The 144179-nt window shown below is 44.2% G+C and overlaps 2 protein-coding genes across 5 annotated transcripts; both read right to left on the bottom strand.

Annotated features, from left to right (window-relative positions):
* Positions 1 to 24688: 24688 nt before the first annotated feature.
* Positions 24689 to 137472, bottom strand: ZFP64 (ZFP64 zinc finger protein). 4 transcript variants are annotated; one of them, XM_030826225.1, is made up of 9 exons: positions 137077 to 137472; positions 132311 to 132550; positions 111971 to 112132; positions 110797 to 110859; positions 105899 to 106150; positions 39066 to 39212; positions 38019 to 38081; positions 28758 to 29009; positions 24689 to 25943 (listed from the first exon to the last, which is right to left on the bottom strand). In XM_030826225.1, exons 1-9 carry the CDS (start codon positions 137120 to 137122, stop codon positions 25234 to 25236), a joined length of 1935 nt encoding a protein of 644 aa, XP_030682085.1. In that variant the 5' UTR covers positions 137123 to 137472; the 3' UTR covers positions 24689 to 25233. The 4 variants fall into 4 exon arrangements, with proteins under 4 accessions (XP_030682085.1, XP_003252991.1, XP_030682084.1 ...); XM_030826224.1 differs by lacking the exons at positions 24689 to 25943; positions 28758 to 29009; positions 38019 to 38081; positions 39066 to 39212 and adding an exon at positions 97048 to 99196; XM_012511722.2 differs by lacking the exons at positions 24689 to 25943; positions 28758 to 29009; positions 38019 to 38081; positions 39066 to 39212 and adding an exon at positions 97052 to 99196 and having other exon boundaries at positions 132311 to 132544; positions 137077 to 137266.
* On the bottom strand, positions 51424 to 51724 carry LOC100601079 (endoplasmic reticulum resident protein 29-like). The gene is made up of 2 exons (XM_003252942.1): positions 51581 to 51724; positions 51424 to 51441 (listed from the first exon to the last, which is right to left on the bottom strand). Exons 1-2 carry the CDS (start codon positions 51722 to 51724, stop codon positions 51424 to 51426), a joined length of 162 nt encoding a protein of 53 aa, XP_003252990.1.
* Positions 137473 to 144179: the final 6707 nt, after the last annotated feature.

Here is a 144179-nt window from a genome sequence, read left to right as displayed (position 1 = left end):
TATCTCTGGAGTACTACAATATACGTGCAGACCATCCAAGCCGACACTGTCTTGAATAGTTCGAAAGCTTTTAATTTTGGACATTTATTTTTTATTTATTTATTATTTTGAGACGGAGTTTCCCTCTGTCTCCCAGGCTGGAGTGCAGTGGTGCGATCTTAGCTCACTGCAACCTCTGCCTCCAAGGTTCAAGTGATTCAGCCTCCCAAGTAGCTGGGACTACAGGTGTGCACCATCACGCCTGGCTAATTTTTGTATTTTTAGTAGAGACGGGGTTTCACCATGTTGGCCAGGCTGGTTTCGAACTCCTGACTTCAAGTGATCCTCCCGCCTCAGCCTCCCAAAGTGCTGGGATTACAGGCATGAGCCACTGTGCCTGGCCAATTTTGGATTACTTTAAATTTATGGAAATATTGCAAAGATAGTACAGAGAGTTCCTGCATATGCTTCACCCAGCTTCTCCTGATGTTAGCATCTTAGGTAACCATGATATATTCATCAAAACTAAGAAATTAACATTGATACAACACTATCAACTAAACTAGAGGCTTTATTTGTACTTTGCCAATTTTTTCACGAATGTCCATTTTTCTTCTCCAGGACCTAATCCAGAATGCCACACTGCCTGTAGAATCTTGTACTATTTTAAATTATTTCTTTCCTGTATGTCTTAGCCCCCCAACTGCTTCTGGAGAGCAGAAATATTATGGAACGTTTCTCTTGAATCTATCCTAGAGCCCTAGAGACAGTGCTGGACCCACAACAGGAAGTCAATCACGAGGTGATATGATTTATCCAGCTTGGCCTGATTTGTTAAGGTTCTGGTTGTAGAAGGAAACAGAAAGTTCCAGGGCTCTGGAATATCAGGTGTGCTAATGAACGGCTTGTAAAGCTGGGTGGAGCACATCAGCGCCTTGTCACCTTGTCTGCCAGGCGCTGGAGGAAGTGGGAGATTTGTTCATAACACCAGGTCATTTCCTCCCTTCCCGTCCTGACCTCCCAGCTTTTCCCTGACAGCCAGTGGAAGCCATGGCCCAAGTCACTTAGTGACATCTTAAGGTGAGGCAAAGAACTGACAGGGAGCGCTGGTCCTAAACTCAGACGGGAATTTCCAAATCCGGACCCCCTTCCTTAGAGGGGTTGCCACCTGGAAACAGGAGAAATCTAGACCCTGAGTGGATATCAGAAAATACTTAATAAAAGGAACATTTTGCTTTGTAATTTCACCCCATTCCCATAACCATCTACTACCTACTATCTATAATGGAGTTTTTAAAAAATATGCGAGTTTCATTCACTTATTCATTCAACAAACATTTACTGATACTGCCTACATTTCAGACACTGTTTTAGGGGCTAGGTATAGGCAATAAATGAAAGAGTCCTGACCCCTTTCCTATCAATAGTATAGGAAATAGGCAAGTGAACTGCTAACCAATTGTGGTAAGTGTTACACTCATTTATTTATTTATTTATTTATTTTTTTAAAGCGTGATTTTTGTTTTTGTTTTTGTTTTGAGACAGAGTCTTGCTCTGTTACCCAGGCTGGAGTGCAGTGGCGTGATCTTGACTCAACGCAACCTCTGCCTCCTGGGTTCAAGTGACTGTCGTGCCGCAGTCTCCCAGGTAGCTGGGATTACAGGCATGTGCCACAAATCCCAGCTAATTTTTGTATTTTTAGTAGCGACAGGGTTTCACCATGTTGGCCAGGCTGGTCTCAAACACCTGACCTGAGGTGATCCACCTGCCTCAGACTCCCAAAGTTCTGGGATTACAGACGTGAGCCATTGAGCCTGGCCTGTTACACTCATTTAACACATATTTGAGCACCTCTGGGTGCTAGGCGCTTTTCTAAATCCTGGAGGTGTGATGGGGAACAAAAAGGTTTTGAAGCAAAGACAGATTCTAATAAAAAGGGAGGCTATTTGATTGTGTTTTATTTATTTTTAAGACAGGGATTTGCTCTGTTGGCCAGGCTGGAGTGCAGTGACACAATCTCAGCCCACTGCAACTTCTGCCTCCCAGGCTCAAGCAATCCTCCCACCTCAGCCTCTCAAGTGGTTGGGCATGTGCCACCATGCCTGGCTAATTTTTTGTATTTTTTGTAGGAATGGGGTTTCATCTTGTTGCCAAGGCTGGTCTTGAACTCCTGGACTCAAGTGATCCTCCTACCTCAGCAAAGGGCTGGAATTACAACTGTGAGCCACCACACCCAGGCAGGCTATTTTAAATAAAGGAGTCAGGGAAGGCCTCCCTATAAAATTGTTTAATTTGGGCTCTAAGGGATGAAAAAGGCTGTGGCTCATCCCTATAATCTCAGCACTTTGGGAAGTGGAGGTGGGTGGATTGCTTGAGCCCAGGAGTTGGAGGCTTGCCTGGGCAACATGGCAAAACCTTGTCTCTATTTTAAAAATAAAAAATTGAAGAAGAAAAAAAAAAGACAGAGCTAGTTTTGGAACAAGGGTGGAAAGAGGATTCCAAGCAAATGGAGCAGTGTGTGCAAAGGTCCTGAGGCAGAAAAGGCTTGAGAGGTTTGAAGAACTGGGAGAGAAGAGGATAGTGACGAGTGTGCATTGAACAAAGAGAGGAGAGGGCAGCATGATAAGGCTCCCCTTCCCTGTGTTCCAGGTTAGAGACTGTTGGGGGAGCTATGCGTGGGAAACCTGGCAGTCAGAAGAGAGGCTAGCTGGAGGCAGCTGCAGGCTAATGAGGGGTGTCAGGCAGCTTCCTGGGGAACGTCATGAGGATTAACTGTGGTTCCTGCTCAGTGAGAACTTCCTAAAGGTTTGAAGGGGCTTCTGGCAAGCTTATGAAAACTACCCACTAGAGCCGGGTTGGTAAATTACGGTAATCTATAGCTTGAGAAATCTGGCCCACTGCTTGTTTTTATGAACAAAGTTTTATTGGCACACAACCGTACCCATTTGTTTGCATAGTCTGTGGCTGCTTTTGTGCTACAACAGCAGAGTTGAGTGGCCCACAGAGCCTAAAATAGATACCAAAACATTTTACAAACAAGTTTTGTAGGCTGAGCATGGTGGCTCATGTCTGTAATTCCAGCACTTTGGGAGGCCAAGGCAGGAAGATTGCTTGAGCCCAGGAGTTCAAGACCAGCCTGGGCAACATAGCAAGACCCCATCTCTAAAAATTAATAATAATAATAATAATAATAAAAAGGTTTGCCAACCCCATGCGAGGATGTGGCAGGCTAACCCTGACACCCAATGAAGGTTTTTATGCTAAGGAATGATATGGTCCAGATAATGTTTTAAGAATTTGTGTGTGTGTGTGTGACTACTTGGAGGGTAAATTGGAAGAAGGCAAGACTTGAAGTAGGGAGGTAATAAAGAGGCAATTATCCAAGTGAAACATGACAATTACATGTACCAGGAGGGCAGTGGTGGGGATGGAGAGAGGGGGAGCAGAAGATATAGTCTAGAGACACCCATTACCAATGGGTACACCTAGTGCCCACGTCATGATTTCTAAGTACTATTCTCCTATTAAAGAAACTGGGGCTTTGAGAAATGGCTGATTCCAGGGCTGGGGTAGAAAATATACAAGATGAACCTGGAACATCTTGTGAAGCCAGGAAGTCAGAATGTGCTTAAAAAATGATGGGACATGTTGAAAGGACCTAGGAGCCAACTTGGAGGACCTCACAAAGACCAAATCTGAAGCAATTTGAGCAACCAAATAAGCAATGAGAATAATAAACTAGTTAAGTCCATAACTGAATAAATCAATAAATAGGGGAGAAAGAACAGTGCTTCCCTACAGAAGAATTCTAATTAATAAGTGTGAAAGGAATGATAGAATTTGAAAATCATCATTTGGCAAACACCAAAGGAATAACTCTTGCAGGCAAGAATCATCAAGGATGGTTTGTATTGGGCAAAAGAATGAAGACAAATGGGGTATTTGCCATCTCGAAGAATCTCCCCACAAGATACTTATCAAAGACAAAGGGGAAAAGAGTTATCACTTTACAGTGGAGAAATCCTACAGACACCACCTTCACCAAGGTAACATCGGCAGTAATAATGAGACACACTGACTTCAGGTAACTCCTGATATGATGCACTAAGAAAGTCAAGTGTTGCCGGGCGCGATGGCTCACGCCTGTAATCCCAGCACTTTGGGAGGCCCAGGCGGGCGGATCACGAGGTCAGGAGATCGAGACTTTCCTGGCTAACACGGTGAAACCCCATCTCTACTAAAAATACAAAAAAAAAAGAGCCAGGCGTGGTGGCAGGTGCTTGTAGTCCCAGCTACTCAGGAGGCTGAGGCAGGAGAATGGCATGAACCTGGGAGGCAGAGCTTGCAGTGAGCCGAGATTGCAGCACTGCACTGCAGCCTGGGTGACAGAGCGAGACTCCGTCTCAAAAAAAAAAAAAAAAGGCCAAGTGTGGCATTTCCAAAAAAAAAAAAAGGCATAATTGCGATCTAATCGTGGGAAAACATCAGAGAATCCCAAACTGCGGAATATTCTCGACAACTGGTCAGTACTCTTCAAAAGTATCAAGGTCATGAAAGATGAAGACTTTGAGTTCGAGATTCTGAACTAGATCTTGAGTTAGAAAAGGAACCTTAGTGGAACAATTGGCAAAATTTGAATATGGTCTGTAGCTTAATATTGTAGCAAGGCTACTTTCCTGATTTTGATCACTGTACTGTGGTTATATAAGATGTTGTCACTTGGGGAAGCTGGGTGAAAGGTTTTTCTGGGAACTCTGTACTATTTTTGCAACTTTTTTCTACATCTAAAATTATTTCAAAGTAAAAAGTTAAAAGCTCAAGGGGGGAAAAAAGATCTAAGTTGGAGACACCAGTAACAGAATTGCTGGTCAGTAGGTGTGCTGGGGAGGAGGGAGAAGGAAAAAATATTTACTGCTTTGTTGCATTGTTATCAAGCAAGATAAGAAGAAATAGACACATGTAGCAATTCTGGGCCAGGTGTAGTGGCTCACTCCTGTAATCCCAACACTTTGAGAAGCCAAGGCGGAAATGCAGAAAGACTGCTTGAGGCCAGGAGTTTGAGACCAGCCTGGGCAACAAAGAGAGACCTCTCATTTCTAGCAAAAGAAGAAAAAAATCAAAAAGCTCTAACACTTAAGATAAACTGTATCATCTGTGTATTTCCATCTGTTTGCATACAGTAAAATCTGTTTCATATGTTAAGCATGAATTGTATTACTGGGCATCATCTCATTCATAAATTTCTGGAAGGGCTGCATGTGATGGTGAGGAGAGGAGACCAGCTTTATTCATTTATATCTTGATTTCATTATCTGAAATTAGAATATTTTCTGAATATTTGAGACCAAACACACTAGCCAGTATTTATTTTGTGTCTGTACCAGAGTCTATTTTGACAGGTGAAAAATTTTTGGAGGATCAAATACAATGATCCATTATTAACTGAGCACCTATTATGTGCCAGGATTTGGACCAGGTGCCAAAAATGCCTCATCTCACTTAATCCTCCGAACAACCCTGTGACCAGCACTTAGCTGAGGATGCTGAGCTTCCAAGAAATTGATGGACCTGCTTACGATCTTACAGCGAGGGAACAGAAGCAGAGGCATTTGGGAGTAACTTGCCCAGGTCTCTCAGCCAGTGAGCAGCAGAGCTGGTCTGAGATGTGCGTCTACACTTCTAACTACAGCTGCAGGGCCTGTTCTGTCTTCCATTCTCCACAAACAGCTGAGGGCAGGACCATTTAGGGAGTCTTCACAATTTTGTCCCAGTCAGTGTGTTTGCTTGCAAGAGCAACATGGCAAGTTTGTATATTTTGGGGACTGGATGCTCAAATCCCGTGTTTATGTTTTAGCTACCCCTGCCAACACGTGATATCACTAACTGTAAAACGTCTGCCAGTCTTACGGTTGGAAACAATCTCGCTTATTCTCAAGTCTATTTCTCCATCAGGTTAAGTCCAGCTCTTCGTATGTGGCACTAACCACATGTCTGTCCTCTTCAACCAATGTCTGTCCACGGCTTCAGTCCACATTCTCCCCATAGGATCAACTTTTTCTGATTGATTTGAAGGAGCTCTTTGTGCATTCTGGATGCTGGATGTTAATCATTTGTTTAATACAGGTGAAAAATATTTTTCCCCGTATCCTGCTTATCTTTTTACTTTCCTTTTGGTGTCTTTTTTTTTTCTTTGAGATGGGAGTCTCACTCTGTTGCCCAGGCTGGAGTGCAGTGGCATGATCTCAGCTCACTGCGACCTCTGCCTCCTAAGTTCAAGCTATTCTCCTGTCTCAGCCTCCTGAGTAACTGGGATTACAGGTACGCACCACCACACTTGGCTAGTTTTTTGTATTTTTAGTAGAGACAGGGTTTCCCTATGTTGGCCAGGCTGGTCTTAAGCTCCTGGCCTCAAGTGATCCACCTGCCTTGGCCTCCCAAAGTGTTGGGATTACAGGTGTGAGCCACTATACCCGGCCAATCCTATTGGTGTCTTATTATCATTACCATTATTGCTGTTTTAAATCTGAAGGTGTCAAATCTCTTTATTTGATGGTTTTGTATCTTTTAAATAAAGTCATAAATATATGCTTCTGTATTTTCTGCCACAGCTATCACAGTTTTTGCTTTTCAGGTTTTGTTATTTAATCAGTCAGGATTTATTTTTTTATTTTTGTGATGGAGTCTTGCTCTGTCACCCAGGCTGGAGTGCAATGGCACGATCTCGGCTCACTGCAACCTCCGCCTCCTAGGTTCAAGTGATTCTCCTGCCTCAGCCTCCCGAGTAGCTGGAACTACAGGCACCCACCACTACGCCCGGCTAATTTTTTTGTATTTTTAGTAGAGACGGGGTTTCACCGTGTTAGAATGGTCTCAATCTCCTGATCTCATGATCTGCCCGCCTCGGCCTCCCAAACTGCTGGGATTACAGGCATGAGCCACTGCGCCCAGCGGGAGAACCCCATTTCTACAAGTAATTAAAAAAAATTAGCCAGGTGTGGCCAGGCACGGTGGCTCACGCCTGTAATCCTAGCACTTTGGGAGGCTGAGGCAGGCGGATCACGAGGTCAGGAGATTGAGATCATCCTGGCTAATACAGTGAAACCCCATCTCTACTAAAAATACAAAACATTAGCCAGGCGTGGTGGCGGGCACCTGTAGTCCCAGCTAATTGGGAGGCTGAGGCAGAAGAATGGCGTGAACCCGGGAGGCAGAGCTTGCAGCGAGCCGAGATTGCACCACTGCACTCCAACCTGGGCGACAGAGCAGACTCTGTGTCAAAAAAAAAAAAAAAAAAAAAATTAGCCAGGTGTGGTGGCGTGCACCTGTGGTCCCAGCTAATTGGGAGGTTGAGGCAGGAGGATCACCTGAGCCTGGGAAGTTGAAGCTGCAGTAGCTGTGATTGCACCACTGTACTCCAGCCTGGGCAACAGAATGAGACCTGGTCTCAAAAAACAAAGAAACAAAAAGGGCTGGGCGTGATGGCTCATGCCTGTAATCCCAGGCCTTTGGGAGGCCGAGGCGGGCAGATTACTTGAGGTCAGGAGTTCAAGACTAACCTAGCCAATATGGTGAAACCCCGTCTCTACTAACATTACAAAAATTAGCGGGCCATGGTGGTGCACACCTGTAATCCCAGCCACTCAGGAGGCTGAGGCAGGAAAATCACTTGAATACGGGAAGCAGAGGTCGCAGTGAGCTGAGATTGCACCACTGCATTCCAGCCCTGGGTGATAGAGCGAGACTGTCTCAAAAAGAAGAAAAGAAAAAAGGAATACAATTATGTGCTGATGATTACCTTTCTTGCGTTTCTCAGTTGTCTTGCACAAGACCAGGCACATAACATGCGCTCAATAAATATTTCTGAACTTAAGGCACCAACTTTTCTATTTTCTATTTAAAAATATTATGGACAATACCTTCTTCTTGTTAACTATGGCATCATTCCAGGCATTTGGGGGTAAGATCACAGTACTGAAGGTTTTGTTCTCTTAGTGTCAGTTTTTCAGCTAAAGAATCCCATTCTACAGATATAAAAACAGTAATGTTGGGTGCCAGGATTTGCTATTTGAAAAAAATGAAATTGACAAGCCACATGTAATCTTTATACCCTCTTATGCCATTACTGGATTATTCATATCACACTTTTTCAGCTATTCTTAAACTACCTTGCAGCAGTACTGAATCTTTTCCCAAATAAGTAAAAGAGGTTACAGAAATGAGGGCACAATGAGTAGCCTTTAATAGACACTGCCTGGGCCTGGCGCGGTGGCTCATGCCTGTAATCCCAGCACTTTGGGAAGCTGAGGTGGGCAGATCACCTGAGGTCGGGAGTTCAAGACCAGCCTGACCAACATGGAGAAACACTGTCTCTACTAAAAATACAAAGTTAGTCGGGCGTGGTGGAGGGTGCCTGTAATCCCAGCTACTTGGGAGGCTGAGGCAGGAGAATCGCTTGAATCCGGGAGGCGGAGGTTGTGGTGAGCCAAGATTGCGCCATTGCACTCCAGCCTGGGCAACAAGAGCGAAGCTCCGTCTCAAAAAAAGACACTGGCTGTGCATTTCTCCTTCCTTTGTTTTAAATAGTCAAGTTTTAAGGGATCTCTGGGGCGGGATTTCCTCCAGCTCCCTCGCCCCTCCCCAAAGCGGCTCCCATTCGTTTTCTGACATAAGGAGCTTTGTCAACTGCTGCTCATTTCCAATTTTCAGATTGCCCTCAGAGTTACTGAAAATCCGGCAAAGCTGTCCATTTATTTTATTGTGGTGCCCACCCCATTGGCTTTCCTTGATCACTGCTTTGTCCGGCAATCAAGATTTACATTTAAATATAGGAATAGAAACAGTCTTTGAGGCTATTAGCAATGAAAGATAATCAATTGGAAATGGTTCCCTGCTGGGCAATTTTCAAGCAGTCATCACCAAAAACCAATTGTGCTGGCAGCTTTTGGCTGTCATGAACATCACTGTCCAATTAGAATTACAGCTCTTGCCGAGTCCCGTGATTTATACACAATTGATATTGAATATTGCTTCAGCAAAGCAAGGCCTATGGGATAAATTCCCAACATTTGGGGCACAAAAGGATTTTAAATAATTCCTCTTTTTGCTGGTTACTACAATGGTTATGTATGAAAATGGTGAAACTTCAAATGATTTTATGCTTATAGCACTTAATGTTGTCTGATTAAGGGGTTAGTAGATTTTATATTTGTATATTCACACCTGGTCATTAGAACACTCATGATCCTTGATATTTTTGGTGTACTTTTATTTAATATACTATATATCACCTAAACAATGCAAAAATATGATCTCATACGGATTTTCAAAAATTCTTTACTAATGCCATTAAGTTATTAATGCTATAACAATAATCAGCTTATCTAAATTAGTACAGTACTTAATAAAATAATACGCAGTTTGGAAAAGGGGACAGTCACCATTTCGGCCTTTCACCATTGCTGATGAGGGTGAACCAGTATAGTCTTTTTGGAAAACAATTTGGCAACGTTTAGCAAAAGCCTTAAAAATGTTCATAAACTTTAACCCAGTAATTCAATTTCTGGGAATCTATCTGAAGAAAATAACCCTATATACGGAAAGAGCTTGAAGCATTAAGATGATAAATGCAGGATTATTTTTAATTACAAAAATGCAGGGTGAGGTGGCGCGCACAGTCCTGGCTATGGAGAAGGCTGAGGTGGGAGAATCGCTTGAGCCCAGGAGTTCGAGGCTGCAGTGAGCTATGATTGCACTGGTGAATACCCACTGCACTCCAGCCTGGGCTATGGAGCAAGACCCATCTCTTTAAAAAAATTAGAAGAAAACCAAACGTCTACCAAGAGATTCATGGTCAAGTAACATGTTTTTAAGTCAAATATAATAATAGGAAGAAATGCCATATTAGTTTTCAAAGAAGGGAAAATAAAATGCTCACGTTGTACATACATTAATATACACTATACAATGATGTAAAAACATAATAGGCAGAGCAAAAGACTAACAGAGCAAAATGTTAGCAGTAGAGGCCTATAGATTTGGGACTAGATTATATAGGTAGTTCTACTTTCCCATATTATTTTGTATTTTCCAAAATTTCTGTATAATAAATGAATTTAATGCATATAATGAGTGACTGTCTATTTTCTTTTGTTATGAAAATACCAATAATACATTACTGTATTGTCTCCCAATACAATATTAATACTTCTTAAGAGGAGTGGTGGCCGGGCACGATGGCTCATGCCTATAGTCCCAGCACTTTGAGAGGCTGAGATGGGTTGATCATTTGAGGGCAGGAGGTCAAGACCAGCCTGGCCAACATGGTGAAACCCCGTCTCTACCACAAACAAAAGACAAAAAACAAAAATGAGCTGGGCATGGTGCTGCACGCTTGTAATCCCAGATACTTGGGAGGCTGAAGCAGAAGAAGCGCTTGAACCCGGGAGGCGTATGTTGCAGTGAGCTAAGATTGCGTCACTGCCCTCCAGCCTGGGTGACAGAGACTCTGTCTCAAAAAAGAAAAGGAGTGGTAAATTTTTGGGTCATATTTTATTAAACAAAAGCATAAGCATGGGAGGTAAACTATAGATGGAGTCAGGGAATAGACCCACTCTATGATGGAAATGGGTTTTTTGGCAGTAACAAGGTGAGCTGCTGAAATGACTATGGCACTAACTGAATAAACTCCTGTTTATCCTAAAATTAGAATCCTGGAGGAATAACAAAGAAGGCCAGGAAGGCAATTTGTTCTTCCAGACACACATCTAGAAAGGAGAGATGATATGCAATTCACAAATTGCATTATAAAAAGCTCTTTTCAGTTTGTCACCCAAGTACTTTCCAGAGAGTGGCAGAAAACCAAGTTAAAAATGTCCAGGCCGGGCACAGTGGCTCACGTCTGTAATCCCAGCACTTTGGGAGGCTGAGGCGGGTGGATCACGAGGTCAGGAGTCCAAGACCAGCCTGGCCAAGATGATGAAATCCCATCTATACTAAAAATACAAAAATTAGCTGGGCATTGGGCCGGGTGTGGTGGCTCACAGCTGTAATCCCAGCACTTTGGGAAGCTGAGGCCAGCGGATCACCTGAGGTCGGGAGTTCGAGACCAGCCTGACCAACGTGGAGAAACCCCGTCTCTACTAAAAATACAAAATTAGCCGGGCCTGGTGGTGGGTGCCTGTAATCCCAGCTACTTGGGAGGCTGAGGCAGGAGAATTGCTCGAACCCAGGAGGCAGAGGTTGCAGTGAGCCGAGATGGTGCCATTGCACTCCAACCTGGGCAACCAGAGCAAAACTTCGTCTCAAAAAACAAAACAAAATAAAAACCCTCAAAAAGGTGGTGGATTACTAGTGGGGAAATCGAGCAAAATGTAGAAGAGATATTTATTATTCCTCACAACCACATGTGAATCTACAATGATCTCCATGTAGACTGAGATTCAAATAAAACTTTCCTATGTATTTACAAAAACGGGTGGCAGGACAGACTTAGCCCCTGGACTGTAGTTTGCTGATCCCTGGATAAGACTATTGGTGCCAGTTTTTACTTCCCTGGGACAGGATTATTTGTGCACACCCTTTGTGATATAAATTTGCAGAGGTCTCCCACTGCACACAAAGTATATTTCCCCACCCTCTGATGCTGGACTTGCTCTAGGCAATGGAACATTAGTAGACATGATGCAGAGGGGCTTTACCCTGTTTTGTGAGTTTGCTTGCCCTCTTGTACTCCCATGATCTGCCATGAGAAAATCAGTCATTGTTCACCCAGGGAGAATGTAGTGATCCAGGGAATAGAACTGAATCCAATCTAAAATGTAAAGCCATGCCCAGTTACCCAGAAGCCTAGAACAGAGCTGCCCTGTTCAAGCATGAGCCAGAAAAATAAGCACTTGCTATAAGGCCCTGGGCTTTTGGGGGTGGTTTGTTATGGGGCATTATCTTAGCAATAGCTGACTAATACACCATCCAGCATTCTTGGCCAACAAGCAATAGATGTTGCTTTGCACAGCTGGGGTGACCTCTGTCAGGGTATGTGTTTTGTTCACTCCACTACAGTCTCCGTTTTCCAGATGAAGGACTATTGATTTGCAGCAAATAGTCAAAACAAATGCAGAATTATTTTAATAGTCAACCATGCCCACTGGATATAAAAATGCAAGTTTTGGCCAGGCACTGTGGCTCACGCCTGTAATCCCAGCACTTTGGGAGGCTGAGGCGGGTGGATCGCCTGAGGTCAGGAGTTCGAGACCAGCTTGGCCAACATGGTGAAACCCAGTCTCTAAAAAAATACAAAAATTAGCTGGGCATGGTGGTGGGTGCCTTTAAGTCCAGCTGCTTGGGAGGCTGAGGCAGGAGAATCGCTTGAACCCAGGAGGCGGAAGTTGCAGTGAGCCGAGATCATGCCATTGTACTCCAGCCTGGGCAACAAGAGTGAAACTCCATCTCAAAGAAAAATAATAATAAAAAAAGTTTTATTGCTAGAGGAGGAAGAGGAGGAGGAAAAAGTTCGGGGGGATGTGCGCTCTTTTAGTCTTGGCTTACCCAAGAGCAGTTCTTAAATCTTGAATAATTTTAAAGAAAAGAGCAGATCGTCAGTCTATCCTTAGTGCACTGACCCTCGAACAATGCAGGGATTAGGGGCACCAACGGCACATATTTTGTGTATGTATTATATACCGTATTCCCGCAATAGTACAAGCTAAGGAAAAGGAAATTTTACTGAGAAAATTAAGTGGGAGTGGATCATCACGCAAGTCTTCATTCTCATCATCTTCACATTGAGTAGGCTGAGGACGAGGAGGAAGAGAAGGGGTTGGTCTTGCTGTCTCAGGGGTGGCAGAAGAGGAACAAAATCCACATATAACTGGACCCACATAGTTCAAACCTGTTTGTTCCTTTTTTTGAGACAGGTTCTGTGTTGCCCAGGCTAGGGTGCAATGGTGCTATAATAACTCACTGCAGCCTCCAGCTCCTGGCTTCAAGTGATCCTCCCACCTCAACCTCCCAAGCACCTGGGACTACAGGTGTACACCACCAGGCCCAGCTCGTTTTTGATTTTTTTGTAGAGATGGGGTCTCACTCTGTTGCCCAGGCTGGTGTCAAACTCCTGGGCTCAAGTGATCCTCCTGCCTTGGCCTCCCAAGGGGCTGAGATTACAGGCATGAGCCACCATGCCAGCCAACCATGCAGCTTTAATGAGATGGTCACAGGCAATGCATTATGACAGGCAGGAATGCGTCTCCAAGGTGACGGGCAGTGACCCTTGCAGGAGCTTTGTATTGCTCATCCTTCTCAGGTGGGACACACGTGTTGATGGAAGCAGTGAAGAAAAAGAGAGCAGAGAGATGTCATTCACAAAGTGGTGGTGAGAAGGGTCATTGCTGCTTGGTGTGTAGGAATGAGGTAGGGTGGTTAGAGGGAGGCATTGCAAGAAATGCCGTGGGAGCGCTACCTGCTGCTGTCTGATGACTCTGACCTTCGGGAGCCTAATCCGTAATGTGGGTCAGCATCACTTATGTTGGAAAGTTGCTGGATGATGCCAAGGTGTTTGTGAAACTCACAGCAACACCTGGCACTGGTAGCTACTGTAATTGTTAATTTGGCAGCTAACACAAAAACAGCCACGATGACAAATTTTAAATCAAAACTTTTGGCTGGGCACAGTGGCTCACGCCTGTAATCCCAGCACTTTGGAAGGCCAAGGTGGGCAGATCACTGGAGGTCAGAAGTTCAAGACCAGCCTGGCCAACATGGTGAAACCCCATCTCTACCAAAAATACAAAAATTAACCAGGCGTGATGGCATGTGCCTGTAATCCTAGCTACTCTGGAGGCCAAGGCACGAGAATTGCTCGAACCCAGGAGGTGGAGGTTGCAGTGAGCTAAGATAGAACTACTGCACTCCAGACTGGGTGATGGAGCGAGACTCTACCTCAAGAAAACCCCACAAACTTTTACAAATAAACAATACGCTATTAATGATGACTGCTTTTTGGGAGGTAAAATAAGGGATAGTGAAAAGAGATGTTTTCCTATACATCCCCAGGTATTGCTTGACAAAAAAAATGCACATTATTTTAAAAGACAAAATGTTTTAAGGATGTAGATTTTATAAATGGCTTTCCTGGCCAGGCCAGGCCTGGTGGTTCACACCTGTAATCCCACCACTTTGGGAGGCCGGGGCTGGTGGATCACTTTAGGTTAGGAATTCAAGACCAGCCTGGCCAATGTGGTGAAACCCTGTCTCTACTAAAAATACAAAAATTAGCCGGGCATGGTGGCTTGTGCCTGTAGTCCCAGCTATTTGGGAGGCTGAGGCAGGAGAATCACTTGAACCTGGGAGGTGAGCCAAGATTATGCCACTGTACTCTAGCCTGGGTGACAGAGTGAGACTCCATATCAAAAAATAAATAAATGGCTTTCCTATTTAGAAATGATGTGCTTAGTTTTGTAGTGGAATGAATATTTGACATATGTAAATTTACTTCATATCATTTATATATATTCTTGAGAAACACTAGTCTCTAAATATACCCACAGCTAGATGGCAAAGGCCTTTGCGTTTGAGCTTAATATAAACCAATATTTGGGAACAGCATATATCAGAAAAAAAAATCATTCAAACATTGTGTTCATGTCAAAACCAATCTGAGAAATAAGAACAGTTTAATTCTCATGTTTATTGCAGCACTATTCACAATGCAAAGGTAAAACCAACCTAAGTGTCCATCAACAGATGAATGGATAAAGAAAATGTGGTAAATATATAGATGGAATACTATTTGGTCATAAAAAAGAATAAAATCCTATCATTTGCAGCAACATGGGTGAAACTGGAGGTCATTACGTTAAGTGAAATAAGCCAGGCACAGAAAGACAAATATGCATATTCTCACTTGTATGTAGGAGCTAATAAAAGTTGATTTCATGGAGAGCAGATCGATAGATACCAGAGGCTGGGAAGGGTGTGTGGGTGTTGGGGTAGGGGGTGAACAGAGGTTGGCCAATGGATACAAACATACAGTTAGAAGGAATAAGTTCCAATGTTGAATAGCAGAGTAGGGTGACTATAGTTACTACAATGTATTGTGTATATATATATTTTTTTGAGACAGAGTTTCACTCGTTGCCCAGGCTGGAGTGCAATGGCACGATCTCAGCTCACCGCAACCTCCGCCTCCCAGGTTCAAGCAATTCTCCTGCCTCAGCCTCCCGAGTAGCTGGGATTACAGGCATGCACCACCACACCTGGCTAATTTTGTATTTTTAGTAGAGACAGGGTTTCTCCATGTTGAGGCTGGTCTCAAACTCCTGACTTCAGGTGATCCGCCCGCCTGGGCCTCCCAAAGTGCTGGGATTACAGGCGTGAGCCACCACGCCCGGCCAATGTATTGTATATTTCATTGCTTTTTTTTTTTTTTGGGGGGGGACGGAGTTTCGCCCTTTCACCCAGGCTGGAGTGCAGTGACGTGATCTCGGCTCACTGCAACCTCTGCCTCCTGCGTTCAAGTGATTCTCCTGCCTCAGCCTCCCGAGTAGCTGGGATTACAGGCATCTGCCACTACACCCGGCTAATTTTTGTAGTTTTAGTAGAGATGGGGTTTCGCCATATTGGCCAGGCTGGTCTTGAACTCCTGACCTTGTGATTCGCCCACCTTGGACTCCCAAAGTGCTGGGATTACAGGCATGAGCCACTGTGCCCAGCCTGTGTTGTGTATTTCAAAGCAGCTAAAAGAGAGGACTTAAAATGTCCCCAACACATAGAAATGATAAATGCTTGGCCAGGCGTGGTGGCTCATGCCTATAATCCCAGCATTTTGGGAGGCCGAGGTGGGTGGATCACCTGAGGTCCAGAGTTTGAGACCAGCCTGGCTAACATGGTGAAAACCCATCTCTACTAAAAATACAAAAATTAGCTGGGTGTGGTGGCAGATGCCTGTAATCCCAGCTACTCGGGAGGCTGAGGCAGGAGAATTGCTTGAACTGGGAGGTGGAGGTTGCAGTGAGCAGGGATCGCGCCACTGCACTCCAGCCTGGGCAACACAGTGAGGCTGTCTCAAAAAAAAAAAAAAAAAAAAAAAAAAAAAAAACCTCAAGGTGATAGACACCCCAAATACATTGACTAGATCATGACACATTCTATGCATGTAACAAAATATCACGTGTATCCTATAATCACAAATATATATTAATAAAAAAAATTTTTAAAGCGATAGTTTAAAATTCAATACCATATCTCATAAGCTGCTCTGACCGGCTAGAGCAGGAGTTGGGGAATTACGGCCTATGGGTCAACTCTAGCCAATAACCTGCGAGTTAAATTGAAATTTTTATTGAGATAATTGTAGATTCATGTTCAGTTGTAAGAAGTAATACAGAAAAAGCCCTTGTATGCTTCGCTCAGTTTCTCCAGTGGTAATGCACCTGTTTTAGGTAATCTACCACCATGAGCTAAAAACAGTTTTTGAATTTTTTTTCTTTTTGGAAAAGAGTTTTTCTCTGTTGCCCAACCTGGTGTGCAGTGGTACAATTATGGCTCTGGGCTAGAGACTGGGCTAGGATTAGTGAAGAAATGAGTATCTGGAATAAAAATTCTTTCAAAGATTAAAAATTCTATGTGACACCTGCACCACTGATTCTCTTACACATTGATACAAAAACTGTTTTCTTGCAACCAAGGACAAATGGATAACTGAAGTAGTTAATATTTGGTTTTTCTCAAAATCCAGGGTTGTCTATGTATTAATTCATTCTGTCACCCAGGCTATGGTACAGTGGCGTGATCACAGATCATAGCAGCCTCTATCTCCTCGGCTCAAGCGATCCTCCTGCCTCAGCCTCCCGAGTAGCTGGGACTACAGATGCATGCCATCATACCTGGCTAATTTTTAACGTTTTTTATAGGGACGGGGTCTCCCTATGTTGCCCAGGCTGGTCTCAAACTCCTGGCCTCAAGCAATCCTCACATCTTGTCCTTCCAAAGCACTGGCATTACAGGCATGAGCCACTGCTCCTGGCCACGTCTATGCCTTTTAAAAGAACTATACACAGAGAATCAATTTCTCTTAAAGAGATAGTTTATCAAAAGGATGCTTAAAGCTAACAAGTACAGATGACACTGGGCTGGGTACTAGAATTAACTGTTATTCATGTGTTGCCCCTCCCAACTATGGGATAAAAATCCTGCCCTTAGCGTTAGGGTGAAATCAGTCTTTCGTGACCTTTCAAGAAATACATACCGCACAGCGTGAGAAAGAGCACGTGAGTACAATGCCTTTATAATTTTGGAATTCACAAATGTACATTTGTTTTCTGTATGCCTAAGTCCCTCAAACTAACACACGAAGATTGAGCCATCTGAAGAGCAGTTTATGGGAAAAAGACTAATAGAGAGGTATTACAAAGAGCTCTATGCAAAGGTTTTTAATTTTTTATGGAGATGAGGACCCACTATGTTACCCAGGCTGGTCTCGAACTCCTGAGCTCAAGGGATCATCTCACCTTGGCTCCCCAAAGTGCTGGGATTACAGGCATAAGCCACTGTACCTGGCCCACAGATTTTTTTTTTTTTTTTTTTTTTTGTATGTGGGGGGAGTAAGTATTCAAATGCTGGTTCTACTTGTTCTGGTTAAGATGGAAGCAACTGCAAGTCAAAAAAAATTTTTTTTTTGAGGTGGAGTCTCTGCCTTCCCGGTTCATGCCATTGTCCTACCTCAGCCTCCTGAGTAGCTGGGACTACAGGCACCCGCCACCACGCCCGGCTAATTTTTCGTATTTTTAGTAGAGATGGGGTTTCACTGTGTTGGCCAGGATGGTCTTGATCTCCTGACCTCATGATCCGCCTGCCTGGGCCTCCCAAAGTGCTGGGATTACAGGTGTGAGCCACCGTGCCCAAGTCAAAATGTTACTAAGAAAACCGGACCCCAGAAATTCCTTTAACATCAGACTTTTTGAGACAGAGCCTTGCTCTGTCACCCAGGCTGGAGTGCAGTGGTGTGATCTCAGCTCACTGCAACCTCCACCTCTTTGGTTCAAGCAATTCTTGTGCCTCAGCCTCTTGAGTAGCAGGGATTATAGGCACATGCCACTACACCTGGCTAATTTTTGTATTTTTAGGAGAGACAGGGTTTCACCATGTTGGCCAGGCTGGTCTTGAACTCCTGGCCTCAAATGATCTGTCTTCCTCGGCCTCCCAAAGTACTGGGATTCTAGGTGTGAGTCACCGTGCCCAGCCTTAACATCAGAGATCTAATGTGAGGTTAGGGGGACAGTGTATGAAATTTTGCAAGTCCAGGAACTTGGATGTGAAAATCTTTTATTTTTAAAAATTTTGTGTAGAGACAGGGTCTCACTGTTGCCTAGGCTGGTCTCAAACTCCTGGCCTTCAGTTATCTGCCCACCTTGGCCTCCCAAAGTACTTAGGTTGCAGGCATGAGCCACTGCAGTTGGCCAGAAAACGAATCTTTAGTTTCACTAGCCTCTGAATGAAATCCAGTATTTCTGCCAATTTTGGATGTAGGCACCAAATCACAGTAGCATTAGCCAACCTGTGCTTTAGTCAACAAAATAAATTGGATATTTTCATATAACATCATGGCCATTATAGATTGCTACTTCAAAATAAAAGTAGTTACTAGATCTGCTGCTAGATCTTGTATTTAGTGTTAATAAAAACACTTAACAATTTAAAAATATTTTGATAACTATTATTTTAATGGCAGTTTCCTTTTGCAAACCTATGCATTTTATTCTTTTAAACATCACTGAGCAGATTCACAGATTTCATCGAATTGCCAAAGGGCTCCATGACTCAGAATGAACCGTGTCTTAAAGCAGGTCCTCCTAAGCAAGGGGTATTGAAAGGGGATCCACCTCAGAGACCTGACACACGGGTTCTAATCCCTGACAAGTTGCTTGACCTCAGACAGGCTTCTGTCTCTCATGCCTTCACTTTTATCTCTATTAAAAGCACTTAGGGAGGCCAAGGGGGGAGGATAGCTTGAGGCCAGGAGTTGAGACTAGCCTGGGCAACAAAGCAAGACCCTATCTCTACAAAAAAAAAAAAAAAAAGCAACTGAAGCAGCATTTGGGGAGTACACGAGACGCAATTGTGAGCGTCTCCTGACAGTGGCTTCTCAAGCTCAGGTGGCCACTTAAACTCATATAAATCCATGTTTGGTTACCAAAGATAAGCATTTAAGCAAAATTTATAATTTTGTAACCTGCCTATGTTGGGGGAATGCAACGTTGGTCATTCCTGAAATACTTGCCCCAGCACGCACGCAGCCCAGGGACATTTTTCCAGGCTAATGATACTCATATTTGAAATTTTTTCCCACCCTACTACAGACCTATTTTTGCAAAAAAGACTTTGTTCCATCTCAACATTTAGAACTCAAGATTCTGTTCCTGAGCTGCCCACCTCTGCCAGTGGGAGGCGCCCTAGACTAAGGTGAGAGGTTAAGGAAGCTAGTGGAAGGCTGGGAGTGGTGGCACACACCTCTAATCCCAGCACTTTGGGAGGCTGAAGTGGGCAGATCACTTGAGGTCAGGAGTTCAAGACCAGCCTGGGCAACATGGTGAAACCGTCTCTACTGAAAAAACAAAAATTAGCCGGGCGTGGTGACATATGCCTGTAATCCCAGCTACTCGGGAGGCTGAGGTGGGATAATTGCTTGAACCTGGAGGGCAGAGGCTGCAGTGAGTACCAATGCACTCCAGCCTGGGTGACAGAGCAAGACTCTGCCTCAGGAAAAAAAAAAAAAAAAAAAGGAAGCTAGTGGAGAAAGACTACAGGTGCCAGAGTTCAGCACAGCTGCATGTGTACCAGCTGCATGATGCTAAGCAAGTTAACATCTCTGAAGATCAATTTTCCCTTGCAAAGATGAAGGCAAATGCCTTCCATTGTGAAGACCCATCAAAATCATGGAAGGGATACTAGTGAATGTTAGTGGGCACCAGTGCTTGTTCCTCCCATCCAGAGACCTGGCTGGTCACCCCTAGCCAGGAGTCTTGATTTCCGCTTTCCAGTGATGCAGACAGGCTTAGGTATGCCCTTTTCTTCAGAAAACTGGCTATTTTGCAAAGTCCGATGCAAAATATTTTCAAAATTGTTATTCAAAAAATTCAGAAGTTCAAGTCGGTGACAGAACATGCAACCAAACAGGGGGCCTCCTGACTATGGGGGCCCTTTGTGACAGCACAGCCCATGAAGATGGTCCGTCTCCAACTCACGCGGGTCTTCCCACCCTGGTTCCACAATACAATCACCTCAGGACTTTACAAACTAGAGATGCCCTTATACCTCCCCCGAGAGATTTCAAACACCAAAGAGGCTCCCAGCGGATTGCAGCAGGCAGGCACGGTCGAGCGCTATGGAGTAGAGCCTTGGGATGCCTTGGCCCAACATCCACAAGCAGCAGGCAAAATTGTCGCCACAAAGCCCCGATAATAAGACAAATGCTTGCGAATGGAACACCTCAGCGTCTTTAGGACCCATATCACATGCCCCATGGAAAACGCTATTAATACCTCCAACCACTATGAGCCTGCTTACTGTGCAGAGAGCAGAGGATGCTCATGGGTTCAGCATCTCCCCTTCCAGGTTTTAACCGGCACAGCCCACTCCAGAGGAACCTGCTTCCCCGTGTCCTTTGTAGAGCTATGGTGTGTGACTAGGTGGGGAGGCAAGCAGCAGCTTATGTGCGACTTTCCAGCAGTGTTAAGGACACGACCTTCTGTCCTGGTTGGAGCTTAAGGTGTCATCTGGGACTATGTGTTGAAGATGTGTGTGGCAGGGGGCATGGGAAGATAGAAATCATGATCCCTGCTGATCATAAGGCCACAGTACCTAGATCTTGGTTATTCCTCCTCCCCCTACAAAAGAAAAAAAGCAAGCAGGGCTCAGGGGGTGGGAGAGACAGAGGGAAGCCAACTTCTCTTAAGTCAGTAGGTTGTATCATTAGGCCAAATGCCTGACATGACCCATTTTACAGAAGAGCAAAACAGACTCAGATGATATCCCTCTAGCTGAACGAGGCAGGATTTCCCATCTTCAACTGCATTCGCTTATAACTAAAAAAAAAAAAAAAAAAAAAAAAAAAAAAAAAAAAGGTGGCTTCTCAGAGTAGAAGGATGGTTGCCAGGAGTTGGGGGAAACGGGGAGATGTTGATCAAAGGGCACAATCTTTGTTATGACATGAACAAATTTGGGGTTGTAAGGCACAGCATGGGTGGTGGCGGCTGTGTTGATCTGTGGTAGTCATTACACAATGCTTAGGTATTTCCAATCAACACATTATAGACACTGAATATATACAGTCTTTGTCAGTTAAATATTTAAAAGAGGCAGCTTTTGGCCAGGCACGGTGGCTCACGCCTATAATCCCAGCACTTTGGGAGGCCGAGGCAGGTGGATCACGAGGTCAGGAGTTCGAGACCAGCCTGGCCAACATAGTGAAACCCTGTCTCTACTAAAAATACAAAAAATTAGCAGGTCATGGTGGCAGGCGTACGTATTCCAGCTACTTGGGAGGCTGAGGCAGGAGAATCGCTTGAACCCAGGAGACAGAGGTTGCAGTGAGCTGAGATCGCGCCATTGGATTGCAGCCTGGGCGACAAGTGTGAAACTCCATCTCAAGGAAACAAGAGAGAGCTTCTAGGATGTCACCACCCTACCCCAATTTATTACTGGGTCATATTGTTCTGTTTTAGGGAAGTTTCTTCCCCTTATCCTTCAGTTTCTGCATTTAAAGAGGGACAGGGGCTAGGTGGGGTGGGAGAGGCCATGGCCTCAGGCACACATTTAAGGTGGTATCCCAAATCTCAACTGATCGAGGTAAATACCATAACGCAACTTTTTAAAAACCAAAATGAATGCAAAAGAAACCTACAACGAACAGGATGTCAGAACTCTAAACACAGGATCCAACTCTGCTTGGACAGCCCTGACTTGCCCTAATCCCAGGCCAACTTTCCATAAAACTATGAAAACAAAGCAGATGACCTGTGGGGCCACCATTTGCCAATCTGCATTAAAATATTTTTTTGGCGACCGAGTTCTCGGCACTCCCTTAAGTCTCATTTTCCAGGCGAGTGCCTCACCCTATCCCAGCTCTGGGCAGCACCTGGGAGAAAAACGCCTGCAGACAGGTCAAGTTCTTAGTGCAGTGCCTGGCTCAGTCATGATGGCAACTTGAATTGAGGCTCATCTGCTTTCTTAGAAGAGGTTAAATACAGGGAGACAAACAAGCTATTTGTGTTCTGTAGTGTCTAGAAGGCAACAAGAAACCTTAAGCAGAGGGGCGGGAGATCGCCTTGATTTCTGCTCTTCAAGGGAGATTTTACAAGCTGATCTGAGTAAAGATCAAAAGGATCCAGTTTTCCCCAATACCTAACCGGAAACTCATCTGTCTGCAGCATGAAGCAACACCTTCCTTAAAGTGGCCCCACGAAATTTTTTTAAAGATGGAGTCGCATTGCTACCCAGGCTGGACTTGAACTCTTGGGCTCAAATAGTTCTTCCCAGCTCAGTCTCCCAAGTAGCTGGGACCATAGACACTCATTACTGATGCTGGTTCAATTTCATGTTAACATTTCTCCCTTGCCTTTTATCCAAGGCCAATCAACCCTGTTGCTTGTACTTCGGGGTTAACAGACTGGCCTTCCAAATCATGTCCTTTTTATAAAGTTTTATTGGCCCACAGCTAAACTTATTTCCTTCCCTATTCTCTGTAGCTGCATTACAGTGGCCAAGTTGGAACCTCTGTGCTACAACAGCAGTGGCAACAGAGCTGATGACAAGTAGGACCAGCAAAGCTCAAAACATTTACTATCTGGCCCTTAACTGAAAAAGTTTGCGGATCCCTGGGGCTCAGGTGAAGTCAAACTGCAAACATTCTCAGTTTCCTCTTGCAGATCCAGAGGGCTCTGCAAATCAAGGCTGGTGTAAGAATTGCCATTCTGGTCTGTGCCATGTCAGCTGCTCCTTTCTATTAAGGCTGTTTTATTTGGTTATCACCTGTACATTTTAAGTCTCATTCTAGCAGGTTTAGCCATTTCAGCCCCCACTTCTGAATAATTTAACCCCACCCACTGCCACCTTCTAATTTCCTAGAAATGGTAAGGTAAGACCACCCCTACTCCTACAAGTTTCCTGGTCCTAGACTTCCCTCTTAGCCTACTTTTCTGAATCTTGGAATTCTTACCAGTCTCAAAAATTCTTTTAAGTTTCCCAATTTTTTTAATAATATTCATTCAGCCTTATTCTCTTGAACTACACTCTCAGGTTTGTGCAAATCCCATTTGTGTGTCTGCCAGAAAATTTGGTATCTTTTAGTGTGTTTTACAAGTCACACTTGCCAGTTCAGAGCAAAGTCCTCTGCAGGAGGGTTTGCTACATTCTAAGACCATGGGCCAAATCTAGCCTGCCACCTGTTTTTGTAAAGTTTTATTGGAACACAGACACATTTGTTTTTTCTTGCAATCTATGGTTGCTTTTGCACTAAAACCACAGAGCTGAGTAGTTGCAAAAAAACTTTATGGCCCCCACCCACTGCCTGAAGTATTTAATATCGAGTTCACAGCTTTTTACTCACCTCTGCTCTATTGGGAATCCAAGTTTGCTGGGTGATACCAGCTTGGATATAAAATCCTTAAAGTCCATACAGTTGTTAACAACAACAAAAAATGCCTTCTAAAAAGGCTGATATCTTTCCTCTTTACCTAAAGAGCTATAACAAGAAGTACAAGGAACGTTTATGTGATTTCAATCTATGGGTTCCCACTTGAAAGGTCAACCTTCTAGAACAGAAACGCAGATCAGACTCATGACAAACAGCAGAAAGGTAACAATAGCAACTGCACAATAGCACCAGCATTCAGTAACCAAACACTTTTCTGATCAAAACCATTATCTCCAAAGAGACTAATTCTATCCTGGGTCTCTGTCATCATTTTAATCTTCTCTTCCTACCATAGACATTCAGCAGTACACCATCACCTACTTGATGTAAAACTTAAACGGAGTCAGATTTGCCCAAACTACCACCATTCACAAAATAAACTAGGTACCTCTATTTCAGAAGTGAAATAGTCCCTTCTTTACAACCTATAAAATCTTACATCCTTTTTTTCTTAGTTTACCAAGAACAATGGATCTACTTAATCTGTTTCAATTCCAGAGATGTTCAGCTTGATGAGGGCACACAAGAATTTATATTTAAAAAGAGTATTTGAAGATGCCAAAAGTAGAAACCAAGCAACTTTGGATAAGTATTATATCCACTGAGATTTCATAACCTCCTAAAGGTCCATCTACGAGAAGAGGTTGGATTTTCAGTAGTTTGTCGGTTCAGCAAACACTAAATGCTTTCCGTGATGAAACAGATGTTGGTGTGAGGCTGTCCCACGTATCACATATCCCAGCACCAAGCCCAGGGCCCACTGGGCCCCTGGACTTTTCTCTCCAAATAGAAGTAAACAGAATTTTGAATTCCACAACAGACAAGCACAGGCTGGGCTAGTTAGCTTGATCTTTGGCGCCACCTCCAGATCAAACTGCATTTCATTTTACTACAGTAGGAACTCATTGAGAAATCCAATGTGCGTTTATAATTAAGTTACTGAATGGGGTGCGGGCTGGGGATGGAGAACCTCCTACCGTAACTGTCTGTGGAGGGCTGCAAAATTGAGTGTTCCTTACATCATGCTACCGTGAGTCTGCCTTTTTTATTGTAAGACAACAGGTAAAAGAAACCACACAAACATATAAGGCAAACACTCTTAGAACGATCACCCAGGTTATGAAATAGAAGTTTTCCAGCAACCCCAGACCCTTCATGTACACCTTCCTCACTTTAACCCTTTCCACTCTAGAGATTAGTTTTAGTTTTCTATATCATCTAACTAGTTTAATAATTCCATCAGAGATGGATCAGTTTTAAAATTGGAATCCGTTACGTAGAAGCTATCCCCATTGGATAGAGCAGGGCTTGGCAGACCCCGCCTTTCAATGACCAAGTCGACTTGCTCAGATAATCCTTGGAGGGAAGGGACAAATGTGAGAAGTCTCCACAGTCCTGCTTTGCTTTGCTTTCGTCATTGTCGTCCAGCCATCGCCTCTGGAGGCCTGTGAAGTTGGAGCGGCCAGCCCCAGAAGTGGCGTCCAAAGCCTGTCTCACTGGCCTCACCTCTGGAGGGCTGGGCAACAGCACTGGTCAGAAGTTCCGACAGCTGACCACCCTCTTCGGCTGAGCTAGAGGTCTTGGCTGGGCTCTAGGGGAGCCTCGAGCTGCCCCACGGAGACCAGGGTGCTGAGCTGCCCCGAGGCACCGCTTTCCGGTGGGAAGGTGACCAAGTCTGAGTTCTTGTTCTCACTCTGATCACTGTGTTGCTTCTTGTGGCATCTCAGAGAGTCATCCCTGACGAAGGAGGCGCCGCAGGTCTCACAGCGGAAGGCCCTCTGCGTCACGATCTTGGCCACGTGTTGGGAGCTGCTCTCTCTGAGCCCTTCCTTGCCCAGAGGGGCCCGGTTCTCCGTCTTGGCCTCGTCCCTGTGCACCTTGTCGATGTGCTTGGCCAGGCTGCTGGGCCGCTTCGTGTCGAAGCTGCAGAAGTCACACTTGAAGGGACGGTCCTTACAGTGGACTCTGCTGTGCACGCGCAGGGCGGCCGCGCTGGAGCAGGAGTAGCTGCACTCTGGACACTTCTCCGGGTGGTCGGCCTGGTGCAGCCGGCTGTGCTCCAGGAGGTCAGCCCGGTCCCGGCCCTGGAAGGCACAGTGCAGACACTTGAAGGTGTGCTTGATGCGGATGTGCGATTTGAGATTCGCTTTCATGGTGCAGCGGACGTCGCAGAACTCGCACTTGAAAGGCTTCTCCCCCGAGTGCACGATCATGTGCCTTTTCAAGTCCGAGCTGATTTTGAACTTGGCGCTACAGAGCCAGCACTGGAAGGGGGTATCCCCTAGCAATGGAAGGTGTGTTTCCATTAGAACAGGCAGGCAAAACAGACCCTCCCACCCCAACCTGCCTCAGCACACTTGGCCGCAATGAGATGGTTGGGTTTTGTGAACTCTACCCCCAATCTCCTAATGACAACACTTGTGTATATTAATGCAATCCTCACAACAATCCTATGAGTGGGTACTATTATCCCCACTTTACAGATGGGGCAACTGAGGCTCAGAGAGGTCAAGTTACTTGACTCAGGTCAAACAGCAGGGATTTGGAACCCAGGCACTGTGGCACTCAAGTCCATAGTCTTGATGACCCCTTCAGTTTCAAATCTAAACTCCCATTTAACCTGACATCCCAGAATTGAATGTGGAAGAAGTGAGATTTAAATTACAAACAACTGCTTCAAATCAAGCTAAGACCCGTGAAGATGCTTACTATAGTGTTTCATCTATATGACATCAGTTATTGAGCTTGTATTTCAAGTTAAAGTTTCTTACTTTTATAACTACAGGCTAAATTTTATTTATAATATTAATGCATAATTATGGCAGCAGGGGACAAATAATAAAGAGCCATGGTCTCTTCTCTAATTCAGAGTCCCATTCCCTGGAGACATTGCTAAGGGTTTCTAGTTGTTTTGGAGGTTGCTGCTTTAAACGTCAGTTGAGTATACACGAAGATAAGCATCTTATCCTACACATCCCATCCTTTCCCTAGCCTCTCCCTGCATTCTGGTGGTTGTGACTTTTACACTTTTAAGCTGAGTAGTAGCCTCACATCTTAATCCATCAGCTTCCGAGATTTTTTGAAGATTCACTCTCTTCTCCACACTTAACCCCTCACTTGTTAGAAGTAGCTTTCTTTTCACCTTTAAGTAAAAAAGTATTTCCATTCTGTCTGGTGAATTCTCATACTTTAATCATTTTCAGATTTCAAGTTCAGAAGCCAACTATAAATGATTTAAACGGTGACTGGGAATGTGATATTCATCAGAGCCAAACACTGCACCAGGATTACAATCACTTCCTTATAAGTCTGCTGTCACACTCAGGCCAGTGGATGGAGTAACTACCCATATAATTTTCTTTTCTTACATGCTGCTCACTTGGGGGCACACTTTAGCTTGCTTCTTGATTAGACTGTATTTCTTGAAAAAAGGAATCTCAATTTCAGAAGTCATCCACTCTCATAATTTTGTAACTTTCACATGGAATTTTTAAAATGGATTTTTAAAACTTCTGATTTAGTTTATCTTGACCTTCTATACAAGTATCAGCCTGATATTTCTCTTTGCTGCAATCCCAGTTAGCCATATTCAGGTATTCACATATCAAATATCTCATGCCAGATGTTTTCTCCCTTCCTTTGCTAGAGTTTATCTTCTAGTAACTCCCACTAGCATGGTGGCTGGGAGTAAAGTCTTGAGTCCTTGCACATCGTTCTATTTTGCTCTCATACTTGAGGTAGTTTGGCTGGGTATAGAATTCTAAGTTCAAAATCATTTCCCAACTCTTGAGGGCACTGGTCCATTGTCTCCTAGAAGCCAATACTACCCAGACATATTTCTAGATATAGATGTCCCCTGTCCACTCCCTTCCATCCTGATTGGAATCTTGTGAGCACTTTTACTTTCCTGGCCCCTTAGAATTGTGGACTTCATTCTCATTTGATTTTCTATTTTCACTCTATTTTCTTCTCACTTCCATTTTCTTTTCTTCCTAGACCTGGTCAGAAACCAGACTTCAGGACTGGCTCTTATTCTCAGTTCACTCACCCAATTTTTTCACCCTAATCTCTGGGAAATTAATTTTATAGCTAGCAATCCTAGTTTTATTTCATACCTCTTTGTTCTCATTATCTCTTCATAGGTCTCTGTTTGGATGCAACATTTCTGCCAGTGGGTAGATACCAATTAGAATGTGAAAATTACCCAAGTACTCTTACTTCCAGGAATAGTTATTGACTTGGCTCATTTTATTCCATTCATTTCCTATAAATGACTCATGATCCTTGGTTGACTATATTTGGGAAAGTAGACTTGTTTAATGATTAGACATGGATGCCAGAGGTTTCACCTGCTACTGGGTTGGTTGGGCAGTTTTGCCAGGCCTTGGCTAGTCCTCCAAGCTTTGTGGCCCTGGCTGTCTACATGCTTGTTCCACGCCCAGAGCCCTCAGGGCACTTGGATATTGGCTGGGAACATTGGCTTCCAACTGTATGGCTGCCTCCCATTTGTCTGCTGGGACACAGCTTTCTATACTCAATTTTAAACATCACTACGTTCCTGTCTGCTCACCATTTTCCAGGAATTCACTGAAAATTTTCAACTGATGAGCATCTTTATGAATATCTCAAGCCCCATTTTTCCATGCCACAATGAGTTGGTCCTATCATTATTTCAGTAGGGTCCCATAAAGAAAGGAAGTTCCTAAGATTAAAAGTTTGTGGTTTTTTAATTATACTTAATGGATCCTGCTACATTCCAAATTTAGCCATGCAATCAGTGTATACATTTACTGAAACATCTAGTTTATAGGTCTGACTTGGGATACATCCTTGGCTTCTTGGCAGTTACAGTGGGTATCCACTCCCAGCTGGATTCTATGTAGTCAAGATATGAAACCCAGATGTCAGTCATATTTTACCAAAAGCTGTTGTTCCAGCAACAGAAAAATGACAAATCTCACCATTATCACAGAAGTTCCAAATTATTGTACTTCTACCACACCAAGTCATTTAAGTTGCTTGTGCTGTTAAGTAACCGAAGGTGAAGAAATTAGAGAAAAAGTAAGGGACTGAGGTTTCCTGGTTGGGGACTCACCCGTGTGGGATCGCAGGTGGACGGTGAGCTGGCTGGAGTTGCGGCTGGCATAGGGGCAGAGCTGGCATTTGTACGGCCGCTCATCAGAGTGGATCCGCAGGTGCTTCTTGAGGCTACTGCTGTCCACGGCGGCGTAGTCACACAGGTGACACTTGTGTGGCTTCACACTGGTGTGGCACCGCATGTGCATGGTCAGGTTGTCCTTCCGGCTGAAGCACTTGTCACAGAACTCACACTTGTGTGGTTTGTCTCCTTCAAACACATAAGGAGTCAAAGTTAAGGGTTTTTTGGTCAAGATGGCTACAGAGATTTGACCAAGATGGTAGCCTGGGCATATGGGTGTGCTGCCTCCTCCTGTCCAAATACCGAGAGAGAAAGATACTGACGTCTACATCAGCATATTGGGAAACAAGAATGTGTGTCATTCATTGATAGCTCAGAAATCCTAAAGGAAAGATGACATAAAAATCTGATTGATGGAGGAAATTATAGGCCAAACTGTTTGGGAAAAATGGCAGTGGTTATAGAAGTACTCAGGATAAGAAGTGGCAGCTGTAGGGATCTTGGACAGCTTCATAAACCACATAGAGAATGGTCAGGTGGACCCTTTCCTCTCACTTCTTCCAAACAGCAAGCAGCATGGCATCTCCCCCTAGGCTGTTGGTCAAAGGGTGCTGAGGTCAGAAAAAGAATACAAGGGCCTGGTAGTTAGAGATGCCAGGGACAGCAGAAGACCATATAACCAGAACATTTCCATCCAGCCATGTTTCATCACTACCCCCTAGCCCAACCCTTCCAGGCTGATCATATCTAAATAAAAGTTAGTTTGCCCAATAAACAAATGCTTGAGGAAAGCCAGAACCAGAAAGACATACCCAAGTCAAGAACTTAGTTACTAAAGCAAAGGGAGGAAATGAAATTAGAGAAATGACAACCATGGACATCAAAATAAAAGTTCTAATAAGTTGACCAGCAAAAAGGGTGTCAAATGACAGCTATTGATGGACATATGTCATCATACATTTGTCCACACCCACAGAATGTACAACACCAAGAGTGAACCTTGGCCAGGTGCGGTGGCTCACACCTGTAATTCCAGTGCTTTGTGGGGCTGAGGTGGGTGGATCGCTTGAGCCCAGGAGTTTGAGACCAGCCTGGGCAACACAAAAAATACAAAATATTAGCTGGATGTGGTGGTGCATGCCTGTAGTTCCAGCTACTTGGGAAGCAGAGGTGGGAAGATCACCTGAGCCCAGGAGGTTGAGGTTGTGAGCAGAGATCGTGTCACTGCACTTCAGCCTGGGTGACAGAGCAAGACACTGTCTCAAAAAAAAAAAAGTGGACCCTACTGTAAACTATGGTCTTTGGTTGAGAATGTTGTGTCAGTGCAGGTTCATCTATCATAAAAACGCATGACTCAAATGTAATGTTGGTAATGGGGAAGGCTGTGCATGTGGAGGAGCAGGGAGCATATGGGAAATATCTGTATCTTCTCGTCTTTAGGTTCACTTTTGCTGTGAACCTAAAACTGCTCTTATAAAAACAAAACAAAAACAAAAAGCCACCTATTAAGAAAAATCTTAGAAATGGAAGATACAGCTAAAGAATCTCCCAAAAGGACAAGAGGGAAAAGATGCCAAAAGGTAAGACAAGAAAGCTCGTTCTAGATGGTTCAGGATAGAACAGAGAAGAATTATTTCCCAACACTAAAGACAGACATGCATCTTATTTAGAAGCAGGGTGGTCCAATTTCAGAACTCTAAGAAGGGTGAGATCTGGAAGCTTCCAGAAAGAAGACCACCAGCAAAATGCTCACATCAGCATAAAGCTCCTCAGAACAGTGGATGCTAGCAAGATAGGAACAGGATCTTCAACTTTCTATAGAAACTGTTTTAATAGAATCTTATACTTGAATTAGCATTCAGTGAGAGGAGAACATAGTTGATATATGACTTGGTATCACACTTAAACACTGTACACCAGAATAAAAAATAAGGGTGATGGTGAAGGTAGGATAGGAATATGAGAAAATAGTACTATGGAAAAAGTATAGCTTTCAGACAAGAGAAAAACAACCATCAAAAGACTTGGTTGGGGTGACTGGGCATGGTGGCTCACACCTGTAATCCCCCGGCACTTTGGGAGGCCAAGGTGGGCAGATCATGAAGTCAGGAGTTCGAGACCAGCCTGGCCAACATGGTGAAACCCTGTCTCTACTAAAAATACAAAAATTAGCTGGGCTTGGTGATGCGTACCTGTAATTCCAGCTACTGGGGAGGCTGAGGCAGGAGAATGGCTTGAACCCAGGAGGAGGAGGTTGCAGTGAACCGAGATTGTGCCACTGCACTCCAGCCTGGGTGATAGAACAACAGAGCAAGACTTTTTTTTTTTTTTTTTTTTTTTTGAGACAGACTTGGTTGGGCACAATGGCCCACATCTGTAATCCCAACACTTTGAGAGGATCACTTAAGTCCAGAAGTTCTAGACCAGCCTGGGCAACATACTGAGACCCTGACTCTACAAAAAAAAAAAAAAAAAAAAGGATTAGCTAGGTGTGGTGGTATACCCTTGTAGTCTCAGCTACTTGGGAGGCTCAGGTGGGAGGATCACATGAGCCCAGGAGGTGAGCTCTGATCATACCAGTGCACTCTAGCCTAGGTGGCAGAACAAGAACTCGTCTCAATGAAACGAAAAAACCAAACATAGCACAAAATAAAAATCACATCAAATATCAGATAACTAGATGTCAAAGTAAATATTATAAACAAAAATGTATTACATTTCCCTCTTAAAGATTTAAATTATAGGTCAGGTGCTGTGGCTCACGCCAGTAATCCCAGCACATTGGGAGGCTGAGGCAGGAGGATTGTTTGAGGCCAGAAGGTTGAGACCAGCCTGGGCAACACAGGGAGAGCTCATCTCTACTTTAATAAAAGTTAAAAAATATATTTAAGTTAAATTAAGAAAAAAAAGCCACTAAATGCTCTGAAGATACCTAAATCAAAGTGATAGGAACAGAATAGAAATTCTAGAAAAATGCTTTAAAAGTGGGAACATCAATTTTAGCATCAGGCAAAATAGAAATCATGGTAAAATCCATTAAAAACTTCATATGGATGAGAGAGTTCAGTATGTAGATAAAAGTCAAACTTCTATGAGTGTAACATGGCTTCACAAATGGTTTTTCAAAAATGTCAGCTTGGAAGTTTTAGAATGTCTTTTAGGACAGTTTTTGTCAAAATTAGATTACAAACTCCAGAAACAGGTAAGTTTCCTATTTCAAAACCTACGGCGTGGCTGAGCGTGGTGGCTCACGTCTGTAATCCCAGCACTTTGGGAAGCCAAGGTGGGCAGACCACCTGAGCTTGGGAGTTCGAGACCAGCCTGACCAACATGGAGAAACCCCGTCTCTACTAAAAACACAAAAAAATTAGCTGGATGTGGTGGCACATGCCTGTAATCCCAGCTACTTGGGAAGCTGAGGCAGGAGAGTCGCTTGCACCCAGGAGGTGGAGGTTGTGGTGAGCCGAGATTGCGCCATTGCACTCCAGCCTGGGCAACAAGAGCGAAACTCCGTCTCAAAACAAAAAAAAACAAAAAACCTATAGTCTATAATGGCTTTAAAGAAGTTTGTAGATTTAAGTTCACTTTTAAGAAAATGCTGAAATCAAGTGCACAGTATGCAATTCAAGAAACCAAAAGAAAGAATTGAGGCTACATATAGCACTTGGATCGATAGAAGTAAAAATGGTGCTTAAGAAGGAAGGCTTAACTCAAAAAGAGAGGATACCAACAGATCAGGGTTCTTAATCTCAACACTATTGGCAATTCTTTGCTGTTTGGTGCTTTCCTCTGCATCATAAGATGTTTAGGGGCATCCCTGGCCTCCACCCACCAGATGCCAGTAGAACCCTTCCTTCCCCAGTTGTGACAATCAAAGATGTCTCCAGACATTGTTCCCTTGGGGGGTGAAATTGTACCTAGTTGAAAACCATTCCAATAGACTTTGGAAAAGCAGAAGGGGACTACAGACACACAAAGTCAATCGTGACTATTAAGTAGAACTTTACCCCGATAAATTTAGAAGACTCAGTAAGATGGGTGATGGTCCAGGAAGATGTAAAATTGCAAAGTCTGGATTAAAGGATTGAAAACAGGCCGCGTGCAGTGGCTCACACCTGCAATCCCAACACTTTGGGAGGCCAAGGCAGGCAGATCCGCCTTGACTTGAGGTCAGGAGTTCGAGACCTGCCTGGCCAAGGTGAAACAGCATCTCCACTGTAAAAATACAAAAATTAGCCAGGCATGGTGGTGGCATGGCTATAATCCCAGCTACTCAGGAGGCTGAGGCACGAGAATCTCTTGAACCTGGGAGACAGAGTTTGCAGTGAGCCAAGATTGCACCACTGTACTCCAGCCTGGATAAGAGGAAGACTGTCTCTCAAAAACAAAACAAAACAAAACCGAAACGAAACAGATCGATAACAATGAACAATTATGTTAAAGATCTACTCCCTAAGGTAAATTGTTTATTGTTCGCAAGTATTTGCTGTAATTTCTGGGGAGAATTATGCTTCCCTGTCCCAATAGCCTCTGGTTTGGGCATGGCGTACTCTGGCTAATGAAATATGACAGAAAGTGACAAGAATTGTTGTCAAGGGCCACTGTGTGGTTCCTCACACTTGTTTCTCTTGCCCAAGACACCCTGTGGTGTTCCCAATCAGGAGATTTAAAAAAATTTTTTTTTATAGACAGAGCCTCACTCTGTCACCCAGGCTGGAGTACAGTGGCATGATCTCGGTTCACTGCAACTTGTGCCTCCCAGGTTCAAGCGATTCTCCTGACTCACTCTCCTAAGTAGCTGGGATTACAGGCAGCTGCCACCACGCCTGGCCAATATTTGTATTTTTAGTAGAGATGGGTTTCACCATGTTGGCCAGGCTGGTTTTGAACTCCTGACCTCAGGTGATCTGCCTGCCTCAGCCTCCCAAAGTGCTGGGATTACAGGCGTGAGCCACTGTGCCTGGCCATCAGGAGATTTTTATCTGGGGTCTGTGTATAAAATTTCAGGGGTCTAAGATCTTATATGGGAAATGATTACATTTTTATCTTCCCTACCTCTAACTACTGTTTAGCATTGCCTTCAATTATGGATGTAGGCAATAAACCACACTAATAACAGTGCTGGGGATCCTCGTCAATGGACATGAAATGTGGTCGTACCACATTACACTCGCTGTAGTTCTCCAAGTTATCACTTATGCACACTTCTGCAATTAGAGTAGTTAATATGCTAGCCACTAGCTCCTGACATTAAATGCAGGGCTTCTCTGGGACTACTGTGCATATTAACCATCCGGACTTGGGAGTGTCTCATTAAGATGCAGATTCTGATTCAGTAGGTCTATAGTGCAGCCCGGGTTCTTGCATTTTGATCTACCAAGCTCCCAGCTGATGTGGACACTTCTGGTCTTACCCAAACTACAGTTTGGGTAGCAAGGGTTTAAAGTATGAAATTTGAAAGTATGAAAATTGCACATTTAACATTGATGATTATATCATAATATGATTTTCAAAAATGTGATATATCTTATTAGATTTAAAGACATCTTTTTGAGAAGAGTCCATCCAAATTGCCAGGAGTGCATAGCACAACAAAGGTCAAGAATGCCTTCATCTGGCTGTTCTGGACAGAGGCAGATCTACCAACTGGGTCCTGGAGAGAAGACCACAAGGAATGCAGCTGGGGTGACTGTGGGGGACAGTGGCATATATGGAGCAGTCTTCAGTTGTCACTGAGGTTGACATTGCTATCTCAGCCTAATCTATCCTCCTCCTATGCTCCTACGGAGTGGAGCAGAGAGGGGACTGTGTGCATGTTCTACCAAACTTTCAAGGAAAGTCGTTTCTATAGTCAACTGTTTCAGAGCATAGAGAAAGATTTTGCTTCAGCTCACTTTATAACAGCTACCTGATACCAATGCCAAATGAGGAAATACAAAGTGGGATAAAAATACAAACATAAATCAGTCTTCTTTACGAAGCTAAATAAATGCCACAGGACCATGTTAGGCTAGCAATATAGGGTTGGGGGGAAGGGTGGCTCATGCCTGTAATCCTAGCACTTTGGAAGGCCGAGGCAGGAAGATCACTTGAGGCCAGGAGTTTGAGACTAGCCTTGACAACATAGTGAGACCTCATCACTACAAAATAAAATAAAATCAGCTGGGCGTAATGGGGCATGCCTGCAGCCCCAGCTACTCGAGAAGCAGAGGCATGAGGATCACTTGAACCTGATTGCACTACTGCATTCCAGCCTGGGCAACAGAGGAAGACCCTGTTTTAAAATAAATAAATAAATAAATAATAAAAAAAAAAGGAAAATGCAATACATTTGAAATGCAATCACTATTCCCAATTAAACACACACCTCAGAAAACCAACCTCAGAAAGCTAGAAATAAACAAATGCGATAAGTGATCTCAACCAAAATCTCAGGGGTTCTAACCCTACAATGATGGTGACATCGAAGCATGCCCATGATGAGGAATAAGACAGATGGTTTGCATTGACTGCTACTCTTCAATTTGAACTGAAGCACCAAAGCCAAGGCACACAAGGTCAAATAGAAAGTCAGAAAGAGAAAACTTACTTGCATATGTTAATTTACTTAGGCAATCCAAAAGAACCACATGTTAGAATCCCTGCCTCCCACTTACAGCTGGGTCAGAGACACCCTGACCTTTCCCCTCTTCTCTTGGTAACAGAACCTTCTTTGTAGCTGGGCACATGACCACATAGGAGAAACTTCGTTTTCCCAGCCTTCATTTCCACAGCTGGGAGTGGCCATGGGATTAAGTTCTGGCCAAACAGATGAGCTCGAGTGATGTGCCTTTAAGGTGGCAGGAGGCCATTGTGGAGCAGGCTAATGAGAGCTGTACCCTTGGGATGACAAAGCAACACAAGAGCCTGGGTCCCTGAAACCACTGGGCCGGTGCCACACCAGCCTGATCACTTACACCTGGAACGTCATGATGCAGAAATACTTTAGCTTTAAACCACCATTACTTGAGTCCCAGTAGTCACAAAGGATGCTACTTCTGGGTCATGCCCCAAGCGAGGAATACCGTGAGGCCTCCATGCCTTTTCTCCTACTTTCCATTAGTTAAATTCAAAAAACTAAAGCAGTCACCTTGGGCCCAGAGAAGTGGCCTAAGTTTGCTTACACTAGGGAGGTGCGTCTGCTTACCCAACTCAAGAACAAGGCGTTACCTTATATGTCCTGGATCCCCAGCATGCTCTGCAGTACCTCAAGAAAACATTAATCCAGCCCCTGTGCATCTCTTGGGGTCGACCCCAGCACTGTGGATGTTCCAGGCCTTTAATTCTTGTGAAGGTTATCTTGTGAATTTTAAGATTTTTGGCCTCCACTCACTGAATGGCAATAGCCTAGCCCCAGTTGAGAACAAGCACTCAAGTTATTTTCAGGATAAAGTCACCCACTCTGAGATTCCTCAAACGGCTCCTGAATCTGCATGCTTTCACTGACATCGTCATCCTGGTAGCCTGTCTTTCAAGGTGAAGATCAAACATTTCCTTGCTAACACGCTTGTCGTGATCCACCGTCCCCAGGAAAAAGTGGCCCTTTATTATAGCACAATGCCCATCTTTCTGGACAGAGACCACCATCTTTGTTCAGAAATCTCTGTCCTCTCAGTGAAGGGGTTCCAGAGGCTCATCTGGGCATGTGCTGCCCCTCTTAAAACCATCCCTCGGCCAGGCGCAGTGGCTCATGCCTGTAATCCCAGCACTTTGGGAGGCTGAGGCGGGCGGATCATGAGGTCAGGCGATCGAGACCATCCTGGCTAACATGATGAAACCCCGTCTCTACTAAAAATACAAAAAATTAGCAGGGCATGGTGGTGCACACCTGTAATCCCAGCTACTTGGGAGGCTGAGGCAGGAGAATGGCGTGAACCCGGGAGGTGGAGCTTGCAATGAGCCAAGATAGTGCCACTGCACTCCAGCCTGGGAGACAGAGTGAGACTCCGTCTCAAAAAAGAAACAAAAAACAAAACAAAACAAAAACAACAACCCTCATGCCCCCTTGACACTCAGTGTGGCCATGACTAAGTCCTGCTCATGTTCCCCTAGGTCAGAAGGGCTGCTGCTTCTGGGTCACAGCCCAAGGGAGGCATACTGTGGGCTCCCTGGCCCACATTCATTGCCCGCTGGTTAAGAGATGCAGAGAACTACAGCAGCTACCTCGGACCCAGAGGCTACGCCACATGTCCAGGATGGCAGAGCCATTGGACCAGCTGTGGACTCTACGCCTCCGAAGATGTACTCAAGAAATAAACCAGATTACGTTTAAGCCACTGAGACTGGTTTTTGAAAGAACCAATATTCTCAACTCAAACATGCAAGTACAGGATTTGTACTACAGACTAAGGGTTGGCAAAGTGTTTTGTAAAGGGCTAGATAGTATTTTAGGCAGGACAGGCATGGTAGCTCATGCCTGTAATCCCAGCACTTTAGGAGGCCAAGGCAGGTGGATCACCTGAGGTCAGGAGTTTGAGACCAGCTTGGCCAACATAGCAAAACCCCGTCTCTACTAAAAATAGAAAAATTAGCTGGGCGTGGTGGCAGGCACCTGTAATCCTAGCTATTCGGGAGGCTGGGTCAGAAGAATCACTTGAACCTGGGAGGCGGGGGTTGCAATGAACTGAGATTGCACCACTGCACTCTAGCCTGGGTGACAGAGCAGGACTCTGTCTCAAAAACAAAACAAAACAAAAAAATAGTATTTTAGGCTTTGTGCACCCTACAGTCCCTGTAACAACTACCTCTTGTAAGGCCAGAAATCTGCAAGCAATAGGTAAATGAAGGAGCATGCCAACAGGCTGGAGTTGCCCATGGGCTGCAGTTTGTGGACTCCTGCTATGGATTATGGCACTCCTTTGCTTCAGCAAGTCTTATTTCTCTTCTCAGCAGCTGGCTGCCCTAAAAAAAAGCAACTTTAAGAAGCCACCTTATTGCTCTAAGATTACTATAGCCACAGGCTCTGTGTAGCTCATCCTAGCAACCGCTTCATCTTCATGTCACAGCCCTTTTGGTCCTTTTCCCAAGCCCACCCCACTAGACTGAGTTTCATGAGGCAGATGAGACAGAGACTGTCCTGTTCGTTACTGTGTCCCTAGCGCTTAATTCACATTCACTTCCTATCTTCTTACTGAGCTGTTGAACAGAATGGATACCTACCCGTGTGGATTCTGAGATGGCGGTCCAAGTCTTTCATGCCATGGACAGTTTTGAAGTGGCAACCTAGAAAAGAAAAATAAATTTTTTTTTTTTGGAGACAGTTTTGCTCTGTTGCCCAGGCTGGAGTACAGTGGCTTGACCTCGGCTCACTGCAACCTCCGCCTCCCGGGTTCAAGAGATTCCCCTGCTTCAGCCTCCCGAGTAGCTGGGATTACAGGCGCCTGCCACCACGCCCAGCTAATTTTTGTATTTTTGGTAGAGATGGGGTTTCGCCATGCTGGCCAGGCTGGTCTGGTCTTGAACTCCTGAATTCAGGTGATCTGCCCACTCTGGCTTCCCAAAGTGCTGGGATTATAGGTGTGAGCCACCACGCCCGGCCTGAAAAATACAATTCTTAAAAGGGAACCTTGGTTGAGTGTGGTGGCTCATGCCTGCCATCCCCAAGCTTGGGAGACCAAGGTGGGAGGATCACTGGAGGCCAGAAGTTTGAGACCAGCCTGGGTAACAGACTCCCACCACCTATTAAAAAGTTAGCCAGACATGGTGGTGCATGCCTGTAGTCCCAACTACTCAGGGGGCCGATGAGGGAAGATCACATGCACTCAGTGAGTTGGAGGCTGTAGTGAGTTATGATCACACCACTATACTCCAGCCTTAACAGAGCAAGACCTTATCTTGGGAGGCTGAGGCAGGAGAATTGCTAGAACCCGAGAGACAGAGATTGCGGTGAGCCGAGATCGCGCCATTGCACTCCAGCCTGGGCAACAAGAGTGAAACTGTCTCAAAAAAAAAAAAAAAAAAGTGTCCATATATGTATAACCTCAGGGTGGAAGCTACTATGAATCCAATGTTCTGGCGAGTCCCACGCTGAGCTCTGGATGCTACAGGACTCTTAGGCCCCCAGGGAAGGCGGCGTGTGCTGATGTAGATGCTCGCGTGTTGTCAGCATGCAAGAGTAACACGAGCAGGCAGCTCGGGGATTCACGCAGGGCTTGCAGATCAGTGCTTGGCTCAGAAAGGGCTCAGCACGCCAGGTTTTATTCTTACCTGGGTAGCAACAGTTGAATGTCCTCTCTCCAAGGGTGGCCATTTGTTCCCTTGCCTCTGAGGGAAGAGTGATGACAGGGGCCTTCGGAGTGTCACTGCTTTCAGTGGAGAGGCAGGTTGCTTTTGGAACTTCATCAAGTTCTGAAGCTAAAATTGAGACATAAGGTTTTGCTTAGTTTCTCAATTATAACCGCCATGCTAACTCTTAGAATACAGTAGGTTTGGGCTTATTTCACCTCCCTTCACCTTTCCAGAAAAAATTTTAAAAAAATGAAAGCCATGTGGACAGGTGGGGTGGCTCATGCCTGTAATCCCAGCACTTTGGGAGGCTGAAGTGGGTGGAGCACGAGTTCAGGAGTTCGAGACCAGCCTGGCCAATATGGTGAAACCCTGTCTCTACTAAAAATACAAGAATCAGCCAGGCGTGGTGGCATGTGCCTGTAGTCCCAGCTACTCGGGAGGCTGAGGCAGGAGAATCGCTGGAACCCGGGAGGCAGAGGTTGCAGTGAGCCGAGATCATGCCACTGCACTCCAGCCTGGGCAACAGAGCAAGACTCTGTCTTTACAAAAAAAAAAAAAAAAAAAAGCAAGCCATATATGCTCTGTCTTGCAAAAGTCCTCCTTCCCCTTACTACAGTTTCCAAGAAATACAGGGGACAGGACACTGTCACGTAACAGGGAAACTGGCAAAATCTAAACTAAAAAACATAATGAGTACTTCTTAAATGGCATGAAGACCTAGTTTTTTCAAACAATTTCTAATCCATCCCAGGCTGATATTTCTGTAAAATATAATAAACGTGAATTAAGAGAGAGGTGGAATGAGACAAAAAGAGCCCAAACAACCATTAGATACGCAAAAAGCTGGATGCCATGGCAATGTCAAACTTTTTTTTTTTTTTTAAGATGCTTACTCTGGATTTCTGATTTGTTTTGCCTCAGTTCAGCAAAAGGTCACAGGCCACACATCACTGATCTCCAGGATAAAACAGTTGTTTCAACAAATAACTTGAAAGAAGAAAGATGGAAGAGGAGAAAAACCAAAGACTGAGAAACTTGAGGTGGTCGACAATGTTGGGACTTTACTTGGCTCCTGATTAGAATATGCTGGAAAAGCTGTTTGAGATAGTAAGAAGTGTGCTCACTCACTGGAAGTTTGCTACAGGGGTTTTATACATTGGTGTGAAAATGGAATTAGAGCTTAAAAAGCATTCCCCATAGTCTAAGGATGAATGTTGAAACATTTACAAGTTGTATGATATGCAAATTTGTCTTAAAAAATAATCCAGGGCAGGGGGAGAGCTGGCATAAGGAGAAATGAGATTGGCCACATGCAATTAATGGTTGAAGTAGATCAATGGATGAGAATTCACTATATTATTCTATTTTTAGGAAGGTTGAACTAGGTGAAATTGCCATTTTTGTTAGCCAAATGGTCAAATAATTTCATGTTTCAATCTAATATATAGGTTTTAAGATTCCTATAGCAAAGATTAAGTACTCCTAGAAGATTCTGAAATATCTCAGAATAGACTTAAATCTAAAAGGAAAAAAGGTCCTATCAAGGTCTGAAGTTTTTTTTTTTTTTTTTTCGAGATGGAGTCTCGCTGTCACCCAGGCTGGAGTGCAGTGGTACGATCTCGGCTCACTGCAAGTTCCGCCTCCCAGGTTCACGCCATTCTCCTGCCTCAGCCTCCCAAGTAGCTGGGACTACAGGCGCCTGCCACCATGCCTAGCTAATTTTTTGTATTTTTAGTAGAGATGGGGTTCCACCATGTTAGCCAGGATGGTCTCGGCCTCCTGACCTCGTGATCCACCTGCCTCAGCCTCCCAAAGTTTTTTGTTTTTGTTTTTTTTTTTTTGAAAGAGTCTCACTGTCACCCAGACTGGAGTGCAGTGGCACCATCTCAGCTCACTGCAACCTCTGCCTCCTGGGATCAAGCGATCCTCCTGCCTCAGACTCCCAGGTAGCTGGGATTACAAAGGTGTGCCACCACGCCTGCCTAATTTTTGTACTTTTAGTAGAGACAGGGTTTCACCATGTTGGCCAAGTTGGTCTTGAACTCCTGATCTCAAGTGATCCGCCCAGCTTAGCCTCCCAAAGTGCTGGGACTATAGCCATGAGCCACTGTGTACAGCCATCAGAGTCTTAAAAGATTGACTAGCTTATGAATTATAGGCCAAGGTCTGGGACTTTCTCTGTCCTAAGGTTATTACAAAAGGTAGATTATCGCTTTTATTGAGAAGTTTGTGCGGGTAAAGGAATCTTAGCATGAGAGGCTGTAGAGCACAGTGATGAGGGCTTCAGTTTTAGGCAGACGGTTTGCTCAGCTATGTGCTGTGCGACTATTGGCAAGCTACTTAACCTTTCTGAGCTTCAGTTTACTCATTTGCAAAAGGAGATAACATACATGCCTCAGAGTTGCAGAGTTAAACAAGATGAAAAAATGTAAATTCTCAGTACAGTGTCATCTGAGTAAATACAGTTGTGTGGCTTCAGATGTCACAAGTGAGGACTACAGATTTCACATCCTAGCAGCTGTGCTCGAAGCCCCTTAACAAGTGATCTAGTCCAGTGGCTCTCAGCTGGGGGCCATTCTACCACCAAAGGACACTCGGCAATGCCTGGAACATTTTGAATTGTCATGATTCTGTTTGCATGCATGTTTGAGAATGGCATCTAGTGGGTGAAGGCCAGGGATGCTGCTAGACATCCTACAGTGCATAGGACAGCCCCCACAAGGAAACAATGCAGCCCCAAAGGTCAATAGGGCTGGGGTTGAGAAAGTCTGCACTAGTCCTACTCCCAATGTTTCTTCCAAGTGTAATCCTGATACTGTGTCACAATCACCTAGATCGTGGGTTCAGTGTAGTTTCCCAAGCCTTACCCTATACTCACTGAAAACTTAGGGGCAGGGGGAGGGGGTGGTAGTGTGGATCAAGTAGGGACTTGTGATTCCAGGGATTTGTATTTTTGAGGCAAGGTCTCGCTGTCACCCAGGCTGGAGTGCAGTGGCACCAACATGGCTCACTGCAACCTCCGCCTTCCAGGCTCAAGCCATCCTCCTACCTCAGCCTCCCGAGTAGCTGGGACCACAGGCATGCACCATCACACCTGGTTAGTTTTTGTATTTTTTGTAGAGACAGGGTTTTTGCCGTGTTGCCCATGCTGGTCTCAAACTTCTGAGCTCAAGCAATCTGCCCACCTTAACCACGCAAAGTGCTGGGATTACAGGCATGAGCCACCACACCTGGCCTCAGGGTCTTGCATTTTTGAAGCACTTGCCAGATGATTCTGCTGTTATTACTTGTAAGTCCTTGCTACTCAGAGGGCGGTCCCTAGAGCACCAGGATCACCTGAGAGCTTGTTAAAAATGCAGAGTCTCAGCCGGGCACAGTGGCTCACACCTGTAATCCTAGCACTTTGGGAGGCCAAGGCAGGCTGATCACAAGGTCAGATCGAGACCATCCTGGCTAACACAGTGAAACCTGTCTCTACTAAAAATACAAAAAAAAAAAAAAAATTAGCCAGGTGAGGTGGCATGTGCCTGTAATCTCAGCTACTCAGGAGACTGAGGCAGGAGAATCGCTTGAACCTGCGAGGCAGAGGTTGCAGTGAGTCCAGATTGTGCCACTGCACTCCAGCCTGGCAAGAGTGACTCCATCCCAAAATAAAAAAAAAGGTAGCAGAGTCTCAGTCCCTACTCCAGACTTACAGAACCAGTCTGTACTTTAGCCAGATCCCCAGGTGATTCCTGAGGACAGCACATTACAATTTGAGAAGCACAGCTCACAGCCAGTGGTTCTCAGACATCAGCGTGTGTCAGAATTGCCTAGAAGGCTGCTTAAAACACAGGTGGCATGGTCTCCCCATTTGGAGTTCCTGATTGAGTAGGTATGGGGTGGAGCCTGCAATTTTTCACTTCTAACAAGTTCCCAATTGATGCCGATGCTGGTCTGGGAACGATACTTTTGAGACTTTTGCTCTGTGAGCAAGAAACTGGCTCAGATGCTCAAGGTTGCAGGACTGGAAGTTTTCAGCTCATTGGAACCCACACTTGCCAGATCTGCAACCCATCCTGTGTCCCTCAGGGACAGACACAAACAAAGCCTCATTACTTAGCAACACATAGTAGAAAACCATTAAACTCTTGAGGGTTTTAATTCCACAGAAGTCAAGCAAGACTGAAAACAAATCTAAGTGAGGCACTGTGTAACACAGTGGTTTGGGGAACAGACTGGGAAACCAGCTGGTAAGTTTCAATTCCAGTTTTACCATTAGCTGTGTCCCCTGGATAAGCTACTCAACTTCCCCGGTTCCTCAGTTTCCACATCTGTGAAATGGGTATTATGGCCGTCTCATTAGCTTAGTTGAAGTTCTTTAGTATATGTAAGAGAACCTCGTGTATTAGTCAATACTGTATAAATGCTATTAGTGTTATTCACTGATATACACACGTAAGATTCTACCAGATTCTCAGGGGGAGAAAAATGCCTGTTTTCAATGCAAACTAGAAAAGACAGAGAGGTGGGTTAAAGGATGACCCAGATAGAGCCTCTGATGGGGAGGTGTGAGGGGCCTCTGATTTCTTTTACATTTAGACATCCAGGAAACCAAAGAAGGCATGAAGGCCACTCTCCTGGGAAAGGTGCAGCAGGGGGAGACCCTCTGCCTCTGGAAGTGGGGGTGGGCCACATTTGACTATTAGAAACCAGGTTAGCATGGCGAGGGTTTTAACTCCTGGGGAAACGGATGAGGTTCCCTAAGGTTCCTCCGGCCCCTCCATCATTTTACTGGTGGTGACAGGAAGCCTACTAATTACTTTCCATTTTATTTTCCTCCAAAAGCTACTTGAGTTGCAAAGACACTTGCACATTAAGAGTGGCCCAACCTTAGTAAAAAATGTACCCCCTTGCCAGTGTCGCAGACCAAAGGTACTAGGATAAAACGTCCGTTGGAAGACGGCTTTTTCTCCGAAGTGGTGGCTGGGGTTGAGGCACACTACTGGGCCGGCGGAGTTTGCGTCCTGCTCCCACAGAAGTCACCACAGTACTCCAGGACACACAACACCCTCCCCATGCCCGAAACACTGGGTGAGGCTCCAGAAGGCGCCTCGCAGCGCTGGCTGCAGAAATCCAAAGTAGCTCAGTGCACAGACTTTCAACTCCAGCCTGGGGTTATTCAGCAATTCTCTTCCATAAACACCTCCCCCAAAAGACTCAGCATCCCCAGTACCTCCCCAGCTTCTCCTAGGCGCAGAGATCAGCAAGAGCCCCGCCCCTCGACCCAGGGGACGGGATCCTGTAAGTCTCACCTGCCTATCTCCATCCCAGGCCTCGGGCACGAGGGTGGTTATACTATTCTGGTTATGGTAGCTCCACCCGAACAAGCTTTAACATATAAGCTATTCGTTTAGTGAAGACTTCATTAAACTACTCCCCTCCACCATCTCCTCGGGAAGGTGTGGTCAAAACCCACCAGACCGACTGTGGTGGAAGTTGATGCGGAAACTGGAGAGCCCGCGCCTCTGGAGGGGTGAGCCTCCCCGGAGAGGGGACCCATCCTCCTTTCCGCGCCAGGAAAGAACGGGGGAGAAGAGGAAGTCCAGTTACAACTCCTTTCCTCACCCCCTTAAAGGAAAGGTATCGGCTAACCATGGGGAGCTGGTAGCCGAAGAGAAAGTAGGAACCCGCAATCTCTTAATCTAAGCACAAGATAAGCAAAAAGGGAAGCGCCTTAGAAATGCAGATTCCCCAACCCCACCCCTGAGATTCCAGTGGAGGCGGGGGAAGGGGGGATCCCTAACTTGCAGGAAGGATTTAGCGAGCGAGAAAAGGTCCCCTCCCGCAGGCTCTTCTGAAGCGGAGGATCCCGGGACGAGAAATACTGCCCAGGGGGCTTAGGGTAGCCGAGGATCTCCTTGCTACATCCCGTGTCCACGTGGCAGCCGAGGGTGTGGGGGCCGCCTGTTAAGTACGACGGTATCACTGCTCTATCCCCACCACAGCTCCTACTTCGCTCAGATAAAATGCAGAGCTCTTACTGGTGCTCACGGCCGTCTCCCACCCCCCACCGTCTGCCCCCATCAACTCTCGGGCCTCCCGTGACCTCTCCGGCTACAGCAGCGCTGACACCCTGGGTCCCTGCGCTTGTGTTCTCTCGGCCTGGAATGCTCTTCCCCCGGGTACCTGCACGGCTCGCTCCCTCCTATCCTTTGGGTCTTCGCTCGAACGTCCGCTCCTCAGTGAGGCCTTCCCTGGGCAACGCATTTGAAACGTAACCCCAGGGCAAGAAGCCACCTTCCAGGCGCGCAGCCGAAGCCCAGTGCCAAGGAGGCCGGGGACTCGGGTGCCCGCGCACCCCGAAAACAGCCTCTGAGGGGTCCTCTGAACATCCTTCCAGCGTGTTTGGGAGGCAAACTCGTTGACTAGCTCTTGAGAGGAGTGGCTAGAGGAATCCAGGCGGGGAAAGGGACGGTTGACTCCAGGAGGGTGTAATTTACAAAGGCGGGGGGCGGGGACGCCCAGGTCCGAGTCCCAGGACTCTGCGCCAGACGCTTCGCCCGCCCTTTCAGGTCCGCTGCCGGGTCCTCGTACCCGCGCGAGTCCGGAGAACCTCTGAGCACCAGCCCCCAGCCCCCGGGCGGGGCTCCAGCAGCGCTACTCACCCGGCTCCCCCGCCACCTGCGGGGCCACCTCCGCACACTCCCGGCGCACAGGCCGCGGCTCCTCGGAGTTGAGGTGCTGGGGCTTGGCCTGCTTGCGCCGCGACATGGCGCGAGGATGGGGCTCCCCGCGCGTTCCTAGGAGTGGCCTACTTCACACAACGAATTCCCGGAGTTAGGAAATTACCCCCCTTCGGCCGGAACGCGCATGTCCCAGCAATTCTGCTCATCAGCCGAGCAGGGCGATTTATCAAGAGTGCTGACGGCTGATTGGCCTGGAGCCAAGACCCCAGGAGTCCCGTGGACTTGCGGTCCGCGCCCGGGCAGCCCGCGCCACCTGGGAACTCGTTAGAAATGCAGACTCTCGGGCTCTACCCCAGACCCGCTGAATCAGAATCTGCATTTTAACAAGATCCCCAGGTGATTCGCATGCACATTAAAGTTTGAGAAACCGTGTCTGCATTTTAACGAGATCCCCAGGTGATTCGTTTGCCCATTAAAATTTCAGAAGCGCAGCTCTCCTCCAACTTTAACGTGCGCACGAGTCACTGGGGATCTCGTTAAAATGCAGATTCTGACTCAGTGGGTCTGGGGTGGGGCCTGAGCTCCTGTATTTCTAACGAGCTCCCAGGTGGCGCTGTGGCTGCCGCGCTGCACAGGCTGCGCTTTTAGATTCGGACTTAATTGGTCTGGGCTGGGACCTGGGCATTGGGATTTTTTTTTTTTTTTTTTAAAGCCGTCTCCCTCCCTTACCACCCCCATCACACACACAGGTTATTCTGATGTGCATCCAAGCTGAGAAGCACGACCTCCACTCCTGGTTCTCAACCCTGCTGCTTACCCAAATTTAAATTTTAAATGAGTTGGAGACACCAGAGTGTCTCCAACTGCAGGGAGAAATGCAGATTCCGAAAGTTCTGGATTCAGATGGCCGAGACCAGAAATGCGTGTTTTTATACAGCACGCGCCCGCTCCCGCCCCGTGACTCGGGCGCACTGGGTCTTGGACCACACAGGAGTGCTTTTGGGGCCAACCCGGCTCCGGCCCCGCCCAGCAGGTGACGGAGGCGTGGTCCTCGGGGGGGTTGAGCTAATTAGCGTTCGTGCTCAGACTGGCTGGGGCCTCGATGAGACCCGAGGGAGACCCCTTCTTGCGCCACGTAAATGACATCTAACGGGGAGCAAGAAAGCCACCTACATCCCCCAGGTGTTTACTTTCTTCAAATTGGGGAGTTACTTAAGACTGGGTTGTGTCCCAAGCTTGCCCGAACCTGAGAATCACGTGGGGGCCCTTGTTTCAAAAAGACCCAGCCAGGCTCAGCTCTGAGTTTTTGGGGCGGGGCCTGAGAATCTGTATTTTTAACAGCGCCGCGTATGAGTTTTACGGGGTGGTCCTGGGGGGTTGGCAGCATATGTAATGAGCCTTCTGTGAGGTTACCGTTGGCGAACCCCAGGGCAGGGCCTGCGAGAACGGCATTTTTGCTTAATTGTTGCCATTTCTCTAAAGCTGACCTGTTTTCCTCAAACTTCCCCTTGATTTTCAGGTTGTGAATCGACTTAGGAATATTTGTGTAATGCCCGGTGAAGTCACGTCAGGTTAAATTTCCGAGACTTAAACTTTTTGAAAAACACAACGCTTCAAGTCTTCTTTGGGATGTATGTGTAGTTACACGGATCTGTAAAGACATTTGAAAATATATGCATGTAGCCAGGTGCGGTGGTAGCTCACTCCTGTAATCCCAGCACTTTGGGAGGCCGAGGTGGGCGGATCACATGAGGTCAGGAGTTCTAGACCAGCCTGGCCAACATGATGGAATCTTGTCTCTACTAAAAATACAAAAAATTAGCTGGGCATGGTGGCGGACGCCTGTAATCCCAGCTCCTGGGGAAACTGAGGCAGGAGAATCACTTGAACCCGGGGGGTGGAGCCGAGATCGCACCACAGCACTCCAGCCTGGGCGACAGAGTGAGACTCCATCTCAAAAAAAAATATATATATATATCTATATATGTATATATACACACACGTTTATTATGTCTCCTTTTGAGGAGACTGGATAAACAGTGGTTGCCTCTGGGGAAGTTGAAAGAGGCATGGGGGGATGGGAGACATCTGATACCCCCTTATACTGCTTGAGGTGTGTACGTGTATTTGTATTTGCTTTGTTATTTCACCTCAGGTGTACACAATCAATTATTGGTACGTGAGGCATTATTACTGGCCTATTTTTAGCCTACACTTGCCTACATTTTTTAGGCTGCTTGCTTGCACCTCTGTTTATTATGATATAATAAGTACCAGGGAACCTACTGCCCCAAAGTAGGACCTTAACCACAACCTACATCTCTCTTTATATGGCCTCCTGATGTCCCCTCCCCTCCTCTGCCCTACAACTTAAGAATCATCAGCCTGACTCCTACAGATCTCATTCATTTGCTTTTTCTCTTTAGCAAGTTTTATTGTACCTACATGTATTCCTAAAAAAAAAAAAATTTAATATTTAAAGAATATAAAAAGGGTATGTAATCTTCCAAGAATAACTTTTTTTCACTTAATATTATTTTGCTAAGATCATCCAAATTGCTGTCATTGTTTATTGATTTTGACTGCTCTGTAAATATTCCATTGTGTCAAAATGCCAGTTTCTTCACCTACTCTTCTGTTGATGGACACTTGGGCCTTTGCCAGGTCTCTGCCATTGTGAACAGTGCTGCTATGATCTTTCTAAAAAGTGTCAGAGTTTCTCGTGAGTGAATGTATACCTGGGGGTGGTATAAGAGATAATGCCAAAATGATTGTATTAACTTACACTTCCCCAGCAAGGTATAAGAAATAACGTAGGTCAGGCTCCGTGGCTCACGCCTGTAGTTCTGGCAATTTGGGAAGCTGAGGTTGGTGGATCACTTGAGCTCAGGAGTTTGAGACCAGCCTGGGCGACATGGCAAAACTCTGTTTCTACAAAAAATATACAAAAATTAGCTGGGCGGGTGACACACACCTGTGCTCCCAGCTACTCTGGAAACTGAGGCAGGAGGAAGCCGACCCTTGGAGGCTGGGCAGTGAGCCATGGTTGTGCCACTGCACTCCAGCCTGGGCAACAGAGTAAGAACCTGTCTTGAAAACAAACAAACAAAACCCAAAATGTGAAGCCCATTCTTTCTCACACTCAGGATTATAAAATGTCTTTATTTTTGTCAACTATATTGATATAAAATGGTATATCAGTATAGTCTTGCATTTTCCATGTAGGTATAATTGCAGCCAAAAACAAAGTGAAAATGATAAACGTGTTCCATAAATATAATGACAACTGATTAGTCTTATTTTTGAAAAAAATTGTTTTTACTCTTTTGCAAAGCATCCAATCAGAGTTCTAGTCCTAAATTAAGTTTATTACCTTTTTTTTTCTTTTGAGATGAAGTTTCACTCTTGTTGCCCAGGCTGGAGTGCAATGGCGCGATCTCAGCTCACTGCAACCTCCTGGGTTCAAGCAATTCTCCTTTCTTAGCTTCCTGAGTAGCTGGGATTACAGACAGCCACCACCACGCCCGACAATTTTTTTTTATTTTTAGTAGAGATGGGTTTTCACCATGTCGGCCAGGCTGGTCTCGAACCCTGGCCTCAAGCAATCCACCTGCCTCGGCCTTCCAAAGTGCTGGGATTACAGGCATGAGCCACTGCCCCTCGCCATCATGTTTGGTTTTAATGGCTTTATTTCAAGGCTCAAAATTGAAAATCTGAAAAAAACAAAACAAAATACACATACACACACACACACACACACACACACGCACAAACTTACAGGGTCTACAGATATAAATGAAAGCAAAGTATCACTGGCCATGCATAATCAGTCATGATTCTCCTCTTTCAATCCCATTTGCCTATTACACAGGTTGACTATTCTGTTGAAATCCAGCTAGAAAATTTTCATCTTCCCTCATAATCAGGAGCTTCTGCAAATTAAAGTGAAGAAGACACATTACTATATTGTACCTGGAACAAATGGATTTCAAACCGAGGGAAGCTCTTTTTTTAGATTTTTTTTTTCTTTGAGACGGAGTCTTGCTTTGTTGCCCAGGCTGGAGTGCAGTGGCACGATCTTGGCTCACTGCAAGCTCCACCTCCTGGGCTCACGTCATTCTCCTGCCTCAGCCTCCTGAGTAGCTGGAACTACAGGCGCCCACCACCACGCCCAGCTAATTTTTTGTATTTTTAGTAGACACGGGGTTTCACCGTATTAGCCAGGATGGTCTTGATCTCCTGACCTTGTGATCTGCCCACCTCAGCCTCCCAAAGTGCTGGGATTACAGGCGTGAGCCACCGTGCCTGGCCAGAAGATGTTTAAACAGCCTACAAAAATCTGTTGCTGGCTGAGTGCGGTGGCTCATGCCTGTAACCCCAGAATTTGGGAGGCCAAGGCAGGTGGATCACCTGAGGTCAGGAGTTCGAGACCAGCTTGGCCAACATGTTGAAACCCCATCTCTAGTAAAAATAAATAAAAATTAGCTGGGTGTGGTGGCACAGGCCTGTAATCCTAGCTACTTGGGAGGCTGAGGCTGGAGAATCGCTAGAACCCAGGAGGCGGAGGTTGCAGTGAGCTGAGATCGTGCCACTGTACTCCAGCCTGGGTGCCACAGCGAAATTCCACCTCAAAAAAAAAAAGAAAAAAAAAATTTCTTGCTAACTTTAAACACGTAGACTGAGGTTCTTATAGGCGACAACTTTTCATTGTTTTCAGCAACAATATCACATAACAAGGGAATCATGGCCAAACATGCATTTAAAAGTACTTTCTGCATGGGATGTTTCTGTTGAAAACGAGTTACTTCTTCATACTTCATATATTGCCTTTGTCCTGATTTTTTTTTCCACTTAACCAAAACATTGAAACTTTAATTGAATCCAAATTACACCTGGCAAAGACCTAGGCCGTACACTCCTCACTCTTCTCTATTGCACCAATTCCTTCTGAGGGGTCATTTCACCAGCCACCTGAGAAGTGCTCCAGCTATCCCACACCAGCTAGAGACATCCCAAGCATAGCCACATGTGCATCAACGTCCAGGCATACTCAGAGCTCAGGATTGTAGGTTAGTACCACTTTTCCCACCACCCCCTTATATTTCACGAAGGACTCACAGCCAGCGGGTTAACTCTCCCCTCCCCACCCCTACCAAACCCTGGAAAACCATAGAGAGCCTTTTTACGGCTCCTCTTTCTCGGCCCCCTTCTTCTGGAAAGCAGTTAGAATGTTTAAGCTCTTCTGGAGCTCCTCCTTCTTCCCGTCACTCAACTTGTTCTCAATCAGCCTGGCGATCCATGTCATCTCTATGCTGGGAAGTCCTCCACTTGGTCTAAGATCTTCTCTGTGATCTTCAGGTATTGCTCGGCCCAGTTCTTCTCAGTCTCCTTCACACTTGAGAGGTGGTCCTGCCGCTGCTTCAAGAGGGCCTAGCGGGCCTCCACGCAGAGGCCCTGATGAACTCCTGGCCAGGGCGTCGTATGCAGCAGGCCACCAGGCCACCTGGCATACCTAGATAGACCCCTTGCCCCTTCAGCCAGCGCTGGATGGCTCCAACCTTAACTGCTCCAGTTACGTGGGACTGGGTTCTCAAAGTCCCCCTCCCGGGAGAGAGAGAAGACTGGGTAGCTCTCTTTGTGCAGCTTGTATTTCTCACTCAGCTCCATGTTCAGCTTGTCACCATAATCTGAGATCCCCACCTCTGCCACGAAGAGATCATCGCTGGAAGCCGAGTTTTCAGCAAGACGCCTGAACTCATCCTGCTTCTCACCGTAGCGGTACTGGGTGTTGAACTTCATCAAGACGAACCTGCTTTTGGGAATGACCTTGTAGAAAGTGACCGTATCCAGGGGAAGGGCGCCCTTGGTGTGCAGGCCGCTGCTGCCATGCGGAGTGGAGAGGAGCAGGAAGCCCAGGAGAAGGGGAAGCAGCGGGGAGAGAGACGTGGAGTGGGGCACGGCAGCAGCCATATCACCGGGTTCCGCGACGGGGAGGTGGGGAAGCCGTAGTGGAGAACGCCCCAAGTCAGTGGTCAATTTTTTTTTTTTTTTTTTTGAGACGGAGTTTCGCTCTGAGTTTTGCTCTTGTTGCCCAGGCTGGAGTGCAATGGCGCGATCTCGGCTCACTGCAACCTCTGCCTCCCGGGTTCAAGTGATTCTCCTGCCTCAGCCTCCTGAGTAGCTGGGATTATAGGCATGTGCCACCACGCCCGGCTAATTTTGTATTTTTAGTAGAGATGGGTTTCTCCATGTTGGTCAGGCTGGTCTTGAACTCCCAACCTCAGGTGATCTGCCTGCTTCGGCCTCCCAAAGTGCTGGGATTACAGGCGTGAGCCACCTTGCCCAGCCTGCGATTTTTTTTTTTTATAGTAGTTAGGTAATCCCCTTTGTTCACACAGAAAGTTAATAAATTTTCAAACATTGTTGCTTTGTAGAAGAAAAATGGAGAATATCTGTAATTCTCACAACTCTTAAGTATTTTGTCAAGAGATAAACAGCATACTTCTGAATTATACAACAGATTCTCCTGGTCACTCTACCTCTCTTTACAAACACTATAAAGGTGCCAGAGGCAGGATAATGTAGTAACTAAGAGCACAGTTTGGAGCCAACCTGAGTTAGAATCCTGGCTCTGGCTGAGTGCGGTGGCTCACACCTGTAATCCCAGCACTTTGGGAGGCTGAGGCAGGTGGATCACCTGAGGTCAGAAATTTGAGACCAGCCTGGACAACGTGGTGAAACCCCATCTCTACTAAAAATACAAAAAATTAGCTGGGCGTGTTGGTGGGCACCTGTAATTTAGCTACTCAGGAGGCTGAGGCACGAGAATTGCTTGAACCCAGGAGGCAGAGGTTGCAGTGAGCCAAAATGGCGCCACTGCACTCCAGCCTGGGCAACAGAGTGAGTCTCCATCTCCAAAAAAAAAAAAAAAAAACCAAGAATCCCAGCTCCTAACTCTGTTCACATCCCACCTGTGTAATCTCAAGAAAGCTGTTCTGTGTCCCATTTTTCTCATTAATAAAATGGCAATGCCAAGGGTGGCTTGAGGATTAGTGAATTTATATATGTAAACAGGTACAGAACAACATCTGGTACATAGATACTACTCTAAGTATTAACAGTTATTTATGATAATGGGGTAAGAGTTATAGTTATCTATGAAAGTAGCACTCATCTGTAATTGGTTATTCCACTTAGCTAGGCACAGTTACTGTTTTACATGGAAATATATTTGAAGCAAACAAGCATGTGTGACCTTACTCAACTCTTCTGAGTTGCAGAATTCCCATGCTTTTATAGTTTCAATCCATATATTAAATGAGGAAAGCTTACTCTTCTTTTTAAAGAGAAAGAGACAAAAACAAAGTATCAATACAATGTTGTTTCTGATGGTCCTGGGCCTCTGGGGATGTGGGCACCCTGGTTGTGTTCTCCTTCCTTTTTTTTTTCTTTGTTGGGACAGTCTTTCTCTGTTACCCAGGCTGGAGTGCAGTGGCGTGATCTTGGCTCACCGCAGTCTCAACTTCCAGGTCGCAAGCGATTTTCCCATCTTAGTCTCCCAAGTGGCTGGGACTACAGGCACATGCCACCACACCCAGGCTAATTTTTGTATTTTTTGGTAGAGAATGTGTTTCACCATGTTGCCCAGGCTGGTCTTGAACTCCTGGGCTCAAGTGATCCTCCCACCTTAGCCTCCCAAAGTACTGGGATTACAGGCACGAGCCACCGTGCCTGGCTGGGTTCTCCTTCCTAAGCATCCTCATTAAACTTGTATCATTAATATTACTATTCTCTACTATGAATACCAGAATGAACAAATAAATGTTTATCCAGGCACAAATGATTCCCCAAAGAGGTGTAAAACTAGACAGGAGGCTGGGCTCGGTGGCTCGTGCCTGTAATCCCAGCACTTTGGGAGGCTGAGGCAGGCGGATCACGAGGTCAGGAGATCCAGACCATCCTGGTTAACATGATGAAACCCCGTCTCTACTAAAAAAAACAAAAAATTAGCCAGGCATGGTGGCGGGCACCTGTAGTCCCAGCTACTCAGGAGGCTGAGGCAGGAGAATGACGTAAACCTGGGAGGCGGAGCTTGCAGTGACCCGAGAATGCGCCACTGTACTCCAGCCTGGGTGACCGAGCAAGACTCTGCCTCAAAAAAAAAAAAAAAAAAAAAAAACTAGACAGGAACAAATCGTATTTATTGATCATTACCCTTGTACCCTTGTACCCTTGCCAGGAATTCTTTTTGAGACTGAGTCTCGCTCTGGTGCCCGGGCTAGTGTGCAGTGGCGCAATCTCGGCTCACTGCATCCTTTGTCTCCTGGGTTCAATTGATTCTCCTGCCCCAGCCTCCCGAGTAGCTGAGATTACAAGGCGCCCGCCACCATACCTGGCTTTTTTTTTTTTTTTCTTTCATTTTTAGGAGAGACGGGGTTTTACCATGTTGGCCAGGCTGCTCTCGAACTCCTGAACTCAGGTGATCCACCTGCCCCGGCCTCCCAAAGTGCTGGGATTATAGGCATGAGCCACCATTAGTTCATTTGATAACAATTCTTTGAGCCCACTTTATTGCCTGGCTCTGTTCTAGGTGCTGGAGATAGTGATAAAGACAGACAAGATCCAGAAGGGATTCAGAGAAGTAACCAGAGAATGTACAAGGTCACTTTAGAGGGCAGTAGGCGCTATGATCAAAATATTGTGGTAGTGTGATCGGGAGTGACTGGGTGGTAGTGGTGGGTACCTGATTTTAGCTAGAAGTGACCTTTGAGCTAAAACACGAGTGTAATAGCCAGCCATGGAAAGAATCAGGGAGAGAGCGTTCCTGGGGGGAGGAAGGAGCAACAGCAAAGACTCTTTTAAGAGACCAACTTTGGTACGTTTGAAGCAAACTAAGGAGATTCAGGGACTAGGTAGCTCCCAGATAAGAAAAACATGACATGTAAAAATTTGAAAAAAAATGTTCAAGGTCACTTATGATTAAAGAAATGTTAGTTCGAGTAAACGGAAACACTGGTTTTCACCTGTCCCGACAGAAAAGATTAAACACACACACATGCTGAGCGTGAGCCAGCTATCCCATGCCTATGCTGTATTTTTCAAACTCATTGTGCAGAGAAGTCACCTGGGGATCTTGTTAAAATGCAGATTCTGATGCCAGTGTGTCTCAAAATGTAACATGTATACAGATCACCTGGGGACCTTGTTAAAAGTCAGATTCTGATTTCAGTACTTCTCAAACTTTAATGTACAGAGGAATCACCCGGGGACCTTGTTAAATGCAGATTCAGGGCAACAAACATGGAAGGGGTGTTCAATCTTACTAATTACAAGGGAATGGCTAGTAAAGCCCATTCCCACTGTTCTTTTCACCTATCAGATCAATAAAAATTTAAAACACTCAGAACATCTACTGTTAGGAAGAGTACAAGGAAATTGGTTTTCTGATGCATTGCTAGTGAGAGTGTGAATGTTTATAGCCACTTTCGAGGGCAATTTGGCAATACATTTTTAAAAATGTCCTGCCAATCTATCAATTCTGCTTTCCATCTTTTCTCCGCCAGAGAAACATTTGCACAGGTGCACAAGAATGTTTGTTGCAAGTCATTGTTGTAGCAAAAAAAAATGAAGAAACATCCTCGATGTCCAACAATAGACAAGTGGCTACATTAAACTGAGATTTAGCCAGATCATGAAATACCAGGCCAGGCTGGGCACGGTGGCTCATGCCTGTAATCCCAACACTTTGGGAGGCCAAGGCGGGCGGATCACGAGGTCAGGAGATCGAGACCATCCTGGCTAACACTGTGAAACCCCGTCTCTACTAAAAATACAAAAAAAAAAATTAGCCAGGCGTGGTGGCGGGCGCCTGTAGTCCCAGCTACTAGGAGGCTGAGGCAGGAGAACGGCATGAACCCGGGAGGCGGAGCTTGCAGTGAGCCGAGATCGCTGCCACTGCACTCCAGCCTGGGCGACAGAGTGAGACTCCATCTCAAAAAAAAAAAAAAAGAAATACCAGGCTGGATTTATGAATATAAGCATGCTTAGAGCTCTAAGGTATATTGCATTAAAGAAAAAAAAGCAAGGCTCACATAGATATATAGATCTAAACACATATTCCAATCTATACATATTTTCACTGGTGAAATATATATTCATGTAAATCCAGTGAAAAAAGTACTGGAAGAATACATGCTCGCTACAGCTTTTTTTTTTTTTTTTTTTTTTTTTTTTTTTTTTTTTTTTTTTGGAGACAGGGTCTCACTCTGTCGCCCAGGCTGGAGTGCCGTGGCATGATCATGGCCCACTGAAACCTTGACTTCCCAGGCTCCAGTGATCCTCAAGCTTCAGCCTCCCGAGTAGCTGGGACTACAGGCATCACATGCTATCACACCTGGGTGACTTTTTTATTTTTAGTAGAGACAGGGTTCCACCATGTTGGCCAGGCCGGTCTTGAATTCCTGTGCTCAAGTGATTCGCCCACCTTGGCCTCCCAAAGTGCTGGGATTACAGGTGTGAGACACGGAACCGGGCCTGTACTGGCTACATCTTAAGCAAGGAAAGGGGAGAAGTTTGGAGGAAGGAAGATTGGAGAACCTAAATTTCTCTCTCTCTCTCTGTGTGTGTGTGTGTGTGTGTGTGTGAACATTATGCATAGTAATATTTCTTTCTGTTTTTTAGATGGAGTTTCGCTCTTGCTGCCCAGGCTGGAATGCAATGGTGTGACTTGGCTCACAGCAGCCTCCACCTCCCGGATTTAAGCAATTCTTCTGCTTCAGCCTCCCAAGTAGCTGAGATTACAGGCATGCGCCACCATGCCCAGCTAATTTTGTATTTTTATTAGAGACAGGGTTTCTCCATGTTGGTCAGGCTGGTCTCGAACTCCCAACCTCAGGTGATCTGCCCACCTCGGCCTCCCAAAGTGCTGGGATTATAGGCGTGAGCCGCGGCGCCAGGCCAATATTTCTTTTTTCTTTCTTTCTTTTTTTTGAAATGGAGTCTCGCTCTATCACCCTGGCTGGGGTGCAGTGGTGCAATCTCAGCTCACTGTAACCTCTGCCTCCCAGGTTCCAGCAATTCTCCTGCCTCAGCCTCCTGAGTAGCTGGGATTACAGGAATGCATCACCACACCCGGTTTATTTTGTATTTTTAGTAGAGACGGGGTTTCCCCATGTTGGCCAAGCTGGTCTCGAACTCCTGACCTCAGGTGATCTGCTTGCCTCGGCCTCCCAAAGTGTTGGGATTACAGGCGTGAGCCACCGCGACTGGCCATATTTCTTTTTTTTTTTTAAACAAAATAAGGAATGTATTCATATACTACTTTATAGTTAAGAATTAATAACTAAAACAAATAATGATATCATACTTTCATACAATAGAATTCTATTAAACTATAAAAAATAATGCATTTCTATGTGCATTCATATGGAATATTTTTTATGATATATTAAGTGAAACATCCAAAAGACAAAGTATACAAATTATGCTGTTAGGCATATGTGTACATACACATATATACGCATACACATATATACACATATGCCCAATAGCATAATTTGCATTATGCATAATATGTATAACATAATTTGTATAACATCGTCTCAACACGAGGCTGGGCACAGTGGCTCACACCTGTAATCCCAGCACTTTGGGAGGCTGAGGCGGGCAGATCACCTGAGGTCAAGAGATCGAGACCATCCTGGCCAACATGGTGAAACCCTGCCTCTACTAAAAATACAAAAATCAGCTGGGCATGGTGGTGCAGGCCTGTAGTCCCAGCTACTCAGGAGGCTGAGGCAGAAGAATCTCTTGAACCTGAGAGGCAGAGAGGTTGCAGTGAGCCGAGATCATGCCATTGCACTCCAGCTTGGTGACAAAGCAAGACTCCGTCACACACACACACACACACACACACACACACACACACACACACACACACACACACACAAATTATGAATGTTGTAGCTGTTAGCATTCTTGCTTGCACTGCTTTCCTGATTCACATGTGAAAGTTTCTCTATGTCCAGAACCTGTATTTAACAAGATCCTCAGGTGATTCTTCTGTAGTTTAAAATGATCTGCTGAAATCAGAATGGGCTTTTAATAAGGTCCCCAGGTGATCCATGTACATGTTACCTTCGAGACACACTGGCATCAGAATCTGCATTTTAAAAAGATCCCCAGCTGGGCTGGGCGTGGTGGCTCACACCTGTAGTCCCAGCACTTTGGGAGGCTGAGGCGGGAAGATCACCTGAGGTCAGGACTTTGAGATCTGCCTGCCCAACATGGTGAAACCTCATCTCTACTAAAAACTAAAAAATCAACTAGGCATGGTGGTGGGCACCTGTAATACCAGCTACTCGGGAGGCTGAGGCAGGAGAATCACTTGAACCCAGGAGGTGGAGGTTGTGGTGAGCTGAGATCACGCCATTGCACTCCAGCCTGGGTGACAGAGTGAAACTCTGTCTCAAAACAACAACAACAACAACAACAACAAAACAAAAAGAAGATTCTCATGTGACTTCTTCTATGAACAGTAAGTTTGAGAAGTGCAGCACAGGCGTGGACTAGCTGGGCCATAGAATAGGTCTGCATTCATCTTGCCTAGAAATGCCAAGCTATACATTCCCATCATCATAAATTACATTTTATTATTATTATTCTTTTTGAGATGGGGTCTCGGTCTGGTTGCTCTGCCACTCAGGCTGGAGTACAGTGGTGCGATCACAGCTCACTGCAGTCTCAACCTCCCAGCCTTAAGCCATCCTCCTGCCTCAGCTTCCTGTGCAGCTGGGACTACAAGTGCACACCACAGCACCCAGCATTTTTTTTTTTTTTTTTTTTGGTTCTGGGAGAGACAAGGTCTCACTACATTGCCCAGGCTGGTCTCAAACTCCAGGGCTCAAGAAATCCTCCTGCCCAGACCTCCCAAAATGCTGAGATTACAGGCATGAGGCACCATGCCTGGACTATATTATTTCTTAAACGAAAAAGAAACTAGTTAAGTTACTAGTGCACAATCTGAGTTGAAAAGGGAAATAACCCCTCTACAAATCTCAGCTTCTTCCTCCGCTTTCCCCTCTGCTCCCACATCCCACCCACCCCTTCAGGGCTTAAAATTTGAAATGAAATGTTGGTGGAGGAGGATTCTGTTTGGACAACAATGTGGATCCAGGTCTTTATTTATAGAGAAAACAAACAGCCTCTAATTCACCTGCTGGCCCCTACTGGTTTGAAAGTTCCTGAGCTGTAGCAGATGTTCTTCAAGAATAAGAATTCTAAGCTTCCAGCCTCCAGGGCAGGGTGTGGCAGACCTGGAGTGGTCAGTTGTCTTGCCTACTCCTGAGAAGAATGAATTCCCCATCCTTTGTGGCAAGAGTGAAATCACACCAATTGTTGTTTTCAGGTTCCACTAGTGTCTCCTTATCTTATGCCACAGTCGGCCTGCCTGACATTTTCTACTAGGGCATGTCCTGAAGCTATTCATTTGTTTAACAAACATTAATTGGGTTGCTACTGGGGGCAAGGCTTTGCTAACCTCTAGGAATATAAAAGCAAGTCTTTAAAAAAGTCACAGAGCAATCAGGAGGATAAATAAGTAAACAGCTATAGTACAGTGTGATAAATATGTGATAAAGGTTCTCACAGAGTGGGCAGGTAAAGCTTCCTCAGAGAGGTGGATTTGTAGCCCTGGCTATGTAGGATGAGATCTTGGGCAGGTAAAGAAGTGAAGTAGGCTGGGTGCAGTGGCTCACGCCTGTAATGCCAGCACATTGGGAGGCCAAAGTGAATGGACTGCTTTCGGCCAGGAGTTAGAGGCCGGCTGGGGCAACATAGTGAAACCCTGTCTCTACAAAAAAATACAGTAACTGGCCGGGCGTAGTGGCTCATGCCTGTAATCCCAGCACTTTGGGAGGCCGAGGCGGGCGGATCATGAGGTCCGGAGATCGAGACCATCCTGGCTAAAAGGGCAAAACCCTGTCTCTACTAAAAATACAAAATATTAGCCGGGCGTGGGGGCAGTTGCCTGTAGTCCCAGCTACTCCGGAGGCTGAGGCAGGAGAATGGTGTGAACCCAGGAGGCGGAGCTTGCAGTGAGCCGAGATCGAGCCACTGAACTCCAGCCTGGGCAACAGAGTGAGACTCTGTCTCAAAAAAAAAAAAAATACAGTAATTAGCTGAGTGTGGTGGTGTGTGCCTGTGGTCACAACTATCAAAAAAGGTCGAGGGCAGGAGGATTGCTTGAGCCTGGGAGCTCGAGGCTGCAATGAACTATGATCACGCCGTTGCATTCCAGCCTGGGTGACAGAGCAAGACCCTGTCTCAAAAATAAAGTAAAATAAATAAAAATAAGAAAGAAGTGAGGTGAAGTGGGTTTCAGGTAGGGGGGACAGCTTGTACAAAGAGCAGGAGGGAGGCTGGGTTCGGTGGTTCACGCCTGTAATCCCAGCACTTTGGGAGGCTGAGGTGGGTGGATCACCTGAGGTCAGGAGTTCAAGATCAGTGGGCCAACATGTCGAAACCCCGACTCTACTAAAAATATAAAAATTAGCCGGGCGTGGTGGTGCACAGCTGTAATCCCAGCTACTCAACTACTCAGGAGGCTGAGGCAGGAGAATCACTTGAATCCAGGAGGCAGAGGTTGCAGTGAGCCAAGACTGTCACTTCACTCTAGCCTGGGAAACAGAGTGATACTTCGTCTAAAATATATACACACACACACACACACACACACACACACACACAAAAATTAGTCGGGCATGGTGGCGTGCACCTGTAGTCCCAGCTACCTTGGAGGCTGAAGCAGGAGACTTGCTTGAACCTGGGAGGCGGAGGTTGCAGTGACAGAGCAAGACTCTGTCTCAAAACAAACAAAAAAATCAACCAAACAAAAAACAACCCCTCCCCACTCCCTACAAAGACCAGGAGGCAAAGAGATGGCACTTTTGAGAAACCTTAGTCTGACTAGAGGGCGAGGGAGTACAGGAGATAGGGCGAAGGAGTTGGGTGGGGAGCAGGTGTGAAGGGTTTCATATGGCAAGAAGAATATGATTAAACCATTTCCTATTTTTCCTTTCCCCTGTGAATGTTTGTGCCTCCCCACAATTCATATGTTGAAACCCTAACCCCCACGTGATGGTATTAAGAACAGGGCTTCGGGGAGGTGTTTGGGTCATGGAGCTGGAACTCTCCTGGAAGGAATTAGTGCCCTTATAAAAGAGGCGCCAGAGAGCTGCCTTCCCCTCCCACCATGTGTGGACACAGCTAGAAGGTGCCATTTATGAGCAAGTGGGGTCCTCACCAGACACCGAATCCGCCAGTGCCTTGATCTTGGACTTTCCAGCCTCTAGAACTACAAGAAATAAATTTTTGGTGTGTATAAGCTACCCAGTCTATGGCACTTTGTTATAGCAGTTAGGGGGTGTCTAGGACCCCCTCTTTCCCCTGTTAAACCTCAGGCACATCCAGAGGCAAATCTCAGGCCTCATTTGGGAAGGTGCCTGAGGGCCAATGAAGGAGAATGATGATCCTCATGGTGGTAATGACTATGAGGATGGAAAGAGGGCATTGATAGATGGCTCACCGTGGGCTAAGTACTACAGGTATACGCTGCTTTATCGCACTTCACAGATACTGTGTGTTTTTTTCTTTTTTTAGTTGAAGGTTTGTGTCAACCCTGCATCCAGCAAGGGTATCAGCATCATTTTTCCAATAGCATGAGCTCACTTTGTGTTTCTGTGTCACGCTGAGATAATTCTTGCAATATTTCAAATTTTATTATTTATTATATCTGTTAATGTGATCAATGATCTTTTTTTTTTTTTTGAGACGGAGTCTTGCTCTGTCACCCAGGCTGGAGTGCAGTGGCATGATATTGGCTCACTGCAACCTCCATCTCCCAGGTTCAAGAGATTTTCCCGCCTCAGCCTCCCTAGTAGCTGGGATTACAGGCATGTGCCACCATGCCCAGATAATTCTTATATTTTTAGTAGAGAGGGGGTTTCGCCATGTTGGCCAGGCTGGTCTCGAACTCCTGACCTCAGGTGATCTGCCTGCCTTGGCCTCCTAAAGTGCTGGGATTACAGGCGTGAGCCACCTCACCCAGTCCATGATCAATGATATTTGATGCTACCCTTGTAACTGTTTTAGGGTGCTATGAACTGTGCCCATGTAAGATGGGAACTTAATTGACAAGTATTGTGTGTGTTCTGACTGCTCCACTGACCAGCCAGTCCCTTCTGTCTCCCTTTCTTCGAGCCTTTCTATTCCCTGAGACACAACATTGAAATTAGGCCAATTAATAACCCCACAATGACCTGTAAGTGTTCAAGTGAAAGGGAGGGTGGTGCGTCTCTCACTTTAAACCACAAGCTGGCAATGATTAAGCTTAGTGAGAAAGGCACATCAAAAGCCAAGGCAGGCTGAAAGCTGAGCCTTTTGAGTCCAACAGCCAAGTCAAGGATGCAAAGGAAAAGTTCTGGAAGGAAGTTAAAAGTGCTACTCCAGTGAACACATGAGTGATGAAAAAGTGAACCAGGCTGATTGTTGACATGGTGAAACTTTTAGTTATCTGGATGGAGGGTTAAACCAGCTATAACATTCTTCTATGCCAAAGCCTAATTCAGAGGAAGGCCCTACCTCTATTTAATTCTATGAAGGCTGAGAGAGGTGAGGAAGCTGCAGAAGAGAAGAGAAAAGTTGGAAGGTAAGAGGTTGGCTCTTGAGGTTTAAGGAAAGACACTGTCTTCATAACATGAAAGTGCAAGGTGAAGCAGCAAGTGCTGATGTAGAAGCTGCAGCAAGTTCTCCAGAAGATGCAGCTAAAATCACTGATGAAGGAGGCTACACTGAGCAACAGATTTCCAATGCAGAGGAAACAGCCCCTACTGGAGGAAGATGCCATTTAGGACATTCATAGCTAGAGAGGAGAAGTCAATGTCTGGCTTCAAAGTTTCAAAGGACAGGCTGACTTTCTTGGTAGGGGCTAATGTAGCTGGTGACTTGAAGTTGAAGCCAGTGCTCATTTACCATTCCAAAAATCCTAAGGCCCTTAAGAATGATGCTAAATCTACTCCACCTGTGCTCTAGAAATGGAACCACGATGGCTGGATGACAGCACCTCTGTTTACAGCATGGTTTACTGAATATTTAAAGCCCACTGTTGAAATCTACTGCTCAGAAAACAAAATTTCTTTCAAAAGATTACTTCTCATTGACAACGCACCTAGTCACCCATGAGCTCTGATGGAGGTGTACAAGGAGATGAATGTTGTTTTCATGCCTGCTGAGACAACCTCCATTCTACAGTACATGGACCAAGGAGTAATTTTAATTTTCAAGTCTTATTATTTAAGAAATACATTTTACTCACGCCTGTAATCCCAGCACTTTGGAAGGCTGAGGTGGGTGGATCACGAGATCAGGAGATTGAGACCATTCTGGCTAACACAGCGAAACCCCGTCTCTACTAAAAATACAAAAAATTAGCTGGGCGTGGTGGTGGGCGCCTGTAGTCCCAGCTACTTGGGAGGCTGAGGCAGGAGAATGGCGTGAACCCAGGAGGCGGAGCTTGAAGTGAGCCGAGATGGCGCCACTGCACTCCAGCCTGGGAGACAGCGAGACTCCGTCTCAAAAAAAAAAAAAGAAATACATTTTATAAGACTGCAGCTGTCATAGACAATGATTCCTTTGATGAATTTGGGCAAAGTATATTAAAAACCTTCTGGAGAGGATTCACCATTCCAGATGCCATAAAGAACATTCATGATTCATGGGAGGAGGCCATTGACATTAACAGGAGTTTGTAAGAAGTTGATTCCAAATGTCGTCGATGACTTTGAGGGGTTCAAGACTTAAATGTCAGAAGTAGCTGCAGATGTGGTAGAGATAGCAAGAGAGCTGGAATCAGACGTGGAGCCTGACCTGCTGCAATCTCATGATAAAACTTGAACAGATGAGGAGTTGCTACTTACGGCTGAGCAAAAAAAGTGGTTTCTTGAGATTAAATCTACTCCTGGGGTGAAGATGCTGTGAATGTTGTTGAAATGACAACAAAGGGTTTAGAATATTGGGTAAACTTAGTTGATAAAGCAGCAGCAGGGTTTGAGGGGATTGACTCTTTTTTTTTTTTTTTTTAGACAGAGTCTCACTCTCTCACCCAGGTTGGAGTGCAGTGGTGGTGCAATCTTGGCTCACTGCAACCTCCGCCTCCTGGGTTCAGGTGATTCTCTTGCCTCAGCCTCCTGAGTAGCTAGGATTACAGGCATGCGCCACCATGCCCAACTAATTTTTGTAATTTTAGTAGAGACAGGGTTTTGCCATGTTGGCCAGGCTGGTCTTGAACTCCTGACCTCAGGTGATCCACCTCAGCCTCCCAAAGTGCTGGATTACAGGCATGAACTACTGCGCCCAGCAGACTGACTCCAATTTTGAAAGAAGTTCTATTGCGGTTAAAATGCTATCAAACAGTATTGCATGCTACAGAGAAATCTTTTGTGACAGGAAGTGTTAATTGATGCAGAAAAACTTCATTGTTGTCTTATTTTAAGAAATTGGCACAGTCACCCCAACATTCAGCAACCACCACTCTGATCAGTCAGCAGCCATCGACCTCCAGGCAAGACCCTCCACCAGCAAAAGGATTATGACCCACTGAAGGCTAAGATGATCACTAGCATTCTTTAGCAATAAAATATTTTAAAATTAAGGCATGTACACTGTTTCTTTAAGACATAATGCTATTACACACTTAATAGCCTCCAGTATGGTGTAAATATAACATATATTATTTGATTGCGGATACCTTCATACTGTTTTGTTACTACCTGGGCCTCATAAGCATTGGAGCCCTGATTTCAAAGTCGCTTTAAGAATGAATGGGTTTTGCATGAGTTGACATGAGTGATTTCTGAATCTCCAGCCCCTAGAGGGTGGCTTGTCTGTTACAGAGAAGTAGCTTGTACACAGTGGTGTTTAATAAACTTTTCTTTTCTTTTCTTTCTTTTTTTTTTTTTTTTGAGGCGGAGTCTTGCTCTGTCGCCCAGGCTGGAGTGCAGTGGCGCAATCTCGGCTCACTGCAAGCTCCACCTCCTGCGTTCACACCATTCTCCTGCCTCAGCCTCCCGAGTAGCTGGGACTACAGGTGCCCGCCACCACGCCCAGCTAATTTTTTGTATTTTTAGTAGAGACGGGGTTTCACCGTGTTAGCCAGGATGGTCTGGATCTCCTGACCTTGTGATCCGCCTGCCTCGGCCTCCCAAAGTGCTGGGATAGTAAACTTTTCTTAAATGAATTCTGATTGAAAGATACATTGTTAAATGTAAAAAAAAAAAAAAAAAAAAAAAAAGTCAGACTATTGGCCACTATGTAGAGTAAGAGCCCATTAAAAGGGATGAAGAAAAAAACTGAAACAAAAAAATAAGCATGTGTCTGGGTAGAAATTTTCTGAAAACACACAAAAGAAACCACTACAAGTGACTGCTTTTGGGGAGCGAAGTTGGAAATTCAGTGAGAAAAGAAGAATAACTTTTCACCACATATCACATTGAAATCTTTGAATTTTTTTACCCTGTGCATGTATTACTTTTCAATGAAAAATTTACTGTAATAGACAGACATACGATAAAGCAAAATAGTAACATGTGAATGATAAAATTTTGTGGTATTGAGTGTTCACTAAAAAATTCAGCTTTGCTGTATGTTTGACACTTTTTACAAAAATATTGTAAAAAAGTAAACATTTTTTACTTTATTATTTATTTATTTATTTTTGAAACAGGGTCTTGCTCCGTCACTCAGGCTGGAGTACAGTGGCACAATCACTGTTCACTGTGGCCTTGACCTCCCAGGCTCAATTACTGCTGCCTCGGCCTCCCAAGTAGCTGGGACTACAGGTATGCACCACCATGTTTGGCTAATTTTTGTATTTTTTTTTTTTCTTTTTTTTTTAGAGGCAGGGTTTTTCCATGTTGCCCAGGCTGGTCTCCAACTTCTGGGCTCAGGCGATCCTCCTGCCTTTGCCTCCCAAAGTGCTGGGATTACAGGTATGAGCCACCACGCCCGGCCTAAAAATTTTTTACTTCACAAAGTCCCACCACTATGATGAAATCAAAGGCCAGTCCTGAAGCACATCCCTCTCTCAGAGGGAACGAAGGCATTCGTGGTGTGCTGGGGCATCTTTCAGCATAAAAGCACCAAGCTTTGTTTGCACTGTTCACGTGAAACCATCTAAGCTGGTGTCCTTTACAAGGGCAAGGGCTGAGCTCACAGCAATGAATTCTACGTTGGTATGGCCACAAATTCTGCCCCACTGGAGTCCTCACTTTTGGTGACAACAGATGCAACCAGAGCTTCTCTCTCTGGGAATGTACTAACTACAGTTTGTTGATTACACGCACCAGAAACTGACACTGACCAATTAAATCAGGGTGGGAATTTACAGCAGCATGTGAAGGAGCTGAGATCATTGATGGGAGGAGTGGAGAGCCAGGCTCAGGTGATGGGCAGAAAGTGAGGCAGGTCTGACAGCCATAACCATGACCAAGGCACTCTTCCAAGACTGCCTATGATGCTGCACGCGGCACACTAGAACTGATGCACTGGGAAATCCTAAGCTGCACCCTACTGCCCAGAAACCCTGCAGCAGCCATCATACACTAGTTAAAGCTCTGCTGAAATGCTGCTACTGTGAACAAATATTAATCTCTTCCCATAGTTTTGTGTGCTTCCTTGGTCTTGGGTGGCAGCAGCTGCCTGGCCAAGCCTACATTACGTGCTTGTTGTCCAGCTGCTAGGGGATGGGAGGAGTAGCTTGTGCCTGCCAGCCTGTACCATGCACGGTGGGTCACTATCTTCCACTGAGATGAACATAATAACTGGTGTCTCTGCAAAGGGAGAGATTGGACCTGAGCAGCCCTAATGATAACTATAAGCCACTGATGGTTTAACACAAGATACACTGGGAAAGCAAATTATTAGAGCTGCCACTGAATATGGCTACACTAATTGACTGCCTACTATGTGCGATGTACTTAACAACTTAACATGGTTTTTTTTTTTTTTTTTTTTTTGGGACGGAGTCTCGCTCTTTCACCCAGGCTGGAGTGCAGTGGCGCGATCTCGGCTCACTGCAAGCTCCGCCTCCCGGGTTCACGCCATTCTCCTGCCTCAGCCTCTCCGAGTAGCTGGGACTACAGGCGCCCGCCACCACGCCTGGCTAATTTTTTGTATTTTTAGTAGAGACGGGGTTTCACCATGGTCTCGATCTCCTGAACTCGTGATCCGCCCGCCTCAGCCTCCCAATTGTTTTTTTTTTTTTTGAGACAGAGTCTCACCGTGTCACCCAGGCTGGAGTGCAGTGGTGCCATCTTGGCTCACTGCAACCTCCGCCCCCTGGGTTCAAGTGATTCTCCTGTGTTAGCCTCCCGAGTAGCTGGGATTACAGACAACTGCCACAACACCTGTCTAATTTTTGTATTTTTGGTAGAGATGACGTTTTACCATATTGGCCAGGCTGGTCTTGAACTCCTGACCTCAGGTGATGTACCTGCCTCGGCCTCCCAAACTGCTGGGATTTCAGGCATGAACCAGTGCACCTGGCCCACAACATGTATTGTTTTATTTAATTCTTCCCTACAACATTATAAGGTAGGTACTTTTACTATCCACATTATAGAGAAGAAGAAACTGAAATTCAGGAAGTTATTTCATGCATCTGGGTCAGATTCCTGGGAAGATGTGGAGCTGGAATTTAAACCCAGTTCTTTCTGACTTCAGAGCCCTTTGCTTAACTATTACCCTCTACTGTCAATCATTCTAGTTCTCCATGGGCCTGTTTAAAACTACAACTCAGGCTTTAAAAGTCTTTGAATGACAGCACCTGCCTGCTTAAAGGTAATCTGGGTGCGTCTATGCTTTCTACACCAGATTAGGTTGAAAGATGCCCTATAAAGATGACTGCTGGTTGGGTGCAAGAAATTTTAATACTGAGAAAAATTTAAATTCTCATTGAGCATTCAACATATCAATCTTTCAAATTAATCTGAAGTCTGACTCTCCTTCTGGAGATACATGGTAACTTAGATTTGGCGCAAAATGAATAGAATCCTCTTTAGGATTTTATGTAAAGTCTCATAAAAGCTTAGGCATCTCCAACATCTTATTTCTTTTATGCATCGTCTCCTGTGAGGTGCTGAGTCTTAGAGCCAATAGGGAAAATGGTGCCTTTAATGAAAGACACCCATATGGAGGCAAACAGGTGGTGGGCAAATTGGGTGGGGACTCTTATGGGCAGGTTTTCTGTCAGTGGAAAGAATTTTTTTTTTTTTTAAAGGAAGTGATATGGTTAGGCTTTGTCAGATTTTTTTTTTTTTTTTTTTTTTTTTAAGACAGTCTTGCTCTGTCACTAGGCTGGAGTGCAGTGGCATGATCTTGGCTCACTGCAACCTCCGCTTCCCAGATTCAAGCGATTCTCCTGCCTCAGCCTTCTGAGTAGCTGGAACTACAGGCATGCACCACCACACCCAGCTAATTTTTGTATTTTTAGTAGAGACGGGGTTTCACTATGTTGGCCAGGCTGGTCTCAATCTCCTGACCTCGTGATCCGCTGGCCTCGGCCTCCCAAAGTGCTGGGATTACAGGCGTGAGCCACCGCACCCGGCCCAGAATTTTTTTTTTAAAGGAAGTGATATGGTTAGAAATTTTTTCTTTTAAAGGGAAGATTTTTTTTTTTTAAAGGAAGTGACATGGTTAGAAATTTTTTCTTTTAAAGGGAAGATTTTTTTTTTTTTAAAGGAAGCGATATGGTTAGGCTTTGTGTCCCCACCCAAATCTCATCTTCAATTATGATCCCCATAATCCCCACGTGTCAAGGGAGGGAGCAGGTAAAGGTAATTGGCTCATGGGGGCGGTTGATGTTCTCATGAGAGTGTGTTCTCACGAGAGCTCGTGGTTTCATGAGGGGCTCTTCCCCTTTCACTCGGCTTCTCTTTCCTGCCTCCTTGTGAAGAAGGTGCCTTGCTTCCCCTTTGCCTTCTGCCATGACTGTAACTTTCCTGAGGCCTCCCCAGCCATGCTGAACTGTGAGTTGATTAAACCTTTTTCCTTTATAAATTACTCAGTCTCACACAATTCTTTACAGCAGTATGAAAATGGATTAATACAGGAAGCAAGACAAGAAGACAGGATGGGAAGAAATTTGACAAAGACAAATACATTTTTTCGCCATACTTGTGTTGAGAGTGACTTTAAAGCAGTATTGTAGTGAAGACGTGGTTTTCACTTATCCAGATATTGAACACTGTCTACAGCAACTCAGCAGGAAATAATAAGTTGAGGATATTCACTAGTAGTCTACTACTGTTTAAGACAGTTTTTGCTATACAGCAACCTCAAAATCTCAGTGGTTTTCCACACAAATGTTTGTTTATTTTCTTCCTGGGTCTGTGGGTTCGCTGTTGCTGTGTGGAGCTTGCTCCGGGCTGTGGGTTGGGTTGAGGTCTGTTCTATGTGTGTGTTCATTTCTGTTTAGGCCATCAGTTACACAGGGTCTGTTCTAAGGCAGATCACTCCAGAGCAAGAGGTTGTGTCAAATTCTACAGCCACATTGAAAGCCCCTGTTCCTGGGCTAGATGTGGTGGCTCATGCCTCTAATCACAGACTTTGGGAGGCCAAGGCAGGAGGATTGCTTGAGGCCAGGACTTTGAGACCAGCCTGGGCAACATAACAAGACTCTCTCTATAAATAATAATAATAATAATAATGCCCCTGTTCCCATCAGGTCCACTGATATTCCATGGGCCAAAGCAAGTGAAATGGCTTTGCCCCATTATGATGGTGCTCCACCCACCATAATGTCAGTGGACAAGGTGGGTAAATATTCTGTAGCTGGAGAAAGTACAGAATTTGAGACCATTATCTAGCCTACCATAGCGACTAACATGAAACAAGAATAAAATCATACAGCTTGGATGAGAACAGATTGATAAAGATGGACACATTTATAATAAATGTATACCTAAATTGCTAGGTAGAAAAACCAAACTGATCTGCTTTGTGGCACGTGACTTGTTTGTTATTCTTGGGAAACGAACCGGAGGGAGGCGAAATTCTAAACTGCCTTGTGTTGAGTTGCTGCATTCCACCACTGGAGGGCAGCATTAGTCACCATTTTACAGCTTCTGAGCTCGGTCTTCCGTCAGTAACAAGGGCTGATTTCCACCTGGTCTCCCACAGTCTTTACCACTTTCAAAAGTGCCCCAGCTTGGATGATAAACTACACGATCGTCTTATATACATGGTATAACTGTGGCATTTCTTCTCCAGAAATGGACAAAATTCCCAGAAGCTAACACTTCACAAGGAGCTCTGACCTTTTTTTTTTCTTTTCTTTTTTTTTTTTTTGAGACGGCGTCTCACTGTCACCCAGGCTGGAGTGCAGTGGCACGATCTGGGCTCACTGCTACCTCCGCCTCCCGGGTTCAAGCCATTTTCCTGCCTCAGCCTCCCGAATAGTTGGTATTACAGGCGCGCACCACCACTCCTGGCTATTTTTTTTTTTTTTCTTCTTGAGACGCAGTCTCACTGTCACCCAGGCTGGAGTGCAGTGGCGCAATCTCGGCTCACTGCTACCTCCGCCTCCCAGGTTCAAGCCATTCTCCTGCCTCAGCCTCCCAAGTAGCTGGGACTACAGGCGCCCGCCACCACGCCCAGCTAATTTTTTTTTTTTTGTATTTTTAGTAGAGATGGGGTTTCACCGTGTTAGCCAGGATGGAATTTTTTTGTATTTTTAGTAGAGATGGGGTTTTGCTATGTTGCCCAGGCTGGTCACTTAACTCCTGAGCTCAGGCATCCGCCCGCCTCGGCCTCCCAGAATGCTAGGATTACAGGTGTGAGCCACCGTACCCAGCCGCTCCAGCCTTTTTTATTTGCCTTTTTCCTTCTAGCAAAAATGCTCCAATTACAAATACCCTCTCTCTTTCCAGACTGCCCTATCGTCCAGTGCACCTTAGAATGCTCATTCCCCTCACTCCTCCGTTCTTTGCCTTCAACTGTGTAACTCCTATGCAGCATTTTGACTCAACTCAGGTGCTGGTCACCCCGGCCCTGGCCCATTTCAGCCTCTTGGGCCTTCCAAATCTGGGAAGGCCTGTTCCCAGATGCTCCTCATGGTGCCTGCTCTTGTTCCTCATGGTGCCTCTGTATCCCATTAAAGCACATAGGTGTTGTGACAACTTGCCTGTCTGCCTAACTAGACTGTAATCTCCCGGGGGCAGGGATCCTGCCTGCCCTGTATCACCACCATGGTATGCACCTGGGGCAATTCATCTTTGCTGAATGAGTGCAATCGTCATTATTGTTTATTATTATTATAAAACATGTCAGACACACAAAAAACTCCTGCTTCCTGCTCCTCTTCCCCTTGCTCACTCTTCCCTGGCCACGTTCCTGCTTTAAGGTTTTTGCATTCCCTTTGCCTGGAACTCTGTTCCTCTTGAGATCCACATGGCTCCCTCACTCCCTCATTCCAGTCTTTGTTCCAATCTCAACTTCTTAGGGAGAACTACTCTGACCCGCAGGCTCCTCTCCCTCACCATACTCAATCCCTCCACCCTGCCATGGCACTTACCAGCTTCTAAGACACTGTATATTGTGTCTACAACTGTGTTTTGTTTGTTTGTTTGTTTTTGGCAGGATCTTGCTCTATTGCCTAGGCTGGAGTGCAGTGGCACAATCACGGCTCACTGCAGCCTCAAGTGCCCAGGCTCAAGTGATCCTCCCACCTCAGCCTCCAAAGTAGCTGAGACTACAGGAACGCTCCACCATACCTGGCTAATCTTTTTATTTTTTGTAGAGATGGGGTTTCATTATGTTGCCCACTCTGGTCTTGAACTCCTAGCCTCAAGCGATGCTCCTGCCTCGGCCTCCCAAAGTGCTGGGATTACAGGTATGAGCCACTGCACCCCGTCCATTCTGCTTATTATTCATCTGTTTTCTCTTATGAGAAGGCAGATTCCATAAGGGCACGATCATTTCCTCTTTGCTCATTGAAACTTCACGTTTCCAGAACAACATCTGGCCTATAGTAGGTGTTCAGGAAACATTTATCAAAATTCTTAGGGCTGATGGCCATGTGACATCAGGCAGGCTCTTGCAGTCTCTAGTCCCTAGTTGTTTATCTTAGTATTTTCCACATTACTCAGATCAGAACACTCTCCAGGGTGCCAAATTTAAAATACAGATTCTTGGCCCAGCGTGGTGGCTCATGCCTGTAATCTCAGCACTTTGGGAGGCTGAGGCGGGTGGATCACGAGGTCAGGAGATCGAGACCATCCTGGTTAACATGGTGAAACACCATCTCTACTAAAAATACAAAAAATTAGCCAGGCATTGTGGTGGGCACCTGTAGTCCCAGCTACTTGGGAGGCTGAAGCAGGAGTATGGCGTGAACCTGGGAGGCGGAGCTTGCAGTGAGCCAAGATCGGGCCACTGCACTCCAGCCTGGGGGACACAACAAGACTCCATCTCAAAAATAATAATAATAATAATAATAAAAAAATAAAATACAGATTCTCATCTTCATTAAAGGAAGGGAGGAAGACAGGAAGAAAGGAAAACAGGAAGGAAGGAAAGGAGGGAAGGAAAGAAAAGAAAGGGAGGAGGGAAGGAAAGGAAAGAAGAAAAAGAAGAAAGGAAAGGAAGGAAGGACGGGAAGGAAGGAAGAAAAAGAAAGAAAAAGGAAAAGAAAAGAGAAAGAAAAGAAAGAAAGCAAGAAAAGAAGGAAGAAAGAAAAGCAGGCCACGAAACAAGCAGAAAACAAATAAAATGGCAGGAGCAAGTCCTTACTTAACAATAATATAACATTGAATGTAAATGAACTAAAGTCTCCAATCAAAAGACATGGAGTGGTTGAATAGATTAAAAAACAAGACCCATTGATCTGCTGCCTACAAGAAACACACGTCACCTGAACACACATAGGCTGAAAATAAAGGGATGAAAAAGATATTCTATGCCAATGGAAACCAAAAAAGAGCAGGGGTAGCTATACTTAAATCAGACAAAATACATTTCAAGACAAAAACTATAAGAAGAGTCAAAGCAGGTCACTATATATAATGTTTATAAAGGGGTCAATTCAGCAAAAGGACATAGCAGTTTTAAATATATATCCAGCCAACTCTGGAGCACCCAGATATATAAAAGAAACATTATCAGAGCTAAAGAGAGAGTTAGGCCCCAATGCAATAATAGCTGGAGACTTCAACACCCCACTTTCAGCATGTGCCAGATCTTCCCGACAGAAAATCAACAAAGAAACATCGGACTTGATCTGCACTATAGACTAAATGGATCTAGTAGATATTTACAGAACATTTCATCCAATGGCTGCAGAACACACACTCTTTTCCTGAGCACATGGATCATTCTCAAGTGTAGACCATATGTTAGGTCACAAAACAAGTCTTAAAATGTTGAAAAAAAGCTGAAGTAATATCAATCATCTTCTTCGACCACAATGGGACAAAACTAGAAATTAATAACAAGAGGAATTTTGGAAACTATACAAATACATGGAAATTAAACAACATGCTCCCGAATGACCAATGGGTCAATGAAGAAATTAAGAAGAAAATTAAAATTTCTGAGACAAATGATAATGGAAACACAACATACCCAAACCTGTGGAATACAGCAAAAGCAGCATTAAGAGGAAAGTTTATAACTCTAAGAATTTACATAAAAAAGAGAAAAAACTTCAAATAAACAATCTAATGATGGATCTTAAAGAACTAGAAAAGCAAAAACAAACCAAACCCAAAATTAGTAGAAGTAAGATCAGAGCAGAAATAGATGAAATTGAAATGAAAACATAATACAAAAAATCAATGAAAAAAAGCTGTTTTTTAAAAAAGTTAAACAAAATTTACAAACCTTTACCCAGACTAAGAAAAAAAAGAGAAGATACAAATAAATAAAATCAGAAATGAAAAAAGGAGGTATTACAACTGATACTGCAGAAATTCAAAGGATCATTAGTGGCTACTATGAGCAACTGCATGCCAATAAATTGGAAAATCTAGATGAAATGGACAAATTCCTAGACACAAACAGCCTACCAAGATTGAATCACGAAGAAATCCAAAACCTGAACAGATCAAGAACAAGTAACAAGATCAAAGCCGCAGTAAAAAGTTTCCCAGTAAAGAAACGCCTGGGACTTGATGGCTTCACTGCTAAATTCTACAAAACACTGAAAGAACTAATACCAATCCTACTTAAACTTTTCCAAAAAAGAGGGCAGGAGGGAATACTTCCAGACTCATTCTACAAGGGCAGTGTTACCCTGATACCAAAACCAGACAAAGACACATCAAAAAAAGAAAACTGCAGGTCAATATCTCTGAAGAATATTGATGCAAAAATCCTCAACAAAATACTAACAAACCAAATTCAACAATACATTAGAAAGATCATCATGACCAAGTGGGATTTATCTCTGGGATGCAAGGATGACTCAATATATACAAATCACTCAATGTAATACATCATATAAACAGAATGAAGGATAAAAACCATTTGATCATTTGAATTGATGCTGAAAGAGCATTTGATAAAATTCAGCATCCCTTCATGATAAAAACCCTCAAAAAACTGGGTGTCAAAGGAACATACCTCAACACAATAATAGCCATATACGACAGACCCACAGCTAGTATCATAATGAATAGGGAAAAACTGAAAGATTTTCCTCTAAGACCTAGAACATGACAAAGATGCCCACTTTCACCACTGTTATTCAACATAGCACTGGAAGTCCTAGCTAGAGCAATTAGACAAGAGAAAGATATAAAGGGCATCCAAAGTGGAAAGGAAGAAGTCAAATTATCCTTGTTTGCAGATGATATGATCTTATATTTGGAAAAACCTAAGGACTCCACACAGAAAAATACTATTAGAACTGATAAACAATTTCAGTAAAGTTGTAGGATACAAAATCAACATACAAAAATCAGCAGCATTTCTATACACCAACAGTGAACAATCTGAAAAAGAAAATTTAAAAAGTAATCCCATTTGCAGTAGCCACACACAAAATTAAATACCTAGGAATTAACCAAAGAAGTGAAAGACCTCTATAATGAAAACTATAAAACGCTGAGGAAAGAAATTGAAGAGGACATCAAAAAATGGAAAAATATTCCAGGATCATGGATTTGAATAATCAATATTGTTCAATATTGTTAAAATGTCTATACTATCTAAAGGAATCTACAGATTCAATGCAATCCCTATTAAAATACCAATAACAGGGCCAGGTGCAGTGGCTCAGGCCTGTAATCCCAGCACTGTGGGAGGCTGAGGTGGGTGTATCACTTGAGGTCCTAAGTTCGAGATTAGCCTGGCCAACATGGTGAAACCCTGTCTCTACTAAAAATACAAAAATTAGCTGGGCATGTGGCAGGCACCTGTAATCCCAGCTACTTGAGAGGCTGAGGCAGGAGAATCACTGGAACTCAGGAGGCAGAAGTGGCAGTGAGCCGAGATTGTTCCACTGCATTCCAGCCTGGGCAACAAAGGGAGACTCTGTTTCAAAACAACAACAACAACAACAACTTTCTTCACAGAAATAGAAAAAACAATTCTAAAATGTATATGGAACCACAAAAGACCAAGAATAGTCGAGGATATCCTAAGCAAAAATAGCACAACTAGAGGAATCACATACTTAACTTCAAATTATAGTACAGAGCTATAGTAACCCAAACAGCATGGTACCAGCATAAAAACTGTCAGTTTTACAGACCAAAGGAACAGAATAGAGAATCCAGAAACAAATCCACACACCTACAGTGGAGTCATTTTAGACAAAGGTGCCAAGAACATACACTGAAGAAATGACAGTCTCTTCAATAAATGGTGCTGGGAAAGCTGGATATCCATATGCAAAAGAATGAAACTAGACCCCTATTTCTTGCCATATACAAAAATCAAATTGAAATGAATTAAAGACTTAAATCTAAGACCTCAAACTATGAAATTACTACAAGAAAACATTGGGGAAAATCTCCAGGACATTGGTCTGGGCAAAAATTTCTTGAGCAATATCCCATAAGCACAGGCAACCAAAACAAAAATGGGTAAATGGGATCTCATCAAGTTAAAAAGCTTCTGCACAGCAAAGGATACAATCAATAAAGTGAAGAGACAACCCCCAGAATGGGAGAAAATGTTTTCAAACTACCCATTTGTCAAGGGATTAAGAACCCTTAATCAAAAGGAGCTCAAACAACTCTACAGGAAAACAATAATCTGATTTTAAAAAATGGACAAAAGATTTGAAGACATTTCTCAAAATAAGATATGCAAATGGCAAACAGGCCTATGAAAAGGTGCTCAATATCATTGATCATCAGAGAAATGCAAATCAAAACTACAATGAAGCATCATCTCACCCCAGTTAAAATGGATAATATCCAAAAGATAGGCAATAACAAAGGCTGGCAAGGATGTGGAGAAAAGTGAATGCTTGTATACTGTTGGTGGAATGTAAATTAGTACAACCACTACAAACTAAAACTAAAAATGGAGCTACCATATGATCCAGCAATCCCACTGCTGGGTATATATACAAAAGAAAGGAAATCAGTATATCGAAGAGATATCTGCACTCCTGTTTGTTGCAGCACTGTATGCAACAGCTAAGATTTGGAAGCAAACTAACTGTCCCTCAATAGATGAATGGATAGAGAAAATGTGGTACATATATGCAATGGAGTACTATTTAGCCATAAAAAATAATGAGATCCAGTCATGTTCAACAACATGGATGGAACTGGAGATCATTATATGAAGTGAAATAAGCCAGGCACAGAAAGACAAACACCAAACATTCTCACTTATTTGTGGGATCTAAAAATCAAAACAATTGAACTCATGGACATAGAGAGTAGGGATGGTTAGCAGAGGCTGGGAAGGGTAGTTGGGGGAGAGGAGTGGGGATGGTTAATGAGCACACACAGAAAATAGAAAGAATGAATAAGATCTACTATTTGATAGCACAACATGGTGAGTATAGTCAAAAATAACTTAAGTGTACATTTTAAAATAACTAAAAGAGGGTAGATTGTTTGTAATACAAAGGATAAATGCTTGAGGGGATGAATACCCCATTCTCCATGATGTGGTTATTATGCATTGCATGCCTGTATCAAAACATCTCATACCCCATAAAAATATGCACCTACTATGTACCCACAAAAGTTTAAAAAAATAAAATAAAATACAGATTCTCAGACCCCCACCCAGATCCACTGTATCAGAATTTCCAGAGCTGGGCTGTGGGTTGGGCATTTAAAACAAGTTTTCCAGGTGATTCTTAAGCCAGGCAAGTTGGGAAACACCTGCTTCTCTGCAAAACGTGGGTACTAATAGTATCACCCTCCTGGGGTTTGGGAGGATTCAGTGAGATAATTGCATAGAGCATGTGGCACTGTGCTGGCACACAATGAGTCAATAAATATTCACTCTCATCATTAAAAACTAATGATTGCCATTTATTTAATAAATATTTATTAAGCACCTACTATGTGCCAGGTACCATGCTACATCTTGGGGTATAATGGTGGATAAGACGCATGGTTCATTCCCACATGGAGTGTGCTCACTAGTGACAGCAATGAGCAAATAGCTACACAAATCAGCCTTCAGTTACAACTGTGAACATTGTCAATAAAACCAGTGTCCAGGCCAGGTGCAGTGGCTCATGCCTGTAATCCCAGCACTTTGGGAGGCTGAGGCAGGTGGATCACCTGAGGTCAGGAGTTTGCCACCAGCTTGGCCAACGTGGCGAGACCTTGTCTCTACTAAAAACATAAAAAATTAGTCAGGCGTGGTGGCGCATGCCTGTAGTCCCAGCTACTTGGGAGGCTGAGGCAGGAGGATTGCTTAAGCCTGGGAGGTCAAGGCTGCAGTGAGCTGAGATGGCGCCACTGCACTCCAGCCTGGGTGATGGGAATGAGACTCTGTCTCAAAAAAATCAAAATCAAAACCAAAAAATCCCAGCATCCTATAAAAGCACTGACTTAACCACAGCTTAGGAAGGGGAAGGTATCTAACTCCTGGACTCTGCAGGAGGAGGGGCAGATAGAGGGAGGAAAGACCTTTCCAGGTGGAATAGAGAGAACAGGGGAAGGAGCTATGAGTGCATTAGAGGCATGGAGAGGAGGCAGCGTATAATTTAGATTGAACACGCTTCTCTCCTGCTAGGCATTGCTCTAACTCAGGACCTCTCAAACTTGGCACTGTTGACCATTTGGGCAAATACAATTTCTGTGCTTTTTAATTTCCTCTCCAGCATACCCAAGATGCTATACACATTTCAAACACAAGGTTGCTTATTGCGCTATGCATGGCAACTTGCTGTTGTCTGAACTTTCTTTGTAATAATACTTCCACTTACATCTCAAGCCAATTTTCACTGCAGTTGCTCCAAAGCAATTGGAGCAAACGGGGGAACAGAAATCTTTCTGCAGTGCTTGGTTGTAAATTAGTCATTCAGATAACTCAGGATACTCATGTTAATTTTTAAAAAGCATTTCTATTAAAATGAAAACTCAAAAGTAAAATAAAATGTGCCTTTTCATACTCCCTCTCAAGAATATATCCACAGACTCCTCCGTCACCCACTCCCCAAGAGTCTGTGTTCTCAAGTTTGAGAAAATTTGCTCTAAAATAGTGTCATATTACATGAGGATTCTGCATTTCAGAGAGATTGTATAGAAGCAAAGCCCTTGAAAATAGCTAATGAAATAGCTGGTGCTGGAATTGAAGAAATCTTGGTTTTCCTTCAAATTCAGGTTCAGATTTTCACATTATAAAATACCTGCCCGACCACAAAACTACTTCATTTATAGAATTAATCTAGGCAAAGTCGACTTGGTTGAAATGAATTGGGCTTTACTATTAAAAAAAAGATGACTAGAAAAAGGTGAATTGTAATAATGACAGTAATAACAATGGAACCCAGCAAATACCAAATGAGAATTTGATTTCCCATTACAAACGAAATAATACAATTTAGTTAACTACAATATGTAGACAGCCGTCGTGCAATCTACCATTTAATCGACTTGTCTTACTTTGCTCTATCGACAAAAATGCAGTTTTCTTAACAAGTGCATCCAAAAGTCATGACGAATGGATGGGCAACATCATTTTCCTTTTAATATCCAATGACAGTTTGTAAAGTTGGTCCCAAGGGCTTGGGCTTTGTCACAAACACTGCATTGTTCTTCCACTGGGCTTGGGAGTGGTCTATCTTCCTGGGACAGCAACTATCTTTTTTTTTTTTTGAGACAGAATCTTGCTCTGTCACCCAGGCTGGAGTGCAGTGGTGCGATCTCGGCTCACTGCAGCCTCTGCCTTCTGGGTTCAAGTGATTCTCCTGCCTCAGCCTCCCAAGTAGCTGGGATTACAGGCACGTGCCACCGGGCCTGGCTAATTTTTATAGTTGTTTTTTTTTTTTTTTTTTTTTTTTCAGTAGAGACGGAGTTTCGCCATGTTGGCCCAGCTGGTCTTGAATTCCTGATCCGCCTGGTGATCTGCCCACCTCAGCCTCCCAGAGTACTGGGATTACAGGCGTGAGCTGCCGCGCCCGGCCTGGGACAGCAACTATCTTAACGAGAACATGCGGCCTGGCTTCCTGATGGGCCCACTTCAGGGATTCTCCTTTGGTCTACCGCGCCTTGGGTAGTGGTTTCTCCCTTCTTCAAGAAGGGCTTTTTGTCTGGGCTGGTGACTCATGCCTGTAATCCCAGCACTCTGGGAGGCCGAGGTGGGTAGATCACTTGAGTGTAGGAGTTTGAGACCAGCCTGGGCAACACTGTAAGACCCTGTCTCTACAAAAAATACAAAAATTAGCTGGGCATGGTGGTGCATGCCTGTGAACCCAGCTACTCGGGAGGCTGAGGTGTGAGGATCACCTGAGCCTGGGAGGTGGAGGTTGCAGTGAGCCATGATCATGCCATTGCATTCCAGCCTGGGGCAACAGAGCGAGATCCTTTCTCAAAAAAAAAAAAAAGAGGACTTTTCCCTGTTGCAGGAAATCACACACTCACCCCACTGAGAACTAAATGCTAAGGCAGATTTACTGTGAGAATGCTGAAATTGAGGATCCCTCCGCTCCCCAAGGCCCTTTTTAAGTCCCTGTATTCGTAATTTAACATTTTTTTTAAAAATACACTTATGGCCCCATAAAAGCTGGATCTACTCCTGATTTAAAGTCAGATTTTATCCAGGCTGCCTCTCTGCTAAATTTCTCATCTAGTCAGGAGAGAAGCTTGCCTGTTCTGTTTCTGGAAGCCAAGGCTTCCACAGTAAGCCACTGAAAAATTGAACTCAAATTTGCAGGTGTTTTACAGCAGAGTCACTGATTTATATAAGCAGGGGGTTATTAAGATATCTCAGTTTGGTGGCAAGCACCCTGTTTATTTAATCAAGTGTCATTGTGACTTAAGCCAGAGCTGCTGGGGGATTGACAACTTTTCAGCCCAATGCTGCTTCTTTGCGATGCTTTCAGGAAGGGTGGCATCAAGGTTCACAAACTGCCTTATGGCTTTTCAGGAGCTTATAGGCCATTCCCACGATAGGAGACAGAGTGACTTGGAACATTTCAGGAAGGGGTTTCATATGTTTGTTTAATCACATGCCGATAACAACAACAAAAATAATAACAGTAAAAAATCTTACAGGTGGTCTAATTTTTAAACAGAATTCTCCATTCCAACATAAAAAGAAGTCATAAAATATAAATTGAATCTAATTTGAACTTATGGACCACTTTTTTTTTGTATGGTCTGTGAGCTAGGAATGGTTTTCACATTTTTATTTTTATTTTTATATTTTTTTGAAATGGGGTCTCACTCTGTCACCCAGGTTGGAGGGCAGTGGCACAATCTCAGCTCACTGCAACCTCTGCCTCCTGGGCTCAAGCGATCCTCCCACCTCAGCCTCCCAAGTAGCTGGGACCAAAGGTGCACGCCACCGCACCTGGCTACTTTTTTGAATGTTTGGTAGAGACAGGGATTCACCATGTTGCCCAGGCTGGTCTCGAACTCCTGACTTCAAGTGATCTGCCTGCCTCGGCCTCCCAAAGTGCTAAGATTACAGGTGTGAGCCACTGCACCTGGCTAATTTTTTGTATGTTTGGTAGAGACACGGTTTCACCATGTTGCCCAGGCTGGTCTCGAACTCCTGACCTCAAGTGATCTGCCTGCCTCAGCCTCCCATAGTGCTGGGATTACAGGTGTGAGCCACTGTGATTGGTCTGGTTTTCACATTTTTAACTGGTTAACAAAAATCAAAAGAAAATTAAATTTTGTGAGGTGAAAATTTTATGAAATTGAAATCTCAGTGCCTACGAATGGAATTTTATCGGAGCACAGCCACACCCACTGCCCCGAATATTGACTGTGGCTACTTCCCTGCTACCCCAGCAGAGCTGAGTAGTTGCAACAGAGAAGATAGGGCCCACAAAGCTGAAAACATTTACTATCTGGCCCTTTACAGAAAAAACACTGCTGACTCCTGCTCTATGGCAAAAGGTCTTCAAATTGGGGGTTTTGTACTTTTCTTTTCTCTTCTTTTTTTTGAGACAGGGTCTTGCTCTGTTGCTCAGTCTGGAGTGCAGTGGTGTGATCATGGCTCACAGCTCACTGGAGCCTTGACGTCCTGGGCTCAAGTGATCCTCCTACCTCAGCCTCCCAAGAAGCCAGTACTACAGGCATGTGCCATCAAGCCCAGCTAATTTTTTGGTATTTTTTGTAGAGGCAGGGTTTCGACATGTTGCCCAGGCTGGTCTCAAACTCCTGGGCTCAAGCGATCCTCCTGCCTCAGCCTCCCAGAGTGCTGGAATTACAGGCATGAGCCACTGCACCCTGCCAAGATTTTCACTATATACAGGCATGATTGGCTGGGTTCGGTGGCTCACGCCTGTAATCCCAGCACTTTGGGAGGCCGAGGTGAGTGGATCATTTGAGGTCAGGAGTTCGAGACCAGCCTGGCCAACATGGTGAAACCATGCCTTGACTAAAAATACAAAAATTAGCCAGGCATGGTGGTAGGTACCTGTAGTTCCAGCTACTCAGGAGACTGAGGCAGGAGAATTGCTTGAACCAGGGAGGTGGAGGTTGCAGTGAGCTGAAATCACACCACTGCACTCCAGCCTGGGTGATGGAGGGAGACTCTTTCTCAAACAACAACGACAACAACAACAAACAGGCATGATTAAGGACATCAATTCTCAGATCCTTAACTTCTAAGCATACCTTTTCCTAAAACTGATCACCTAAGAACACACAGAGAAAGTGACCCATTATTAATAAACCATACTGAACAAATGCATGGAGCCATAAAATCTGAGATACCACAGCATCAATGTTGAGAAGGCAAGTGATTCTATAATTGGGAAAGAAACCCCAGGTGGTTTTCAGTTCTTTGTTTTTAACAAAATGGACCCAATTAATGATAACTGATCAATATGTGATTTTCTGGCATAGAATTCAGAAGAAATTAAAATAATTGAGAAATATTGCTATAAAAATACAATCCGTATTTCTATATTCTTATTTGTGAATAAAACTCAGAGTTTACATAAATAAAAGAGAATTTGACACATAACTGAAAATAAACTGTATCTCATTCTAGCAACTGCTGATAAACAGGTTTTTAAAAAAGTCATATTCATAAAGAATATATAAGCTGACTAAAAACCAGGCCTATCTACCTCATTAAAATAGAAAAACACCAGTACATTGCTTATATTTAATAACTGTTTTTCAAATTACATAATATATATATGTTGCTTTGGTCAAAAGTTCCTAATTATCTTGTTTTTTGAGACGGAGTCTCACTCTGTCTCCCAGGCTGGAGTGCAGTGGCGCAATCTCGGCTCACTGCAACCTCTGCCTCCCAGGCAAGTGATTCTCCCGCCTCAGCCTCCTGAGTAGCTGGGATTACAGGCATCCACCACCACGCCCAGCTAATTTTTGTATTTTTAGCAGAGATGGGGTTTTGCCATGTTGGCCAGGCTGGTCTCAAACTCCTGACCTCAGGTGATCCACCCACCTTGGCCTCCGAAAATGCTGGGATTACAGGCGTGAGCCACCATGCCCGGCCCTAATGGGTAATTTGATATTGAAGAATTGTCTAAAGCTTGGAGCCCTGTGATCATAGAAAATAAAAGATATGAATTTCAATTTATACAGCCATAATTTTGTTGCTAAGAAGTATGATGAAATAAACAATAATTTTTAAGATTAATAATATTTCCTACTTTGAAGCCCTGCTCTCTATCTGAGAAGTTTCAGAGATGGGTTCTCTCAACCTGACTGGCTAGGGTGAGCCACTGCCTCGCTTTTTTTCCTGGCAACACCATCATTTTGTCTCAACTTTGCTGGGCTACAGGCCCTAGCGCATCTAAGAAGTGGATCAGGTTAGGATCCAACTTTTCATCTCCACCAGAACAGAGTTTAACGACTACTTAAGAGAAAAGGATCTTATGTCCAAGGATATAATTCATCTGCTAGGACAAAAGAAGTCCCACCTATGTGCCCTTCTGAGGAATATGCTCCTGGAAGTACTCCAACCAAATGCAAATGAAATCAGAATAAAGGCGCAACATAGGGAAGCTGAAGGGTGTAAGAAACTATGGTGAACAATGAATGCAGTAATTTTTGGTTAAATCTAAATGGAGATGGTAAATTGGGAATTTGAATGTAAGAGACATACCATGGGGCAAAACTTAACAAAAGCCTAGAAATAAACTTATAAGTCATCTCAGGAAAACTCAGAATTTGAGGATGGGGGCTGTAGAAGATGAAGTCCAAAAGCTTCCTCTCATCAGGGAAGAATTTCTTTTTTTTGAGACGGAGTCTCGCTCTGTCGCCCAGGCTGGAGTGCAGTGGCACAATCTCGGCTCACTGCAAGCTCCGCCTCCTGGGTTCACGCCATTCTCCTGCCTCAGCCTCCCGAGTAGCTGGGACTACAGGCGCCTGCCACCACGCCTGGCTAATTTTTTGTATTTTTAGTAGAGATGGGGTTTCACTGTGTTAGCCAGGATGGTCTCGATCTCCTGACCTAGTGATCCACCCGCCTCGGCCTCCCAAAGTGCTGGGATTACAGGCAGGAGCCACCGTGCCCGGCCAGGGAAGAATTTCTTAATGGAAGATTGAGGCATGGTTAATGTTTACTTTTTACACAGCAGTAGGCAAATATATATTTAACAATCATTGTTAAATATTGGAAAGTAGGCCAGGTGCACTGGCTCATGCCTTTAATACCAGCACCCTGGGAGGCAAAAGTGGACAGATTGCTTGAGCCCAGGAGTTCGAGACCAGCCTGGGAAACACGGAAAAAACCTATCTTTACAAAAAAAAAAAAAAAAAATACAAAAATTAGCTGGTCATGGAGGCATACATCTGGAATCCCAACTACTTGGGAAGCTGAGGTGGGAGGATCACTTGAGTTGGGCACGTAAAGGCTGCAGTGAGCCAAGATCACTCCACTGCACTCTAGCCTGGGAGACAGAGACCCTATCTCAAAAAAAAAAAACACAAAAAAAATTGGAATGTAACTGTCAGCAGGATGGAGACGAATATATAACTTTCCAGAGAAAGGAAATAAAATTAAAAAGGAAAAAGGAGAAAACCACAAACTTTAATAAATAGCAAATATTAAATAAGATGGAAGTGAATAATAGCACGTATATATTACTGTAATAAATACAAATGATTTGAATTCTCCTATCAAAGACAAGGAGAGGCTGATAAAGAAAGATACTGAATAACAGAATGGGCAGATATGAACCAGGCAAATGAAAAAAAAATACAAAATAAGACTTAGAATGTTATTATGACATAAAGCATTATTTAAGGCCAAAAGCTATTATTACATAGAAGGAACAGGTACATAAGAATAAAAGGAAAAAATGACAAAGAACATAGATACAAATAACTACAAACTTTGTATGCATCAAATAACATATGGCAAAATATAATTAAAAAAAAGCAGCCTGGTAATATAAGGAAAGCTTCGTTTTAAAAATGCAATCCTCGAGAGGTTTTTTTAAATATTTCTTTCAGAGTTTACCAAATAGAACAAACTAAGAAAGGATTAGAAGAATTGAATAATTCATAAAAATTTAAACTCTACAGAGACTATATATTCTTCTCTAATAGTCACCAAATACATATGAAAATTGGTCATGTAAATGGCCATACAGAAAACTATTAAATTATAAGAAGACATACAAGCAGCCAACAAGCATATGAAAAAATGCTCAACATGCTAATCATGAGAGAAACATAAATCAAAACCACAGTGAGATACCATCTCACACTAGTCAGAGTGGCTACCATGAAAAAGTCAGAAAACTAAAGATACTCGCAAGGTTGAGGAGAAAAGGAAACATTTGTATGCTGCTTGTGTGAATGTAACTTACTTCGGCCACTGTGGAAAGCAGTTTGGAGATTTTTCAAAGAACTTAGAACTACCACTCGACTCAGCAATCCCTTTAATACAAATCATTCTACCAAAGACACATGCACGCATACGTTCATCGCAGCACTATTCACAATAGCAACATGGAATCAACCTAGATGCCCATCAATGGTGAACTGGATAAAGGAAATGTGGTATGTACACCATAGAATACTTCACAGCCATCACAACATGAAATCATGGACTTTGCAGCAACATAGATGCAGCTGGAGGTCATTATCCTAAGTGAATTAATGCAGGAACAGAAAACCGAACACCACATGTTCTCACTTATAAGTAGGAGCTAAACATTGAGTACTCGTGGACACAAAGATGGGAACAACAGACACTGGGGTCTACTTGAAGGTGGAGGGTGGGAGGAGGGTGAGGGTTGAAAAACTACTTATTGGGTACTATGGTCACTACCTGGGTGACCAAACCATTTATACCCCAAACCCCAGCGATGTGCAATTTACCCATGTAAAAAACCTGCCCCCAGTGACATGCAATTTACCCAGGTAAAAAACCTGCACATGTACCCCCTAAACCTAAAATAAAAGTTGAAAAAAACAAAACAAAGAAAATGTCATAATGAGGGAGAAAAACATCTATTTTACAGGCCACATTTTCAGACCAAAACCCAGTAACATCAGAAACCAAAAGCCAAAATATAGTTTCACAAATTGTAATACAGGCACACCTTGTTTGATTGTCCTTAGCTTTATTGTGCTTTGCAGGCGCTGAGGTTTTTTTTTTGTTTTTTTTTTTTTTTGCAAAGTGAAGTTTGTGGCAACCCCGCATCAAACAAGTCTTATGGGCACCATTTTTCCAACAGCGGGTGCTCACTTTGGGTCTCTGTGTCATATTTTGGTAATTCTCACATTTCAAGCTTTTTATTATTATTATATCTTTATGGTGATCTGTGATTGGTGATCTTTCGTATTACTGTTGTAATTGCTCCAGGGTGCTGTGAACCATGTCCATATAAGATGGCAAAGTTAATTGATAAATGTAATGTGTGTTCTGACTGCTCCACAGAACAGCTGTTCCCCATCTCTCACCCTCTATTTGAGCCTCCCTATTCCCTGAGACCCAACAATGTTGAAATTAGGCCAATTAATAACCCTACGATGGCCTCTAAGTGTTCAAGTGAAAGAAAGAGTCCCACCTCTCTCACTTTAAATCAAATGCTAGACAAGTTTAAGCTTGGTGAGGAAGGTATGTTGAAAGCCAAGACAGGCTGAAAGCTGGGCCTTTTGCACCAGTTAGCCAAGTTGTGAATGCAAAGGAAAAGTTCTGCAATGAAATTAAAAGTGCTACTCCAGTGAACATATGAATGATAAGAAAGTGAAACAGCCTTATTGCTGATGTGAAGAATGTTTGAGTGGTCTGAATAGAAGATCAAACCAGCCACAACATTGTCTTCAGCCAAAGCCTAATCCAGAGCAAGGACCTAACTCCTTCAATTCTATGGAGACTGCGAGAAGTGAGGAAGCTGCAGAAGAAAATTGGAAGCTAGCAGAAGTTGGTTCAGGAGGTTTAAAGAAAGAAGCCATCTCCAGATCATAAAAGTGCAAAGTGAAGCAGCAGGTGCTGATGTAGAAGCTGTAGCAAGTTACCCAGAAGATCTAGCTAAGATCATTGATGAAGGAGGCTACACTAAACAATCGATTTTTCAATGTAGATAAAACTGTCTTCTGCTGGAAGAAGATGCCATCCAGGACATTCATAGCTAGAGAGGAGAAGTCAAGGTCTGGCTTCAAAGCTTCAAAGGATAGGCTGACTTTCTTGGTAGGGGCTAATGTAGCTGGTAACTTGAAGTTGAAGCCAGTGCTCATTTACCATTCCAAAAATCCTAAGGCCCTTAAGAATGATGCTAAATCTACTCTGTCTAGGCTTTAGAAATGGAACCATGAAGGCTGGATGACAGTACCTCTGTTTACAGCATGGTTTACTGAATATTTTAAGCCCCGTGTTGAGACCTACTGCTCAGAAAATAGGTTCCTTCCACGATATTAATGCTTATTGACAATGCATCTGGTCACCCAAGAGCTCTGATGGAGATGTACAAGGAGATGAATGTTGTTTTCATGCCTGCTAACATAACCTCCATTCTGTAGCCCATGGATGAGGCGGTAATTTTGACCTTGAAGTCTTATTATTGAAGTAATACATTTTGTAAGACTATAGCTGTGATAGTGATTCCTCTGATGCATCTGGGCAAAGTAAATTGGAAACCTTCTAAAAAGGATACACTATTCATTTTTTTTTTCACCAGAACATCAAGATGAAGGATTCGCCATTCTAAATGCCATGAAAATCATTCATGATTCTTGGGAGGAGGTCAAAATATCAACCTTAGCAGGAGTTTGTAAGAAGTTGATTCAAACCATCATAAATGAACTTGAGGGGGTTCAAGACCTCAATGGAGGAAGTAACTGCAGAGATGGTGGTTGATTGCAAGAGAACTAGAATTAGAAGTGGAATCTGAAGATGTGGCTGAATTGCTGCAATCTTATGAGAAAACTTGAATGGATAAGGAGTTTCTTCTTATGGCTGAGCAAAGGAAGTGGTTCCTTGAGATAGAATCTACTCCTGGTAAAGATGTTCTGAACATTGTGAAAATGACAACAAACAACTTAAAATATTACATAGCCTTAGTTGATCAAGCAGTGTCAGGGTTTGAGAGGATTGAGTCCAATTTTGAAAGCAGTCTTACTGTGAGTAGAATGATATCCAACAGCACTGGATGCTGCAGAGAAATCTTTCATGAAAAGGAGATTTAATTATGTCTTTTGCAGCAACACAGATGAAACTGGAGGCTATTATTTTACATGAAATAACTCAGAAACAGAGAGTCAAACACTGTATGGTCTCACTTATAAGTGGGAGCTCAATAATGTTTATACATGGGTATACGGTGTGGAATAGTAGACATTACAGACTCAGAAGGATGGGAGGGAGGTAAGGGATAAGAAATTGCTTAATGGGCCTGGGGCAGTGGCTCACGCCTGTTATCCCAGCCCTTTGGGAGGCCAAGGTGGGTGGATAACCTGAGGTCAGGAGTTCAAGACCAGTCTGGCCAACATGGTGAAACCCCATCTCTACTAAAAATACAAAAATTAGCTGGGCGTGGTGGTGCGTGCCTGTAATCCCAGCCACATGGGAGACTGAAGCAGGAGAATTGCTTGAACTCGGGCGGCAGAGGTTGCAGTGAGCCAAGATTGCGCCACTGCACTCCAGTCTAGGCGTCAGAGTGAGACTCCATCACACACACACACACACACACACACACACACACACACACACACAAATTGCTTAATGGGTAAAATGTACATTATTTGGGTGATGGTTACATTAAAAGCCCAGATTTCACCTCTATGCAATATATCCATGTAACAAAACCGCATGCACTTGTATCCCTTAAATTTATACCAAAAAAGGCAAAAAAGAGGCCGGGTGTGGTGGCTCACACCTGTAATCCCAGCACTTTGGGAGGCCAAGGCGGGCTGATCACAAGGTTAGGAGTTTGAGACCAGCCTGACCAACTGGTGAAACCCTGTGTCTACCAAAAATATAAAAATTAGCTGGGTGTGGTGGGGCGTGCCTGTAGTCCCAGCTACTCAGGAGGCTGAGGCAGGAGAATTGCTTGAACCCAGGAGGCAAAGGTTACAGTGAGCTGAGATCACGCCATTGCACTCCACCCTGGGTGACAGTGAGACTCCATCTCAAAAAAAAAAAAAAAAAAAAAAAAAAGCAAAAAAGAGGAAGAGTTCACTGATGTGGCAAACTTTGTTGTTGTCTTATTTTAAGAAATTACTACAGCTACCCCAACCTTCAGCAACCATAACCCTGATCAGTCAGCAGCCATCAGCATTGAGGAAGACCCTTTATCAGCAAAACGACTGCAACTCGCTGAAGGCTCATGATTGTCAGCATTTTTTAGCAACATAGTATTTTTAAATTAAAGTATGTACTTTTTAAAGTCATGATGCTATTGTGCCCTTAATAGACTATAGTATGGTATAAACATAACTTTTATATGCACTGGGAAATTAAAAAATATGTGTGACTCACTTTATTGTGATATTTGCTTTATTGCGGTGGTCTGGAACCAAACTCACAATATCTCCGAAACATGCCTGTACTTGAAAAATAGGAAACACACCTTTATATAACCCCTGGATTCTGGCCCTATCCCCTTCAAAGCAACCAACTAACTATCCCTGAAACTGAAATAACGAAGTCTAGAAGTTTATGGAAAGAAGGGCATGTCATATAAAAGTTTATAGGGATGGATATAAGGACAAGTTTTGAATGATTTTGTAGGCAATAAAGATTACAGGATATCCTGTCAGTTCCCAGTTCTGGATTATCTGCGTCTATAGAGGTTAGTGCCCTTTATTGTTTTTGAGTTATTTTACGACTTAGTTTTTTTTTTTTTTTTTTTTTAGACACAGTCTCACTCTGGCACCAAGGCTAGAGTGTGGTGGTGCATGATCACAGCTCACTGCAGCCTCAATCTCCCCAGCCCAAGTGATCCTCTAATCTCAGCCTCTAGAGTAGGTGGGACTACAGGTGCGCACCACCATGCCTGGCCAATTTTTTTTTATTATTATTAATAGTATTTGTAGAGACAGGGTCTCCCCTATGCTGCTCAGGCTGGTCTCTGGAACCCTTAGGCTCATGTGATCCTTTTGCCTTGGCCTCCCAAAGTGCTGAGATTATAGGCGTGAACCACGGTGCCTGGCCATTTTACAACTTTGCAGGTTACAGAAACAGATAGTATTGCAAATAACTCATCCACAGGACTGCAAACAGATTTCGTTTGATGGAACACAGCTGATTACTACTCTGGAGATACTGACCAGTTTTGCATCTGTTGGTGAATTTATTTCAGCATTCCTGATTGCCTATGTAATCATGCATTTGTTAATCCTCCTTTGAGCCTGTTGTGATAGCTTACTGATTCCCCCTTTAATTAGTGAATTAAATACTTGACATGTGTTAATCTTATATTTGTATGACAGTCATGATTTTAACTTAAAAAAATTATCTTTTAACACAGGTGAAGGCATAATGGAAATATATATAGCTTTAAATGTTTTTATTACTAAAGACTGAGTAAGTGAACTTAATACATGAAATTAGAATAACAAAATAAAATGAAAGAAAAGCAGGGGAAATAATTATTAAAATAAAAGCTGAGGCCAGGCACGGTGGCTCACACCTGTAATCCCAGCACTTTGGGAGGCCAAGGCGGGCAGATCACGAGGTCAAGAGATCAACACTATCCTGGTCAACATGGTGAAACCCCGTCTCTACAAAAAATACAAAAAAATTAGCTGGCTGTGGTAGTGTGTGCCTGTAATCCCAGCTACTTGGGAGGCTGAGGCAGGAGAATCGCTTGAACCTGGGAGGTAGAGGTTGCAGTGAGCCGAGATCACGCCACTGCACTCCACCTTGGCGACAGAGCAAGATTCCGTCTCAAAAAAAAAAAAAAAAAAAAAAAGCCGAAAGCTGAAATGAATGAAACGGAGGAGGGCTAGAGAAATAAATAAAAGCAAAACTGCTACTTTTACTTTAATACAAAAGACTAAATAAGTAAACTCTTAGCATACTAAGTAGAAGACTAAAAATACAACAATTAAAAAAAAGAAACCCCAAAACCAGTAGTAACAAGAAAGGTGGTGGACCCGCAAATGCCAAAGATATTAAAATATTTTAAAAAGAAAGTTAAATGGAATCATAGGGCCACATAATTGAAAATTTAGAGCAGAGTAAATGATGTTTTTTCTTTTGCTAAATATAACTACTAAAATTGATCCAGATAAGGTATACAACCTGAACAGATCAGTAATTACAGAAAATAATTGGGAAGTTTGTTAAGAATGTTACAATGAAAAAGAGTATCAGCCAAGATAACAGAACAGATAATTTCTGAGATAGTCAAACTATTTCAGGTCACCGAAAAAGAAGAAAAGAGCTCCAGTTTATTTTTAGAGTTGCACAAGCTCCAATTTATTTTTAGAATTGCATAAGAAACAAGCAAAAATCAGAGATAGCACTAAAAAAGAAAACTAGAGACCAGCTGCATGTATGTGTATACAGACGTTGCCACTTATCAACAGGGATCCATTCTGAGAAATACGGCGTAGCCTATGGCTCCTAGGCTAGAAATCCATACAGCACGTGAATGTGCTGAGTACTGTAGGTAATGGTAACACAATGGTAAGTACTTGTCTATCTAAATATAACTAAACATAGAAAAGGTACTGTAGCCCAGGCGTGGTGGCTCATGCCTGTAATCCCAGTACTTTGGGAGGCTGAGGTGGGTGGATCACTTGAGCCCAGGAGTTCGAGACCAGCCTGGGCAGCATGGCAACACCCCATCTCTACAAAAAATATGTGGTGGTACATGCCTGTGGTCCCAGCTACTTGGGAGGCTGAGGTGGGAGGATCACCTGAGCCTGGGGAGGTTGAGGCTGCAGTGAGCTGTGATTGTGCCATCTCACTCCAGCCTGGGTGACAGAGTAAGACTCTGTCTCAAAAACAAAACAAAACAAAAGTACAGTAAAAATATGGTATAAAAGATAAAAATATGGTACGCCTGTTTAGGACACTTATCGTGAATGGGGCTTGCAGGATTGGCAGTTGCTCTGGGTGAGTCAGCGAGTGAGCGGTGAGTGAATGTGATGGCCTAGGTCATGGCTGTGTACTACTGCAGACCTTATAAACACCTCACACTTAGACTACTCTAAACTTATTAAAAAAGTCTTTCTTCAGTAGTAAATTAAGTATAGCATATTTTAACTTTTTTTACTTTATACATGTATTAACTGTAGATTTTGAATCATCAAAATCTTTTGTAACACTTAGCTTAAAACACAAGCATTGTACAACCATACAAAAATATTCTTTCTTTATATCCTTATTTTATAAGCCTTTTCTATTTTAATTTTTTTTTTTTACTTTTTCAAATTAAAAAAAAAAAACAAACAAAACTAAGACACAAACATGGACATTAGCCTCAGCCTAGGCAGGGTTCAGATCATCAAGATATCAGTAGGCAACAGGAATTTTTCAGCTCCATTATTATTACTAGATCGAGATCACCATTGTAACATGGAGTCTGTCGTTGGTCAAAATGCTGTTATGCAGCACATGACTAGAGTTGTAAAACTTCCAGACAAGATATTAGAAGACGAAATCCAGCAGTGTTTTGGAAGAATAATTCAACATGACCAAGAGGATTTGTTCCAGGAATGCAAGGTGACTTAACATACCAGGCTATATGCTGCACAAATTCACTGTGTCAACATATTTAAGTGCAAAACCCAAATACTTATGGCTAACAATTTTAAGAAGATATTTGATAAAATTCAGCAATCTATCCTGATAAGTGAAATTGCATCAGTATTTTATATGAACTTATCAAAAGAATATGAAAATATTAAGTCTTCTACTCAAAAACCTTTATTTAACTCCTATGGTAAACATTATTCAGTCAAATTATGTAGTCTATTTTTATTATATAAGGTCTGTGTTTCTTTTTTTTTGAGAGGGAGTCTCGCTCTGTCACCCAGGCTGGAGTGCAGTGGCGCAATTTTGGCTCACTGCAGCCTCCACCTCCTGGGTTCAAGCAATTTCACTCTAAGTGAAAACTGGAGCCGAAGAAAATGACCTAAGTATTATAAAAACCATTATCCAAAGGAGTGGTGTATATTACGTTGGAAAATTCTAAAGTTAGAATTAGGGACACAGCAAGGATGCCAGCTATATCAGCATTGTTTGGAGGTTCTGGCTAAAGCAACAGGACAAGAAAACAAAATAAGTGGTAAAAATATTCTAAGGGAAGAGATAAAACAATCTGAAAATAAAAGACTATATCAGATAATTATAAATCATATTTATCAGAGACCAAGAATTTCTAATAAATGCCATTCATTACTGAGAATTTTTCTTTAATATAGACAAATATACCCTATTTTGGCTTTTCTTGATGTTTGTAACAAATGTAAAAATTCCTATTCACAATTATGATAAAATTATGGAATAATAAAAAAAACACAGGGCCGGGCATGGTGGCTCACACCTGTAATCCCAGCACTTTGGGAGGCCGAGGCAGGCAGATCACTTGAGGCCAGGAGCACAAGACCAGCCTGACCAACATGGTGAAACCCCATCTCTACTAAAAATACACACAAAAAAATTAGCCAGGCATGGTGGCAGGCGCCTGTAATCCCAGCTACTCGAGAGGCTGAAGTGGGAGAATCACTTGAACCCAGGAAGTGGAGGCTGCAGTGAGCCAAAATTGCGCCACTGCATTCCAGCCTGGGTGACAGAGCGAGACTCCATCTCAAAAAAAAGAAACACAGACATTATATAATAAAAACATACTACATAATTTGACTGAATAATGTTTACAATAGGAGCTAAATAAAGGTTTTTGGGTGGAAGACTTAATATTTTCATAGTCATGCTTTTGATAAGTTCATATAAAATATGGATGCAATTTCAATAAAAATCTCCAAAAGGTTTTCTTTTTCAGTGGGGGTGGTTTAGGTACTGGATAAAATAACAGTTCCTTTGGAAGAATAAATACCTAAGAATTGCTAAGAACATTTTGGAAAATAATAGCTGGGGGAAGCTTTGTAAGTCTAAAAGATTAAGCTTACCTTAATGCTAGTATAATCAAATATGTGATGTTGGCAAGCCAGATCTTCTTCTGGAATCTCAGATCTCTAATCTTCCAGAATAAAGAAGTTCTAGAAGTATATTTGTGAATTTTATCTACACGATGGGTTAAATTAGGATTTCAGTTTTCAGGAAAATAATATTTAACAAATGGTCCTGGCATAAGTGGACAGTCAAACCTGTTCATCATAACATATAAATATGAGTTCTTGGCATGAGCTGTAATCCCAGCACTCTGGGAGGCCGAGGTGGGCAGATCACTGGAAGCCAGGAGTTTGAGACCAGCATGGACAACATGGCAAAATCTCGTCTCTACTAAAAATACAAAAATTAGCCAGGCGTGGTGGCATCCACCTGTGATCCCAGCTACGTGGGAGGCTGAGGCAGTAGAATCACCTGAGCCTGGGAGGCAGAGTGGGAAGTGAGCTGAGATCACGCCACTGCCCTCCAGGCTGGGCGACAGAGCCAGACTCCGTCTCAAAACAAGAAAAAAAAAAAAGAATTCTGGCTGCAGTGAGGAGCCAATGAAAAACAAACAAGCAAGCAGTAAAAACCCTAAAGGGAAAACCAATTTAATCTCAGGGGAAGGATGGACGTTCTTAGAAAACACAGGTGCCACAAATGAAGTGACAGAAGAATCTAACTACAGAAAAGACAGTCATTTTTATATGGTGACAGCCCCACAAGTAAAGTCAAAAGACAATGACAGGAGGGGAAGAAACTCAGCAATGTGTGACTGACGTCGGGTTAACGTCCCCAACTTCCCAATGACCAAGGAGAAAAAGGAGGGAGTAAGAGTTCTAAGTTCATAGAAGAGAGAAACACACATGGTCAACCAGCCCATGCAGAGATGTCTCAGAAAACGCAGACCACAACACCAGCTAGGGGAGTGCACAAAGGCCAGATGACCATTTTCACGCAGCAGATTGATAAAACTTCCAAAGGTAGTTGAGCCCACATCAGGGATGAGACTATCACTGTGAAAATTAATCTGGATTTATGCAAGTACAAACTATGGAAACTCCATGAAACTTACTCTTTTTAATCTACTTACAGGAAAAAAAAAAAAAAAGAGCTGAATACGAGAGTTTACTGGGGCAGTTGTAATGGCAAAAATATTCCCTAAACAACCTGAATAATCATAATAGCAAGATGACGGACTAAAGCCTGGCATGTCTATAACATTTGTTTAAAAAAACTAGGTCTAGCTGTGTTGACCCACAGGACTGTCAATAAATGGAATAATCAAAGCAAGTTGCAGAGAAATGTACGGAGTATGATACAATTACTATAGAACTAGGAAAAACCTTTTCTATGTTATCTTTTGACTCTACATATATTGGTAAGAACACAGAGCACCTAACATTACTTACCTTGGGTGGGGTGAGAATACGGAGGGGCTGGAAGTTGTAGGCTTGGTGTTTGTACAATTCTGTGTATAATTTATTCCAAAGAATAAGTTTTACTGTTGTAGTTTGTAAAAAGACAAAACAACCAACAAATTAAATATGCATGTGTGTACATCTCTATGCATGCATGTGTATGTATGTATGTGTATGTATATATATATATAGAAGGCAGCTGGTAGGTAGAGATCTAAGGATACAAAAGGAAATATAGAATATAAAAAATATTATGCTTAATTAAACTACAACTTTATAACTGGAGTAGAAAACATATATACGTAAGCATAAAAAAAAGATTGATAGGGGCCAGGCACAGTGGCTCACGCCTGTAATCCCAGCACTTTGGGAGGCCGAGGCGGGTGGATCACAAGGTCAGGAGATTGAGACCATCCTGGCTATGGTGAAACCCTGTCTCTACTAAAAATACAAAAAATTAGCCAGACGTGGTGGCGGGTGCCTATAGTCCCAGCTAGTCAGGAGGTTGAGGCAGGAGAATGGTGTGAACCCGGGAGGTGGAGCTTGTAGTGAGCCGAGATTGCGCCACTGCACTCCAGCTTGGGTGACAGAGCGAGACTCCGTCTCAAAAAAAAAAAAAGATTGATAGGAAGTCCATCAAAATGGTTACAATCTGTATAGTTTATATCTGGACAGTAAGATTATTAGTAACTTCTATTTTTTTCTAGTAATATTCTGTTTTTCATATTTTCTATCTTGAATACACATTATAATCAGGAAAAAAATCCTTTATGGTTGAAAAAAGTGGGAAAAAAGAAAGATGTAGAAAATAGGGCCATGACAATGGAAGTTTCCCAGCTGAAATTCAAAGGCAGAGTGGTTTTTCTAAAGGGCTGTAAGCAATAAGTTTAAAGTGACAAAATTATTTAAATCACTAACATTGTACACTGCAAGCCTTTTCTGTTTCTTACCAAAAACCATAGTTAATAACTCACTATTATCATTGATGATAGGAAAATAAAGAAATTATGGTAAATATAATATAGCAAGTCATCAAAATTGTGTTCAACCATTACGGATCAAAGAAAGAAGAATAAAAGTGGTAAAAATGTATCTATTCTCATAATATTCTAAATATGCTTCTGTCCTAAGAGTAACCTCCCCTCCTCACCAATCCTTGCTGACAGCAGAAATGAGTGCTATTACAACCTTAGAGAATGGCTTAAGGTACAAATATGGGTGATTCTAGCTTGCTCTCTGGCACCACCTACTGATCAAACAGCATTTCAATGTAAAACAACACAATTTGAATTTTCCTCTTCTCAATACAACCTATGCTTTGGAAAAAATCTAGGTACTCTCTCAGTCCACTCATCTGGATTCTGCACAGATATTAACGTCTCAAAAATGGTATTCTAGAAAATTCTGTCTTGTTAGTAGAAACTTTCATCATTTTTGCGTCTAAACAGAAATGCCAGGATTGTCAGTCTGAAGTTTCAAAATGAAAATGACAGTGGGATGGATCACTTTATCACTTCAGGTACCACATCTATTTAATGTGACTGTGGAGGAGGTAAGATGATTGTGTGACATTTATTAGAGGACTAAAAACCTTTGCTGCTTCAGTTTGCTTTTGACTAATGACTCACGCCCCATCATTCCCAAATCCCACCTTGGCTCTAAAGAATCATTAACATTCAGTATATTTTAATCAGATATCAATTTATTAGGGAACCATTAATTTTCTGCTCATTAGCACTAAACTTTTTTTTGGGGTCAAGTATCCATGTCACATTATGTAGAAAATGGTCCTTCATGCCAATAGACTTCATGTATAAAACATGAATACCCTCCAAACTCTGGGGAGTATTCCAGAATGGGGCAAAAGAGAGGCTGGGAAGTACCATTTACTACACAAATGTAATAAGATGGACAAAAACCTTTATTAGAGTTGGAAAATCAAGTTGGAAACAAACACATATACTCACTACTTAATGCATTTAATTCCAACCCCTCATTGGAATCACCTTGGTAACATTTAAGATTCTACAACAGTTATAATGCGACGATTCGGAGGTGGTCTCAAAGTTGTTACAGTGTTAAAAAAATTATAGTAAGCAGTATAAAATTACAATTTATTATGGGGCCAGGGGGATTCACAACCATCCTTAAAAACATTAAGAGCAAACCACGGCCAGGCATGGTGGCTCACACCTGTAATCCTAGCACTTTGGGAGGCTGAGATGGGCAGCTCACTTGAGGTCAGGAGTTCAACATGATGAAACCTCGTCTCTACTAAATATACAAAAATTAGCCAGTCACGATGTCGTACACCTGTGGTCCCAGCTACTCGGGAGGCTGAGGCACGAGAATCACTTGAACCTGGGAGGCGGACGTTGCAGTGAACCAAGATCGCGCCACTGCACTCCAGCCTGGGAAACAGAACGAGACTCCGTCTCAAAAACAAAACAAAACAAAGAAAACATTAAGAGCAAACCTTTTAGAGAATTCTACTTATGATTTCTTTTTCCCAATTCCTTTCCCCTACTCCTTTTGTTTTTTAAGCACTAATCTGGTATGGAGTCGGCGGGACACAGCAAAGCTGGATGGGCTGCCCCTTGAATGATAGAGTAGGTCTGCTTGGGTATTTCTTGCTGGGAAGAGGAGGAGAAGACCGGTGGCGCTGTGGTGGCCACTGCGATGTTCTGGCCTCCATCGCTCACCACTGTCACTTCTGCTGTCCCCTCCTGAATCAAGGCGTTTAGGCCTTCAAAGTCAGTGCAAGTAATACCCGAACTGGTAATGAAAGTCTGATTGCCAGAGCCTTCCTGGGGGCCACCTGGGGCCGTGGGGATGAGAGTCTGGTGCAGAGTGGCTCCGTCCGTCTGGTCGTGAGTGGTCAGCAGGACAGCCGGCTGGGTCATTGCGCCCGCCTCGCTCGGACACCGCGAGGACTGAGTGGGGGCAATCAGACTGACCTGGCGCAGGATCTGCAGCCGGCTGTTCCCTGGGAGTTCCTCTGGGTTCTGGGCCACCAAGGCAGGCGGGACGATGTTTACTGCAGCCGCGGCAGCCTGGACGATGGTGTTCGCCTGGGGCACCTGATGCCCAACGATGATTTTGACTCTTCCCTCGCTGAACTGGGGCACTTGGCTGGGCTGGAGGGGCACCTGGAGGTGTCCCACAGTGAGGGGCGTGGCGGGCTGCTTGCTGGGGTCGATCTGAAACTGGAGGACGGTCACGTCTGAGTTCTTACTCTCATTGTACTCACTGTGCTGTCTCTTGTGGCTGCGGAGCGAGTCCTCCCTCATGAAGGAGGCATCGCATATATCGCAGTGGAAAGTCTTCTTGGCATCCAGCTTGGCCACCTGCCGGCTGCTCTGCCTGCCCGTGTCCTTCCTCTCCAGAGCCTCGGTCTTAACCATGTCCCCATGGAACTTCTTCATGTGCTTGCTCAGGTTGCTGGGCTGTTTGGTGTCGAAGCTGCAGTAGTTGCACTTGAAAGGGCGGTCGGTGCAGTGGATGCGCTCGTGGATGCGCAGGGCGGCCTTGCTGGAGCAGGAGTAGCTGCATTCCGAGCACTTCTCAGGATGCTCCGACTGGTGCACACGGCTGTGCTTCCGGAGGGTGGCTTTGCTGTCACCCAGGAAGTCGCAATGGGGACACTTGAAGTTATTCCCGCTGTGCTTGATACGGATGTGCGACTTGAGGTTCCCCTTCATGGTGCAGCGGACATTGCAGAACTCGCACTTGAAAGGCTTCTCCCCCGAGTGCACCCGCATGTGCCTTTTCAAGTCCGAGCTGATTTTGAACTTGGCGCTACAGAGCCAGCACTGGAAGGGGGCGTCCCCTGTCAACACAAGGTGAGTTTCGATAAGAACAGGCAGGCAACAACCACAGCGGATCCCCCCGAAGCACACACCAGAAAATCGCTTATACAAGGTGAGTGGGTGCAGACCTCCTAACTGCAGCTTCTAGCAGCCCCTGGGAGTGGGGGAAGAGGGGCAGGGCTTCTTTTTCTTTCCCCAGACCCAAACCACCACCAATGGTATCAAACCCAGAAGAAAAATGGGAAATCGAAAAGAGCAATTTAATTGTCCCAGATAAAATAAGATTTACAAGTATACTTGTTACATTCTTTAAAACACTCAAACTATCTTTCATACAGTTAATGTGGCCACTCTGCTAGTTAATGGTTCACAGTTGAAGACTTTTGCACAACCCGTTGATTTTGATTGAGTTACATGTTGTACAGATTCAACAATATATTTTCGAATGGGTCAGCTCCGTGCTGCACTCATTGGAGTATGGTTTTACAATGACTGAAACACCCAGCTTATATTTCATGCAGATCTTTATTAATAAAGATGTGTTTCTTGCACAAAATTTATTTATCCCATATTGCCAGCTGCGTTCTTTACTTGTGAAGTTACAAAATCCAGCTGCTTGATTTTTTTAAAAAAATTCATATTCGCTGAAAGATGAGCAAGGCAAGTGAAATTGCAAACATCTGATTGGATACCATATTCCAAATTTACTTCCTCAATGAATGCCAAGTCCAAATTATCTGAGGCAATGACAATTCAAGCAAATTGGCGACCCCTCATTTCAACATTGTTTAAGTAAGCAAAATAGCAGCTAATATTCTTCAATGGCTTCCGGGATGACAGGCGCTATGCTGAGCACTCCACAGCATGGTCTCGCTTGATGCTGGGAAGATTGCCCTGTGGTGGGTGCTATTATTAATATTGTTTTTTAACACAGTTACACAGAGGAGAAGGCTGAGACCCAGACAGACTACATAACTTGTTCTTGGTCGCCCCGTAGTACAAAGAAGGGCTTGGATTCCAATCCAGGCTGACTCCAAATCTGGTATTTTTAGATGCTAGGTAATTATCTGTGCATATAACTGATGTTTGCCTTCTTAGGCCATAAACCCACAAGACGGGATGGTGTTCCAGCTTTTTGACATAGGATCTGCTACTTCACCATGAGCTGCTTAATGAATGCAAACAAAGATGGCAGGAGGCAACTGAACAAGCTTCTAGAACACTGAGAGGCCTAAACCTAAACTTAAAAAAAATGCTTTGTATGACTGAATACCACCAAGATCATACATACTAAACTCTAGAACAAGGAACAGTAAGCTACAGCCTATGGGCTAGATCCTGCCCATGGCCTGTTTCTATAAAGTTTTACTGAAACACAGCCATGCATATTTGTTTACATATGGTTACTTGCCTGCCATAATGGTAGAGGTGAGTATTTGTGATAGGTACTGTATGGCCCACAAAGCCTAAAATATTTACTATCTGGCCCTTTTCAGAAAAAGGGCCTTTTGCTGCCTGAGAATGTTGTTCTTAACCTTTTTTATGCCATTACCCCTTTTTGGCAGTTTAGTAAAGTCCATGGAACCCTTCTTAGATAATGTTTTAAATGTACCAAATAAACTAAAATAAAAACCAATAGGAATATAAAAGAAACTAATTATATTAAAATAGTTATTAAAGAGAAAAAATTGTGATATGCCAATGTGTGTGTTTCATTAATGCATTCAAGAATCAGACCTAGAGGCAGGTCTAGTAACTACAGTCATTTCTAAATAAAGAAGAGTGTAAAAGATATTTTGCTCTATCTGCAGCAATCATTATGAAGAGATTTTTGATTTCCACTGGCGACAACTTTACACGCACTGTTATCAGATTGGTTGCCCGTTTTCATAATTGAAGGACACGTCAAATTTTAATACAGCCTAGTGAAAATGAAGACCTCTTTTTTTTCCCCACCCCCCATCCAAGGACCTCCCTCCCAAATCTACTCATGGATTTCTCAGGGGCAGACGTCTGTAGACTCAAAGTCAGAATCCTTGCTCCAAAATGTTCTACTAGGTTTTCCAGTTATATCCCTGCCAAAATTATAGTGACAGTCCTTTTTCACTTTTTTTTAGCAATCTGCAGAGGTGAGACCCAGAAAATCCAGAAAACCAAATCTCGCAGCTAAGTTGCAGAGCTTAACAACGTTTTTTGGCATGAAAGCAAAGGTTTTAAATTCCTTTGTCTTTTTTTTTTAATTTAACCATAAACATTTCTTTAATGAAGTATACTGGTCAAATAGTCCCACTGGACACTAAGGTCTTCAAAGCTAATGACTATGTTCATTCTTGCCCTACTACCTGATTCCCACTGTGTCTGGCACATAGTGAGGTTTAAAGAATGTTGGATGAATAAGCGACATATATTTAAGTTGACAGATCTTCCTTGAGTTTGGGTTGCTACTAAAACAAGTGTTGATGTAGTCTATCAAATCGCCGAAAGGGTAAAAACAAAATCCTATTAATTTACAGTTTTACCAGTGCCACAGATTTATAAAAGGGAAAATGAACATTCCACGAAGACCATGCATAAATGGCACATATTTAAATTTTTGAAAAACACACCTTTTCTAGACCAATTTTAAAGATGCTGCTATAAATAGTAACTTCATCCTTATAAATCAAAATGAACCATTTTCATAAATGAATTTTTCAGCTTCTCTAACTTAGGCTGGGGGAAATTTCTGAAGCAAATCAGTTGGGCATCAATTATGCCAACGTCTTAACTTGCTGTAGATTACAAAAACGTTCCCAAATCTCCCCACCTTCTACCCCTCCTTGTAGCACAGCCTCTGCCATGTATGTACTTAGGCATGTTCTCCCATGATCCATGACAAAAGCCTCAACCATGTCGTTGGGTCTGGCCAATGGCATGTTTAGTAACTTGAAACAAGGAATGGCTTGAAATGGGCTTGTGCACTGGGGCTTGCTTGCTTGCTTACACCTCAGTCATGACCATGAGGTCAATCTTGGCCTAACCTGCTGGTCTCAGGAGAAGGCCAAGAGACACGTGGAGCAGAGCTGATTTCCTCAGCCACGGCCAGTGGACAGCCAGCCCACAACCAGCAGATCCTCAGACTAATAAGAGAGCCCAGCCAAGGTCAGCTGGTTTGCCCAGCTGATCCCCACATGGGAACAGAAAAAGCATATTGCATCTATTGAGGTTTTGTGGGCTATTACGCTGCATCACTGTGACAACAGACAATGGATACAGATATTGGTATCTAGAAAAAGGGTGATGCCATAACAGGGAACCAAAATACAGAGCATTGGTTTTGAGATTGGGTTGCATGTGGAGGTTGGAAAAATGGCAATGCACACTACTTAATGGCAAACATTTGGTAAGACTGTCACTCATGGTAGCTTAGAAGACAGAAAATGTATGTCATGAGTTTTGGACTTGAATAAAGAGATAAATTCTAGGCAGAACAGTGAAAGTGTTTTATAAGCTGCATATGATAAAAGACTACAAGAAAGAGACAAATTCAAAAAAAGAACTGGACATTTTCTAAGCAGAATTTAGAGGGAATATAGAAAGTCAAAGATTTACTGGATATAGTTTCTCATCTCCAGCCAGCTTCTCCAGCCAGCTTTCCCAAGTAAGACAAAAGCCTGGGACAAAGACCATATCTAAGAAAATAGTCTCAGAGTGAAGACCAAATGTGAAATCAGGGGTCTGAATGTAAAACTCTTTATTAAAATCTCCAAAAGAGAATTAAGAATGGTGAGAACTAAGTTGGTGCCAAGTATGTTCTCTCAGCTGGACAAAGGACTCCTAAAACCCACAGAAGGTTAAATGCCAAAAGTGCCTATAATTGAGTTTAGAAAAAGAGGCAAGATTCCAAAAGAATTGTGGGTATGGCTTTTGGCATATGGATACATAGGAAACTCACACAGTTTTTAAAGACAGCTCTACCAGCAAAACTGTCACCAGCCTTACTAAAACAAAAGGTAAAAGACCTCCAGCTTTTGGTAGACAGGAAGCAAGCTGAGAAAGTTTCTCAAAGGTACATTTTGCAATCTTTTTCAGAAGTAGCTTAGGAAAGTGATGGAAAGGATGTTCCAATGGGCAGGGTTAAGAACCAAAGAGCTGAGCCAAGGCCTAATCAAGAAACATTCCCTACCCCCTGAGTAGGGGGAACCTGTGCCCAGAAGAATTTCAGAAATGCTATGGACCAGGGACTGACCAATGCCTTCCATTCTTCTATACTACTTTCTTTCTTTCTTTTTTTAATTATACTTTAAGTTCTGGGATACATATGCAGAACGTGCAGGTTTGTTACACAGGTACACACGTGCCATGGTGGTTTGCTGCACTCATCAACCTGTCATCTACATTAGGTATTTCTCCTAATGCTATCCCTCCCCTAGCCCCCCACCCACCAACAGGCCCCAGTGTGTGATGTTCCCCTCCCTGTGTCCATATTGTTCAACTCCCACTTATGAGTGAGAACACGTAGTGTTTGGTTTTCTGTTCCTGTATTAGTTTGCTAAGAATGATGGTTTCCAGCTTCATCCATGTCCCTGCAAAGGACATGAACTCAACCTTTTTTATGGCTGCACAGTATTCCATGGTGTATATGTGCACATTTTCTTTATCTAGTCTATCATTTATGGTCATTTGGGTTGGTTCCAAGTCTTTGCTATTGTGAATACTGCTGCAATACACACACGTGTGCATGTGTCTTACACTACTTTCAAATGGTAGAATTATGGTAATTATTTTGGCTTTTGGTTTTACCACTGTATATTGGGTGCATCATGATAGACAACTTGTCTTTCATTTCAACCGTCTCCAGATGAAGAGAAACCATATCCAGACCCAAGGGAGATCACACAATTGTGGTCTTTAAGGCTGATCCTATGATTGGATGAGACTTGTGAATGCATTTTGCCTGTCAGAGAGATGTGAATGATGATGGGGATAAAGGTGGACTGTGGTTGTTTGCAAAAACGGTCCCAATTCAGCCCGGTGCGGTGGCTCACACCTGTAATCCTAGCACTTTGGGAGGTTGAGGCGGGTGGATTGCCTGAGCTCAGGAGTTTGAGACCAGCCTGGCCAACACGGTGAAACCCCATCTCTACTAAAATACAAAAAATTAGCCAGGCATGGCAGCGTGCACCTGTAATCCCAGCTACTCAGGAGGCTGAGGGAGGAGAATCACTTGAACCCAGGAGGCAGAGGTTGCAGTGAGCTGAGATCGCACCACTGTACTCCAGCCTGGGCGACAGAGTGAGACTCCATCTCAAAAAAGAAAGAAAGAAAAAAAAAAGTCCCAATTCTTCACCTTCCCTGCATCCCTGACCTTTGCCATGTAACACTGTGATGACCTCTCACTGTAGGTGAGCTCAGTCCCACCCTTGACACCAGGATGAAACATGTGACTTGCTTTAGCCAATGTGATGCTTGACAACTTACAGAAGCAAAGACGTGAAATGGGCTTACACTGGGGCTTGGTTGCTTGCACCTCTGCCATCCTCATGAGAAGGACAAGCCTGGGTTAGTCCATGGTCCCAGGAGGAAGATGAGAGATGCACAGAACAGAACCAGATTGCCTCAGCAAAGGCCAGTGGACAGCCAGCCAGCCCACGGCCAGCAGATCCCCAGGCAAACCTGAAAGGCACCCAGCCTTCCCCACACATGTGGTTAAGCCAAGCCAAGATCAACAGAGTTGTCCAGTCAACTTCCTGCTGACCTAAAGTATGTTAGCACAAATGTTTATTATACAACACTGAGATTTCATGGTTGTTACTGCAGCATTACTGAATCATTATCTAACTGATACACCTAAAGAAAAAAGTATGTAATTTGTTGAGTTACCTACTCTGCTAATTTTGCTGTATGTTTTTTGGTCAAGCTGTTCCATGCTGCACTAGAGTATGCTTCAAAAATGATTGGAATGCCTAACCATAATGCAGAATTTATCAAAGATACGTGGCTTATATGTATATTTCATTTCATGCACCTCCTCAATTACATATTTTACGAGTGAATCAGTTATAAAGTTATATAAAGAGATACACATATGTATAACGTTAGAAACTTCATGGTTTTCTCCTATTTTACTGAGAAAGGCTCTTCAAGGCAGCTGAAAAGCAAAACTGCAAATGGGCCAGGTACAGTGGCTCACGCCTGTAATCCCAGCACTTTGGGAGGCTGAGGTGGGCAGACCACTTGAGGTCAGGAGTTCAAGACCAGTCTGACCAATATGGCAAAACCCCACCTCTACTAAAAATAGAAAAAGTTAGCTGGGTGTGGTACAAGATGCCTGTAATCCCAGCCCTTTGGGAGGCTGAGGTGGACAGACCACTTGAGGTCAACAGTTCAAGACCAGCCTGACCAATATGGCAAAACCCCATCTCTACTAAAAATACAAAAAATTAGCTGGGCGTGGTGCAACATGCCTGTAATCTCAGCTTCTTGAGAGGCTGAGGCACAAGAATTGCTTGAGCCTGGGAGGTGGAGGTTGCAGTGAGCTGAGATAGCGCCACTGCACTCCAGCCAGGGCAACAGAGTGAGACAAAACAACAATAAAAACAACAACAACAAAAACTGCAAACAACGGGAGGAGCAAAGGTTCCAACTCGATTTCTTACATTGTGGCTAAATGTTTTAACGTGCTTATGATTTATGCCATAGAAAGTGAGGAGCGTAGAGAGCAAATAACAGGCAGGACTCACCCGTGTGGGATCGCAGGTGGACAGTGAGCTGGCTGGAGTTGCGGCTGGCGTAGGGGCAGATCTGGCATTTGAAGGGCCGCTCGTCTGAGTGGATCCTCAGGTGCTTGTTGAGGCTGCTGCTGTCGGCAGCGGCGTAGTCACACGTCTTACACTTGTAGGGCTTCACGCCCGTGTGGCACCGCATGTGAGTTTTCAGCTTGTCTTTCCGGCTAAAGCACTTGCCACAGACTTCACACTTATGGGGTTTGTCTCCTTCAAACACATACACACACAGATGGCAGCAGGAAACAAGATTAAAAAAGGAAAAGGCTTATTTCCCACTGCCTTACGAAAAAAGTCATATACAACCACCAAAGAATATTCAGAAAACCCTAAAACACTGGGTGGATGATTGGCAAAGAGCTAACATCTTGGGAGAGGGGAAGTTTCTTCCATGTTCCTTATTGATATTACTTGAATTTTTTAAATGATGAATATGAATTTCTTATAAAGTTTTTATAAATTAAAAAGAGAAGGCAATTAAAATTTTAACATATAGGTACGTAAAATAGTTACAGTTTTGTTAATCTTCTCTTGTATTCACTCTCTCCTTTTTCCGTTTCACAACAGAGATGCACCCTAAAATTTGGAATACCTAAGTTTCAGCAGAGTTCGTGGCTGACCAGGGAAAGATTAGACTTCTCAGCCTCGCCTGCAGCTAGGTGTGATCTGTGACTAAGTTCTTATAAAGCTATGGCAGAGAAGGTAAAGTGTGTCTCTTTCACAAGAGGAAACGGCTTGCCTTTTACATTTTCTCTTTTCCTGCTTCTAGCCAAGGCATGGGGGTAAGGCAGCAGGTGAGGGCAGGTGAGTGAGTGGGTGAGGGCAGGTGAGTGAGCGGGTGAGGGCAGGTGAGTGAGCAGGTGAGGGTGGCATACCAGCAGATGGTGGAGTAATGTAACAGAAGGAGGTGGGAGGAACTTAAGTGCCTGGATGGTCCCTAGGACAGAGCTGCCCATCTGTCCTAGCCTGCCTGCTCACCTCTGGACTGTTACACAGGACAGAAACAAACCCCTATCTTGTTTGAGCTGGTGTTTCAGTTTCATTCTTACAGCAGCTTAATCTGAACCTCACGAATGCATATGTCAACTTGACATCTGTGAACTACTGCTAATTTTTTGATGTATATTTTTCCACTCTGTGTGTGGGTATGTTTTTGGTACATAAAAACTCCTGGCTAACATCAATTTAAATACTTACTTTTTGAGTGGCACTGTGCCTTTGAATTACTTTAGTTAATCCTTGCAACAGCTGGAATTAGAACGCAGGACCGTCTTATGGTTTTTTTGTTTGTTTGTTTGTTCATTTGTTTTTTGAGACAGAGTCTCGCTCTGACGTCCAGGCTGGAGTGCAGCGGCGCAATCTGGGCTTACTGCAAGCTCCGCCTGCCAGGTTCACGCCATTCTCCTGCCTCAGCCTCCTGAGTAGCTGGGACTACAGGCGCCCACCACCATGCCCGGCTAATTTTTTGTATTTTTGGTAGGGACGGGGTTTCACCGTGTTAGCCAGGATGGTCTCGATCTCCTGACCTCGTGATCCACCCACCTCAGCCTCCCAAAGTGCTGGGATTATAGGCGTGAGCCACCGCGCCCAGCCTGTGTTTTTTTTTTTTTTTTTTTTTTTTTCTGCCAAATACTGCACTGCCTCCCTATTGACTACTTTCTTGCACTTACAGTAATTTCGATCACCTGTTTCATATCATTATATATCCAAAACATGGTTGTTAAGGCTCAAGTATTTCACTGTATGGATGTGCATAAATTACTGAACCCATTCCTTACTTGGCCATGAAAAAGAGTAAATCAATATGACATACTGCTGTGAAATGATGTCCAATAGTAAATGAAAAAAAGCAAGTTGCACTGATAGCGTGTATCGTATTAACTTAATAAGACATGGAAAAAATTAAATGTGTGTTTTTAGACCTGGTCTAGGCATGCAAATATTTCAGAATGAGACATAGAGGTCTATTAGGACAGCTGACTTTTGGTCATGGAAGGCTGTGAGTCAGGATTTTCTTTTTTTATACTTTATATATTAAATATGTATTTTGACCAAATCGTAACTAGCCAAGTGCTAAAATAGCCAAAGCTGATCACTGTCATCATAAAATAAATATTTGGAATTTAAGAATACATCTAAAAGTTAATTAAAGATCAGCATTTTGGCTGGGCACAGTGGCTGTTGCCTGTAATTCCAGCACTTTAGGAGGTCGAGGCAGGCAGATCACTTGAGGTCAGGAGTTCGAGACCAGCCTGGCCAACATGGTGAAACCCCGTCTGAACTAAAAATACAAAAATTAGCTGGGCCTCATGGCAGGCACCTGTAATCCCAGCTACTTGGGAGGCTGAGGCAGGAGGATCACTTGAACTCGGAAGGCAGAGGTTGAGGTGTGCCGAGATTGTGCCACTGCGCTACAGCTTGGGTGACAGAGTGAGACTCCATCTCAAAAGGGAAAAAAAAAATTGGCATTTTTATTATTAAACATTTTAGTAGGCTGGGTGTGGTGGCTCACGTCCGTAATCCCAGCACTTTGGGAGGCCAAGACAGGTGGATCACGAGGTCAGGAGATTGAAACCATCCTGGCTAACACAGTGAAACCCCGCGTCTACTAAAAATACAAAAAATTAGCCGGGCATAGTGGCAGGTGCCTGTAGTCCCAGCTACTCAGGAGGCTGAGGCAGGAGAATGGCATGAACCTGGGAGGCGGAACTTGCAGTGAACCGAGATCGCGCCACTGCACTCCAGCCTGGGCGTCAGAGTGAGACTCTGTCAAAAAACAAAAAACAAACAAACAAACAAACAAAAAACACACAAAAACAAACAAAAAACATTTTAGTCATCAAATTTAAAAATCCAGGAACAATAATTTACCAGCATTGTCAGTGGCTCAGTAGTTCCTGTGGTCACTACACTGTGTATTTGCAATGCTGGGCAGATGCTGGATGTTGGCAGAGCTCAATGGTTTTTGGCCAGCTCTGCTGGTAAAGAGCCCTGTTGCTGTTGCTTCCCCAAACCCCAACCCCAGGGGTAATTAAGCATGCCCCCACTCTCTGAAGGTAACTAAGGTGAGGATACATTTAAACTGGAAAATGTAGACAGAGACTGCAGAAACTATCCTACAAACACAAGGTGGGCTGTGTAGAAGATATTTTCTGCGGATTTGCAGAAATAGACAAAGTTGTGGCCCTCACTTGTACTTTTACAATACTTTCCCTATCATCATTAATAATTATAGTACTCAGCTGGATGCGGTAGCCCATGCTTGTAATCCCAGCACTTTGGGAGGCCAAGGTGGGTGGATCACCTGAGGTCGGGAGTTCAAGACCAGCCTGACCAACATGGAGAAACCTCGTCTCTACCAAAAATACAAAAATTAGCCGGGTGTGTTGGTGCATGCCTGTAATCCCAGCTACTTGGGAGGCTGAGGCAGGAGAATTGCTTGAACCTGGGAGGCAGAGGTTGCGGTGAGCCAAGATTGCACCATTGCACGCCAGCCTGGGCAACAAGAGTGAAACTCTGTCTCAAAAAAACAAAAACCAAACCAAAACAAAAATTATAGTACTTTATTCTTTCAGTAATAAATATGCTATGCCTTGATGGATGAAACTTCAATATATGAAACCCACATGGAGAGTTTCATTGCTTATCACACTAGAATGCTTGCCAATCAATACTTTAAACTTATATTTGGATAATTAGAACAAATCCAGATGGCATGACACTGTGAGGCTGATTAGATATGATGGTGACCCCAATGCAATAAGGCACTTATTGGTCATGGCCAAGGAATGTAAGAAATAACTGTTGGTTACTCATCTTCCAAAGGCTGAGGCTAAATGGCAGGCTTTGGGCAATTAGTGAAGCCAAAGCTAAAACTCACTGCATCTTATACACATTTATATTTTTTAAATTTAAATCTGTATCATTTGAATACAAGCATCTAACACTTTGTTAAAAAAGAGTCTAAAGGCAATTGCTTTTCCATGCAGAAAATCTGGGAAACATAAAAATAATATATCAAAGAAAAATAAAATCACCAGAAATAATCACTTTTTTCTTTTCCGATGCATTGATCTTTTTCTCTCCTTTTAAAACAAGTATTTATTAAATTCTCCTTTCTAAATTACAAAAATAACACATACTTACTGTATTCAGTGATATCATGTAAAGATACATAAAATGAAAGTTTTGACCAGGTGCAGTGGCTCACACCTGTAATCCTAGCACTTTGGGAGGCTGAGGTGGGTGGATTGCTTGAGTCCAGGCATTCGAGACCAGCCTGGGCAACATGGTGAGACCCCCCTCTCTACAAAAAATACAAAACATTAGCCAGGTGTGGTGGCGCCTGCCTGTAGTCCCAGCTATTCCGGAGGCTGAGGTGGGCGGGTCGAGTGCCACCGCACTCCAGCTTGGGCGGCAGAGTGAGACTTTGTCTCAAAAAATAAAAGAAAAAGACAAAAAAAGAGACAGTTTCTTTCATCTCCCCATATTCCTGTCTTTACTAATCATTACACACACACACGTGCACTTGTAGGATCATCTCCTCAAAATGAGAATATGTGCATTCAAATTTTAATTAATTTTGGCAGAATCATTTTCAGAATGGCTGTAGCAGTTCACATTCCCACTTAGCTAAGTTTGCTCACATCCTCTCCAGAGCTGGATTTTACTATGTTAAAGATTTTTCTGCCAAAATCATGTGTACAAATGGCACCTTATTTTTTAAAATCTGGACTTGTATTCCCGTAACAGTCAGTGACATCTGGAGTGGTATCATTCGTCTGACCTATGTGGATCCCCAGCTCCTAGCACAGAGCAGGTGTTGAGGGCATATGCGCTAAAGAAATGCTACTTACCCGTGTGAATTTTTAAATGCCGCTCCATGTCCTTCATGCCATAAGCAGTCTTGAATTGGCAACCTAAAAAAAAAAAAGAAAAAAAAAGGCAAGATTAATTACAAAGGGAAACTTAGTAACTTTTAGTATGGAGAAAACTGGCAGAAACATCCTTAACCAAGTGACAAGAGTTACCACCACAGTAATGGGAAAAGAGATCTCATGTGCCTTCATATGTGATGACCGGGAAAAACACACCGTCATTTTGTGGTTCCTGCCAAAACTGCGTAACCTGAATCTAATCACAAGGAAACATCAAATAAACCCAAACTAAGGCCCTGTTGACAAAAATCACTGGCCTATACTTTTCAAAAATGTCAAGCTTATGAAAGATAAATGCTTAACTGTTCTTGATTAGAGGAAATGAAAGACATAAAATCTAAATGCAATTAGTGATCACTGGTTGGAGCCTGGATCAGAGGGGAAAAATGTCATTCTTTTGATATTGGTAGAAAGGACATTGGTGGGACACTTGATGATGAAATCTGACTAAGGTCAGTAGGTTAGATAATAGTACCTATAAATGTTAATTTTCTGATCTTGATGATTGTCCTGTGGTTATTTAAAATAATATTCCGGTTTTTAGGAAATACACACTGAAGTATTTAGGAATAAAGGGGCATCTCATTGTCAGCAACTTTCAAATGGTTTGGGGAAAACTATACTTTTATATATATTTGTATATATACAAAGAATGAAAAAGCAAATATAATAGAATGGTAACATTTGGGGAATCTAGATGAAGGGCATACAGGGATTTTTTTGGTACAATTTTTGCAACTTTTCTGTACGTCTGAAATTATTTCCGATTAAAACCAAAGTAAGGAAAGAAAATTCTTACTGGATATCTTGCTAAGCTACAGCATAGGAAAAAAATTTATAGCAACCTGAAATTTTCATGAGTTCCACTTCAAAGGCCTGTGGCTAGAAAAGTCTTAGACCCCACATGCGGAATGACCACAGACAGTGGGGGATAGGTTGTATGTGCTGATGTAAATGCCAGGGGGCTCTGATTTTTATGCCAGGTAGTTTGGAGCACATCCATGAGCAGTTGTCAGGAACTCACGAGGAGGAGCCCTGGAGCCTGGTTAAATATCACACCCTCTACACAAGTAGGACATAATGCTGCCTTTACCTGGATAGCAACAGTTAAGCCTTTTCTGAGCAGGTGGCGTTGTGGGCTTTTTGGTGCGTGACTTGGCAGGGAGAGAGATGACAGTGGCTGTCTGGTTTTCATTACTTTCCGTGGGCAGGTAAGTTTGATAGCCATGTTCAAAAACAAATTCTGGAGCTGAAACTAAAAGATATGGTGATTATTAATTTTCTTAATATAAATGCCCTCTAGCTGTGGTGTCTGCCTACTTTCCTTTGTAGAGAGAATGCATGTACTAGTTTGCTTTCCCAGCCTCCCTTGCGGCTTCAGAGTGATCATGTGACCCAGTTCTAGCTAATGAGACACTAGAGAGCATCTGCTGGGAGACTTCTGCAAAAGACTTTCCTCCCTGATTTAAAATAGCATGGGGGGGCAGGGTGGGCAGGGCAGATGGAAAAAGAAGCAGTTGAGAAAAGCTCATCTTGCTGCCCTGGCTGCCCTACTTCCTGTCTTTGTACATGCTGGAGTGGTGACGTGATGCCTGGATCTGTGGCAGCCATTCTGTAACCATAAGGGTAAACATGATAATCAGATGCTGAGTCAGAGCTCTGAAGCCACCCAAATCTATACTTTTTTCTTTTTCTTTTTTTCCAAGATAGGTTTCATTTTGTCACCTAGGCTGGAGTGCAGTGGCACGATCACACCTCACCGCAGCCTCGACCTCCCAGGCTCGAGCAATCCTCCCACCTCAGCCTCACAAGCAGCTGGGACTATAGGCATGCACCACCATGCCCGGCTGATTTTTGTATTTTTTGTAGAGACTGGGGTCTCGCCATGCTGTGCGGGCTGGTCTCGAACTCCTGAGCTCAAGTGATCTACCTGTCTCTGCCTCCCACCGTGTTAACTACCATGCCTGCCCTAGACTTCTTAAATAAACAAGAAATGTCCCTATAATTTATGCCAGGTAAGTTTTCTGTTAACTGCAGCCAAATGCATTAGGTGCTTTCATAAGCTATATGACAAAATCCTAATAAAACAAGAAAAAGGAATGATAGGAGGGATTTGGGGCAAAACTAGTCTAATTAACATTCTCTTCAGCGGAAGTATTTCCCCCCTCAAAAAATTCCTTGTACTCTTACTGAGGTTCTGATGCAAAAAGAAAAAAAAAATAGCAAAACACAAGACTAAATATAAAATATAATTGTAGGCTGGGCACCTACATTTTGTGCAATTGTAGGCATGGCTCACAGCTGTAATCCTAGCACTTTGGGAGGCTGAGGCAGGTGGATCCCCTGAGGTCAGGTGTTCGAGACCAGCCTGGCCAACAGTGTGAAACTCCATCTCTACTAAAAATACAAAAATTAGCTGGGCCTGGTGGCGGGCACTTGAAATCTCAGCTACTCTGGAGGCTGAGGCAAGAGAATTGCTTGAACCTGGGAGGCGGGGGTTGCAGTGAGCCAAGATCATGCTGTTACACTCCAGCCTGGGCAACAAGAGTGAAACTCTCAAAAAAAATAAAAAATAAAAAAAAATAATAAATAAATAAAATTGTAAAAGATAAGATAGGCAGTCTCAAACATTTTTGTTGTAAGAAATTATGTGACTACTTTGTTAACTACATTTATAGTCTGGGACTTAGGCATGTTTCCTCCCTCCCTCCCTCCCTTCCTCCCTTCCTCCCTTCCTCCCTTCCTCCCTCCCTCCTTCCTTCCTCCCTCCCTCCTTCCTTCCTCCCTTCTTCTCTCCCTCCCTTCCTCCCTCCCTCCCTCTTCCCTTCCCCTCACTCCTTCTCCTCTTCCCCTTTCCTCCCTCCCTTCTTTCCTTCCTCTCCTCCTCTTTGCTTTTCTGGTTCTTTCTTAGAATGTAATTTGTCATACAAAGATCTGGCTTCAAATGAGAAGTAAATATGACCAATGGAGGCTTGTTCATTGGATGAACCTGTCAGGCTAAGAGGCCCTAATGATGATTTTGAGAGTAGCTGTAATATTCTGTTTCCCAAACTTCAGTCACTCAGACACCACCTTTGACACTTTTGACATTTTATTTACAGATTATTTAAGTCAACACAGGCCTAACATCACTGTTTATTTTAGCTTTGTCCAAAGCACTAATATCCAGGCCACAGGCTCCAGGTGCTAGTTATGTTTTCTCTTAAAACAAACACTATATTTCTTTGAATCTAAGATGTTTTAGATTGTAAAGTGCATCATAATTTCATATATGATGAAAATGCTGCCAATTAAACACATTATGACAACTCTTTCTTCTTTTAGGTATTTTATTTTATATTTATCAAATGGGCTTTTCCTGACTTCTTCGGAGATTTGGCAGGAAACCCAAGTTCTTGATCTCCATCTCTTTGGCACCTACAGTAGTGACCGTATCACTCTGATACATGTCAAATGATACCCTGGTGCTGTCAGCATTTGGTATTTGAGTAAAGCCACAGTTTCCATTTTTCTCAATGGAAATATATGTAGGGAAGTCAAGGGTTTGGTTGAAAGTCAGCTGAAAGATTCAGACAAACTGATGTTTCCTGTTTTCAGGCCAAGTATCTCTGATGCATGAATCAGCTGCACCTGTCTCTTGTTGAAATGTTTTCATTTACTCTGTGGGATCTGGATGTTTCTCCTGGTTTCTCTAGCTCTACTTGGTTCTCAAAGCCTGGTCTCCAGACAGCAGCATTGGAGCTGCCTGGGAACTTGTTACCAAGGCAAATTTTTTAGGCCTCATCTCAGACCTACTGAATCAGACACTCTCGGGGTGCACCCAACAATCTGTGCTCTAACGAGCCCTCCAGGTGATCCTGATACATGCTCAAGTTTAAGAACCACTAGCAGAGACCATCCTTTTCCATCTATCTTGGCAGTAGAACTTAACCCAGCTCTGTCTATATGAGGAATTCCACCTTTCTTGATTGTTGCTTTGCAAGAACGTGCAACTGCAGTCACTCCTCCAACAATGAAGATTTGCTTCATTAATATCAAATTTACCCCTGTTACTGTTTTCAAGCATTTCTGGGTAAGCAATTACTTTTCATCTTCAACTTGCTTCATCATGCAATATCGTGGAAGACATTTTAAACAGCAATTAAACTCAATACATATAGTTCCAAAATTGCACACAATGCAGCTGAGGTGAGAAAAATGTGACCCACTGAAATCAAGTTCGTTCACATGCACAGCAAGGTAATGTTTTTGGACTGCCTGTTGGTTGACAGAAATCTCACTGATTCTAAAATGCATTGTTGTTTCAGATATGTTAAAATGTGTCTTCAAACTGATATAAGTTCAGGTTTGACCATTCACTGTGGATGTGACCTCAGGCCAGTGATGTAAGTTCACTGAACTTGTTTTCTCACTATAAATGGGGACAATCACCATGCCCGCTTCATAAGGGTGTTGCAAAGTTTAACAACAGAATTCAGTAATACAGGATGTGGCCATGGTTGAATCTCAATAAATGTCAACCGGGATATATTACAGTTCAATAGAACCAGACTCTGGCACTTGTGCATTAAACTCTCAACTGAAATGCTCATGAGCTAGGATGATCAACCATCCCTGTTTCCTTTGATGCACACAAGTTTTAAAATTTAATGTAGTCCCAGCTGGGTGCAGTGGCTCACACCTGTAATCCCAGCACTTTGGGAGCCCAAGGCAGGTGGATCACCTGAGGTCGGGAGTTCGAGACCAGCCTGACTAACATGGAGAAACCCTGTATTAAGTAAAAATACAAAATTAGCCGGGCGTGATAGCACATGCCTGTAATCCCAGCTACTTGGGAGGCTGAGGCAGGAGAATCGCTTGAACCTGGGAGGCGGAGGTTGCAGTGAGCCCAGATCACGCCATTGCACTCCAGCCTAGGCAACAAGAGCAAAATTCCATCTCAAAAAAAAAAAAAATTAATGTAGTCCCATTTGTCTATTTTCACTTTTGTTGCCTGTGCTTTGGTGTCTTGGAGAGGCAGCAGGAAGCATCATGAGTGGGCAGGTTAAACACAGCAAAGGGCCGGGTGTGGTGGCTCATGCCTGTAATCCCAGCACTTTGGGGGCCTGAGGCGGGCGTATCATTTGAGGTCAGGAGTTTGAGCCAGCCTGGCCAACATGGTGAGGCCCCGTCTCTACTAAAAACACGAAAATTAGCCAGGCATGGTGGTGCGCACCTGTAGTCCCAGCTACTCAGGAGGCTGAGGAAGGAGAATTGCTTGGACCCAGGAGACAGAGGTTGCAGTGAGCTGAGATCATGCCACTACACTCCAGTCTGGGTGACAGAGGGAGACTCCATCTCAAGGAAAAAAAAAAAAAAACCCAACAGCAAAGGGATTCAGGCACCCAGGTGCAGGGATCATCTTGGGGGCAGGGCTAATCCCATGTAACCTGTGAGTCATCCCAAAGTAGATGGCTATAGACCAGAAAGGGTTTGCTCCAGAGCTTAGGCTGTGTCTTACCTCCTTGGTCCTCAGTTTCTTTACCTGGAGAATGGGGACAATTTCTATTCCTATCTCCTAAGGCTGCTGTGAGGATCAGAAACCAGGCATGTAAAGCTGCTGTTGCTGTTGACTTTATTCACTAATTTATTCAGCAGATATTTATTAGGTACTGTACTGACTGTGTGCCAGGAACTGTTCTAAGCACTAGAAACAGAGCCGTGACTCAAAGAGACAAAAATCCCTGCCCTCATGGAGTGGACATTCTAGTTAGGAGTGGTGCAGGCAATAAGGATTTAAATATATACTGTGTAAATCAAGTGGTGTAAATATTATGGAGAAAAATAAAGCAGGGAAGGGAACCAGGAAATGCTGGTGGGCATGCAATTTTAAGTAGGTCCAGGAAGGCCTCAGTGAGAAGGTAACATTTGAATACAAAACATGGAAGAATATAATTATTATTTTAATAGTATTCCGTTGCAGGTGTCCAGAATTCAATAGCAACAAAGGGGCATTGGGTGCTGAAGACTCTCATCCAGATGGTCGGCTTGCTGGTGCCTCCTAGCTGGATTTATCAAGGGCATCCCTTCCCACACAAGTGGCCTTTCTAGAATCTGCTGTGAACGGCAGGACCTGCAGAGACATCCCAGGGAAATGCTTATGGTAATCACTGAGGGACTGCTGGCGACCAGAGGCCTCCCTCATTCCCTTTGGTTGTTTGCATGTGATTTGATGCCAGAGTAGCCACTCATCCCCAGGGTGTGTGTGTGCGTATGTGTATGTGTATGTGTGAGCATGCATGGTCAGACTGACCTTGGACCAATTTGGGTGTTTTATTTTATTTTTTTTTGAGATGGAGTCTCACTCTGTTGCCCAGGCTGGAGTGCAACAGCGCCATCTTGGCTCACTGCAACCTCTGCCTCCTGGGTTCAAGTGATTCTCCTGCTTCAGCCTCCCTAGTGGCTGGGATTACAGGCACACACCACCACACCTGGCTAATTTTTGTATTTTTAGTAGAGACAGAGTTTCACCATGTTGGCCAGGCTGGTCTCAAACTTCTGACCTAAGGTGATCCACCCGCCTCAGCCTCCCCAATTTCTTTTATTTTTTTGAGATGGAGTCTCGCTCTGTCACCCAAGCTGGAGTGCAATGGCGTGATCTCGGCTCATTGCAACCTCCGCCTCCTGGGTTCAAGCGATTCTCCTGCATCGACCTCCTGAGTAGCTGGGACTACAGGTGCCTGCCACAGTGCCCAGCTAGTTCTTGTATTTTTAGGAGAGATGGAATTTCACCATGTTGGTCAGGCTGGTCTCACACTCCTGACCTCAGGTGATCTGCCCACCTCGGCCTCCCAAAGTGTTGGGTGGGATTACAGGCATGAGCCACCGCACCCGACCAGCTGGGTGTTTGTATGCAATTTGATGCCAAAGTAGCCACTCATCCCCAAGTGAGTGTGTGTGTGTGTGTGTAGCGGACCTTGGACCAACTTGGGTGTGTGCATGTGATTTGATGCTGCAGTCACCACTCACTGCCAGGGGTGTGTGTGTGTGTGTGTGTGTGTGTGTGTGTGTGTGTGTACAGTCAGATTGACCCTGGACCAACCTCTGTCTCCTCTCACTAGCTGTAGGGCCTTGACCAAGTCACTTCTCTGCTCTTCAGTTCTTTTGTCGGTAAAATGAGGATATTGCAGTGATCTCAGAGCTTAGATCTTGTTGTTCTAGTAAAGATTCAAGGGAAGGATAAGGCACACTGCAAGCCGGGCACACTGTAAGTTCTTGAGAGTTCTCAGTGGACATTATGGTAACTATGCATAATAGGTTATTATTTACCTGTATTCAGGTTTGGCATAATGAGTGGCATGGCCCTTGGGGAATCTCAGAGCACCCTAGAAGAAGGTGAAATGCCCCACATCTGCTGAGGCGGGATGACTCATAACCTTGGGGGGAAGTGCTTCCAGTAGAGGCGTGACTTGCCCACGCCCCAAGAATATTCTCTAGTCCCTCTTTTCACCGAGAATGCAGCACGGGCCACCTCTTTATGTGGGGGTCTTGTGTCTAACTTTTTGCAAGAGCTCAGGGCTTCAGCCCCTACCCTAGTGTGGCCATTAAAATCAAGTCTCCTGTTCAGTGAGATCAGACCCTGTCCCCGATACCCCAAGAAGCTCACAGCCTCACACACCTGCTGCCACTTTTGAATTTGTTTTCTGGCTCCCTGGGATTTCCCTTCTTTCCTGTGTGTTCAGGTGTGCATCTGAGAATTGCTTATTGTATTTAGTTCTGGTTTGTAGCAGGGGCATATTCAGTTATTTGATCATGATGTTGTTTAAAATGTTTGACTGTTACATGAATTTCATAGATAATCCAAATCTATTTCTCTGAAGTTTGTCTCTGTGGAGTCTTAGGGCTCACATGAACCAACCGTAGCTCCTTTTCTACCAAATTGCCTTTCAGACATCTCAAGACAGCTTTGATATCTCCCTAATTTGCTTCCCCCTTCTCTTCTTCAACTTAAAAATTCCATTTAACACATCCTTTTCTCTTTTTAAATGACAACGTTTATTTCTGCAAAATAAAAGTTAACGTGAATTTTAGGATTGTCTTCTCTACACAGAAAAGTTCAGGGAAGAAAAAACTAGGCTACGTGTGGTGGCTCATGCCTGTAATCCCAGCAATTTGGGAGGCTGAGGCAGGATGATCACTTGAGACCAGGAGTTTGAGACCAGCCTGAGCAACACAGGGAGATGCCGTCTCCACAAAAACATACAAAAAATAGCTGGGTGTGATGCTGTGTGCCTGTAGTCCCAGCTAATTGTGGGGCTGAGGTGGAAGGATGGCTTAAGCTCAGGAGTTCCAGGCTGCAGTGAGCTATGATTGCACCACTGCACTTCAGCCTGGGTGACAGAGCAAGACTGTCTCTGGAAAAACAAAACAAAAAACTTCCCAATGCTGTCAAAACATGGCAATATACATCCTTGTTTTTTTTTTTTTTTTTTTTTTGGCTCTGTTGCCCAGGCTGAAGTGCTGTGGTACAGTCTTGGCTCACAGCAACCTCCGCTACCCAGGTTCAAGTGATTCTCCTGCCTCAGCCTCCTGAGTGGCTGGGATTAAAGGTGTGCGCCACCATGCCCGGCTAATTTTTGTATTTTTAGCAGAGATGGGGGTTTCACCATGTTGGCCAGGCTCATCTTGGACTCCTGACCTCAAGTAATCTGCCTGCCTTGATCTCCCAAAGTGCTGCGATTACAGATGTGAGCCACTGGTGCCCAGCCTACATCCTTACTTTTTATACAAATCTCCTATTGCTACTGTGATTAAATACTTATTTGAGAAATTATTTAATGACTACTCTTTCTTCTATTTGGTTGGAGGAGTTAAGTGAGGACAGACCCTTGTTTCTTTCCATTACTGTTTCCCCTGCACCCACCACAGAACCAGGTGAAGGGGAGGAGCTCAAAGAACATTTGTTTAATTAACGATCAGCTAAAGGGCTAACCTCTTTTATATATAGAAAATATATTTTAGGGCTGGGAGCGGTGGCTCACACCTGTAATCCCAACACTTCGGGAGGCTGAGGCGGGTGGATCACCTGAGGTCGGGAGTTCGAGACCAGCCTGGTCAACATGGTAAAACTTCCTCTCTACTAAAAATACAAAAATTAGCTGGGCGTGGTGGTGGGTACCTGTAATCCCAGCTACTTGGGAGGCTGAGGCAGGAGAATTGCTTGAACCCAGGAGGTGGAGGTTGCAGTGGGCCAAGATCGCGTCATTGCGCTCCAGCCTGGGCAACAGCGTAAGGCTCCATCTCAAAAACAAAACAAAACAAAACAAAAAGGTATATTTTAAAAGCATAAAACTAGGATCAAGGCTTAAATCATTTTATATTTATTTTTAATGAAACACTTTTGCCACGTTAAAACATCTTCTCATGTTGTCATTCATCGAAAACACAGCCTCTAATGGCCACATAATGTTTCATCATTTTGGTTGCTGAATAGTTTAACCATTTCCCTTTCTTGGACATGGAGGAGATATCTAGGAATTGACTTTTATGAGTAAAACCTGTCCAGAAGTTTAAATTTATCCCTCGTGTCTTTGGGTACGTTCCTTGAAATTGAAGAGCTGGGTTAAAATGGTATGGATGTTTTATTACTTGGTGATTATATAATTATAACATCCTTTCAGAAAACTGAAATCATTTGCATTTTCCCCTTAACCTTGGCCGTCACAGAGAGAACTTGAGAGGACAAAACGAGATCACTTGAGTTTAATTTGAATTTCCTTTACATGTAATTAGTGAGATTAAACTCCCTTTCAACATTTATTTTTCCAATGACACGCCTTATTTGGTGAACTTCCTGTTTATTCTATTAGCTCATTTTTTTCTACTGGAATTTTAATTTTTTTCTTGATTTGTAAACGCTTTTTGCAGATTAAGGATACTGTCTTTTGTTTTGTTTTGTTTTTGAGACAGGGTCTGGCTCTATCTCCCAGGCTGGAGGGCAGTGGCACCATCTCGGCTCACTGCAACATCTGCCTCCCAGGTTCAAGCAATTCTCCTGCCTCAGCCTCCTGAGCAGCTGGGATAACAGGTATGCGGCACCACGCCCAGCTAATTTTTGTATTTTTTGTAGAGATGGGGTTTCGTCATGTCGGCCAGCCTGGCCTTGAACTCCCAGACTCAAGCGATCCTCCCTCCTCGGCCTCCCACAGTGCTCAGATTCCAGGCAAGCGCCACCGTGCCCAGCAGGATATTATCATATATTCAGATCTCTTGATTTTTTTGTGAATGTTGTTTTTTGCAGTGTTGTTCATGCTTAGGATTCTCATTTAGGGTTCTTGATCTCCAGGCAAGTATCCCAACTGTAAACTCAGAATTCACTGTCTGAGGCCGGGCATGGTGGCTCATGCCTGTAATCCCAGCACTTTGTGAGCCTGAGGCGGTCGGATCCCTTGAGGCCAGGAGTTTGAGACCAGCCTGGCCAACATGGTGAAACCCTGTCTCTACTACAATACAAAAACTAGCCAGGCGTGGTGGTGGGCGCCTGGAATCCCAGGCACGTGCGAGGCTGAGGCAGGAGAATCGCTTGAACCTGGGAGGCAGAGGTTGCAGTAAGCCGAGATCGCACCACTACACTCCAGCCTGAGTGACACTGCGAGACTCCATCCCCTTCCCCCCGCCCCCCGCTGCCACCCCTGCCTCCAAAATAATTCATTTTCTGAGAAAAAAGAGAAAATCCACCCCTTTCACTTACGCTGTTCCCAAAGGCCTTTACCGTCCTCAGTGGGCATTAGACCGGCTCAAACGCCCCTCCCCAAGGGTGAGTGGCACTGCCCTGTTGGAAGCCCTGACCACGCCCCAGCTCTGCCATCGCTGATTGGTGCAGTGGAAAGACACCTGACAGCAACTGGGCCAATCGACTCTCTTGCTCTGAAATCGAATCCTGGAGCCGGGCGTATTGGCGGCTGCCGGTAAGTCCCAACTATGACCCAGACTGAGGTGGGAGCATCGCTGGAGCCCAAGAGTTCAAGTCCAACCTGGGCGCTGTAGTGAGACCTTCCCCCAACCCGCCCAATCTCTTAAAAAAAAAACAAAAAAAAAACTGAGACTAAGACGCTCAGATTTGGTGTGGATTTTCCTTCTGAACAAAGAAGACAAACTTTGGGAATGGTCACGGGGCAGCAGTGCTTCTCCAGCCACATTCTCTCTAAAATGTAGATTCTGATCAGCAGTTCTGGGTGGGGCCGAGACTCTGCCTTCCCAGCATTTCCAACAAGCCCTTTGAGCTGTACAGTCTGGAAAACCCTAAAATATTTCTAGCTTCTGGTTCAATCTCTTTTTGAGATCCAGCTGTGTGCCTGCCTGTAATTCTCCCTTATGCCTATATCCTTCTAAACAAAGTCTCCCACTCTGGCTTGAATTATAGCCAAAGTAGGGGGTCTGTTCTAAGCAAACGAACAGTCCTATGTAACAGAAAATTAACTTGCCCTATACTGGGACTTCACCGAACAGGAAAAATAAACCATGAGTGGAACAGAGCTTCCTCCCACATCCCACCCTACCCTCCCTCCCACAGTGGGCCGTTCATTCATTCCTCAGATCTGTTGAGCACCTATTGTGAACTAGACTCTAGTGCCAGTGGGTTTCCATCCCTTCAACCCCTTCTGGTTGAATGGTTCTCTTGATCATGCATCACAGATTCTGATGCAGAAATTTGGGGTAAAGTTTAGATATCTTTATAGCTGTATTTTAAACACATTTTCCAGGTAATTTTTTGCACAGCAGCATTTGAGAACTTCCACTCTAGTCCCTTTAACGGGGCAGTGGTAGGAACGTGGCCCTGCAGAGGGGACTTGGGATTGGGTTCCACTGGTAGGCCCCTTCTCCTTGTCCCTTGGCAGCCTAGCTGCCTCCACTACAGTGCAACTGGGCAAAGCCATGTGTCCCAATTTTGGCCAGCAGGATCTGGAGTTTTGGGAGTTCATCAGGGAGCATTTCCTCCCCAATACAGATAAATTTCTCCTTTCCCTGTTTGTGGGTGTGCCTGAGAGATTTGATGCCCAAGGCATTAGCTGCCACCATGCAGCCACGGGGAGGGCGGGAGGGCAAAGGATAAAAACCCACCACCGAGAACAGGTGGAAGATGCAAAGAACTCCACACCTTCCAGCTGCCAAACTGACCTTGCCTGTTCTGGCTATGAGAGATAATACGTGTCTTAACTGTTCTGCGCACTTTTAGTTTGCTGTTGTTAAGAGCAACAGAGGCCGGGCGTGGTTGCTCACGCCTGTAATCCCAACACTTTGGGAGGCTGAGGCGGGGAGATCACGAGGTGAGGAGTTCGAGACCAGCCTGACCGACATGGTGAAACCCCGTCTCTACTAAAAAATACAAAAATTAGCTGGGTGTGGCAGTGGGCGCCTGTAATCCCAGCTACTGAGGAGGCTGAGGCAGGAGAATCGCTTGAACCTGGGAGGCAGAGGTTGCAGTGAGCCGAGATCGCACCACTGCACTCCAGCCTGGGCGCCAGAGCAGGCCTCTGTCTCAAAAAAAAAAAAAAAGAAGAAAGAAAAAAAAGAGCAACCGAAAGCATCTGACCTGACCCAACCACTCCCTGGCTGGTTCAGATTCCCAGGACCTTGCTCAGACTCCCTAATATATTATCCCCAAGAAGGGTGTGGATATCTGCATTTTTCACCGAAGCTTCAGATGGTTCTTATGCACAAGCAAGTTTGAGAAATGTTGCAATGAGGAATTTACTAAGTGGCAGTACTGATTAAGAGCACAGGTTCTGCAACCAGACAGCCTGGGTTTGAGACCCAGTTCTGCCACTTTCTGTTTCTGTCATCTGGACAAGTTATTTAACCCCTCTGTGCCTCAGTTTCATTATTGGCAAAATGGGGATAATAATTATTACCTAACTTTTGGTTATGAAAAGCTACTTCATGTAGAGTACTTAGAAAAGTGCACGGCATAGAATAAGCACTGTATAAGAATTTGCTATTATTGTTTCCAGATCCTTCTGGCAATCACTACATAGTTTGTCTTACTAAATCACTCATGTGCTCAAGAACTTTCAATGGATCCCCAGCTCCTTCAGAATAAAGGACAGAGCTGAAGCATGACTCCTACCACGTTCCCCTATGTCATCTCTAGCCACTGTTTTCAAATCTTGCCCTGAGCTTCCCCCACCCCCTCCAAACCACCATTAGGAAATGCCCCCTTTCTCGCAATCTTTCTCCCAAAAGCCAACGGGTCTTTCAAAGCCGGTTATACATTTGCTTTCATTCACAATTCTCCCCCCTTACTTTCCCAGTTGGAACCAACAGACTCTGTGAATTCTTCGCACCTTTAAGACTACACTTGTCACAAACAGCTGGGCTTGAATGTCTTACAACTAAATCTTCCTCCCCTCCCCGAGGGGCTTGGAATTCTCCAAGGGCAAGCATCTCCATTATCTGAGTTCCATCATTTGCCACACAACAGCCCTAAAGCGACTGATATGGTTTGGCTGTGTCCCCACCCAAATCTCATCTTGAATTGTAACTCCCACAATTCCCACGTGTCATGGGAGGAACCAGGTGGGAGGTGACTGAATTAGGGGAGCGGGTCTTTCCCGTGCTGTTCCTTGTGATAGAGAATGATTCTTATGAGAGCTGATGGTTTTATAAAGGGGGATGTCCCTGCACAAGCTCTTATCTTTTGTCTGCTGCTATTCAAGATGTGCCTTTCACCTTCTGCCATGACTGTGAGACCTCCCCAGCCATGTGGAACTATGAGTCCAATAAACCTCTTTCTTTTGTGAACTGTTCAGTCTCTGGTATGTCTTCATCAGGAGCATGAAAACGGACTAATACAGCCACTGTCACCAAACCCTCATGATGGGGCACATGCCATACACACCATGTGTTTCAGGCACATAAACACATTTAATCCTCACAGCCACCCTTTCCTGCCCTCATTCAATAGCTGTTTTATTGAGTGACTATGATGTGCCAGACCTGGTGTTGGGTGGTGGGAAAATAAGACTGATTAGGTCTCTGCATGCAGGGAGATTTACAGTCTAGTAAACTAGAAATCGAGCCACTAATTTGGGGCTCACAGGCCAAACTGAAACTTCAGATTCTTTTTTAAGACTTTCAAAATCAATCAGGCAGGCAGGGCCTTCCCTACGTCATTGTCCTCTGGCCAAAGACCAGTAGGGACACCCCGTCACTGAATAAGTTTATTACTCATTGCAATAAGGAAAACCTCAGAGGGTGCTAGAAATAGCTTATTTTACTTTAGGTTTGGGCTCTTGTTAGATGCTTTTGGAGGAGGGTCAAGAAAACCTGCATCAGAGGCACCAGCAAGTGGGGCTAATTCTATGATTTGTTATTTTAAAAAATATTATCAAGAGGGAAAGAAGGCTAGATAGAGCAAGACTCAAACTTTAATAAGCAAAGAAGTAACTGTCACTCAGATTAACAGAGGGAGGAGGATGTTTAGTATTTTGTGGCTTGGACAGTGTTCCCATTTTGTCTGGGCTCACACATGATGACAGATGTGGTTTTGTTTTTGTCTTGCCCACCACAGTCAGAGTGGCCTTGTCTGATGTTGGTGTTTATTAGTCTCTACATTAATAAAAGCGATTGCTCATTGAACTCAATTTCTCCATCTCAGGCCCTTTATGTGAAACTGTGAACAACTGTGTATGCTCAACAGTAGAACAGCATACCTACCTGCGGGCCAGCCCAGTTCCTAGCAACGCCAAGATCCAGCTAATAATGGCTGCTGGCTGTCAGGGGCTGCTTTCCTCTTTCTCTGCTAGTTGGCCACCGGCCCTCTCCCTCTCTATCGTAGTATCTGCTGCTACAAACGCCACCCTTGGAATTGCACTGGAATTCACTTCTCTAATTGACTTCTTAATTTAATTCACTTCTCTAGTTGACTGCCCTTGGAATCGCATTGGAATTCACTTCTCTAATTAAAGACTAATTAGTTACAATTGTGATACATGCTAGCTGAGAAAACAGAAACCTAATTGTGGGAGTAGGGAGAAGGGGAAATCAGAGCTGGCTTCTAGGTGGAGGTGACTTTTAACCTGGGACTTAAAGAGTAGGAATTAACCAGCAATGGCAAAAAAAATCAATCTTGGTCAAGTGATCAATTCAACGAATATTGACTGAGGGCTTGCCATGAGCTCTGTGCTGACAATCCATGGGCTGTTTTGTTTACTTTCACAGCTCCCTGATTACGTAATGAGAGCTAACAATGACAGCTCGAAATGGCTTCCATGTAGGAGCCCACTGAAGCCCACTGAAGCCTGGCTCGAACCATCAGAGATGAGATCTATCATCACTTTCATTTTACTATTGTGGAAATGGAAACACAGTGTAAGTAACCTGTCCAAGGTCACATGGTCAGCAAGTGGTACAGCCAGGACATGAACCCAAGCAGTCTGTCTCAGGACCCCAGACTCTTCATTACCAAACCTGTTCCCTGTTTATTTTTTAATTTTTATTTATTTTCGAGATGGACACTCGCTCTGTCGCCCAGGCTGGAATGCAATGGCGCGATCTCCGCTCACTGCAATCTCCACTCACTGCAACCTCCACCTCCCGGGTTCAAGCGATTCTCCTGCCTCAGCCTCCCGAGTAGCTGGGATTACAGGCACCTGCCACCATGCCTGGCTAATTTTTGTATTTTTAGTAGAGATAGGGTTTCACCACATTGGCCAGGCTTGTCTCGAATTCCTGACCTTGTGATCCGCCCACTTTGGCCTCCCAAAGTGTTGGGATTACAGGCACGAGCCACCACACCCAGCCCCCTCTCTGTTTATTTTTATCCTCACTTTGAAATGAATGTAATGTAATTTGCCATGGTCATGGGGTTCCTAAGGCCTTATGCAGCCAAGATTCAAACTCAGGGACCTGACTCCAAAGCCCAGTGATTTGAAGCCCTGAACTTAGAAAATGCACATGGGATATATTTCCACCAGCATCCACATTTAATTTTATGGCTCCCATATGAAAGTCCTTAAATCATATGCCAGACAACGGGCAGCTTTCAAAGCTAGCAGGCAGATAATAAATTTTACTTTAAACCCAAGTATTATCAGGCAGAGAAGACATAGGAGAAGAGCGAGAAACGGTTTGGCTTAATCAAGGACAAACAAGTCTGGAAAATGTCCAGATGAGGATATCTGCAGAAATCCACCATTTGGGGGGTTGGACTGTGGTCTTGAGTAGTGAATAATTCTCCAACCTGGCTGACATCCAGAATCCCCCAGGAGCTTGTTAAAAATACAGATACCTGAGCCTCGGCTCCAGACATTCAGATTCAGGAGGTGGAGCCCGGGCACCGGTATCCTTAACAAGCTCCCAGGGGATCTTGGTCCATAGGCAGGTCTGGGAACTGCCAGTCAATGGAAACTTGAAGCACAATAGGAGGAATTGCACCCAGAAAACCAATCTAATAAGTGTAAAAAAGAAAAGAATGCAGAATTCTGCTTGTTTAGTTGGCACAGAAGCAGGAACCATCAGGAGGAGCAGCTGAGTCAGGCAGAGACAACGCACGCTGCAGATCTCACCATCCTTTTGCCACCTGTTTATTAGTCTCTACGTTAATAAAAGCGATCGCTTATTGAACCCAATTTCTCCATCTCAGGCCCTTTATGTGGATTATCGCAGAATTCTCACAATAACCCAATGATGATTAGGTATTATAACCTCTTTTTACAGAAACCCAATGTTGATTAGGTATTATAACCTCTTTTTACAGATGGGGACTGTTAAGTGAGAGGGAGAGTAAATGATTTGCCCCCAGCCTAGGGCTGTTAGGTGGTGGATTGGGATGTAAGTCCAACAGTCTGTCTCTGAGCTTGTGGCTCCCTTCAGCACTGTGCAGGGGAGGGCTCTGTATGTCAGGCACAAACAGGACTCCAGGACTGGCCTGAGCATTCAGGGCACAACAAAACTCAGGTATGGCAAGATCCAATGATCGCAGGGCTGTGGAAATGCTAAGAGGAGGGCAAACTTCTTTGAACAAAGAAATAGAAGTGCTGGGTGCCATGGCTCATGTCTGTAATCCCAGCACTTTGGGAGCCTGAGATGGGAGGATCATTTTAGCCCAGGAGTTCAAGACCAGCCTGTGCAACATAGCAAAACCTTATCTCTATAAATAATTTAAAAATTGGCTGGATGTGGTGGTGCAGGCCTGTAGTCCCAGCTACTTGGGAGGCTGAGGTGGGAGGACTGCTTGAGCACAGGAGATCAAAGCTGCAGTGGGCCATAACTGCACTACTGCACTCCAGCCTGAGCAACACAGCAAGACTCTGTCTCAAAAAACAAAACAAAGAAACAAACAAAAAAACTAGGAGGACAAAAAAGGGAGCCGTTATTTGGTTGTGAGGTCAGCTTTACTGATGTATATGAGATTTGAGCAGTTGTTCACACCCAAGAAATAATAAGTACCTCAGTGCTGGGATACAGTGGTGAACAGGAGCGGGGCTTACAGGTCAGTGATGGAGATAGGCCTTAAAGTCATTCCTCTATTAATCATTTAAATATGGGACATGACCTGATCTAGGAAAAGAGTGAGTGGTGCAGGGAAGGGGTCTTTTGAGAAAATGCCCTTAAGCCCAGCTCTGATGTAAGAATTAAGGCAGTTCCAGGCAGAAGGAACAACGCAGGCAAGGTCTGAGCCTGGAGGAAATGTGGCTCATTCCAGAAACAGAAAGCAGTTCATCATGGCTGCTGCAATATAGAGGGGAGAGAAGGGGAGTGTCCCCAAGAAGAAGGCAGACCCTTTTTTGTGAAGATTGTCATGAAACTTAAGGTCTTGAGGTGGAGTTGGCATCAGCCAGGCCAAGGTGGGAAATTTCAGGCAAAGGAAAAAGCATCAGCGAAGGCTCAGAGCCCAGAAAGAAGCATGGCCCCAAGTAAAAAGTGTGGGCCTGGAAGCCTCCCACACGCAGGGCATCCATTTTTATATGGCTCCTACCCACTGTGAGAGGTACTGGGATTTTGGTTTTCGAGGACAAGAAAGCAAACACCGTCCTCACGAAGAAGACCACTAGGATAAGGGGCAAAACACATGTCCCAGGACTGTCATGAAGTTCCGACGGGACCTTGGCCATGTCCCTTCCCCAAAGGCAGCTTTGCTTGGTGCTGGTGCAAAATAATTAGGTCCTACCAGGCCCACCTTTAAGGGTTTTCTGGTTTTCACCTTTTCTTGGTGACTTCCTTTGAGATGGGAATGAAGATAAACTCAGGAGACAGTGGCAAGATCTCAACATACTTTTGTTAAGGTTTGTGAGGGGATCAGTTTTATTGTATTTCAAAATGTCTACTGTTTAAAAAACTCAGTAGAAACATTATTTTGGATGCATTAAGAAAAAAACCCACAAAACTTGGCTTATTGCGAAAAAAATTCAAACATCACCTGAGTAGATACCTCATAAGGGGAAAGTTGTTTCCTTTTTTTTTTTTGAAAAGGAATCTCACTCACTCTGTTGCCCAGTGGGGAGTGCAGTGGCACTATCACTGCAGCCTCCGCCTCCTGGGTTTAAGAGATTCTCGTGCCTTGGCCTCCAAAGTAGCAGGGACTATAGGCGTGTGCCCCATGCCTGGCCAATTTTTGTATTTTTACTAGAGATGAGGTATCACCATACTGGCCAGGCTGGTCTTGAAATCCTGACCTCAAGTGATCCGCCTCGGTCTCCCAAAGTGCTGGGACTACAGGTGTGAGCCACTGTGCCTGACCCTGACATCCGATGCTCCTCACCCTTCAGCTCCAGACTATTGGGTAAACATTCTCTGAGAATAAGCTAGAAGAACCTTATGGACTCAGTCAGGCTCAGAGATGTATTGTTTGGCAACAAAGTTTTATATTTGGAAAATTTCACATTTTCAGCTTCTCTGAAAAACTGAAATATCTGACGGGCTGGATCCAAAGAACAGTTGCACTTTTGGATGAGACATGTGTGATTTCTCCACTTCACCACAGTCCCTACCACTCTCTAACACCTCCCGCAAAGACAACTTCTCTCATTTACATTACCTGCCCCATCCCTGTTCTAGAAACTTCCCTGGAATATAAGACCATATAATACGTAGGTGTATGTATTTTTTTTTTATACTTACCTTGAGAATCTTTCTGTGACTACATACAGGTCCAACTCTCCTCCTTTCCAAAGCTAAGTCATATTCCATTGTTGGAATCTTTGATATTTATTTATTTAAATCCCTCTTTATTTTTATTTTTATTTTATTTAAGAAACAGGGTCTCACTTGTCACCCAGGCTGGAGTGGTATGATCATAGCTCACTGCAGCCTCAAACTCCTGGGCTCAAGCGATCCTCCTGCCTTAGCCTCCTGAGCAGCTAGGACTACAAGTGTGTGCTATCATGCCTGGCTAATTTTTAAAATTTAATGTAGAGGTGGGGTCTTGCTATGTTGACCAGGCTGGTCTTGAACTCCTGGCCTCAAGTGATCCTCCAGCCTTGCCCTCACAAAGGGCTGGCATTACAGGTGTGAGCCACTGCACCTGGCCATACCTAACTCTCTCTTGACGTATACATACAAAGGCTCCACTTTCTCTATAGTACATGCTGTAAATGAATATCCTTGTACATTTGTTTATGAAGTTTTTTATTTCTATTTTTTTGAGACAGAGTCTTGCTCTGTTGCCCAGGCTGGAGTGCAGTGGCACGATCTCAGCTCACTGCAACCTATGCCTCCCAGGTCCAAGCAATTCTCCTGCCTTAGCCTCCCGAGTAGCTGGGATTACAGGCACGTGACACCATGCCGGGCTAGTTTTCATATTTTTTGTAGAGAAGGTGTTTTGCCATATTGGCAAGGCTGGTCACGAACTCCTCACCCCAGGTGATCCACCCGCCTCAGCCTCTGAAAGTGCTGGGATTACAGGCGTGAGCCACCGCGCCTGGCCTGTTCATGAAGTTTTATAGAATGAATACCTAGCCGTAGACTTATTGGATAAATGTCTTTAGGTACATTTTAAAACTAAGAAATTTTAAATTTAAGATTTGAAAGCTATCACAAAATTGTCCAGGTTATAAGAATTTATATCCCTAGGAAATGAAATCAGTGTCCTTCCCCAAGCCTTGTTTTGATTTGCATTTTTGTAATCACTAAGGTGACCAAACCTCCCTTTATGTCCAATCGTTCCCTGTAAATCATCCATTGACCTTTCCACTTTGCACTTTTTTTTTTTTTGAGACGAAGTCTGGCTGCTGTCCCCCAGGCTGGAGTGTGATGGCACGATCTCGGTTCAATGCAACCTCTGCCTCCTGGGTTCAAGCAATTCTCCTGCCTTGGCACCCCGAGTAGCTGGGATTACAGGTGCCTGCCACCACGCCCAGCTAATTTTTGTATTTTCAGTAGAGACAGGGTTTTACCATGTTGGCCAGGCTGGTATAGAACTCCTGACCTCAGGTGATCCACCCACCTCAGCCTCCCAAAGTGCTGGGATTACAGGCATGAGCCACCATGTCCAGCCTCCACTTTGCACTTTTTATCTCCTTTTACTGGTTTTAGCAGTTCTTTGTATAAGAGGGATTTAGGCCCTAATCATATATGCCACAAATTTTTCCCCAAGTTGATTGTCTTTAGACTTTGCATTTTACTTCGGAAAAAGTATAACTTCATTTGCAATCACATATATGATTCTTTTTCTTGGAGGGGGTGGTCCACAACCTGCCTTCTTTGGTAGGCATATTAATATATTTTTTAGAATCAAATGCCTTTAGCTAAGGAATACATTCTCTGTTTCCCCACAGGATCCAGTACTATCCCATAAATGAGCTACTTCATAATTTTAAGGTTATCTTCCTGCCCCTTAAGACAGATTACATAGGTATAACTGTGTGTGTGGGTGTTTGTGGGTATATTTCCTCTAGAACTTTTATGGTTTTCTTATGCACATTGAAATTTTTGACCCATCTGTAATTTATTTTTGGTGGAGTGAGTGTACACAACAGAGAACAGGGATGTTTTCCTGATCAGCAGCACAAGGGGGAGGAGATATCAATGCCAGTTTATAGATTTTTTTTTTAAAACAACAACATGCTTTTCGGCCCTTTACACAAGTAATGCAAATTCAAGGATTGTACCCATACTTCCACCACCCAAAACAACCACTTTTTTTTTTAATTGCAACGTATTTTCCACTAGCCTTTTTTTCCCCCCATAGTATATAGATTTTTGTTTCAGAAATCTCTTTTTTGTCTGTTTTTTTGTAACATGTGACAACATTTATAACTGCTAACATTTAACGTTTTAACCTAGCAGCTCCCAAACCTGGCTGGGCAGCTGGCTTCCTGGTGGAGCTTGTTAAAAATAATGAATCAGCAACGCTAGGGGGTGGGCTCCGGGAATCCATATTTTTAACAAGTTCCATGGATGTGTTTGAGACGCAGCCAGGCCAACTCTGGCCGACTCCCCCATGCTTCAGCTGTACCTGTGATTGTCTGGGTCTCCGAGGTGATGGTTCTGGTGGTGGTCTGAGTCTGGGTGGCAGGCACTGTTTCCTCGGATACAAACTGGACTGTACTGGGGGCTGCTGCGGATGTGCCCGTCAGCTGGCAGCCACTTTGCTTGTGAGCTACAAAGGCATCCAGGTTGTTAAACTGCTGCTTGCAGATGCCGCAGATATGGATGTCGGGAGTCAGCTCCACCAGCACCGTTGTGCCACCTGGAACTCCATGGGACAAAGGGAAAGTAACAGATTAATTCCAAACAGCTTTGAATTCTAATGCAAACCAGATTCATGGTAGGAAGAAAAGGCCTGGTGGCAGACATGGCTGGGCAGTGGCCCAATATCCACTCCACCTTCCTCTTCTTGCAAACAGCATCCTAATTGTGTCCTAGCAGCAAGGTATCATATTTCCACACAGAGATTTCTTGCCTTAGTTAAACCTGGGGAAAATTGAACATAATGTAAATATCTTAGAAATTTTCAGAAAATTGGCCAGGCACGGTGGCTCATGCCTGTAATCCTGGCACTTTGGGAGGCTGAGGCGGGCAGATCACCTGAGGTCAGGAGTTCGAGACCAGCCTGGCCAACATGGTGAAATCCTGTCTCTACTAAAAATACAAAAATTAGCTGGGCATGGTGGTGCGTGCCTATAATCCCAGCTACTCGGGAGGCTGAGGCAGGAGAATCACTTGAACCCAGCAGGTGGAGGTTGCAGCAAGCCGAGATTGCACCATTGCACTGGGGGACAAGAGTGAAACTCTGTCTCAAAAAAAGAAAAAATTTTTTAAAGAAAATTATGATGCACAATTTTATCCAACCATATATGCACAAAGGTAGTCTTGTATTATTTAACTTGGGGAAAATTGGAAATAATGTATAGCAACCATGCACGTGATGGTTCACGCTGCATTGTTACCCATCGGGCACTAGTGCCATTGTTTGCAAGAAAGTTATTTTATCAAAGATAAAAGGGATGTCCTGCACTTTGCAGAACCAGCAGCCACCTCCTATCCCAACTAAAAGGTAATTGTGAAAACTGATCCTCCTGCACATTTCCAAACATACTCACCCAAAACACGTACTATGAGAACCACTAGTCTAAATAATCTTGGTCCCCTACATACTTGTGAACTTCTCCAGCATACAGCTGGAGGAGTTTCTGGGAAAAGTTTGGCATTTGTGATGAAAAGGGAGCAGATGTGGCTAGCACTGTGCCCCTTTTCTTCTGGCTTTGGATGCAAATGTGATGGTGGGGCTTCTGCAGCCATCTTGTAACTATGAGAAAAATGCCAAGATCCCTATGGGCTCTGCCCTTTACTTCACTGATTCCCCTGATTCAACACTGCAATCAATCAATTCCAGATTTCATTAGGCCAATATAAAATTTGGGTTTCTGTTACTTGTAGCCACAGTTCATTCCTAACTGGCAGGGACATTATTTCTTTTTCTTTCTTTTTTTTTTTTTTTTGAGACAGAGTCTTGCTCTGTCGCCCAGGTTGGAGTGCAGTGGTGCGATCTTGGCTCACTACAAGCTCTGCCTCCCGAGTTCACGCCATTCTCCTGCCCCAGGCTCCCAAGTAACTGGGACTACAGGCACCCGCCACCACGCTCAACTAATTTTTTGTATTTTTAGTAGAGATGAAGTTTCACCTGTTAGCCAGGATGGTCTCGATCTCCTGACCTCGTGATCTGCCCGCCTCGGCCTCCCAAAGTGCTGGGATTACAGGCATGAGCCACCGCACCCAGCCGACATTATCTCTTGATACTAATCATATCAAGAATTAATACTGTATTAATACCTGCAAAGCACTTAGCATAGTATTTGGCACTGTATTAGAAGGTACTATATAAATAATTGTTCAATAAAGACATAGCGGGTGGATCACGAGGTCAGGAGAGCGAGACCATCCTGGCTAACATGGTGAAACCCCATCTCTACTAAAAATATACAAAAAAAATTAGCCGGGCGTGGTGGCACAGACCTGTAATCCCAGCTACTAGAAAGGCTGAGGCAGGAGAATTACTTGAACCCAGAAAGCGCAGGGTGCAGTGAGCTGAGATTGTGCCACTGCACTCCAGCCTGGGTGACAGAGTGAGACTCGGTCTCACATAAAAAAAAAAAAGATAACTCGTGTTTATAAGAAAATTTAGAAGAAGCTTATAAAGAAGGGGAAAATCACTCAATATTTCCATCTCTGCCTACCATGAATAATATAAAATATTTTTTTCCATTCATTTTCTTTACACTTAAAAGTTGCATAACATGGCTCACGCCTGTAATCCCAGCACTTTGGGAAGCTGAGACGGGTGGATCACAAGGTCAAGAGATCAAGACTATCCTGGTGAACATGGTGAAACCCTGTCTCTACTAAAAATACAAAAATTAGCTGGGTGTGGTGGCACGTGCCAGTAATCCCAGCTACTCAGAAGGCTGAGGCAGGAGAATTGCTCGAACCTGGGAGGTGGAGGTTGCAGTGAGCCAAGATCATGCCACTGAACTTCCAGCCTGGTGACAGAGCGAGACTTCATCTCAAAAAAAAAAAAAAAAAAAAAAAAAGTTGCATAAGATCATAATATTGTAAATATTCAGATCATAGTATTGTAAAACTAATCCTTTTCCTAATTTTTTTTTGTTTTTTTTTTTTTTGAGACAGAGTTTTGCTCTTGTTGCCCAGGCTGGAATGCAAGGGCACGATCTCGGCTCACTGCAACCTCCGCCTCCTGGGTTCAAGCGATTCTCCTGCCTCAGCCTCCGGAGTATCTGGGATTACAAGCGCCACCACCACGCCAGGCTAATTTTGTATTTTTAGTAGAAACGGGGTTTCTTCATGTTGGTCAGGCTGGTCTTGAACTCCCGACCTCATGTGATCCGCCCGCCTCAGCCTCCCAAAGTGCTAGGATTACAGGCGTGAGCCACCGTGCCTGGCCCTTTTTCCTAAACATTGCATAAACATTGTGCTATATCATTAAAATCTCTTCATATACACATGATTATTTAATGGCAATACATTATTCCATGGTGTCCATGCATCATAATCTTCTCAGCAACAATAAGGTATTTACATAATTTCCAATTTTTCCCAAGTTAAATGATACAAGACTACCTTTGTGCATATATGGTTAGATAAAATTATGCCTCATAATTTTCTGAAAATTTCTAAGATATTTACATTATGTCCAATTTTCCCCAGGCCTAGCTAAGACAAGAAATCTCTGTTCGTAAATACAATTTGGTTGACTTGCTAAGGAGACTGGGCTGACCACTGTGATAAGCCATCTTGCAGGGATACGCTTAAGCACTTTGCAATCAATGGATGGAAGGAACCAAACCTTTTCTTCTCTGGCAGCTACTGAGATACCCATGGAACTAACAAGGAAACAAGGAAGTGAGACATGAAGTAGCTTGCATTGCTGACGATTCCTTCATGATGGAACAGGACTGACACCCAGAATGAAAAGATTTTAATAACAAATAATGTCACTGGTATGCGGAAAGTGCAAAAGTAATGACATAGACCTTCGTTAGAATCTTGACACTGTCACTTAACAACAGTGACTTTGAGCGTGGGTTTTCTCATCTGAAAAACGGGAGAAGAGAGGTTTCTAATTCATGGTTTTCGTTTGTTTTTAATTTCTCCAAGAAAAAACACGGGCTTGTTATGAGAATTAAATGGGATGGTGCTCGTACCAGCACAGTCCCCCCTCCCCACCAGTCCCCCAGCATGTTACCTGCTGGGGTTCTTACTGAGGTACACTATTTAAACATGGACATATCTGGGCCCCACCTAGGAGATACTGAGTCATAACAGGGTCGGGTGGGGAGGATGGTGTTTAGGAAAATCTGTGCTTTTCACAGTAATGCAAGGAATACCCCGCCAAGTTTGGGACCCAGTGTCTCCCAAACTGTTAACAGTAGCAGCTAACAAGCTGGGAGCTTACTATGTGCCAGATTTTCTGCAAACCCCTGGTAGACGGGTTCTCAAACTTCATGTGCTTCAGAGTTGCCCAGGCAGCTACGAAAGACAGCGGATCCCCAGCCCCACCCCCGAGATTGAATGGGTGGGGCCCAGAAAGCTGTTTTAAAATACACGCTGTCGCTCCCAGGTGGCTGGTTGCACTCAGTCTCTGGACCACACTTTGGGAAACAATGCACCGGGAGAAACCAGGGACTTTGAAAACGCTGATGTCCTCCTCGGTTAAATAAAAACGGAACCCCAAACCCAAATAAAGCGATCACGGCCCCGTTTGCCATTCAGATCTCCACCCTTAATGTGGAAAAGGCTTTGCAATGAGCCGGCAGGACCTCGTGAGACCTGGTGATTCCCCCAATCTCCAGGCTCTAATTTTGAGCCACTGAGGCAGAAGTTTTCCCATCAGTGTTGCCCCGTTTACCCCGGATTCCTCCCTTTCTCCCGCCCGCCCCAAACTCCGCCTGGTGGGGCGGGAATGCCTTTAGGGGGTGGCGATTGTCTGAACGGCGTGCCCTCCCCCACCGTTCCCTTCCAAGGGGTCTCGCAAGGCTGGAGAGCGCCCCCCGCCTTGCGCCAGGTCGGGTGCGCCCCCACCCCAAGCCCACTCCGGCGCCCCCTGCACCGCGCGCCCGCCGCGGTCCCCGAGACGCGGCTCCGAGCCGTCACCCCGATTTCGGGGCCCCGGGCCTGCTGGCTGCGTCGCAGACGTGCTTGGGCCCGGGCCCCGGAGCGCGCACTGGGCCCCGGAGCGCGCACTGCGCCCGGAAAAGCACTTACTTTGCACCGAGCCCGCGAAGCTCTCGCCCTCGCTGCTCGCGTTCATGGCCGCAGACTGGGAGGTCCCCGGCCGGCCGGGATGCCAAAGTGGGGGACGCTGATCTACATGGTGCAAGGACTTTTCCTTTTATTTTTCCACACCCCCCCACCCTGCCTTCTCCCAACTCTGCGAGGCGGGGAGGACGGATGTAAAGCAAGCTGCACTTCCGCTGCCTAGAGGGCGCTGGCCGGGCCCGGCGCCCCAACCTGGCTTTGCAGCAGCGGCTCCCCGGGGAAGCGGCGGGCGAATCCCGAGGCCCAGGCCCGCGGAGCCCCCCAACGGCCCCGGGGAGCTGGATGGCCACGCGCGTCCCGGCGTGCTGGGCGACCGCGGGTGGCGAGGGATGCGCCCCTGCCCGCACTCTGCGTTCTCCGCGGACGCGATTGGCCTCCCCGGCTCGGGGCGCCTTTTGCACCTGCAGCCCCAGGCGTCGGGCCCCCAGCGCGGCCGTGCAGCAGCGCTGCTCCTGGCACGCCTGGGTGGTTTGCGGGGAGACCCGCGTGCGGCTGCCGTTGCGGGGTGGGTGCGCGGGGCGCGGCAGGCTCCGGAGAAACCCAGGTTGGGCGTCAGCGCTGGGCAAATCAGCAGAGCGCTGGGCGGGTCCCCTGCCCCGCTAGGGAGACTGAGAGGACCGCGAAGAGCTGGGGTCGTAGCGCGAAGGGACCCCTGCTCCAGGAGCTGCCAACTTTATCGTGCATCGCAGTCGCCTGAAAGGCTTGTTAGAACACACGCTGCTGGGCCCACCCCAGCGTTTCTGCTTCAGTAGGTCTGGGGCGAGGCCTGAGAACGAGCATTTCTAAGTTCCCAGGTGATGCCCCTAGTGTTGGTAGGCGTCCACACTCTGAGGACAGTGCCCTTTCTGCTCTGTCCCTCATGTCTTACTACTACTGTCTCCCCCGGGCTCCTGCGTCAGCCCTATTGTCTCTCTCCCGACCCTCCCAAGCCTCAGACCTCTCCAGTCTCGAGGGATTTGCACACAGAGTCTGCCCTGCTTCTGAAGGTCAGCATTCAAATTCACACTCCGGGAGCCCATGCTTGGCCTAATCTAATCATTCTAATATTGCAGCCCCCTCCTCCTCCCCCAACCACTCCCTGTCTCCTTCCTGTTTTTTTCTTTTTCTTTTCTTTTCTTTTTTCTTTTCTTTCTCTCTGCCTCTTTCTTTTCTTTCCTTTCCTCCTTCCTTCCTTCCTTTCTTTTTTTAGAGAGGGGGTCTTGCTCTGTCTCTCAGGCTGGAACAGTGGTCGGATCCTAGCTCATTGCAGCCTCCAACTCCTGGGCTCAAGCGATCCTCCCTACAGGCGTGGGCCACCACCCTGGCTCACTTTTTAATTTTTATTTTTGCAGAGATGTTGCCCAGGTTGGTCTCGAATTCCTGGCCTCAAGCGATCCTCCTTCATCAGCCTCCCAAAGTGCTGGGGTTACAGGTGTGAGCCACCATGCCTGGCCTGCTTTGTCCTTAAAAGGTGTTACATGGAACATATTATGTATCTCGAGTATATCTGCTTAAGATAGATATAATTTAGTTGTATATTATCTGTGTTCTCCTCCCCCTTATTTTCAGTAAGTCCCTGTAAAAATGGGGATTGAAAAAATCTCTTTGCTTCACTGATGTAGTCCAGTGACTTGGCTGGTGCCTGACACATAGCAGGCTTAGTAAATATGGCTTGTATAATGAATGGGATTTCCCCTGCTGCTTCCTCTAAGGCTTGGTTTCTGCCTGCAGCAGCTGTTTATTCTCAAGTGTTTGTGATGTGCCAGGCACTGGGCTAGCCGCTGGAGGTAGACCAGGGAAGCAGTCAACATGAAATAATCAAATCAGTACTGTAAATATATATATATATATATATATATATATATATATATATATATAAAACTTCCTTTTTTTTTAACCTTAAGTTCTGGGATACATGCGCAGAACGTGCAGGTTTGTTACATAAGTATACATGTGCCATGGTGGTTTGCTGCACCTATCAACCCATCACCTAGGTTTTAAACCCCACATGCATTAGGTATTTGTCCTAATGCTCTCCCTCCCCTTGCCCCCCACCCCCGACAGGCCCTGGTGTGTGATGTTCCCCTCCCTGTGTCCATGTATTCTCAATATTTTGCTAGTGATAAGGGCTCCAAAGACCATAAAATGGGGCTGTAATAGTGGCTGTAGAACTGGTCATGGTAGGCCTTTCTGAGCAGGTAATATCTGAACAAGGAGCCGGGGAGGATGCAGCCATGTAAGGATGAGGTGGGAGCAATTCCAGCCTGAGGAACTGGTGGGAGCAAAAGCCCTGGGGCAGGAATGAGCTAGATGTAACTGGCTGTGGCCCGCCCGTCCCACTGCAGATCACACGACTCTCACCCTGCATTGCCCAGGCAGCTCCACCAGGCTTCTTGCTGTTGTTCAAACAAGCCCAACCCAGGGACTCTGCATCTGCTCCTCCCTCTGCCTGGATTGCTTTCCTGGTCTTTGCAGGACTGGCTATTTTAGGTCATCCAGCATCAAATGAAATGTCACCTTCCCAGAGAGACCTTTCCTGTGTCTTACCTAAAGTACTCACTCCCCCTGTGACTCTGCCACATCACCTTCATGATACCTGTCAACTAACATGACCCAGCAGGGCACCGCAGCTTACGGCAATATTTATTTTTTATTGCTTGATGAATGTTTACATATGTGCACACCTGGGAAGTCCCCATCTAAGACACACAACATTTCCAGCCCTGGTCGGCTCCCTCATGCACCTTCCCAGCCAATAATACTATTCCGGCTGGGCAAGGTGGTTCATGTCTGTAATCCCAGCACTTTGGGGAGGCCGAGGTGGGCGGATCACCTGAGGTCAGGAGTTTGAGACCAGCCTGGCCAATGTAGTGAAATTCCATTTTCTTCATTACAAAAATTAGCCAGGCTTCGTGGTACATACCTGTAATCCCAGCTATTCCAGAGGCTGAAGCAGGAAAATTGCTTGAACCCAGGAGGTGGAGGTTGCAATGAGCTGAGATGGAGCCACTGCACTCCAGCCTGGGTGACAGAGTGAGACTGTCTCAAAAAAATATAAATAAATAAATAAATAAATAAGTAAATAAAATTATATTATTCCCACTATCCAATCTTGCAGAGGTCACCATTCTAACTTTTGTTGTCACGATTCCTTTTGTTGAGAGCAATATATCTCACATTTGCCTGAAGAGAAGAAACATTTGGAAGGCTCGCTGAAGAATGAGTTCTTGGGTCCCAAGCCAGGCTTACTGCATCAGAATTTTCTGGGGTAAGACCTGGTAATCTGCAAATATCTCAAAAGTGCCCCAGGTAATTCTTATCATGATGTAAGTCTGGGCCTTGCTGGTTTGGTGGTTAAGTGTGTAGGTCCTGGAGTTAGGCTATTCCACTGCCATGCAAATCCTGGAGTTGCTGAACTAGAATTAGTTGCTTAGCCTTGAATAGGAAATTCAACTGCTCTGTGTCCCTGTTTTCTGTAGCTTGGAGATAATAGTAGCACCTAGTTCATTAAGTTGTTTTGTAGGAGGAACCAATCAATATCTGTAAAGTGCTTCGAATAGTGCCTGACTCATATAACTCGGCATAAATCCTAGCTATTACTATCTTTTATTTATTTTTGCTTATTATCTGTCTCCCTACCATGTAAGCTCCAGGAGGGCATGGACCTGGCCTGTTTTATTTACCTTGTATCCTCTGGGGCCTAGAACAGAGCCTGGCACACAGGCATCCTCAGTTCATTTTTTGTTGTGAAATGATTTCATGCATGTTTCCATGAGCTCCATTTTAACCTTTTGCTACTGTGTCCAGCCAACCTTCTCTATTACACATCTTGACCACTGCAACAGTCTTTTTCTGGTCTTCTGGTCTGAAAATGTCCTATTTTCATTTCTTATTTTTCTTTCTATACTTTTAAAAGATGTTATTTTTTAACATAAGCTCCACCAAGGTCAACACACTCTTATTTATTTAGAGACAGAGTCTCGCTCTGTTACCCAGGCTGGAGTGCAGTGGTGCGATCTTGGCTCACTGCAACCTCCACTTCCCAGGTTCAAGCGATCCTCCCACCTCAGCCTCCTGAGTAGCTGGGATTACAGGTGTGTGCCACCACGCCCAGCTAATTTCTTTGTATTTTTGGTAGAGATGGGGTTTCACCATGTTGGCCAGGCTGGTCTCAAACTCCTGGCCTCAAGTGATCTGCCTACCTTGGCCTCCCAAAGTGCTGGAATTACAGGTGTGAACCACTGTACTCACCCTATACTTGTTTTTCTTATTGCAAAAGTATTAGAAATTGTTGGTTAGAATTTGAAAAAAAATACAGGAAAACATAAGATAATAAAACCTGCTTATAATTCACTATGCAGAAATAACATTTTGATGAATTTTTGTGTGTGTGTTGTATGTGTGCACACACACACATATAAATCATATTCATATATTTTATAAAAATGTAATTACAGCTTACGTGTTTTTCACCTCCACATGAAATATACATGGCTATCTGAGATCTCACCAACCAGAGATATATACTTATATCTTTATGTACTGCATGTCTATATCTGTATAGGCTTTTTTCTGTAGAAATGTAATAGAATGAACCATATGAATTGCTGATATATTTATTTTTTACTTAAAAATGGTAATTTTGTATGGTTCAAAGCGATATGTACTCATAATATTAATATTATACTTCTTTCTTTTTTTTCTTGAGGTGAAGTCTCACTCTGTCACCCAGGCTGGAGTGCAGTGGTGCAATCTCAGCTTACTGCAACCTCTACCTCCTGGGTTCATGAGATTCTTCTGCCTCAGCCACCTGCATAGCTAGGATTACAGGTGCCTGCCACCAGCCTGGCTAATTTTTTGTTTTTAGTAGAGATGGGGTTTCACCATGTTGCCTAGGCTGGTCTTGAACTCCTGACCTCAAGTGATCTGCCTGCCTCAGCCTCCCAAAGTGCTGGGATTACAGGTGTGAGCCACCACGCCCGGCCAATTTTTGTATTTTTATTAGAGACAGGGATTGTTATGTTGGCAGGCTGGTCTCGAATGCCTGACCTCATGCTCCGCCTGCCTCGGCCTCCTAAAGTGCTGGGATTACAGGCATGAGCCACCATGCCTGGCCTCAAATTTTTTAATATAATTCCTAATTTATAGCTCAGCACATGGCCTCCTGAAAAGAGACTTTTCCCAGCTTCCTTTGTAGCTAGGCATCGCTATATGACTAAATTCTGACAACGTAAATGAAATGTGATGCAGCTTCTGGGAAATATCCTAAAATAACAGTTGGCATATGCTGTTTGTCCCTTCTTCTTTATCTCTTCCTCTTTTCCTTGCTTGGGATGAGGATATGATGGCTGGAGCTCCAGCTGCCATTTTGGACTATGAGAATGAGGCGATACTCTAGGTATGGCAGAATGGTGAGCTGGAAGGAGCTCAGGGCTGTAACTTCTTTGTGGAACTTCCAACTGGATTGCCTATTTCCAGACACCATACATGAGAAATGCACTTTTTTCAGCTATTGTTATTTGGGGTGGAGGAATGTTTCTTTCACATGCACCTGAATCAAATCTTATTCTAACACAATGCTATGCAAACTATTCAACAATTGGCTTTTGATCTTGATTTGGTGGGTTGCATTAGAATCACCTGAGAAATTATTAAATATCCTAACCCCTCTCCTTCAGAAGGATTGGGATGAGGCCTGGGTATCTGTATGCTTGACAGTCTTTTTGGATTGTTCAATCAGCACTTGGTGCTTGTAAACCTCTGCTCCCTACCATTAGTTTTAATGGTCACATAGTATTTCATTATAGGGTTGCATCATAATTTATTTACTATGTTACTGGATGTTTGTTAATGATTTTTTTTTTTGAGACGGAGTCTTACTCTGTCACCCAGGCTGGAGTGCAGCGGTGTGATCTTGGCTCACTGAAACCTCCACCTCCCAGGTTCAAACAATTCGCCTGCCTCAGCCTCCCGAGTAGCTGGGAGTACAGGCATGTGCCACCACGCCCGGCTAATTTTTTATATTTTTAGCAGAGATGGGGTTTCACCATGTTGGCCAGGCTGGTCTCGAACTCCTGACCTTGTGAACTGCCTGCCTCAGCCTCCCAAAGTACTGAGATTACAGGCGTAAGCCACAGCCCTGCTGTTAATGATTTTTTAGATATCATAAGTAACACACCATAGTAGCTTTTTTAATAGCTTTTTTAATTGGCCTGTGTGAACACATTATTTCTCTATGCCAGCCATCCTGAAGAGCTGCCAGAATAACTTGTTTCAACACCATGTGGAAGGGCTTTTTCTTCCTTTTTTCAGATTATTTTTTTCAATGTGGATTCTATCCAGATCTATTTCTCAGTAAGAATCACAGTTCTTGAAAAGTTAACAGCCTTTGTTTGACTAGAAAGCTCACGATTTCTTCTGTTCTCAAGTTTTTGACCACTTCTCATTTAATAGATAAAATATAATATAGAAATGGCAAATGTCTTGCAGGGTGCAGACATACTGGTAATCCTACTCCATGTTCTAAATCTGGCAACTAAAATAAATTTGAATTTGTTACCAGTGCTTAAAAGTTCATGTATTTCTCATAAGAATTGGGATTTATAGCTTTTTGCAAAAATGGAAGGATCTGGCAAATCTGGGCCTGGATTGTTACCTGGTAACCCTTGGCTGGGCCCGAGAAGCTCCTGTGGATGAAGCCCAGCCTCTCTGATTTACCCCAGTCCCCACTCCTCCCTGTTATTCTTAATAACAAGGCTGAGAATCAGTTTCCATCATTCATTGCCTCCCTGAGCCATATTGAATTTAACCAAAATTTGCAACATGTTTCTGATAGAAAAAAGAACTTCTCCTTCTCCATGGTTTCAATATTTCTGTTAACTAAAAGACTTCACTAAATTACTTACGTTACCTCCACTATGTCCAAATAAATAAAATTAAAAAAAAAGCCTATTTTATAACAAAGTGTTGGATGCCTATTTTATAACAAAGTGTTGGATGCCTCGTAATTTATTATTCTTGACTGTCAGAACAACAGTCAAGAGGTAGACACTATTATCACTATCTCGTAG

The sequence above is a fragment of the Nomascus leucogenys genome, chromosome 13 (genome assembly GCF_006542625.1).
Source record: "Nomascus leucogenys isolate Asia chromosome 13, Asia_NLE_v1, whole genome shotgun sequence".
Lineage (NCBI taxonomy): Eukaryota > Metazoa > Chordata > Mammalia > Primates > Hylobatidae > Nomascus > Nomascus leucogenys.
Note: the sequence above shows the minus strand (reverse complement) of the source record. Positions and strands in the feature narration are given on the sequence as shown.

Excerpts from the sequence above, each read along its gene's own strand:
- LOC100601079 (XM_003252942.1), bottom strand. The coding sequence starts at position 51,724 with ATGGCTGCTGCCGTGCCCCACTCCACGTCTCTCTCCCCGCTGCTTCCC.
- ZFP64 (XM_030826224.1), bottom strand. The coding sequence starts at position 137,122 with ATGAACGCGAGCAGCGAGGGCGAGAGCTTCGCGGGCTCGGTGCAAA. Across the intron at positions 106,151-110,796 it reads GCATTTAAAAATTCACACGG|GAGACAAACCCCATAAGTGT; the intron begins GTAAGTAGCATT and ends ATGTGTTTGAAG. Across the intron at positions 99,197-105,898 it reads CCACCTGCGATCCCACACGG|GGGACGCCCCCTTCCAGTGC; the intron begins GTGAGTCCTGCC and ends TTGTGTTGACAG.